Source organism: Sander lucioperca, chromosome 19 (assembly GCF_008315115.2).
Source record: "Sander lucioperca isolate FBNREF2018 chromosome 19, SLUC_FBN_1.2, whole genome shotgun sequence".
NCBI lineage: Eukaryota > Metazoa > Chordata > Actinopteri > Perciformes > Percidae > Sander > Sander lucioperca.
Window position 1 is genome coordinate 10,890,724 of NC_050191.1, and position 143,188 is coordinate 11,033,911.

At 40.9% G+C, this 143,188-nt stretch overlaps 7 protein-coding genes across 16 annotated transcripts in view; 4 read left to right on the forward strand and 3 right to left on the reverse strand.

Annotated features, from left to right (window-relative positions):
* Positions 1 to 2,762: 2,762 nt before the first annotated feature.
* On the reverse strand, positions 2,763 to 12,207 carry LOC116065959 (cytosolic 5'-nucleotidase 1A-like). The gene is made up of 6 exons (XM_031321640.2): positions 11,930 to 12,207; positions 11,611 to 11,778; positions 6,876 to 7,005; positions 6,571 to 6,693; positions 5,460 to 5,641; positions 2,763 to 4,241 (listed from the first exon to the last, which is right to left on the reverse strand). Exons 1-6 carry the CDS (start codon positions 12,041 to 12,043, stop codon positions 3,876 to 3,878), a joined length of 1,083 nt encoding a protein of 360 aa, XP_031177500.1. The 5' UTR covers positions 12,044 to 12,207; the 3' UTR covers positions 2,763 to 3,875.
* A 1,651-nt stretch (positions 12,208 to 13,858) lies between these two features.
* syt14b (synaptotagmin XIVb) lies at positions 13,859 to 33,015 on the forward strand. Of its 4 annotated transcripts, XM_035995111.1 has the most exons (10): positions 13,859 to 13,971; positions 17,506 to 17,553; positions 22,935 to 23,081; positions 25,543 to 25,680; positions 27,014 to 27,273; positions 28,251 to 28,688; positions 29,599 to 29,779; positions 30,186 to 30,242; positions 31,074 to 31,483; positions 31,537 to 33,015. In XM_035995111.1, the coding sequence occupies exons 1-9, from the start codon at positions 13,959 to 13,961 to the stop codon at positions 31,388 to 31,390; spliced, it is 1,599 nt and encodes a 532-aa protein (XP_035851004.1). In that variant the 5' UTR covers positions 13,859 to 13,958; the 3' UTR covers positions 31,391 to 31,483; positions 31,537 to 33,015. The 4 variants fall into 4 exon arrangements, with proteins under 4 accessions (XP_035851004.1, XP_035851003.1, XP_031177498.1 ...); XM_035995109.1 differs by lacking the exons at positions 13,859 to 13,971; positions 17,506 to 17,553; positions 22,935 to 23,081 and adding an exon at positions 23,152 to 24,458; XM_035995110.1 differs by lacking the exons at positions 13,859 to 13,971; positions 17,506 to 17,553; positions 22,935 to 23,081; positions 30,186 to 30,242 and adding an exon at positions 23,150 to 24,458.
* A 2,450-nt stretch (positions 33,016 to 35,465) lies between these two features.
* extl3 (exostosin-like glycosyltransferase 3) lies at positions 35,466 to 64,066 on the reverse strand. The gene is made up of 6 exons (XM_031321634.2): positions 63,861 to 64,066; positions 41,546 to 44,175; positions 40,825 to 40,952; positions 39,300 to 39,444; positions 39,056 to 39,184; positions 35,466 to 37,342 (listed from the first exon to the last, which is right to left on the reverse strand). The coding sequence occupies exons 2-6, from the start codon at positions 43,679 to 43,681 to the stop codon at positions 37,133 to 37,135; spliced, it is 2,748 nt and encodes a 915-aa protein (XP_031177494.1). The 5' UTR covers positions 43,682 to 44,175; positions 63,861 to 64,066; the 3' UTR covers positions 35,466 to 37,132.
* Positions 64,067 to 65,500: 1,434 nt separating this feature from the next.
* Positions 65,501 to 73,000, forward strand: riox1 (ribosomal oxygenase 1). Of its 3 annotated transcripts, XR_004895879.1 has the most exons (16): positions 65,501 to 65,700; positions 65,926 to 66,072; positions 66,289 to 66,428; positions 67,014 to 67,113; positions 67,972 to 68,085; positions 69,058 to 69,164; positions 69,261 to 69,368; positions 69,795 to 69,829; positions 70,018 to 70,196; positions 70,565 to 70,669; positions 70,781 to 70,922; positions 71,087 to 71,207; positions 72,231 to 72,330; positions 72,413 to 72,499; positions 72,762 to 72,879; positions 72,930 to 72,999. XR_004895879.1 is itself a non-coding variant. In XM_031321953.2 (15 exons), the coding sequence occupies exons 1-15, from the start codon at positions 65,617 to 65,619 to the stop codon at positions 72,819 to 72,821; spliced, it is 1,629 nt and encodes a 542-aa protein (XP_031177813.1). In that variant the 5' UTR covers positions 65,501 to 65,616; the 3' UTR covers positions 72,822 to 73,000. The 3 variants fall into 3 exon arrangements, 2 of the variants coding, with proteins under 2 accessions (XP_031177813.1, XP_031177814.1); XM_031321953.2 differs by having other exon boundaries at positions 72,762 to 73,000; XM_031321954.2 differs by lacking the exon at positions 65,926 to 66,072 and having other exon boundaries at positions 65,551 to 65,700; positions 72,762 to 73,000.
* Positions 73,001 to 73,089: 89 nt separating this feature from the next.
* On the reverse strand, positions 73,090 to 74,759 carry LOC116066117 (NADH dehydrogenase [ubiquinone] 1 beta subcomplex subunit 1). The gene is made up of 3 exons (XM_031321955.2): positions 74,633 to 74,759; positions 73,515 to 73,659; positions 73,090 to 73,289 (listed from the first exon to the last, which is right to left on the reverse strand). Exons 2-3 carry the CDS (start codon positions 73,652 to 73,654, stop codon positions 73,253 to 73,255), a joined length of 177 nt encoding a protein of 58 aa, XP_031177815.1. The 5' UTR covers positions 73,655 to 73,659; positions 74,633 to 74,759; the 3' UTR covers positions 73,090 to 73,252.
* Positions 74,760 to 74,884: 125 nt separating this feature from the next.
* Positions 74,885 to 84,843, forward strand: cpsf2 (cleavage and polyadenylation specific factor 2). 2 transcript variants are annotated; one of them, XM_031321950.2, is made up of 15 exons: positions 74,885 to 75,062; positions 75,489 to 75,655; positions 75,742 to 75,901; positions 76,005 to 76,110; positions 76,199 to 76,328; positions 76,415 to 76,530; positions 76,790 to 76,977; positions 77,084 to 77,374; positions 77,526 to 77,626; positions 77,961 to 78,164; positions 78,274 to 78,426; positions 78,718 to 78,940; positions 79,574 to 79,888; positions 80,917 to 81,051; positions 84,369 to 84,843. In XM_031321950.2, the coding sequence occupies exons 2-15, from the start codon at positions 75,507 to 75,509 to the stop codon at positions 84,459 to 84,461; spliced, it is 2,364 nt and encodes a 787-aa protein (XP_031177810.1). In that variant the 5' UTR covers positions 74,885 to 75,062; positions 75,489 to 75,506; the 3' UTR covers positions 84,462 to 84,843. The 2 variants fall into 2 exon arrangements, with proteins under 2 accessions (XP_031177810.1, XP_031177811.1); XM_031321951.2 differs by having other exon boundaries at positions 74,902 to 75,310.
* Positions 84,844 to 101,360: 16,517 nt separating this feature from the next.
* slc24a4b (solute carrier family 24 member 4b) overlaps positions 101,361 to 143,188 on the forward strand; it is a 43,260-nt gene continuing 1,432 nt past the window's right edge. The window contains exons 1-17 of one of the 4 annotated variants that reach the window (XM_031321930.2): positions 101,361 to 102,528; positions 107,458 to 107,562; positions 122,192 to 122,268; positions 125,685 to 125,759; positions 125,858 to 125,942; positions 126,043 to 126,146; positions 129,384 to 129,458; positions 129,545 to 129,570; positions 129,889 to 129,942; positions 134,756 to 134,910; positions 138,004 to 138,173; positions 138,477 to 138,612; positions 139,255 to 139,421; positions 139,942 to 140,056; positions 140,636 to 140,748; positions 140,886 to 140,951; positions 141,270 to 143,188. The exon at positions 141,270 to 143,188 is cut by the window's right edge and continues 1,432 nt beyond it. In XM_031321930.2, coding sequence (XP_031177790.1) covers positions 102,366 to 102,528; positions 107,458 to 107,562; positions 122,192 to 122,268; positions 125,685 to 125,759; positions 125,858 to 125,942; positions 126,043 to 126,146; positions 129,384 to 129,458; positions 129,545 to 129,570; positions 129,889 to 129,942; positions 134,756 to 134,910; positions 138,004 to 138,173; positions 138,477 to 138,612; positions 139,255 to 139,421; positions 139,942 to 140,056; positions 140,636 to 140,748; positions 140,886 to 140,951; positions 141,270 to 141,419 — 1,836 coding nt within the window. In that variant the 5' untranslated portion in view covers positions 101,361 to 102,365 and the 3' untranslated portion in view covers positions 141,420 to 143,188. Of the gene's footprint in view, positions 102,529 to 107,457; positions 107,563 to 122,191; positions 122,269 to 125,684; positions 125,760 to 125,857; positions 125,943 to 126,042; positions 126,147 to 129,383; positions 129,459 to 129,544; positions 129,571 to 129,888; positions 129,943 to 134,755; positions 134,911 to 138,003; positions 138,174 to 138,470; positions 138,613 to 139,254; positions 139,422 to 139,941; positions 140,057 to 140,635; positions 140,749 to 140,885; positions 140,952 to 141,269 lie in introns of all 4 variants that reach the window. The other 3 variants (XM_031321929.2, XM_035995237.1, XM_031321931.2) reach the window with 3 other exon arrangements.

Genomic DNA, 143,188 nt, shown 5'->3' on the forward strand with positions numbered 1-143,188 from the left:
CTCTTCACTGGTTACCGGTCAAATATAGAATCGATTTTAAGGTAATGTTACTTGTTTTCAAGGCATTACATGGATTGGCCCCTTTATATATTGCTGATCAGTTCCTTTTAGCTATTCCACAGTCTCGGATGAAAACAAAGGGTGATCGTGCCTTTCTCCGTTGTGGCCCCGAGACTCTGGAACAAACTTCCCATTCATATTAGGTCCTCCTCTACTGCCGAGATCTTTAAGTCTAGTCTTAAAACACATTTGTATTCTTTGGCGTATGATTTAGTTTAGGGACATTTGTATAGAAGTGTGTTTGTTTGTATGATGTTCATTGTGTCTATAGTCTATAGTACATTTGTATTGTCTTCCTTTGTTTTTATAACTTAACTTTGCACAGCACTAGGTTGGTTTTAAATGGGCTTGACTTGACTATTTTAGTCCAAGAAGCATAAACCTCAGATATTAATAATATCATATTATGAATATATCTGGGACCGCAGGATAGCTCATTAACTTCCAATTAGGCCTAATGTTAGTTCAGTGAATGCAGAGTGATTTGCATTTTATTCTTGCTGTGCTTTGCAGTGATGTTTTGGTACCTGGAAAAATAGGCCGAGTGGGAGCTCAGTTATTAAAAAAAGAGGAAATATAGGCGAAAACAACTTCAGCATTCAGCAAACTCACTGCAAATACACACAACACAACCAAATACATAAATGCGCTGCAAATAAAAAACGATGCAAAAAGAAAAGCACACAAACCCAGAAAAAAGAAGCGATGCAAAAAGAAAAACAACTTCATTAATTTGACAACACATGCACAGCATTCAGCAAACGCGCTGCAAATACACACAACACAACCAAATACACAAACGCGCTGCAAATAAAAAACGATGCAAAAAGAAAAGCACGCAAACCCAGAAAACAAATGCAACAAAAAAAACACGGCATCCAGATTACACAACGGAAGTTCTCCAGACCTCTAGAGCAACTAGTGGAACAGCTGGATTTTCAACCCCATGGGGGTCACAAAATAAGTGATCAATCTGTATTCATATTGTGGAGCAATTTGCTCTTGAAATACAAAAAACAGACAGGATTTCTAGTCCCTCCCTGTTAGTAAACCAGCTAATTTACCGTGGGATTTATCAAACTGAATAAATCCCGCCCGCACATATAAACACAAAACTGCTTTGCTAACTCCAACATGTTGTAAGTAAGACATCTGCTGAAAAAGTTATTGTATTCATTAGCATGATTGCCGTACTGTTTAGTTCAAAAACATCCAAAACACCAAAGTATGAAGACATAGGGACCAGACACCAGCTTTTGTTTTGAAAAGTCGAAGCTCGGGACGGCACCAGCCGGGAGGGCATGAGACGGGAGTGTAGGCTGTATATTAATAATATATTATATTAGGCTATGTTATTAATAATAATAATATGAATTTAATACACAGTCTATGGACGGGAGGGCATGAGACGGGAGTTCTCTTTTTACTATGACAAAAAAACGCTGCATCCAGATTACACAACGGAAGTTCTCCAGTCAAGTGCTTCTAATATCCTTCACTGGTCTCCGTCCAGAGCAACGGGATGTGTTGGTCCATTCTTATATACAGTCTATGGTTTTTTTTGTTGCATTTGTTTTCAGGGTTTGTGTGCTTTTCTTTTTGCATCGTTTTTTATTTGCAGCGCGTTTGTGTATTTGGTTGTGTTGTGTGTATTTGTTTGCTGAATGCTGTGCATGTGTTGTCAAATTAATGAAGTTGTTTTTCTTTTTGCATCGCTTCTTTTTTCTGGGTTTGTGTGCTTTTCTTTTTATTTGCAGTGCGTTTATGTATTTGGTTGTGTTGTGTGTATTTGCAGCGCGTTTGCTGAATGCTGCACGTGTTGTCAAATTAATTAAGTTGTTTTCTTAATTTGCTTGTGTTTTGTCTATTTGTATGTGTTTTCTTAAGTTGCAGGGCGTTTGCCCCTGTCGGCCACCGTATAAAACGGTCTTCTCCCCCTCTTTTCCATTCTTCTGTAGACTATATACTTGTAGAATATATAAAACGTATAGCCTACACAAAAAATGGGGCTTCCTCGGTTGGTCCTCCTGTCTGGAAAATCCCAATCTAGTTAAACAGGAGCTCCCCCTTGTGGCTTCTTTCATCACGTACAAGATGAGAGTCGATCTTCATCAGCTGAGGTTGGACTGACACTGAGGAACACATTGAGGTTTATTGACAGCAGTGGTGGAATGTGACTAAGTACATTTACTCAAGTACTGTACTGAAGTACGCATTTGAGGTACTTGTACTTTACTTGACTTTTCACTTTTCATGCCACTTTCTACTTCTACTCCACTACATTTCAGAGAGAAATCTTGTACATAATCTTGTAAATCTTTTTACTCCACTACATTAATCTAACAGCTTTAGTTACTAGTTGATTTACAAACTAAGATTTTTGCACATAAAACACATGTAGTTAGTAAAAGATCTGAATACTTCATTCACCACTGGTAATAAGGACAGATCCACCCCAAGATAAGCTTCTGAAGTTTGATCTTTCAAATTTACTTTCACAGGGAAGTGACTCCTCACCAAACACGAGTTTGCAAGCAAGCAGTTTAAAGCATTAAAAAGTATATTTCTCTCTGAAATGTAGTGAAGTAGAAGTATCAAGTAGAATACAATTGCCATAATCAAATAAAGTACATTATTTTGAAAGTGTATTAAAGTAAATGTACTTAACTACTTTCAACAAAAAAATGAAGAAGACAAGCCACTGGGATTCCTCCACATTCCTTTACTCCTCTGCACTCAACGCTTAAAAGCAAGCTAGTAATCAGATTATAGAAAAGTGAATTGGTGCAAACATCATGTTATTGTGTACTTAAGTACAATGAATGCAAAAAATTGCATGATCCGGCACTGAGAAACTTTAGCACACGATATAAAAATGTACAAACAAGTGTTACTGGAGAACTCCTTGACGACATTTAGTTCTGAAAACAATTACATATTTTTGCAACATGAAATACATAAAATGCAATCTGCAAACATTTACAGTACATGTAGTCAGTCCTATATAAAAACACTATAATGTGATAGAAAAGTGTAGTTACAGTGTGCTGCCTGACTGATATCCAGACACTTGAAAAGTGTAAACAACTTGCAGAACATTAGTTTAAAAGTTGGAGGAAAACTATAAAAAGTTTTATAGTTTGTGCACATCAACAGCAAAAACAGTAACAAAGAAAAACAGCATCACTGTTCCTTGTAAGCCATAGACATTCTACTCTTATAAATGTCCCTTTAAAACTAATTGCTGATATCAGTATGTCCCATTAAATGTGCAAAGTCAATCCCAAAAACGTTGGAAATTTTTAGTTTCAAACTGGCTGGTGAATTTTAAGTCTATGAAAGAGCCAAAGCCGAAAAAAAAAAAAACTACTACTACAGCAGATACATTCTCCCACCTTGGTAACACTGAATATACCAAGGGTCAATAGCCAAAACCAAGATAAATAAAATAAATGTGTTTATCCTATAAAAGTGTAAAGAAAATGACAAACTCAAACGTAAACAAGAAAAGTAATCTCAAAACAGTTAGATGAATCTGGTGTTTCTCTTCCAGAACAGTATCAAGTGAAATAGTGTGTGGCGTCTAGCGTAACTCTGAAAATACATTCCACCACTCATCAATAATACTCTAGCTAGCCTAAAGAAAACAGTAGAAAATATTTTATAATATCCCAAAAAATTTCGCAGAAAATATTACCAATTAATTTGCTAATTTCTCCATAAATTCTGTTATTCTTTTAACAGAGACATTTCCTGAATCTCATTATACGCAGGTGACAATGTGGTGCATATTTCATTTTGCAACCATTTTTAGGTTATTCCTTTTTTGCAGGCTGCTCGATGAGTTTCCCCTTGTGGTACTTCTGTCCGATCCCGTAGGGGACGTGAGCAGATATGGTGCCCATTTCATTGGCCCCCTGAATGTGAAACATCTGGTCGTCAAAGTAGATGTGCGGTTTTATTTTCTGCAGCAGGGGCCCTTTAGGAGCCCCGGCCAGGAAGAGAGCCTCATCGATCTCCAGGCCCCAGCTGCGGAGAGTCTTCAGGACGCGAGCCCCGGAGCTGGCAGCACTGCGGGCCGTCACCAGGTAGGTTCGGATGGGACAGTTCATGCGCTCGTTCTTGGCGTAGAATTTTCTCTGGAGCTTCCCCAGAGCCTCCAGGAAACACTTTAAGGGACCCTGAAAGAGCCAAAGAATTGAGTTAATTCAAACAGTTTTAATAATAAGGAACACAGGTAAATAGAGGGAAGAGGAACGTAATGCACAAACACACAAAAGGGCACACATGGACAAAAAGGAAGCCCCAGTTGATTTAAAACTTACAGCCAGTAGAGCAAGTTCCTCAACTCTGCAGACATTTTCCAGAGCCTTGTATCACCCATACAGGTGTTGTTGTAACAGCCAACAGATTTGGTGAACTCTTCGGTTCAGTTTGTTTGCTTCTTAGTGTGATCAATTTCTTTGTATTTCGCTGAATCGTGTTTTATTTATTGTTAATATTTACTGTAAATTGTGGAGGTCCATAAGTCTCTAACTTCTTGACCTCTCCTATCACATGGGTTTTATTTGTAATCTGGTTTTATGCTGTTGTATATATCTGCATAAAAAAAGCTAAACAATTCATATTAGACGAGTCCCCCTGGGGAATCTATTAGGACTTGATCAACTAAAGGGAGATACATTTGGATGGAAAACAATGATCGGCAGTACTTTCTATTTATTTTGGGTTTATTCTTGTCAAGGTTGAAAAGCTAGCGAAATAGCAATTCAGCCATCGGAGCACAATGAATACATTACTACAATCTACTGAAACCCAGACTGAGGAACTTGTTTAACCCTCGTGTTGTCCTCCCCGGTCAAAACTGAAAATCAGCTTTTAAAAACATTTTTATCGCCTTGTTTGATGCTTTTTTAATGCCGTTTTCAAGGCTTTAAATGCTTTTTCTCGCTTTTGTCATTTTCTTTTCTTTCATTTTTTAAAAACATTTTAATTGTACTTGCGAAGAGCGTTTTATGAAACCATCCATGTTATTTTTGGGCACATTTTTGTTGAAAGAAACCCATATTTCTGATATAAAAAACTTTGAAAACGGGGCAAACTTGACCCGAGGAAAACAGGAGGGTTAAGAATGTGAATGGCAGAGTGAAACACTAGATCTACAGTATACTATGAAGATGTAACTAAAAAAGAAAACTCTCAACAATCCGAAAAAAATTCTATATGATTTCGAAAGAATGTTTCTGTAGCTGCGATTAGAGAGGAAGGATCAACACTAGATAACACAACTTCCTTAAAAAACATAAAGATCAATATAAGGCTATTTTGTATACAGCCTATTCTGGATATACAGTCTGCACATAGTCATCTTGAAGTACATAGACACAAGCATCCGTTACCTGAGCGAGAGGTTTGTTCTCAAACTCCTTCTCGTGCTCAAAGAAAGTGTCCAGGCCGTGTTGCTTCACGATTATCTCGGACTCGTCCGAGAAGAGGACGGCGTCGCCATCAAACGCCACTCTCAGCTGAGTTTCGCTCAAAGTCTCCGTTTGTGTCATGAACATTGTGGCTGCAGCAATGCCTGAAGGAGGGGAGGGTTGGTTACAAATATGCTTTTTGGAATGTGCATCCATCGCTATGTTTAATGGAGAAAATGTGATACCTCACAGTGGCAGGCTTCTTCAACTTCCTATTTTATTAACAATGTTTTAACTGCCATGTTAGGTTTGATTATTGATACCTCTGTCTCCTTCAATGAAGACATTCAAATGTTATATCTACACAGTTCAGCCAACGCGGTACCACAGCTACCACGACATTAAAAAGGAAGATTCTGAAAGATTTCTTATTTCCTACCCAAAAGACACTGCTTTGTTTGGGAATCAGTTATAGATGTAACACTGAAGTCTTCACATTACTGACGCACTATCTTTCTTTTTGGAACAAGTGGAATTTTTTTAAGATTTGTTAGTATGGAAATAGAATCTAACATATGCCTCCTTCTGTGATGACTATATAAAATGTAAAATTATAAATTGTAAAATGTATAAAATTTATTAAAAAAATTCCCATCACAATTTGTCAGAGCCAAAAGTGATGTCTAGAAATACCTTGTTTTGAACAACCAACAGGCAAAAACATAGATACAAACTGTACAGATAAAAGCAGTAAATCCTCAAAATTGCGATGCAAGAACCGGCAAATGTTTAGCAATTTTACTTGATAAGCGAACATTTTCTGTTAAACACACATCACATTTGAATGTCAGTGTTTCATATCTGTTTGTTTTGTGTGTATTTAAACGACAGGGAGCCATAAATCACACGCCGTCTTCAACCAGCTCCTTCTTCCTGCACAGCGTGGGGTCGAGGTTTCCCTTAACAGTGTGAATGAGTCACACACAAGTCACCATGCAAGTATGTAAATATCAGATACATCTTGAGGCTGCTGAAAGTAATATTAGGAACGTTATAGAAATCAGGGTTATAACCCAACAGCAATATCACTTACCTTCCTCTATGGCCTCTGTGACTTTCTCTGAGTCCTTGGAGAGGTAAAGGTTTGTCATGTAGGCCTTCAGGTAGCCTATAGGACTTTTCCCTCCGGTCATACAGAATCTCTCTATAGTCAAATCTGAAAGTATAAAAGCAAGTTGGAGATGTGTGGAGAAAAAAGTCCCACTCTAATTACACTAGAACAGCTCTTCTTCATTTCTAGTGTGTAATGAGACTCGGTGCTGCTCTTGATTATTCCTGTTGCTGCAGTGGGCGAGCCGCCGCCGTGCTAAACAATTAACAATGTCTGCTTTAGCGTACCGTAGTGATTAATGCTGTTTATGAGGCGCACTCCAACCTGGGCATGGTTGTTAGTCATTAAGACGATGTCAAACAGCTCCTCGCTGTCTGGGTAGAGCTTCCTCAGTCGAGAGTTGACATTCATCAGCGCCTGCGTTAGAGGACGGATTGCTTTACATCAGAAACCAGGATGTTCCATCAGAGCGTTCAACACAAGGTTACAACACAAACATTACAACAATGTACCATTGATTTCTTTTAGTTGAAGAGAACATCAAGGCATTAAAACAACACTGAAACAAAGAAATGTGTTTTATAAACCACCAACACTTTCATCAGGGCGTTTTGTAAGTCTTTGTATGGTCATGCATTACACAGATGACTAAAGCAGACTACTAAATTGGCCAGGCTGACAAATGGCACGATGTTAGCTTATCACGGATATATTGGTATCGGTGTATACCTGCTCTGCTATATAAGTAACAAGATATTAGAGAACAGATATGCTGAGGATATGTTTGAGGTAGTTTGTGATGCCTTGAGACCATTTGTCCACACAGAGCACTGATAAGTTTATTTTTCATGTGTACAATATGTCGTTATGCCTTACATATTTCAAATTCAACAGCACCACAAATTAAAGATTTCAAATGGCCATAAAGTTGAATCAACACATCTTTAAAACTGTTTAAATAAAACCTTTATAACCTTCATGAAAGTAGGATTTATTACAGGACTGTTGTATTAGACTTTACTTGTTTTAGCTAGGTGTACCTGATAAACCAGCAACTGAGCGTATATCAACAATTTGAAGAAATTACAACTTCTATGCTGGTAATTTTGCAAAAGACATAGTTTTAAAAATGCATGCAAACATTTAACAATTTACAATTTTTAATCAACCATTATAGGAAGATGTACAGTAGTTTAGCACCTCCCTCATCCTTCAAAAAATCCTAACCATGTTGAATTGTTTTGGTTGAAGAATGTTGTGATTTCATGATTTGCATGACTGCATTCCAAGAAGAAGTAAAGCAGTTTCAAAGGCAGAGTTTTTGATAGGGATTTTCCTTATTTTGTCTCGGCACTATACATATTAAGCAGCAGGAGAAAGTCTGGATTGGTTTGTCTTTAAAGCTCCATTGTGTAATTTTTTTTGTTGATTCTTAGCAAAAAAAACCTTTGTTCTTTCACACATATGTGCTCATTCATGTGTAATTACTTCCACCAACTAATCAAAGTATTCTCGTAAGCGTAGAATCTGCCATTCAGAATCATTCAGAATACATACTGTCGGTACACGATCCGTTCTGCCTGCACTATCCGCAAGATAATACTGTTTTACGTATCCATACGACCTGCACGATCTGTTCCACAGTAGCCTATGGCTAGCCTCCACCGGGAAGCTAACGTTAGTTTAGCTAACAGCTAATTCGGCTAACCGCTAGCTGACAGCTAGATTCAGTCTAAAATAACGTTAACTCAAACGTAATGGGAAAAGCAGGCTACAGCTAAATTAAGACTTCACAGTAATAACAATAAAGACAAGTATTGAGTGATTGTATTTCAAATGAGCACAAGTAAAGTAGAACTGACGTAACAGCTGTTATATATGTTAGGTGTTTGTTATATATGTCAACGTTTATTTTCAAGTTTTATTTTGAGGGTCTTTTAAAGTTATTACATGCTGTCTCAGCTAGCAGTTAGCCGAATTAGCTGTTAGCTAAACTAACGTTAGCTTGCCTGTGGAGGCTAACGGCAGACCGCTACAATCAGCTAGCAGTTAGCCGAATTAGCTGTTAGCTAAACTAACGTTAGCTTGGCTGTCGACCGGAAGCGTGGAACAGATCGTGCAGTGTCGTAAATCCTCGTACAACCGCGCATGCGCGAACATTTTGCGCATGTGCAGAACGGATCGTGCAGGCAGAACGGATCGTGTACCGACACATACCAAAGCCCGTCTACGGAAAGCCGTTCCACTCCCTATTAAGCCCCATTGTACCTACTTTGGTTGCAGTTCCACCAGAGTTCCACTGGGGGTGATCACGGTCCAGTGCAAAATGAATGGGACTCTATGGAGCTAGACGGCTAAATTTGTCTCTTTCGCCTGATTGTCGTTGAGAAATCTCAGATTTGATTGTAGTTTTTGCAAGTTCAACATGGGTTATAGGTCAAAAGTTGAATGAACGAGTACTTATGCCCTTTCGATTTGTTACAGGTTGAGTCGTTGTTGCCCATAACACGCTAGCATTCTGCTAATGAATGCTGATTGGTCAGTGAAGGACAGATTACGATCGGAGATCCCGCTTGACGGCATCCGAAGCAGAACCAGAATGCCAGAGTGAATATTTCGGCGTGGTCTTTAAAACATTAGCAAACCTCTTTCTAGCACGTGTATTAACAGGGAGAGTCTAACCTGTCAGCTGTGTTGTCGATGCCTCGAGAGAAAAAAGGAAGCGACTCAAAGCTTGCCGTAAAGCAGAATCTCTGGCCGTATATGTGTATGACGTCATTGACATTTTAAAAGGTTTTTTAGAACAAAAAAGCCACTTTAAAAAAATCTAACACCCAGCAGTGTGTATTTTCTTAGCCTCCCCTTTCAAATGCAACATTCAAATTACCAGACAAAAAATGATATCCTGAGAAAAGTGGATTTTGAGGGGTATGCTCCATAGAGTCCCATTCATTCTGCACTGGCCTGTGAGCGCCCCCTATATGGAACTCTGGTGGAACTGCAACCAGTTCAGAAGCCGGAAGTAACGAGAGAGTGGAACTTCTTCCCTTATTAGAAATTCTTTGCACATACTGTCGGTACACGATCCGTTCTGCCTGCACGATCCGTTCTGCACATGCGCAAGATAATACTGTTTTACGTATCCATACGACCTGCACGATCTGTTCCACGCTAGCCTATGGCTAGCCTCCACCGGGAAGCTAACGTTAGTTTAGCTAACAGCTAATTCGGCTAACCGCTAGCTGACAGCTAGATTCAGTCTAAAATAACGTTAACTCAAACGTAATGGGAAAAGCAGGCTACAGCTAAATTAAGACTTCACAGTAATAACAATAAAGACAAGTATTGAGTGATTGTATTTTAAATGAGCACAAGTAAAGTAGAACTGACGTAACAGCTGTTATATATGTCAACGTTTATTTTCAAGTTTTATTTTCAGGGTCTTTTAAAGTTATTACATGCTGTCTCAGCTAGCAGTTAGCCGAATTAGCTGTTAGCTAAACTAACGTTAGCTTGGCTGTCGACCGGAAGCGTGGAACAGATCGTGCAGTGTCGTAAATCCTCGTACAACCGCGCATGCGCGAACATTTTGCGCATGTGCAGAACGGATCGTGCAGGCAGAACGGATCGTGTACCGACACATACCATGTTGCCCCTCCATCTTTAAAATACGTTAGCCAAAGAGGGACATACCTCCGCGTTTCGCGCTTTTACACTCAGTGGTGCCGTGACGAATGCCAGGGAGGGAGGGGGAGAAGATTACTCAGCGACTGCCGGCAGATTTGAAAGCCTGTTGAAGATGGAGCGCCTATCTAGGACATGTAACAGAGTCGACAAGGAAGTGAAAAAGAGAATTAAACGCGACAGGCAAAGCAACAAGACCAAAGTTAATATTGGAGTGGCTTTTCCAAGATGGAAAGAGCTCATAAGGAGCAAGGATTTTAAAAGGGACACCGACGTTGCCTGCTTTCTTCTCGACAGGTAATTCTGCCTATTTGTGTAAATTCAAAGTTTTATAGTTGCTTGGCTAACTATATAGCATGGTTGTGCATAACGCTAGAACGACGTCTAGGATACTTTTCCTTGTGTCAATGATGAAAAAGGATTGTCTACCTTGTAACATAAACGTAATCATATGTGTCGTGATTTCCCTGGCAGACAACTCACGTCATGGAGTTGTAACATAGCTACAGCTAGAACAGCTGCGTGTAAACGATGGAGATACTAAGAGCTAATTTCGGTTTCATTGACATTGTCCCATACTGCTCAGAGAAATTTATTAAACACACAAACCTCCGTTGCTTCTCTCCTACGCTGTAAACATTGCCTTACACTATTAATCTCGTACAATATACAGAATAACAATAGCACTGATACTCTAACATTAGCTTGCATATGTTTGGGGTAGCTGATGTTAGCAATGAAATGGTACCAAAATAACGTGAAACTATTATTACACTGGAAGGAACACTCACAGATAAAGTCGTACTTCTTGGAATAATACGGCCACCGTAGGAGTTATAACGCGCTCGGATATGGGAGGGGTTAGAAAATAATATTCAATAGGTTGTCATGTACAATTTTACCGCTAGGTGGGAGTAATTTTTACACAATGTAGCTTTAAATGAGGAATTTTACAAGTCAGTGAGGAAGCTCCATCATATGAGAGGTGGATGATATCTGACATTAAAAATAATGAATAAACAGATAATTAAGCTGTGTGAAAATTAGGTGAGAAATAGTGTCTTTTTGATATAGGTTTATGATTGTACTGGATCTGATGGTGCCAAAACTCAAACACTTGCCTTTACATGACTTATGTATGTACATGATTGAAGTGTAACAAGGCTTTACGTTTTTAACACAAAAACTAGAGTCTAGATGTGCAGTCCATTATCAGACACCACTGTAGGTTTTTGACAGGTTTTTCCTGTCAGCAGTGATATTTAGCAATACATCTCAGGCACTACCACACCCTGCAGACACTTGCAGATGGTTAACACTACCGGGACTCAGGCCTACCTTGACGAAGGGGAAAGCAACTCCTGGCATCAGAGGATCGTTTTCATGCTCCACCTGATAAGCCACGTACTGCTCTAATCCTTCGTCCTCATAGATTTTCCTCTCTGCCACCATGTCGAAGAGGGTGCGAGACGAGACGGCGATGGTGACAGCATACTGGGGTTTGGGCTGTTAAGTAGATGGAAAACATGAAATGTGCGTACAATGCTAGGCTTGTCTAGCACTTATGAAGGCACAAATTGTATGCAAGAACGTATACGTGAAGCTTAAGACACAAGCTTAACGTTATGGTAATACAACTTTTCATGGAAATACTTACAGGTCTTGGCTTGTTTGTTTTGAGGCTGTCAAAAAACGCTTTGGTAGCAGCCCAGTCTCTTTCCGCTCCGATGTCTTCAGTTGGAGCTGAATTGTTTGGTTTGACTTCACACATTTTTTTATAAACGTTTGTAACTTAAGTCGTAAGCCTGTAATAAACCGCGATTGAATGCAAGGCAAGCTGCAGCTTGTAACAAAACTTTGCGGAAATGTATTTTTTTAACCTCAGTGGGCATGTCCCCAAGCAGTGACGTAAGCAGGGCTCGGCTTCACTTGAACTTGGTTGGCTGGTGCTGGTGACGGATCCCATGTCAACATTCTTGTGTCATTTTGGTTTGGGGCGTAACAATAAGCATATTCGTCACATTTTTCAGAGAAAGAATGCAGTTGTGCCAAAGGCTTGGCTTCTACTGTATAAGTACTGTGTTTCTAACAAAGCTAGTACACCTCAAAATTTTACATAACATATACCCTACTAATCACCTTGTTGCTAGATTTACCGACATTGACTCTTCCTGTACATTTTGTAAACAGAATATTGAAACAATATCTCACCTTTTTTTTGATTGTGAAATCTCCAAAAGATTTTGGACAGATTTGGAGTCTCATTTTTTTGAACCCACCAACTTTATCTACTCCTTTAATCTTAAAGATATCATATGTTTACGATAATTCAGGTAATGGTGCTCTTGAGTATCTAATAAATTTAGTTATTCTGTATGCAAAATTCTATATTCACAAGCAGAAATTTTCTAACTCATCTCCTAATTTTGTACCTTTTCTCATAGAATTTAAATCTCTACTGAAGTCACTTAGAACGTTGGATAACATACAAAAGTATTAAAATTGTGGAAACCGTAGAGCTTTTTTCCCTGAAACCTCTGACTAACTGTTAATTTATATCTTCTTGTACTTTTAATTTTTTATTTATTTATTTATTTTTTATGTCTGTTATTTCTTTTATATTTTTTTTGTTATTTCTCATTTGTATTGCTTCGTATGTTTCTATATGTATATACATACATATTTTTTATTATTTTCATAAGTTTGTGCACTTGTTGTTCACGTGCTATCATTGCTTACCTGATTATTTGTAAACTACATTTTGTCAATAAAAAAAAATAAAATAAAAAAAATAAAAAAATTTGGTTTGGGGCTGTTTTTTTGTGCTAGGCCTCTTCCAATTAAGAAAAATCTTAATGCTACAGCATACTACTATATACAACACTGTGCTTCCCTTATTTTCGTGATATTTTTTTATTTCATCATTGTAAGAAAACAAAATATATAGGAATACATACTCTGTTGTGTCTCACCTTCTATCTTCTGAAATAACAAGTAAGTAAGTTTGAGGCACTTCATACCCATATCATACATCTACCCCACTACATTTCAGAGGAAAATGTTTTTACTCTACTATACATTTATCTAACAGCTATAGTTACCCTTACTGTTCGACTTTACATTAAAAAATGTAAGCCTTGTGTAAGGTTTTTTTGTCTCTTGTCACATTTCATATACCATCATATACCATCATGCACACATTTGCACTTGTGTAGGCTGCCTAATTAAATGTTTCTTATAAGATCTCTAATCAAATCACTGTCACTTTGCCTTGTGACACGGTATGATTAATACACCTAGTCAGGAATATATGTAAACAGCGTACACCAGAAATATAATATATATGATGTGGTGACAGTGTAACATATTAACATACCAGTAGTGTAGGTATGTGCAATATACTACTACTACTACTACTACTACTATATTAATATCTTACATATTGCCTCTGTTACTGAAATAGCAAATGCATATACAATATCTCTCTCTCTCTCTCTCTCTCTCTCTCTCTCTCTCTCTCTCTCTCTCTCTCTCTCTCTCTCTCACACACACACACACACACACACACACACACACACACACACACACACACACACACACACACACACCGTCCACTCACTGGCACATGAATGAATGACCTCTCCCCCTCCCTCCCCCACAGTTGGTAGAGTCCGGGACGGAGCATCATGGCGATTGACGGTAAGTACTCGGTCTCAGGTGTCCTGCGGGGCTCGTGTGAAACTTGCTCGAAACAGAATGAGAACGTTGTTTTAAAAAAAAATGTTTTATATTTCAGAAGTCTGTTATTTAAAATTAAAAAAAAAAAATCACGACGTGAGTATCCGCAGTGCTCCGGAGCTGGGACAGCTAGCGGCACGAGGCTGATGCTGATGCAGGAATGTTGTGATCCCTTCATGGGATGCGCGCGTGCTCTCTCAGCCGCGTGAAGTGATGCTAAAGTGGACACAGATAGTCCCGGTGCTTTGATTGACACAGTCACGTTTGTGCAAAATATTCGATTAAGACAGCCTATTGTGACAGCGATTAAATATAGCCTAATTTCTTCTTCCTTTTGCTATAACCGAAAATCACAGCAGGCTGCTACTTAGCATCACATGGAAACTACTTTCTTTTGCTACTGTGAAAGAACTACCATCAACTGGCGGATTAATATGGTGTAATGTTATCGATGTAAAAGAACGGTTTGAGTTCAACCACTGTTGTCAAATAACCGTTATTTTTGTGGATGCACGTGCTGTTGATATTCTCCCTAAGCTCTATGGGCAATGTGTACAACGACGATGGATACATCCATGCGATGGATAAGTGTCTTCTTCAAGGTTTTAGTGAAAGTGACCAGATCACATGACACCGAGCAGCGACAAAAAAAAAGATGCAGAGTAGGCGCGTGCCTTACCCTGTCCCGTAGGCACTGTTCTTATTGTGTCACGTGCAGCCATGCGTGCACCCGTGTTTGTTGATACACCACCTGAGAGAGAAAAAGAGGGGGTAAGGTTTCATAAAGACATATCAGCAGTGACTCACCAGTTGTACAGGGGACATATTAAATACTCAATCTTAGATTCGATTATACAATATTATATATATATATATATATATATATATATATATATATATATATATATATATATATATATATATGTAAAAATCGGATTATATATATATATATATCCATATATAATCGATTTTTTTATCTATATATTATTATTAGAATCAGAGTAGGCCTACAATGTCTTAAAACGTATTTATGTGAATCAATTCGACCTAGGTGACAGAAGGACGTGCCACAATGGTGTTGCACTTCATAGGACTACATGTGATTTTATTGTTTTTAGCCGATCATCAAGCATCTTAAAGTAATCAGAAATCCTTTTTTGGAAGAATCCCATCCGAATAGATTTTTCTCTAAACTGATTTGATTTGCTTGATGGCTTTTTAGAAGACCAGAGTTACTCCAAAAACAGCAGATATTGTTGTATTACTCCAAAACATATTTTATTTTACATTTTACATTTAATCTGCAAAGTGCTGTTTTACTTTAAAACCATCAGTAAATTGACATCGTGATGATGGTTTTAAAGTAAAACAGCCGTTGTCCTTTTTTTGGTCTACTCTCATAGGTTTGAAATATCTCCAGACTTGTTATACATACATAGTATATCTTGTCAATCCTCTGTTAAACTCCTTCCCCTCATTGGTGGTGAATATGCCTTTGGAAGTGTTGCCTCCTGCCATGTGGAGTATCCACTGCTTTAAGAGCAGCATAACTTATTTTTGTAATACTTTTGTTCACAGCATGCTTTCTATGGCTAAACAAGAAGACTTTCAAAACAGCTTCTTCTCCTATTACTGTAAAAAGCTCTACCTTTGATTTTAAGGATATCAGTGACCAGTGTATTGTTGATTGCTGCATTTTGGCAAGCTTTTTGTCTCTGCAGAGAGAGATTCTATAACATTAAGTGAATTGGTCCAGAGAGCGTCTGTCTGCTGTCTGACAGAAGACAAGTCGGCCTCAGACCTTTCTCTTCGCTGTGGCTTTGAGTCGTCATCTCAGACCATTTTTAGCGTCCAATCCTTGATGTGAGGGAAGTGATACAGTAACTCTATAGATGATTTGTGTAATTTGACGAGTGGAGTTCAGGGGAGGAAAACATTGTTTTTCAAAATCAAGACGCTGACACAATTTTGTAATTTAGACCCAAATTTCGAATGTTACTAAGCCGAGATCTGCTTCTGCCACACTGTAGATACCTGAATGATTAAATACTGTGGTGTCGAGCCAAGAGAGATAAACGTGTGAATGTATGTGTGTATGTGCATGTGTGTGAGGGTGATACAAGTGTCAGTATCCTTCATTAAATGAAGCCTCAGAGGGATTGTGAAGGAGATTGTGGAGGGAAAATAGTTCAACCTTAAAGTGCTCATATTACGCTTTTGGGCTTTTCCCCTTTCCTTTATTGTGTTATCTATCTTTATGTGCACGTTATAGGTTTACAAAGTGAAAAGCCCAAAGTCCAGCCCAAAGGGACTTACCATCCAGAGAAAACACTGTCCACAAACTGCTCCAAACAGCTCTATTGTAGTCCAGCCTTTACTTCAGAGACAAACGTGCGTCACTTTGTAACACACGTTATAATGCTCGCCTAGCTGCTAGCATGGCACGCCCTCATACTCTGCAACTGACTAACTAGCCATATGGCATGTGCAACTCCCAACAAAGATGGAACAGAAGTGAGATGTCTCACTCTGTAGCTAAAACAGAGAGCTCAACACACAGGGTGAAAAGAGGAGCTGCAGCAATGTGCAGTACAACAAATATATGGTGTTTTCTGAAAATTAAACCACATAAACCTATTCTGGTACAACCTCTAAATACAATTATGAACCTGAAAATGAGCATAATATGAGCACTTTAACATATTTCCAGTTAATGTAAAAAGATCATAATAATTGGTGATAATTAGGTCACACAGGTCATGGCCTCAGTTATTCCAATCTGATAATTTCATGTTTTTTAGCAACCAGGGAGGGAGTTTACATTAACCCCATTCATTGTGAGTGTATTATAGTATGATTTCACCATTTCAAAACTCTTTATAATTACATTTGACTACTTTTAGACTAATAAATACATAAATAAATGCATCCATATTCAGACAGCATTTAAGCCTTTATGTTTTGAAAACACAATTACTACTAAATGATTACTTTAGATCTTATGAAAGATTCATTGAAGTAATAATCGCTGCATTTAATATGAATAATGTATTACGTTAATAGGCTTTAGCACAATTTGGACCCATTTAGAGAGAGAAATAAAAGAGTTCAAAGTTATTTCTGTTTTAGAGATGGTTACAGATGGCTTACAGTGTTACATTTATGTGTTTAGAGTTATTTTCAGTACTCTACCCATGAATATACACCATATTTTGAAGGAATACCTCAACATTTTTGGAAATACACTTATTCGCTTTCTCTGCCAAGAGTTGGATGAGAAGTTATGTGGACTTGATGTGGAAAATTATCCATTTGATCGTGAGTTTTTTTTTCTCTCAGTTGGTTCCAGCTAATCAGTTTTATATTTGTTGGCATAACCATCTGCCAGCTTCCCTAAAACCTGAGGCCTGGACATATGTTTCTACAGTACATGGAATCATATTTATAACCTCTGACTCCCAACTTTTCATCTCTCTCTCTCTCTCTCTCTCCCAGGAGGGGGGAGGAACTGTGGTGTTCATGAGCTCATCTGTGCCAGACGAGGTAAGGCCATGTTACAACCGAGCACTGCACTTGTCTGTCTGTATTAGAGCATATTTTTGTGTGTTTGTTTTCATCTTACAATGGCATACATATTTGGCTGTACTCCATAACATTACTTTAAATTTAAAGCACAAAGATGGCTACATCTAAATATTTAGTGCTAACCTCCCTTATTCCTGTGAATTTTCACTGGCGTTTGGTGTATAGAAAGTGTCTATGTAGACTTCAGAAAGCAAAATGTCTGTGTATGAATTAAACATGTTGTATCAAGTTTTGGTTTACTTCAGCAAAAGAAGGCAGCTGTATGTTCATGATTTATTCAGCGTGGAGGTTTTGTTTCGTATCAGAAGCCCATGTGTAAGCAACATTTCCAGATTGCCTGCCTACTTTTTAAACAAGCATGCCCTATAAACTACAGCCAAGTTAGGTATGCACTGGTCTTGAAGCTTAAAAGTGCATAACTTATTACAAGAATAAATCAATGAAGGTTAATTTTCACAATGAGGATATTTGACAATTTGTATCGCAAAGATGTAGAAACACAGCACAATAATTTGTTTCCCTTTTTTTGTTTTTATGTCACAAAAACATTTCATCTAAATGAGCACAATGAATGGTTCAGTAGCTGCGATTTCATGTTTTATTGTCAGCCTGCTGGAGTAATTACCTTGAAAAAAAGAAAATCAGATTGAATCCTGAGCCTCAGTTCAGAGTCCTGAGTTCACACGCAGTAAAAAAAAACAGATTTATTCAGTTATATTATCTTGTTTAGCCTGTTCAGACACACAATTTGTACATGCACACACCCAGAGAGGATGGGATAGGATGAAAGAAAGAAAAAAAAAATCACTTTAATCTTTTCTGCGGTTAAGAGAAATATCAGGCTTTTCTGGTATGCTGGGTATTATATCAAAAACTAACTGATAGCAGGGTGAGCTGTTTCGGTGAGCCGGCTTGCAACCGCTCCACTTTCCAGTGTACATTGACGGAGGCATCAGGTTACCTCAGGTGTCTAAATTATTCAGCTGTTGTTGACATTTACAGACCAGGGCCATGTATGAAGTGTCATCACACCGCCGGGGCACAGGGCCATAAGCGGTTCATTTTGACAGGCGGCTGCTGTGCTGTGCTGATGGCTACAGAGGTCATTCTGGCACAATCAACACAACTGTCTGCTGTGAGAGTTGATACGTAAGCCTGACAAGCGCTGGCCCAGACTAAGTGTAAGGGATTTATTACATGTCGGATTACTTCTCAGAGCAGGACAACTTTGTTTTTCCCTCTTCTTAGATCATTTACTATATGTAGCAGCAGAAGTACTGCTAGTGCTTTTTTTGGGAACAGCTGGTTTTAAAGAGGATATTCATTTAGAGAAGGTAAGCCTCTGCCACCACATCGCCTCTCTTATCTCTCTCCTACTTTCTCTTGCCATTCTTGGGAATTAAGCATTCATCACTTTGGCAGTATGCAGCAGCGCTAGATGTCAGGCTGCAGTGGTCTCGGCCTGTTGCCATGGTGAAACAAGTCTGTCCATAAGTTCAGTCTGTGGTCAGGAGGATTTGAGAAACTATGCCTCTATTTTTCTCTTCTCCTTCTCCTCATTAGTGCTCTCAGGATGATGCCAGTTTTTACACTGTTGACCAATTAAGTCAACGAGAGGTGATGGTTGATTCTGAAATGAGCACCAGCTACAAAACACATGCTACATTTGGGCTGTGTCTGTTACACCAGATGCATTGGCCTGAAATGCACCACCATTGGATTTATTTTCTACTCTTTTTATAGGGCTGCAACTAACACACATGTTTATTAGTCTGTCGTATATTTTGTCAATTGATCTATTAACTGTACTGTATCTATAAAACGTCGGAAAATGGTGAAAAATGCTCCTAACAAAGTTCCTACATCCATGTTGAAATATCTTCAAATAGCTTTCATTAACAGTCTAAAACCCCACAATTATCAATTTCTTGTATTACATAAGACAAAGAAAAACAGCAAAGCCTCACAACTGAGAAGCTGGGACTTGGGAATATTTGGTATTTTTGCTTGAAAAAATAACAATCGATTATCAAAATAATTCATTTTCTGTCAATCAACTAATCGATTGACTAATCGATTCAGCTCTAGTTGTCTACTCATTTAACAATGAATGCCAAATTGTGATTAATAATGAGTGTTATAGACAGCATGAAACATATAACACAACATATGTCACAAAATCTGATACAAACAAAAAAGCAATAATAAATCACGAATACATTTGCCAGTTAGAATAATATACAATATCACATCCCCAAACGAACCTCAAGTGGTTCCTAAAAGTTGCACTAATCAATGTTTTCATAGTGACAGTGACTCAAATGACTATGAGTTAGGCTGGCTGCACCCTGGCTGCGTGGCGTGAGCGTGGCATTTCTGTTGCGTGTCAGTTGCGTGGTGGCTGTGTGGCGTTTTCTGTCTTTGCACACCAGAAACGTGTCTGACGCGGTGCTGCTGCTGCTAGCCTTGTCTGTACACATGTATGTTTCCCATTGATAAAATGAAATACCATGTTAAACATAAATATATACTGATTTGATTACAGCAAAGACAACGTTGGCAGTATTGACGGCAAAATAGGCTACAGAATATTTCGTTCTGTATTGACAGGTGCAATATTAGAAAATCGATAATTATGTATTATTATGTTTTTAAATTACATTTATATCTGCAATTATGTCAATACCTAGAGACTTTCAAACATCAAAATGTCATTTATTAAATGTATTCGTGTCAAAATGACATATAAACATCTTTTCGAAACGCTTACAACACGCTTGCGTGTTGCATGAAAAATAGGCGTCGGTCCTATTTCTTCGTTTTCGGCACGGCCCGCGCCTGAGACGTGCGTGTCACGCAGGCAGTGTGCAAGCTCTAACCTGTTAACATGGGAGCCGAAATAAAAACGGACACGCCACACAGCTGACACGCTCACGCCACACAGGCAGTGTTCAGCCGGTCTTATGGTAAAGGGGTCGCTCGTAGTGATGAATCCACAGAGAATTATCACCCAATTCTACAGTTAATCAGCTCTACGAAGCGTTTTAGCATCTTTGAGCCCATTGTTTTGGTTTTTGGGCCCGCAACTTTATTGTTGTGGTTCAGTTTCAATGCTCTCATCAGTAGGAGGCAACAACAACAAAACTGCTCAGCACCAAACAGGAGACAGACAAAGTTAGCGACTAGCTGGTGAACATATTGCAGCATTTAGCAGCTACAGTCAGATATTTCTCTCAGGATTGGTGGACGCCAAAAGAGATCTTAAAGGATGATGAATAGTGGACTTACATTCGTTGGGTGGCCAGAAACAGGACTCCAAATGAGTGCTTATGTTGCAAGACTAACATTGGCTAGGGTTGCTGTAAACTTTCCCAAATCCAATACAGAGCAAGCCTAAACACTGATAGTATCCAATACACAGTGAGAAAATATGACACAATGGATGTGCTAGTTGTGAACGGAGTTTTTTCCAAACTAATGTAATTATGCCAACCCTTGGCCTCGGAAGTAACGGTAGGTTACTATAGCGGGTAGTAAGTTAGCCAGACATGCTAACTTTTGCAGCTCATGTTAGAGCAAATAAACACATGCTTTAATCCCTTCATTAACAGTTTTGTTCTTGTGGTTTTGGTTTTTGGAAATGCAAAAAAAAGACACCACTCTTCAAACTCTTTAAATGCATGAGTATTGCTCTACAGCACCATACTCACCGCCAACATGTGGAGAAATCCACATCTTGCCTACGGTTGCTAAGCTACAATTGGACAATCGCTGCTCAGGGGAGGGGTTAAACAGCCAGTTGAAAACAATTGTGTGGGCGTGCAAGATTGGTGTCTCATTGGTGAATCATTGTTCAATATGTCCATAGGATCAAAAAACTGTATTATGTGGCTCAAGTAACTTTAAAGCAGCCATATTCTGCTCATTTTCAGGTTCATAATTGTATTTTAAGGTTGTACCAGAATAGGTTTACATGGTTTAATTTTCAAAAAACACCATCTTTTTGTTGTACTGCACCGCTCTCTCTCACTGCTGCAGATCCTCTTTTCAGCTGGTCTCTGTTTTAGCTACAGAGTGAAACCTCTGTTCTTCTTCTTCTTCTCTACTATCTCTGATTGCACTGCACATGCTCAGTAGCTCAGATGTAGATCATGTCAGCTAGCTAGCTCCATAGACAGTAAAAGAAAGGCTGTTTCTACAACTTCGGTCAGTTACAAGGCAGGATTAGCTGGGAGACTTCTAAATGAGGGCGCACATGGAAGTAGTTCTTTTGTAGATTATGGTGAACTTGTGTGTGTTGTAGCAGTGCTTTGCTATTGAGAACGAGGTAGCATGCTAGCGTTAGCATGCTAGCGTTAGCGTTAGCATGCTAACGCTAACGCTACGAGCTAATGGTTGCGGTTAGCCTGCTCGTTTCGGCTTGTGACGTCACAAGCCGTGCCGATTTTGAACAGCTCACCCAGAGACTGAAGGCAGGACACATTCAGAAACTGTATCTCACTCTAAACAGCATGGGTGGATTTTTTTCAAAGTTTGTATGTGTGTGGAAGCACCAGAGACACAACATAACACCCCAAATCCCAGAAAAAGTGATTTTTTCATAATATGGGCACTTTAAGATCCAGACACCGCACATCACAGAGGCTTGCTTGCAGTGTGCTTAATTTTACAAGCCCCCTTTCCACTGAGACATTTGGTCTTTAGAAATACCATTCATGCTTTATTGTCCACTAGTGTCCCCTTTTTTCATCACTGTCTGTATTGCAGCCTATTAAGTGCAGGCCCAGTGCGGTTTTGGCTGGTTTACCAAGTGTACGTATCAGTTAGACACAGCCCCTTTGAGGCTCTCATAAAAATAGCACATCAGCAGTGCAGAGCTGCATGGTAACATGAAGTATGGTTGGCCTACATACACTGCTGTAGATTGTATCTGGTTTGCCTTTGCAGTGGAACAACCACAGACTGTTTAAAAGCACAATAGCTAATGCTCCCCTGACAAGGCAACATTAGAGGAGTTTGATTCCAACATAAGATGTGTATCATTAAATAGAGCTATTTGTGGTATCAATGTGGGGTTGCTTACATCCTTAAAAGCATTTTGTTCAAAATAGCATTTTTTAGCTTGCAGCCATGTGTGCTTATTTTTATTTATAGTCATTTTGTCTTAAAAACAAAAGACTTGGTTTGGAAATGTAACTGTTACATACATCCATAATCAGTATTATGTTTGTCTTAGTCTAATTATTTTGTTTTCTCTTTTTCTGTCTGTCTTTCCTTTCCTTTTCCTCCCCCGTCTCTCTTCTTCCCTCCCTCTTTATTTCTGTTCTTCTCCTCCTCAGTCTCTCCTGAGCTTCTGGGTGTCCTGTCTTCCATTGCAGCCTTCATGGCGTTGATGGCTCTGTTTTTTCTTTACCTCAGCAACAAGCTGTCAGTGGAGAGTCCTGCCGATCTGTCACATCTCAGTGGCTATGAGAACAACCAGCCAGGTACTCAACACACATAAAGATCTACTGCAGTGGCAGAATTTACACGCACACGCACGCACGCACGCACGCACGCACGCAAGAGAAGTTAGTATTGGGGGAAAAGCATGAAGCATGAGAATGAAATGTGTAAAACGTTAGGTAGAGGCTGAACTTGTGACTAAACTGAGGCAACAGTTTTTACATTTTCTTGTGTTTTTGGAGTGCTTCTATCCCAGTTCATAAATGAATGTACATTTTATTTTGGTTGCTTTCTAAACCCATATTATAATGTCTGAACATGAGAATATAAAAACACTGTGTTACAAAACATCTATCATAATCTTTAGAATCGCCATATGGTTTGTATGCGCGTGTTGATCTCAGCACGCACTGTGATGCTGGCACGGCACCTTGCTAACACCCACATGTCCATGTCAGAGCCTCTGATGAACTAATCTAGCAGTCAGCGTGGTGACGGGATCCCCGGCCGAGAGATGGCCTTCTTTAAGAGCTTCCAGCAGAACCTTCCATCTGTCAACATTTCCTCCCTCTTGGACACAGTCACCAGCCGCGTGGACGACTTGGCCAACGCTGTCAGCGACGCCACATACGCCGTCAGCGACCAGCTGACCGAGCAGGTCACCACTATCATCAGCAAGGTGCAAGATGAGGAAGATGTGGAAAACAGTGGCCAGGAGTCTGGTCAGACTTCCACAGCACAGGAAGGAGGAAGGAAGGCCAGCAACGCAGCATCAAAGACCAACCAGTCCAGTAATACTAAAGAGGCTGAGTGCGCTCCGAGCCAGCAGGAGTGGGAATGGAGGGACGGATGCTGGCGAGTTAAAAAGACAGAAGCCGAGTTAGCAGAGGAAAAGAAGAGGAAGAAAGAGGAGATGGAGCTGCAGGAGAAGAAAGAGCAGAGGAGAAAAGAAAGGAGAGAAAAGCAGCTGGAGAAAGAAGCCAAGGCACAGAAGAACAAAGAGGAATCCCCAGATGGAGAGCAAGAGGAGGAAGCTGATGCTTTAGAGAAAACCGACACCAGTAGTGGACAGGGCAGAAAGGCGAGTGACAGCGGAGACCAACCCACCGCTCAGCAAAGAGGCGATGATGACTGCGTCGAACCTCCTCCATCACCTGGTCCTGAGACTGAAAGCAGGTTATCAAAACAGAAAAAGCAAAAAGAAGAGGAAGAGGTGACAGACAGCCTTGATATAGAGGGAGATGACGAGGAAGAGGCTGAGCTTTCTAGATCTTCCTCAACAGTGAAAAAGACAAAGTCAGACAAGAAGAAGAGGAAAGGAGAAAAGGAGGGTTCCAAGAAATCGGAGGACACCTCAGACGTGGAGAAAAAGAAGGAGAAAGGGAAGAAAAGCAAGAAGAAAAAGAAAGGAAACCAAGGTTAGATGGTGTGGCGTGCTGCTTCCATTTGACTGCCTGGGTCTCTTCTTTTTCTTCTCTGGTTTTCAAACTCCTCAAATATTACCCTTGCCCTGAAATTCCCCTTTTGAGAGTGCTGTGTGCCAGTTTGTACATCTGCATCTTGGTTCTCGTCATTTATTCAACCCTTGTGTTGTCTTCCCGCCAACTATGATCTTGTTGTCCTTCTGGGTCAAACTTGAAAATTAACTTTTTTTGGCGCTTTTCCCAGTGTTTTTGTCGCTTTTTTTTAATGCTTTATTAAATTTTTTGTCACTTTTTTTCAACGTTTTTTAAATTCATGGTCAATTAACCTAATTTAAATGACATTATACTTATTTTGAGTTAAAAAAAAGCAGAAATTATGAATTATTTTGACTAATAGGTAAGATCAGAGGATGTTGAGTGAATCACCGTTTATGTCAAAGTTTAGTCAGGAGACGTTTTAAAAACATTTTTTTTTTTTAATTGCTATGAAATTGAATAAAACACCCAAAATTCAATGGAAGTAATCATTAAAGCTTTAGTGCGTAACTTTTTGATATTATTGAACGTCCATTACATTCAAGCCGTTGCCAAATGAGTTGCTACAAAGCTAATTAAGACTATCAGTTCCACACAACTCTCTCTGTATTTCTCAATATGGCTATGTTCAGAAGATTGTGGCATCCGGTGACTTTCCCATGCAGAAAAGTGAAGATAGTTACCTTTTCTGAAGAGTCCATCATGTTTTTTAATCCTCCGTGTCGTCTTTGGCGTGTGCGGTCATCGAAGGCTTGTATCATGGCTTGTATCATGTGGACGCGCCGACAATTTTACTTTAGACGACAGAAACTACACACTATAGCTTTAATTTTAGCTGAAAATAATGTTGTATGGCTTCTATACAATGTACATCCATGCATCCAAGTTATTTTTGGGCAATTTGGTTGTAAGAAACACATATATATATATATATATTCTGACATGAAAAACTATGACCCGAGGACAACACAAGGGTTAAACACTTACCATATTATGTTTGTGAGATGAATGTAATGTTTGAACAAGAGTCCGTTCTGTCCAGAGGGAGTTTTATCAGGCAGCGAGGAGGACAAAGGGCCCGAGGCCGTGGCCCAGCAGAACCCAACTTCTGCATGGAGAAACAAACGCAAACAGTCCACTGAGCAGGGAGGCTACAGCAGTGAAGCCTCCAGCGAACGGGGTGAGAATGTGCATAGTTATGCCAAACTTTATTTAAAAGAACACATACACTGTAGATCATAAAACATAAAGGTTACAATACACACTGATAATGAATTAGATAAAATATGAAGAAAATAGTTATGGATCACAAAACACATAACCTAAAAAGATAGTGTAAAGTGTTGATACAATTACAGCAATAATATACCATAACAAGGAATATAAAGACAGATAAACTGTAGAACAACAAAGATTCTTACAATTAAATACATAAAAATGGCTTAATGGAGCTATGTAGAGGTATACATGCAGTTTTAAGATGTATAAACTATGATTTAATAATAATAATAAGTTCTACATTCTAACTACTGTGTACAAAGTACCATTGTTTGTTTAGTTTCACTTTCTACACTTCAAACTTTTATTGATGTTGCACCCTAAGTTTAAACAATGACAACATTAATATCAGTTAGATATTTTTACATCTTACACGTCCTGGTACTGTATGTCCCTATAATATTTCCATATGATATTCCTGAAGGAGGTTCTATTGAGTCTCTATTGAGCCCTCATGTAACTTTAAAGTCATGTTCAAGAAGTTACTCAAAGTTGTAGAACTGCACTTAATGTCCCGGGCTACCTTGTGCCTTCAGTGTGTTTTTACTTAATTAGGATCTTTTTCTTTTACTTGTGTAAAGCATCTTTAAGTATCTTAAAAAGTGCTCTATGAAGAAAATATATGATTATTATTTATTTATATATTCTTTTTCCATTTTTCCATATATTTTTTTTTCATGATTCACCCCCAAAATGTAATCTTAACTTTTGACATTATGATAAATACACTTATTCAAGATTTTGTAGGGAGTTAGATGAAAAGATTGATACCTCCCACTCCCACATCATGGAGCAGTATTGTCTCATCTAAGCGAATAAGCATATTTCCCAAAAGGTGGAACTATTCCTTTAATTGTATTTAAAATTACTACATTGTACAACAATACACAGTTACTTATTCTCTAGGTGCCTTTTTCCAACACTTCATTGAACCTACATGATGATTACACAGAGTCAAATATTTATTCATTACATGGAATGACCTCTTGAAACAACAATTTAAAATGTAATCCTGTGAGTTTGATTTACTGTAGGATTTTTTCATTTGTTTAAAAGGATGGACTCACCTGTGGGTCCGGCACAGTTTAAGAGGTTAACGTGACTCTGTGGTCGACTGTATGTGTATGTTGCATACATAATGAGTATATCTGCACAGCACAGTATGTCTCCAGTAACACACCTCTCGTATTACATTACTCCCTCTGTATCCCTCTCTGTCACTCTCGTGAAAGCAGCCAGCAGCATCCAGAGAATAAAGAAGAATTCCTCCCTCAGTGATCCCCAGCCTCCTCCGTACCAGGACGAGGGCTCGGCGCCGCACGTGTCCTCTCGTTCCCGCTCGGAGCGAGGGGTCCGGAGGGGGTCGTCCCCCCAGCACTGCGACAGCCCCCGCTGCTCCAGTGACGCCAGTGTGGACCAGGACACTGAGAGCTACCTCAACAAAGGCTGTGGGGAGGACATTCCCAGTGACAGCACCGCTGTGCTGGGACCAGAGGTGAGAAATTTCAACTTGTTTAAGAGGAAAACAAATGTACCAGCATTGATGCAGTCTCTACTGGTCCTACAGAATATCTGGTTACACTTTACTTGAAGGTATCTACATAAGAGTGACATGACACTGTCATGAACGTGTGTCATAAACATTATAAACAATCATGCCGAGGTTTCTTCCTAAAAGGGAGTTTTTCCTCGCCACTGTCGCACTATGCTGGCTCTCGGGGAATTACTGGAATTACTAGAATTGTTGGGACTTTATAAATTATAGAGTGTGATCTAGACCTACTCTATCTGTAATGTGTCTCGAGATAACTATTGTTATGATTTGATACTATAAATAAAATTGAATTGAATTGAATTGAATGTGTTCATGACAGTGTCATGTCACTCTTATGTAGATAACTTCAAGTAAAGTGTTACCGAATATCTTAATACCAAGTCTGACTCAGATCATTATATTTGGTAATTTTTCAATACTACATCTGGGAATTTATTGGGTGATTCTTTTTTAACATAAAAAACGGTAACATCTGATTCTACAGTGACTTTAAAAGTACCATTTGCTCTGTAGCTTAATAATGTATTGTTTTATCAAGGAACTTGAGGGACATTCAGAAGCACGACTACATTTTTTTCACCTCCCTTTTTATTGCTGAAAACATTCCCTGACCTGTCCTTGTAACAACTGCTAAACAAATATTTTTGCAGCAGGAAAAACACAACAATATTTGAATGCGTGGGGACAGAAAATATGGGTGGAAATTATTTTAAACAGATTTTTCTTTTCTTCCTAATTTTCTTAGAGAAAATCGGTAAAAACCTACAAGCTTTAAACATACATTCAGTGCCAGAAAGCATTTCAAATTATACTATTAGAGGATGAAGGTCCCTCTAACACTTCAGATTCCCTTCTCTTTTATACTCAGCTTTTTTTCTTCCTTCACTACTCCTCTGATTCTCTCTTTCCTCCGTCAGGACGGCTCTGGTTCTCAGCTCCCTACAGCCTACGAGCCAGAGCCACTTGCCAAATACGGCACGCTGGACGTCGCCTTCGAGTACGACTCCGGTGAGCAGTGGTTGGCCGTCACAGTCACCGCGGCGACAGACATCCCTGCTCTCAAACAGACGGGCAACATTGCGTGGCAGGTCCACCTGGTCCTGCTGCCCACCAAGAAGCAACGGGCCAAGACAGGCGTGCAGAAGGGTCCGTGTCCAGTCTTCACGGAAACATTCAAGTTTTCCAGGGTGGAACAGGAGGCTCTGGGGGACTACGCTGTTCGCTTCCGCCTGTACAGCATCCGGCGGATGAAAAAGGAGAAGGTCCTGGGAGAGAAGGTGTTCTACCTGACTAAGCTCAACCTGCAGGGCAAGATCGCTCTACCTGTCACCCTGGAGCAGGGCTCTGAACTTACAGTGAGAACACTTTGTGAATTTCTATCTTGCACTGTGCATAGTTTCATCTGAAGCATTGAGATATTGGTTTGACAATAGTCTCGCATTGCCAGACCTTCCTCCACAGCGTTCGCGGAGGAAGGTCTGGCTAGTCCCCACAGCATTCCGGGATGGGAGAAAAACGTGCTCTGTTCATTGGCATTTCTTTAAACCAATCACAATCGTCATGGGTGGCACTAAGCGCCAGACAGAGCCACGGTGGCGCTACAAAATAGCCTCAGGAAGGAACTTGTTTTGGTGGAAGGTGTACGTTCAAAAGTTGTTTTAGTCGTGCAACAGAAAACTCAGATTGGACAGATAGTCTATCTAGCTGTCTGGATTTACCCTGCAGAGATCTGAGGAGCAGTTAACCATAGTCCTCATAAATCGACTGGAGTTTATAATTCCAATGTGGAGGAGGGTCTGGCAATGCGAGACCATCCTGGAGGGAACATGAATATCTGTAAATTTCATGGCAGTCCATCCAGTAGTTTGTTGAGACATTTTACAAAAAAAGCCACACGTCAACCTCATGGTGACGCTAGAGAAAAAGTCAGAGGATTACCAAAATCAGTAGGGTTCATTCTCTGGGGAACACAAAATTCAGTAAAAATGTTTTGAAGGCAATCCATTTAATTTGTATTGAGATATTTCTGTCTGAACGTAAATGGTGGACTGACATCACTAGAGCCAAGTCGCTAATGTGGCACAAAAGTTTTTATTTAAAAAGATTTATGTAATTTGGTTACCTGATTCTCCTAGATGAAGAACAACCTTGGAATGTCATATTTTTTGATTATGGCCTAAAACCAAAGACTTTGTACAATCTGTAAAAAATCCCACTGAAGCTTTCTCTCTTCTCTGAGTAACCCCGTGTGTTTCATCTTGCCAGGGTTGTGGCTCTGTAGTGAGTGTGTCTCGCAGTGCAGGAGCTCTGTCCTATCGCTCTACTGAAGACTCTTCCTTGCCAGAGATCCTCCTGGGTCTTCTCTACAACTCTACCACGGGACAGTTATCTGCTGAAGTCATCCAGGGAAGCCACTTCAAAACCACAGCGTCTGATAAACCCGTCAGTATGTACAAAAGCTTCCATGTTAAATCGTTTCATTCTTGGGTTTTGTGCCAGCTTGGAATGAGGTGCTGAGTGACAATGTCAATTTTCCTTTCAGTGAAATTCTCCCTTGTAATGTTGTTTCTCCAACATGTGCTGATTACTGACTAAGCAATTGTTTCGGCAAAACAGATGGGCAAGACTGCCAGCAGCATGTAACAAAAACTAATTGTGCACCATTACATTTAAATGTTTCCTGGCAACAGTACCAGCTTTTTTTTTTTAATAACAGAAGTGATTAAAGCCATAATACTGAAGCAATTGCTGCTTATCAGAGTTCCCATGAAAGCTGACCTTCTGGTGTGTATCTTCAAACTGTTTCCTCTCTTTCTTCTTTCCAACTTTGTGTGCCGTGGTGTGTGCCACAGATGGTCTGTTCTGTTGTATAAAACACTTCGTAGGGGGGCAGCTTTATATCATGAGAGGTAAGTCAGCAGTGAATTACATGTAATCTAATCAGTGTTACAAATATTTGAAATATGCAAACAGAATGTTTTATGGTTTGGGCCCAAAACTGCACATATTTGGTTCATTGGATAAAGTTTTATCAGTGCGTAGCGAGACAGAAAAGCTAGCCTGGCTCTGTCCAAAGGTAAAGAAAATAAATGACTTGACATTTTATAGGTAGGTTGTTATACAGATATTAAAAAAAATACAGGAAATATAAGCAACTATAATTTATAACATGTTAATCCGTGAAGTTTAGAGGAGTGAATAGGATGATTTTTCACCTTTGGACAGAGTCAGGCTGGCTGTTTCCAGTCTAAACTAAGCTACCCTTCTCCAGCCTGTAACTTTTAAATTTAACGGAATTAGTGTTCTTATTACTCTGAATAATCCAGACCTCATTGTGAACAGATTTTAGGACTTGAAAATTGTCCACAGTCATTTATAATGCTGTAAGCACCACAAATGAAACACAAAATCTGACATCTGAAAAAAAAACTTGGGCAAATAAAACTGAAACTATCTTCATGGCTAGATACCAAAAGGGATAACTGAGAAAGAAAATATACTTTTGGGAACTGACCTTTTAAAAATGTACACTAATTAATGTAAAGTACTGGTCTTCTATCCTGGTCTTCACTAACTTCTGATTTACTTCCATACACTGACTCTGCTTCCAGGGATTAAATTGTTCTTTCATTAGAGAAGATGTACACCTATTTAAAACCTCTGCTGTACAGTTAGTTGCATTACTGATATCCCACCACTTGATGGCACTCTCTCACCATTCTCCCACACCCTTCTTTCAGACACCTACGTGAAGCTGACCATGCTGGACTCTAAGGGGAAAGAGATGTCCAAGTGTAAGACGGCTGTGTGCCGCGGCCAGCCCAACCCCACCTACAAGGAGACGTTTTTGTTCCAGGTGGCGCTCTTCCAGTTGTCCGAGGTGTCCCTGGTGTTGTCTGTGTTCTGCCGCCGGAGCAGCATGAGGCCCAGGGAGAGGCTGGGCTGGGTCTCCCTGGGCCTCAACAGCACCGGCGAGGAGCAGCAGGCCCACTGGACAGAGATGAAAGTGGCGGAGGGACAGCAGGTCTGCCACTGGCACACACTTACCGACACATAGGAGGGCGATTTATGCAGTGACATTAACAACATTCCCTGGCTGGTCAGAGTTTGGGGGGAGCAGGAAGCACCTTGTGAGATGTGTGATGTGTGATGTGTGATGTGTGTGTGTGTGTGTGTGTGTGTGTGTGTGTGTGTGTGTGTGTGTGTGTGTGTGTGTGTGTGTGTTGCATACAGGTGTGTGAGGGCAGACATGGGTTTCCTGCCAGAGACTGCATGAATACCCTTTAATCTGCCACTTCTGTCTGAGGGCGACAGACTGATTTTATTGGTGGAGGTGTAAGCTCCAGCCCCAGCCTTTTTAATGACAGAAAAAGGCAGTGGCAGACTGAAAATTAATGACATTATAATTACTGAACTAACCAAGAACACAAGCAGGTTTTCCAGTAATTCTGCCTACAGCAAGATCTGCATGTACACTTACTGTTTACAGGACAATGTTTTCTGTTTTTGAATCTTGGACCAAAGAGCTCGGTCCATGACTAGCGGACTCCTCCCTGTCTCTTCTGGGCTTCTCTGGACTTCAGCTGCCACCAGCATACCAGACATTTCTCTATCAGTCATAGCCATTGACAAAAGAGAAGGCAATGAAAAGACTGTTACAAAGGGCCTACAACATGCTGCAACTATGCTTACAAGCTATGCTTTGTACAGTTTGTTTACATGCACATGACATTATGCAAGATCCATTCATAGGTTTCCCCTTTTATGTTTTTGGATTATCAGTCAAATGGTTTACCAGATGTATGGGTGTCTCTCTGGGGTATGCAAGCCAGCTTTTCTGGGTTTTTTTTGTTTTTTTTTTAAATGTGGTCTTGCATAACTCGGTACACTATGCATCTGATGCCACTTTAAACGAGAGGAATGAAATTCTGTCCTGAGTCTCTTACAGAATTGGACACAGCTCTGCATGCCACTGGTATCAAAGAACAGCTTCCTTTCCTGTGTAATACAGATTGAGCCTGTTTCCATTCAGCCTTCTGACAACTCAGCCATGTTCATTCATGCAGAAACACGGTGCTTCCCGCTGAGGAGGAATATGCAAAAGCCTGCGCAGTCCAATAATCCTGGCTGAGGCCGAGAGAACAGTGTAGGCTGTGAAGTGAGTTGGAGTGTCAAAATGAAATTACAGTATAAAAAAAAGTAAATCATACTTTCTGATTACAAGTGAATCGATGAGGGATTATTAAATACAAGCTAAAATAAATGAAAACATTGTCCAGAAGTACGAGAAATCTGGTTATACCTGTGTTGTTTTCATCTGGAACAAAGCCAATCTTTAACCCTCATCAGAAAAGAAAAGCTATGAGTCAGAAAATAAAAAAAAAAAAAGACTACTGAAGACTACACAGCCACACCCCGTGTTTCAGTCAGAAGTATGAAACCCTCTCTCCTCTTTCCGCTGGCTGAAGCCAAGAGGTTTGGGATGCATTTTTCTTTTTCATTGTCCCAGTGATGTCAGATCTGAACCTCTCCTCTGGGTTAAGGGTGTTGCAACCACATCTCGCCCCTTCAGTTCTCTTGAGGGGCAAAAGTTCTACAAATCAAATTTTTTATTCATTATAAGATGAATAAAAACCAGATGTCTAGCATTCCTTCCAGATAAACAATTGGCTTTTGATTCCAGAAATGGGAATAACAGCCAATGGAGTGCATTCATCCCAAGTTTGGCTTGCATTTTGCACAATTTGTGCATTACAAGCATTTACAACTACTGGCGGAATATTTTTGACATTTTGGGAAAAGACTAATACCGCTCTTATGTCTGTCTCATAAATATGAAGCTAACAGTTAGCTTACACTTACAGACAGCAGTCGGTTAGTTTAGCATGAAGACAGGAAACAAGAGTAAAAATCCGCCTACCAGCATCTCTAAAGTAACATATTGTATCTTGTTTGTCGTTTTTACATTTCGGTTGTTACGGATCATTTGTCGTTGCACAGGGAGTTAACAGTTATGTACTAGACTATTTCTCAGTCTGGACCATAGACTGCTAATATACAGTCTATGGTCCGGACCAGTAACTCCTGGCAGTTTCTGATGGTTCCTGTCCAAGAAATACTCTGGCCCATAACCCCCCGTAAAAGGGCTAATTGTACACATTGGTTTTAAATGGATTAAACATATTTAACGTGTTATTTTATGAGCTTTAGAGGTGCTAGTAGGCAGTTTTGTTTCCTGAGCCAGACCAGCCATTTACCCATGTGTCAAGTCTTTATGCTAAGCTGTCTAGCTGCTAGCTGTAGCCTCATTTTCACAACACAGACATCACAATCTTCTCATCAAGCAAGCTGTCGAAAAAAAGAGGCAAATAAAACCCGTTTTCCAAAAGGTCAAACAAATTCTAAAGCTCTGATTTACTTTACTTATTTTAAGACATTATCAAATAGTCCAAGTGTGCAGGAATGTGTTTTGTAAATATGGAGAAAATAATGAGGCCATAAGTCAGATAACGTTTTATCAATGTTGAGTTTTTATTTCCATTAATCTGGCCTTCAATGGTATGTTTGACACTGTCATCAGTCATCATCATCAGTCTGGCACAGCGCAAGCAGCGTTGCAGGTGGCTGGAGCCTCGCACAAAGTAGTGGATCAGACCCAGGAGCACATAGTTTCACAACTCCTAACACCTAGCAGAGTGACTGCAGCCTTCCAGGGAAAGGTATCCTGATCTGAGCCATGGAAAACCAGCTGTGCCACAGACCCTAGAGGGGGGAAACCAGGGACTGGAGGCATGGGAGGTTCTGACTTCCAAAATACCAGCTGATCCTATTTATGCCCCAGGACAGGTTTCATCAGCCAGGTAATTACGAGGCCCCCGGAGCTCCAATAAAGGTGTTCAGGTGTGATGAGATTAGGAGGTTAGGTTTTTCCAAGTCTGGTGCAGCAGGAGTGTACATTTGGATTTGTTTTGGCTGTATTGCTATTTTACACCAGTGTTATTAGGAATTTTGCTCTTCATTTGTCCTTTTTAGCTAAACATGCTGAACAAATATTATATTTCACTGGAGGGGCCTGAGAGCAGCAACAGCAGCAGCAGCCACCTGGAGCAAGTAGAGATTTGTCTTTAAAGACAAGACTTTACTGCGTGTCCACTGACTGTTGCAGAAGCTCAGTTTATAACATTCTGTTACAGGTGGAGCTTCCTAAGAACCAGTCAAGCATTCAGTGGCACAAGCTAGTTTTCCTTGGCAATGAAATAAGCTGACGGCTCTATCAGGTTGGGACCTGCGATAAGAAATAATAAACTACAATGTCTTGTCATTTTATTGAATGTCATTTTATTGAATGTGTCATTATCAGTTTAAAAAATCTTTTTTAATAATATATTCAATAAATATACAGGAACCATGGACTTATGAGAGTTTTTGTTTCATAAAAGCATCCTCACAGTTTTCCTAGGTCACACCTTTTTAGGCCAATCTTTTGTTCAAATTACAGGAATTAAGTCTGGTCAAATAAAGGACTTTGGATTCATAATACATGATGGGAAGGGCTCGAATAATCAACTCCTAAATAACTAAAATACCATGCAGAGTGGATATGGGTGTGCCAATCTGCATCCCTTTAGCAACCACTCCCACTGTGCACCCTGCAAATGATGCTGTAAAGCAGCAGACATCGTACCTATTTGGCAAGGAAAACATTCATCAAGCAATGGTAAAAAAACAAAGTGAAACCAATATGGCGACACATTAAAGTGACGTTTCTGTCTGAGCTGGGGAAGTTCTATACACGGGGCTGACGTGAACATGGCGGGACATATCGAATACTTCTGTCGCACAGTCAGATCTGGCAATATATAAAAGAGAATAGTTGAAATGTTGGCAAACATGCTTATTTGCCCTCTGGTGGAGAGTTAGATAAGAATATCTATTCATTAGATATAAGGCTAAACATTACTGCCTGCAGCCAGTTAGCTTAGCTTAGCACAAAGACTGAAAACAGGGAAAAGCTTTTCATTTTTACACGTTTTTTGTTCGGATTAAACAAACAATATGTTAATTAGTGAGCTTCAGAGGTGCTGACAGGCAGATTTTGGTACATTTGGACAGAGCCAGGCTAGCTGTTTTTCAGTCTAACCAGACAGATTGGAGAGAGAGGTAAAGGTAGGGCTTAGTATTGTTAGTTATACCGATAACAATTGAGTACTTCATTTGAAATAATACTTCTGCATTTTAATGCTTTTATTTTTATCAGATGCCACAGGCGTGTAGTATAGCCATACTTTCGAACGTTTTTATGGCATCTCGGCAAGCTGAACAAGTTGTCAAATGTGCTGCGCTTGACTTCACCACACCACAGACTGTATGGGCTGTAGCTGCTGCGGTAGTGGGCCTGTTGCATTAAATCAAAGAACGCTTTTTTTTTTTCTATATCTGAGTCCAAAAAGAATCAAATGCAGTTATCGTTTGGAGAAGTTTCCATACCACTTGGTACTGAGTTATTATAGTCATCGAGTACCGATACCCAGCACTAGATATACATCTTCTCATCTAACTCCCCGCCTGAAAGCAAATAATTGTATTTCCTAAAATGTCAAGCTATTCCCTCTAAACATTTTTTTTTTTTACCAATCCTAATAGTACATTTAATCTTCTTTATAATTACAACCTTAATTAGACATCAAAAACAAATTTTTTGTTGATTTTGGCAGCTGTGATTATTGAGTTTGTTTAAGGGACATTGTAACCGTTGATTGGTTAATATTATTACATTTAAACATGACTACTTCAACCTCGGACCAATATTACAAACATTAGTAAACACCCTATAGCATAAAAAACAGGCAATTTTAAACACTCATCAAAGAGTGCAGATCCTGTAAGCATAACAAAATGGTGGATGTTTTCATGACAAATTTGAGGCATTATGGTGACCGCTGAAGTAAATTCCTTCTTGAACACGTAACACTACTAAACATGATTGGGCCAACCTGTTTAACTCTTCAGTCAAGGTCCTGTCTCTATCTCAGACTAACGAGTCTGTGTTTGATCTTCCACAGGCAGAGGTTCTGGAAAATGTTCACCGACATAGAGATTTACACATTTAAATGACATTATTTATAAAAAAAAAAAAAAAAAAAAAAAGAAAAAAGATTGTTCGGTAAAATACTTCTAACCATCAGTGCTTCTCTTACAGTACGTACATGTACAAGAAGTACAGTTTGTAACTGAAAAACAAACAAAAAAGCACGGTGGCAGCCATGTGACGTTGCCACTTTTGCTCTCCCAGCTGAAACTGTCCAAAGGCTGCTGGGACAAACGCAGCCCGACATCAGTCTGACAGTGATTCAGTAACAGATAGCGCCATTGTCAGCTAGAGTTTATCGTGGGAGAGTTTCTGTACACTGTGTACAACCCTACTCTTTCCTCAGCAGGCCGTTAAGAGGTGCAAATGACATCTGTAGTGGTTGATGATGGAGCATGATTGAAAAACATAAAAAAGGAGTGACATCCACTGAAAAGGCTTTTTTTTGTTGGCAGTGGTCCCTTTCAGCTTCCACTCTTCAAATATTCAGTAGAGTTGTGGATTAGTCCACCAAGCCAACGGCTTTTAAGGTTAACTTGTCTGTCCCCCCGGGCAAAATCTTAACCCCAAACGTTCCTTCTGTGCATTTCTCTGGCAGTCCATCCATCCATCTTCATCACTGCTCGCAGAGGGAGCTGCTGTTCTTTTAAATACTTCCAGTCCTTCAATCCTCTCTTCTTTTGGCTCTTTGCTGGGCCACTCAGCCCGAAGCTAGATGAACTTGAAGCACTTGGTCTTGTCATGGGGCAAACGAGTCTTAAACAGCACAGAGTCTACGCGAAACTGCGTGTACAGTAGTGGCATGTAGCCGTACACCTTGACGAAGAAGTTGATGCACTTGTGGCGTTCGTGGAAATGCGAGTCATCGTGTGAAAGGGCCTGAGGGCAGCCGGGACAGCGGAAAGTCCAACGCGATGTTACCTAAGAAGGACAGAGAGACAGTCTGTATTTCATTTGTGCATGTGGTACTTCACAGCACAATGCTGCTGTAGGATGAATGATGTTTGTTTTAGGAATTAACCAGTCGCTAAACCACTGAACAGCAATTGTCCCATCATATCTTAGCAACTGCAACTAGGCACAGAAGTTCCATCAAGCTTTGGACTCCACATAATAAGAGCTCTACTTGGCATTTCCAAAATTAGGAGGGTGGTGTCTTTACTTTGGCTTTTTCAAAACCCAAAGCACGAGCAAATGTGTAAGGAATGAATTAAACTGTTTGTCTGCAGCAATTGTTAGCATGTCCAGCTAACTAGCCTATTTTACCTACAGTAGTAACCAATCATTACTTCCAAGAGCACGGAGCATTTCATTAGCTAATTACATTAGTTTGCGGGGTTTATAGTTAAGCCCTTTCTGTGTAGCATTTCCTCACTGTGTGGAAGCTGGGATATTAGCAGCAAACCTAACGCTATCTCCATTTGAGATAGCGTTAGGTTTGCCAAAACACATCGGCTAGTCCTCATCCTAAAAGCTTTTTCTCTTACAATGCTAAAAGTCAGAACATACCGTTTAAAAATATGAACACGCTAAGCATATTTTATTTTATAATTATATAACCTTACCTTATAATCTTACATATTATTTATAATACTAGCACTAACTTACTCTACACTACAAAAACAATGTTGTTTCTTTATTTCATGGATCATCAACTGGTGAGAATGCAAACTTTTTGCCTGGGACCATTTAGCACAGTATCATGTATGTAGCCATCAAGTGCGTAATTTAGACCCTCTTTACAAGATTCTCCTGTAAAATAAAATAAAAATTAGCTTGAAACACTAGTCAGTCGGAGGTGGCTTCAAACCAACTCAGGGAGCTAACAATAGCTTTATTAGCTCGACAGCTACAGCTGATAAAATCTGCTAGCAACAGTCATGCTTTTGTTAACCACTGTCCAAAATCAAAGACCCATTGGTTTAAAAAGTTTAAGTATTTCAAGTGGTAATTCTGCCACCAATATCATGTTATTGTAAACTGCATACTCTGCATACTGTATGTGTCTTGCAAATGGGGGCGGGGCTTAGCAAATGGTCAATAAAAAATAAAACAGAAATGAAGAAGAAAAAAAATCCCTAAAACTGAGTTTGAATTTTTCAATTCATCACCAGTGATCCATAAAATCATTTTATTTCCTGTTTTGTTGGTCTTATTTGGACTAAAAAGAGAAATATATACTCCATTTGGGACTCCACATTCAAACTTTCCCCAAATTCATTATTCACAAGGCTTATTCCTAGCTGCGAATTGCTGTCATGCAACACCCTCCATCAAAGCTGTCCTTAATTCCCCTCTGAAACACCTCTGAATATTAACACCCTACTAAATCAAAAAAGAACTCTCTGCTCCCAACAGCTTCCATGGCTTGATTGCTATAATTATTTGTCTAGCCATAAATATGCACTCCGGTAATAAATGTCCTTCCGGTAAAAATCCAGTGAAAGAAATCATGCATAACGCACCAATTCGATCTTGTGTTTTTGATTATCATTTGTGTGGAATATTGGATATGTCAGTTTGAGTAATGGCACAGCTAAGTGGACAAAAATATAAAAACACGGGGCCTGAGGGAGACACAAAGCTTACGGATGCTGAGCAGAGCACAGCCGGACAGCATGCTCTGTCACTGACCTTGATGGGTGGTTTGCGAGTGATGTGAGAGACCAGGAAGTTCATGGCGATGTCCTCGCAGTTTATGTACTCGTCCACCATGTCCCTGATGGCTTGGGGCATCACGTAGGAGTACAGGTAGGCATAGTACTACAACAATACAAACACGCAGGGGAACAAGTGAATGATATGGCTATGAGACAGCAAAAAGAGAATTTTGGCTGAATGTTGATATGGTTTTTTTTTGGGAGGTACAAGTTCTGACCTTATGGAAGAAAGCAGCTCCTGTCAGGACCATGGAGAGCTCACAGGAGTAGTTGGAGTTGTACAGCCAGGACTGATGGTTCACGTCCCACGCATGATACCTCCCGGGGAAACCCACGATGCGATCTCTGGCCTCACGCCACACTCTGAGAGACACCACCAAACACAAAGTCAACAGAATTCCTCATTTTCAATCAATTAATTAAAACTTGACTGGGCAGAATTAATAAATGTTTTATGGCTGAATTTTTATTGTGGTTAATTGTCACTTTTTTATGATCATTAGTTTGGTTTCTGAGTGTCTGTTCCTGCATATGCAACCCTTTTGCATCCATCTGTTTCAACTCGTCATCTACAGTATTTAGGCAGTGTGACAACTATTTGCCTCTCGGGAACAATTAAGTAACCATTCTGTTGGCTTCTATTATAGTATATTTAAAACCAAAATGTCACTCTTGGCTCAAATGTACACATACAGTAGCCCAGTAACTACAGGAAAGTCTTGGACAAAAAAAGCTGTTTCAGTTTATCAGATTAGATACTTGGAATTCCTTCTACAGACACTGAAGATGCGAGAAATCTCAAAAAGCAATCTACTACCAGAAAATGAGCTCATGTGAGACCACTTAAATGTGTAACACACTCAGCTCCTGCGTAATGTTTCCTCTTTGGCGAGAGTGGAGGTGAGGAAACATTCCTGGGTAATTCTGGCAGAGTTTGAGATAATTCATGACAAATGACCCCCTACACACATACAGAGCCAATGTTTTGCCTGCCTGGACAAGCTGCTACAGCATCAAGTTGTAGATGAGTCTGGGAGAGGGAGGGGTGGTACACAAGAAAAAACCTTAACGTGCTCCTTTAATTGGTTTAAACATGGCCTTCACATTTGGCTTATGGAAGTACAGTATTAGCAAATGAATCATAAATACAAGGCACTGGCAGCATGTTTCTCTGTTATTTTCACTGGTTCGGTCTCAAGGGGTTGGTTCAGTTTCTCCTAATTCAGTGTTTTCAGGAATGTGATGCATTTTATTTTTTTAACATTTTCACTTCTCACTGGAGACGAAGCTTTCCCTTCTATATTACTGCATTTTATCCAACTTTCTTCACAGCACTTCTCCTGAGAAAAGAAATAATTATATCTAGGGTTGCAACCTATTATCATTATCAAACTTTTAAATCAATTGCCTTGTCAATGCAGTGCTTTTTAAAAAGGTGAGCACTTATGCAAACAACTATCGATGTATTTGAAATTAATTTAAATTAGTAGAGATCTGTTTTCACTTTGACAATAAAGTGCATTTTTCTGTTTATCAGTTTAAACAAAATCCACATTTAATCTACTTTGATTCAATCTTGAAAGATGATGAAATACTTTTGATTTTAAAACGGAAAAATGTCAAAAAGTAATGACAACTGCCTATATGTTACCAGAGCCGAAAGTGACTACAAATTTTGTCTATAGGGTAATTCTCTTGTATATGAATCCTTAGAGCCTCGTGCATTCTGTCACCATCACTGACCTGAACCCGAACATGATCTCATCATGGCGAAGATGAGCATCATCATCAATCGACAGAATGGCCTCGGTTTCCACGGCGTCCCAGGGAAGGAAGCGGTTGTTGAGGCTGTTCTTTTCTGTGCGGACAACCTGCAGGCGCAAGACAAGATTCTGCTCAGCAACATTTCTGTAAGTAGTGATACTTTTAAGAAATCCAACTACTCACAGCAACTCCAGTTAGTATAGTTAAGTACACTTTAAGTAATGCTATACACAGAACATTTTGTACTTCTACCTGACCTTAATAACTGCACTAACCGATCTCTACTCTTTAGTAAAATTCATCTGAGCACAGAAGTATTCTATACATGGGACGGCATTCCATCCATGTGCCATATAGAAACACTAAACATATAATCTTAGTGCCAGATAGCACCAAAGACTTGACCAGCACTGACAAGTTAGAATCTATTCTTTAGTTCCTCTATTACAGCCTACCACTTGTCCCCATCACAAACTAATGATGTGAATATGAACCACATTAATAGTTTATTTTCCAGGACTTATTCAATAGCACAAATTGTATTATTCATGGATGTCAGACTTCTTCACATCTTTTTAGTAAAGCTGCTTCAGAGAGACAGGATGAGACGGAGATGTTTTCCTTACAAAAGAAACCAACACCGTGTAGATGAATATGTGTGCATTTGTTGAATTGGAGGAATTTTTGAAGGAGCACTCACCACAATCGGCAGACCGATGTCTGGCCACAGCAGGTCATCTGAAGGAGGCTTGGGTGAGTTCCACACCACCACTACCTTGTTGAGGTACGGCAGTCCATTGAGCCTCTCCAGAGAGTTCATCAGCACCTCCTCCCTCTCATAAGTCAGCATGACCACAGTGAATTGTTCTCGGGGCACGTTCCCTCCAAGAGCTGCCTGAAACTCCTTCCCCGAGCCTCCCGTACCTCCACCGATAGGCCTGAAACCAGTACCTGAGCCAAGGAATTTGGCTTCAGAGGGCAGCACAGGGTCCAGAGGAGTGTGAGGGAAGAGATGGAAAGGACCCGGGGCCTGGTTCCATGCTCTATAGGTGTCTGCAGCTGTGTATGTGAAGTTGCGGAGAAAGCGTGGAGAGGCGTAGGGGGGCTCTGTCTCGACAGGACCCAAATCCAGATCACCGTTGTCAGCCAGGTTGGCATCAGTTCCTGCCAGCTTCCCTGCTTTGTGGGGAATCTCGTGGACTGGCTCTTCTTTGATGGGTGCAGCAGGAACCTGGATGCTGGTTCTGATGCTGGCCAGGAGGGTGTTAAGAACATTCTCTGAGGTGGAGAAGTAGGTCTCCCACAGAAAGCGGCCCTGTCGCCTCATAGCCAACATGTCATTGTCTGATAGGCTGCGCAGCAGGAAGTGTAGCTCTGTGACACGAGGCTTGGGGACTATAATGGCAGCTTCACTCCATCGAATAAACTGGTGATATGGAAGTCTGGAGTGATCCCCCAATACGACTGGGATGGTCCCTACCTCTAGGGCCTCAAAGAGCCTCATCCCACAGCCTGCTGAGGCCACCAGCTGTCCATCCCCTGGAGCAATCACCAAGCCAAACGTTGAAACCTTGAGCACCTCCAGCCTGTCCTCCCTCTCTCCACAAAGAGCCCACTCAGTTGGCAAACTTGGCCGTGGGTTCTTGCAGGTAAACTCCACCAGCACCTGATCCAAGTGGCTGTCCTGCACCGCCTTTAAGGTGCCGATGATGCGATCATCGTAGTCGGCTGGTGGGTCTCCTTCCATTTCCTCCTCGAAAGACTGAGGGGGTGCCTCCTGTAAGCTGCTCCTCAGTGACTCCACCCTCTCGCCCTGGAAGGTGAAGAGGTATTTCCTCTTTACAGGAACTTGAGGGGGCACTTCCAAAAAGTTTGGTTCTGTGAGGGCATGAACCAGTGGGGACACAACCAAGTCAAAGCCCTCACGGTACTGCTGCTCCAGAAAGGTGGACTGAGCGACTGCCGCCCGTCCTGTGCTCACATTATACAGGAAGTTCTGTGTCATGGACTTTCTGGAGAGATGCACCAACACATGATTGTGTCCATCAGATCTCCAGTAAGGGAGAGCTTTTAGTTGCTTCTCCAGCTCTAAAGGAGATGGCAGTGGGGAGACTGACTCCTGCAGCTCCCCTACCAGCACCAAATACAGACAGGCAATGCTGGGGTTGTCAGTTATATAAAGGTTGTTCTTAACTGATGCTGCAAAAGCCTGCTTCACCAGGGGGTCAAGATAGTCCGCCCATGGATAGGAGCCCGTGTCGTAGACATACACAGGAAACCCAGACGTAAGAGGGCAGCGCGCATAGTCGAAGCAGGAGCGTAGGCGGCAGGAGCGCCCAGACTTGGGTGGTGGCAGTCCTGGGTCCTCTTTGTCTGGCAGCAGCCTGACCGGCAGTGATAGCTTGGGCTGGTTCTGGGCCATTAATTCTTTATAGGAATGCTCTGTCTGGCTAATAACATTCTTCAGCTGCAGCAGATCCTGCTTGGCGCTGTCAATGCTGCGCTTGCAGGCCTCAATGCGCAGGTTGAGTCGGGCGATCTCCCCGTTGAGCTCCTGCCTCTTGGCCTCCAGCTGCAGCAGCTCCTCGCTGACAGACTCACGGATTCGGCACAGATCCTGCACATGTTTGGCCTCACACAGTTCGCCACCGGGCCGCGGCCCAAAGATGCGCTTATCAGGACCCCCAGCTTCGTCAATGGTAGTGAGGTAGTAGTGGGCAATGAGGGGGAAGAAGACCAGGATGAAGAAGAGCATGAAACTGAGCCAGGTGAGACGCACACGCCGTAACACCCATGGCTGGCCACCGGCACCGACCCCACCACCGTTACGCTGCATTGTTGACTCTCTCAGTCTGCTCCTCGCCCCACCAAGGAACCGTTGCTATGGAGATCAGCAGCAGCCATGATACGACCTTGTCAGCAAGGCAGTGGGCTGGATATTTAAAACATCTAAGCTGGGCTCTGTTCTCCTGTAAAGCTCATCTGAGGCTGTTTGCCCGCTCTTAAGAGTCCTGTGGATATTGGCTCAAGGTTCAGCCTCCCCTGTATTCTAATATGTACTCTGATGTGTTATAGCCCACACAAACTAATGCCATTTCTATTGTGAGGTTCAGCTTTCTTCCAAATCTATGTCAGAAAACAGTTCCGCATCTGGAGAAGGGTTCCCCTCGATGGGCAATGCAGGGAGGGCATGGCTGCTCACAGGTCAGTGAGATAGCTGGGTGGGCAAGTTGCTTCCATCTGGGTTGTGCTCATTTTCTGGCCTCTTGTCAGGAATTACTCTAGAGATGGGGGCTTCTGAAATCTTCCTCTCCTTGTCAAAACAGGCACCTGGGAGAGAATAACAGAAACAAAAGATTAAATAATTATCTGAAGCAAGATCAAAGTGACTAAGTATAAGAAAGAATGAGCTGCATTAAATAGATTAGTTGAGGTAGCGCCCACAAACACAGTCTTATGTTCTAAATCATCTTTTTCATGCACCTATCAAAACGCATGACTGAGAACTGCAAGCTGCAGTTAGTGAAGCAAAGTCATTAAATATGGCCAAGACGTTGGTGACTTCTTTCTTTTGCACTAAAAGTGACCGTCTTGTTTGTCGTTACAGAGACAGAAGAGGTGAAAGGATGCAGGGCCCTAAGGTAAGGTTCAGTAGCATTTATTTATAGTCAGGCTTTCCATAGTCAACCACTGTAAATGTTTTTTTTATGAAGCAAGACTCTGCAGCTCATCCTTTTTTCCACTGCATTATGTGCATGATTGCCTAGTCCAGGAAAATAAATCATCAGTGTGCTGCAGAATACCAGGGGGTATATTTTTATTCTTTCAATTTCCTCTCTTTCCAAGTCACACAGAATGAGCACAAAACAGGGGAGAGCCATCACTAGTAAACTACACACAGTAGGCAAGCTAACACCACCAGCAAATCTCATTAAAGGCCTCCTCTTGCATCCCAACCTCATCACTGACTCAAATTACTGAGCATCCCTGATAACAGTACATCTTAGAAAGTGATGTGGAATTATCTTCACTGGCTCAGAAGAGAAAAGGGCTCAGGCTGTCACAAAGGAAACCAGCTGCACCTTCTGATGCAGACTACTGTATTCTTGCTAGTATTACTTCAAAGTTTTCAAAATGTTCCAGAGGCCACTGGAGGTGAGCTTTCAGAATATAATGGCTTGTGTTTTATCTTAAGATCAATGCAATAATATCTACAAATACATTTCCCTCTTCAGCCCATTTTTACCCTGTTAAGTGCTGGTTAGAAAATACAAAGAATGTAAGAAAAATTCAAGGCCTCAGGAGATGCATTTTCTCTTTGCAGATGTTTTGAAAAGACAGCCTGAGGCTAAAATCCACAGCAAAACTGGAAGTTGTAGGAGGTCCCCTTAAAAACGCGTCAACGTCTCTAAAAGAAATCTTACATCATGAGCTTAATCTAAATTTCAGGACAGATTGTTTCTTTCCACAAGCAGCAGGCTTTTTGAGCTCTATAGCTATATCACACCACAGCACAAGCCCCAAGGATGTCAACTGATAGGCAAAGTGCCAAACAATTCTTATCAAATACAGTACTAAACACTGAGTGTGAGCCTTGAAAAAGCAGTGCAGTTCAGAGTCACACAGACCACAGGCGAAAAGGAACGCAGGTCGTGTTTACCTTTTGTCGATATTAACAGCTCCTCTTGATAAGGATATTATTCCCACTACTGGTGAATAAAACCTCTATGGGTATGTTTTCATTACTGCCTGGTTAGATCACAACATAGACAGATACCATCTTAAAAACAAACAAAGAACAAAAAAGGCTTCTTTTTTCTGAGTCAAGTAATCATTTCTCTGTGCTGCCTCCTTTTGACGGGCATTTCTGATGTTTAGAGATTACTTCTCCACCGACTCTCCTGAAAAACAGCATCTTGCAAAACAGCTGGCGCACATTTGAGGAGCAGAAGCTTTTCTTTAAGCTTTGTCAAATAAAGTTGTGTTAGCCAGCAGCACTAAGCATGAAGCCACCTGGATACACAACATTACCAAGTTACTGACCAAAGGCTGATTTGAATTATCCAATTGCCAGTTTAAATAGCAATTACAGAGTGTCAGTATGCATTAGATACAGAAGTGGAATGAACAGTATATTATTGGCTACAAAGGTGCAGCCACAGTCAAATGAGGAAACCGAGCAATCCAGGTCAACATTATACAAGATGCTCTGCTACTACAAAGTAACTACAGGCCAGTTTGGTGTAGTTAGGAGGGAACATGTACAGTAAAACCTCCCAGGACATATGACCCTTTGGACGCTACCCATCATCTTGCTGCTCAGGGATGTGCGGAGTGACCGAGTGGCGACTATCACAACAGTCTGATTAATTGCTGCATGACTGCCAGTGTCACAGGGGCAATGGCAGACAGATGTTGGCAATGCTGTTGCTAGGCCTAATCTGGAGCCAAAAACATGCTGATTTAAAGCTCTGCCCGTGTCTGCTTCTGGGGAACAGAGCAACACACACAGATAGAAACTAAATCCCAATCTCAGTTGTAGCTTTCTAATCTGCAGAAAGTCTCCTTTCCACTGCAGTCATCTTAATCTTTCTGCTGTTTGCATGGAAAACACACAGGAAAGCATTGATCACTCTGGATTTACTTTGTGGGGATCAATGATAATGCCATCATTACCTACCGCTGAGCTGCGAGGCGGTTTGGTGTTAAGCACGTAAAGAGCTGCCGTTATAGCCATTTTCACTGGTAGGCTTTAGCATGCAAGATGGCTCAAGTCTAAGAGTGAGCTATAAAATATATTTGCACTCAGAGAGTTACTGACATGCCCGTCCTTGCCTTCACCTTATACAACACAGTCTGCAGTTACAATATTACATGAAGCTGCTGAGCAATAGTCACTGTATGGCTGCAGGGAACAAGTTACACATTACATTAAATTATTCTTTTGATAGACTTTGCCATGTTGAATTACGTCCTTCCAGATGATGACTAATCTCTGAGTAATATTATAGTGTAAATATTCCATTACTAACACTGAAAATCAATGCAAATGGGTTATACAATCCAGCCCTTTTTCAGAAGGCTAAATCCTGCAACACGTACAAATCAAGCGGTCTGTAGTCTTCTCAGGGGAAAGTAGAAGCTATAGCACAGCCGCCTCACTGATGACCCAGATAAAAAAACCTTTTGCTCCACATGGTAAGCACTGAGCAAGCAATGACTTAGTCAGCAAATTACTGGTCAGGCCTATGAATAACGCAGACTGAATTAGTCTAGCAGTATGTTAATTTGATTTAGAGGTATGGAAACTGACGAGATGCATTTAACACAAGCTTTAATATTATTCTAGTTCTTCTTTCCTGCCAAGTCAAAACGTGTGAAAGAACGTTACGTTTGCAGGCACTCAGCGATGCTTCATGTTGTGATTAATAGTACCATGCAGGTCTGGGCAGAATATCTTCATCTGAAGTCAAAAGAATACAGAAGAGTGTGGCTGTTTAGCTCAGTTGGTAGAGCAGGCATACATGTGCAGAGGGTTATTCCTCAATGCAGAAGGTCCAGGGTTCGAATCCGACCAGTAATGGTTTTCCTGCATGTCTCCCTCCCTTCCCCCCCCCCCCACTCTCTCTCTCCTCTGCTTTCCTATCCTATTATTGCATGCCCCCCCAAACCAAAAAGAATACAGAAGAGAGTCTCTCTCTGCACACTGGCTTTCTGAGACAGTCCTGAAATTCCTCTGTGAAAAAACAGGAAGTGCAGACAGAATTGACATCTCACAGTCCCATCATATGTGGGAGAGATGGGGGAATAGCAGCTGGAGCAGCTTGTGAATGAATAAAAGTTGAGGTTTCTGAGGTGGAGTGACATATCCTGCAACAAAACAGAGTGAGGATGTGCTTTTTTTCCCCAGCAGTCTAGGAGGCATTTGACTGAGTTTTAGACAGATAGTGAGACGAAATGAGGGATTTAAGGGATGACAGAAAGATCACACAGCTTGTATTTTTAATAAGGCCCCGGGTAGCAAGGCTCCAAGACGCAGCAACTGCAAGTACTGAAATATTAAGAAGATGGAACTTTGATTTTTATTTTAATGTGTCAAGAAGAAACAGCTAACTTCTAATGACAAGAATGAATTCAAACGCTCTCTTCCACTGCTAAAATCAATCTGAAAATAAATAATAAACTAAGACAAACTGTCAAAAAGCAGTCTGTAATTTCTCAGACAGCCTCCTTCGTAATCAATTAGTCTGGTTGGGCTTCTGGTCCAAAGTGCAAAGACTGAATTTCCATTTTATTTAAATGGCAACTAGACTGAGAGTCTACAGCTTTGTGAGACTGTACTTAGGCACAATGGGGCTTTCAGCTAAATGCTCACATCCTTATGCTAACATGTTCACAATGAGTATGCTTACATGTTGATGTTAACTTATTTAATAACACAACATTTGCTAATTAGTACTTAAGACAAACTACAGATGAGGCCGGTGTGAAAGTCATTAGTTTTGCAGGTATTTTGTCATAAACCAACGTATGGGACAAAGTGAAATTTTAGCCTGATGATGCCGCTATATAAAACGTCAGGAGCTCAAAGTTATTACAATTCTCCCTGAGGGGGATCTGTCTTTACCAAATTCCATTGCAATCCATCCAAAAGCTGTCAAGCCAATTTCCAAAGTGGCTCTTCATCAGGTAAATACGTTTTTGGGAAGCAGAAATCACCAAACATGTTTGGACTGCAACTGGACAAAAAAAGATCTGTATGTTTTTTGCACACTGATTGCTGAGATATTTCAATGAAAAACAAAAACGTCAACCTCATGGTGGCGCTAGAGGAAAAGTCATGGGATCACCAAAGTAGGTAAGATTCATTCTCTGGGGACAATGAATGAATTTGGCCAACATTGCCGTCCACAGAAAAATGCGGCTAACATTCTTACCTTTCATTCACTAAATAACTCTGCCCATATTTGCCACAACTTACAGTATATCCAAACCACAATGGTCTGAAAGAAAACTGTCCAAGGACAAAAGGAAGGACTCGTTCTACAAAGTTACAATGTTACACATGCTTCAACAATACCTGAGTATTTCTCTAAAGTCAGCCACTTCTACTGCAGCAGTAGGAAGGTTAAACATACTGTAGGGCTGGGACCATTTATTGTAAATGCAGTGAAATCAATAAGAAAAATAACGTTTTCTTTCTTTCTCCATAAATAAATGTTCTGCACATGTATTACATTACAATAGGTGCTGAGGGAACTGAGAATGTTTAACCTTTTCTAATGGATTTTCTTGACAGGTCAGGGGTGTCATAAATTGTCTTTCTAATCACTCCGTTCTGTCCCTAACACGGCGCTGTACTAGAGCTGTCGATTAGTTGACGGAGAGGAAATTGATTTGTCATTTTATACTAGCAAAATGCCAAACGCCTTCTTCTTCCAGCTTCTCTAATGTGTGGATTTACTGCTTTGCTCTGTTTTATATAATTTTAAACTTTGAGCCTTCCTCTTATAAGTTGGACAAAACAAGACATGTCAACAAGACAGGAAAATGTCACCTCGGGTTTTAGGCAATAGTGGCATTTAAAAATATATATATATATTTTCAGACATTTTACATTTTTAGTTGCAACCCTAAGCTGTACTTTTATTTATTTTTTTAAAAGATACTAGTAAAAACAGAAGCATGTGAGTGTTAAATCCAAATATACACAACTCTAGCTTACTGCAGCAGTGAGCACAGGCCTCTGGAGGTGATGCTGCTGCACTTCAGAAACTCATCATGGTTTCTGGGACTTCAGGTTATCCTGACGCATTTCTCACCTTAAAGGTGCTCTGGCGCATTGTGCTTGCCGACAACCCTTCAAATAATGAATTGTGATTTCATGGAGAGGATCAAGGTAGGGCACTCCATGTGGATGTGGTGGGGGGGTGGGGCAGATGGAGGCAGCTGCAGGGGAAAGCACAGTCAGACAGCTGTGTGAGGGGAGCAGCTGTTACAGCCATGGATCACAGTTCATCTGCAGACGGCTGACTGAGCCACCTCAAGGACCCTTTTCACTTTTTTTATTACAAACATTACAGAAGTGCCTGTAGTAGAGCTGTGGAGTGGTTCTCAAAAAGGTAAATGAAAATCCAATGAAGTAAATAGCTGACAAGGGTACTTAATCACATTCAGGCAAAAATCAAAAATTTCCATATAACTGTGCTGCTCATTAATTAGCAACATTGCCAACAATAGCCTATTAGCTATTAGCTAACAGTTTAGAAAATTCTATGAAAGTATAGTTATAAGTATGGTTTGTCGCTTTACATCTTCCTATAGTCCACCCTAATGTGCTTTGTTGAAAACTACTGAATACTTTGCCATACAGGCCTTATTAAAGAAATGTTAAGTACAGTTATAATAACGACGGTATTACATTTTAAGTACCACACCCTGTATCAGCATTCAAAACTTTCCAGTGATGCTGGTGGGTGCTGCTTCCTGGTGCTCCATTTATTATATAATAATGCTGAAGAGATGACAGTGATCATCAGGAGTATCGGTGTGGTGGTGGCCCGGCGCAGGAGCAATTAAGATCGCCCTCCATGTGGACCACCTCCTACTCAGTGCAGAATATATGAGTGTGTTGACCTTTATCTCTCAGTGTGTGCAATTAAACAGTGAGAGAAGCCAAAGAAAAAATGGAGGCAGACAAGAAACCCACCCTTCACTGTCCTATTGTTTGGAAACACATCACACGACTCATCTGGTGATGTGTATTTATAACTTTGCGGAATACCATTAAGCATGGCAGAGACAGGGAGAGATGTAGATAAACAGAACAAGACACAGAGAGAGAGAGAGATAACTAGAGAAAGAGAGAGAGAAGGAATGAGTTCATAATGACAGATGGGCCAGAGTGCCTTCCAACCTCCAAAGCTCCTGCAATATGACAAAGATTACACAGGAGAGCAATTCAAAAAAAGGTGCCCATGTCCTTGTGGGATGGCACATGTTCAACTTTTAAAAGACAACCCAAGGTAAAACAAACATAAAATGTATCCCAAATTATTCTTGACCACATCCAACTTGGCAACTTGACCACATCCGTCGACCAATCTGTGATCATCTTCAGGGATGAGGCTGTGTGTTTGTAAGAGCTGGGAGAGTGATAAACAAAATGCATCACACTGGCTTTGCAGCAAGTGCTAATCTGTCACTGAATACTCTGCTGTAAAACTGCTGTGGCATGAGCTGCGCCCACAGGGGTGAGGCGAGGAGAGACTCGCACTGCGTTGGGGAGAATTCAAAATGTGACAGCCAATTAGAGTCAGCAGACGTACAGACACACAGGACTCCCCCAACAGCTCACATGTTTCTAATGAGCTCCAACTTCCAAATATACATTTTTGATATTTAGTTGCCTTGTCTTTGCTAGAAACTTACACAGTAGGAAAAAATGGAATTATCGGTGTCCTTCGGTTTCCCAAAATGTCTTTGTTAGCATTGTTTCTTTGCTCCTCCCTAAAAACAAAGGACAGAGTTAGCAACTTGCAGCTGGTTTTCCCTCTTTCCTTTAATTATGGTTCAACTTGTGTCTTTTTTAAAGTCAAATATAATTGATGTTGGACTGAATCTTTTAGAACCAAAGTGCAGTCAAAATTTGTCTATTTTAATGTTTTAAAAAAATTTCAATTATGTCTGCCTCGGAATGACAGTCTAAAGCCACATACACATGATAAGCGATTTGCTCTCTGTGCACCGCTAGGCAGAGCGCAGAGCAAAGCGCAGCGAGCAAAGCAAAGCGCAACGCAGGTATTCGTCATCAAGGGTGGCAAGGAAGCTATTTCCCCGTTGCTACGTAACGACATGCTGTTATCTCATTGGTTGCGCTTTCAAAAAGGTCAGCAGCAACTAGGTCAAAGTTGAAATAATTTGAACTTTGAGCGCAGCGCAAAGCGGCAAATCCAAGCAGTGCGCGACGCCAGGGGTAGCGCAGCGCATAGATGGCCGCGCAAAGCGGTTTTGCCGCCTATCATGTGTAGGCGGCTTAACAGTCTACAGAGGAGGGCAGGAAAGATAAGTGAATGTGTTTAAGTTGCAGATTGAATCTGCATTGTTCAAATAAAAATGTATGAGATGAGTTCAGTGAGCAGACTCCAGGCAAGATGCACAACTAATTGCTCTTGATGTGGTGTGAAAAGCAGCATTAGGCTGTTTCCTTGGCTTTTCCACTTCGTGCACGGTCTGGTCATACATTTAGCTTTTTAAAATTGTATTTACATATGAGCTGGATTGCTAATAAGGTTATCTAATGGAATTATGAGCCGGAAGAGTTAAATGTCTTTCTAAAGTGTCTATGTGGAGAATATTTTCCTATTTCTTCTATTAGGTCTTCCACATCTGTAAAGAGAACTGCAGGGACACTAAAGCTTTGACTGACTGAGGATACTTTTGACTTGCTAATGCCAATATTGATTTGGTTTTGAATAGTTTTCACTCCATCCAAAGGTGCAGCAAATGTCCGACAGGGTGACGGGAAGGAGAAGGGAGGAAAAAAACATTTGCAGAGAAGAAACCGGAAATATAACTTGCTTCTCATGTGTGGTCACAAACAGTAAGCTTCTGTAGCAGTTTGCGCTCTGATCCCAAAAATAAATTAGCTGACCTAGCTCTCTTGATTCGTCCACACAGTTGGTGCCGATGATGAGACTCCTGAATTAATCAGTGATGTTGGAGCTGATATTGTTGACTGATCAGGTGAAGAAACTACAACATTACTACTACTGCGACTATCAACATTTAACTTTCAGTAGGGAGGAATTATCTGAAACCTACACAAAGAAATGTTCCAGTACCATTTTATAGACGTATAGTGCAAGGTCAAATGTTTCCGTTTGTTCCCCAAAGGTCCAAACTGTGGCCTGACTAAACTAGACTTGTCCAGTCTTGTTTCTCTGCAGAATGTAAAAACCTTTGAAATAACACTAGGGTGAATAGCTCCTTTGCGCAGTGGTTGTGTAAAATCTCATCTTCATTTCTATGCAGCACTGGCCGGCCAATATTTACATAACAGTTCCAATATGTTCATATATAGGTCTTTTGAAGATGAAACACTAAAATGACTTTTTTGGATAGTCAAAGTACAAACAAGCTTCTCATCCATGTTCTGCAACAGGGCACCCATGTTCCTTGTCAACAACTATATTGTCAAGCCCCGTCTTCAGAGGGAATTTCTGTGCTCGAATGCCTGCAACTGGTATTTGACCTATTCATTACCAAAAATCTAATTACAGAGTGCCACATGGTACTCATTTAACCGTTCGCGTCTACATAATTACTTTAGGCAGAGATGAAAAGGGACTTAAGAGTCTGAGGCTACAAACAGGCCTGTCATACACCGTCCACCCTGGCAGAACCACGTAAAACATCACCTAAAACAGAAACTACAATCAGTTTAGGGATGAACACTGTATTTACCAGCATTGTGTGTGGCTACTCTGTGGCTCAAGTGGTTTGTGGTTATTGCCTAAATTAATTTTCATTTTCATACTTATACCGATCTCCCTATATCTACAGATGCTACTTTATCTCACTTCCTAAATCCCTTGTAAATAACTTCTAAATACAGTACTTATATTCATCACATTTAGAGGTCGACCGGCCGATTTTTGGCATTTTTTAACATAATCGGCATCAGCCAGTATATCAAGCCGATTAATAGGCAGGCGCATCTGCGGGCAGCCTAGTGTTAAAAACATAACACTTCAACAAATGAACAATGATCTAACAAACAAGGTGAACAAGAACTGACTTTAGAGAGCCCTAGTCTTATGTGATTCAACAGGAGTTAGGAGGAAATAGTGTTGAGATTAATAATAACATGTCACTTTCTGTGAAGCAGATTTGTATTCTCAGAAGTTTAATAAATGCTGCTAAGTGCACTAAACTTTATTTTTTTTCATTTAAAAGTTTATTTGACAAAGTTTATTTTCTTCTTACCTGTTTCGTTTATTTAATATATTATTTATACAATATACAGTATGTTTGTACATTATACATTTTTAATTGAAGTATAGGCTACAAGTGTAGATTGGTGAAGTGTTCAATAAATGTTTTTGTTGAGAAATTCTGTGTATATTAGTGTTACATTTTATCTTTCAAATAGAGGTTTAAAAACAAGCACATATCGGCCAAAATAAATCGGCAGCATTAATCGACCATCGGCTGACCCTGATTTCTAAAGATCGGCATCGGCCAGAGAAAACCCATATCGGTCGACCTCTAATCACATTTGACACACTTTCAACATTTTCTTCCTGGTTTGCTTTTGTGTATCAGTGTGTAAGATTTAGCGAGGCAATGATATCCCAATTTCTCGCATTGATCAATAGTCTCCTTCAGCAGGGTAAGCATTGTGGATTTCATGTAAGCATTTAGTGCTTCATAGTTATACTCTAATTTCAGCTAAAATAAGACCGGTTGTCTGAATTTTTCTAACCGGGCGCATATGAAATAGATCTTGCTACAGCTATGCAGAGTTAAATTGCAGTAAATTCTTTTCATTAATCAAGAGGCTTGGGACATTTCACAAGCTGAAATGTCACAATTTTGAAGGGCAGGACCGACCTTAATTAGTCGCCTGGACTATTATCAAGCGTTATCTGGAGCAAAGTGAATCCAGCAGGTCACAACTACAAGACACTTCAACAGCTCAGTGTTACAAAACTTTGTCCAAGACAGGAAGAAGAATGAGGCCAGGAAAAAACATGAAGAGTATTTTCGTATTCAAGAGTGGAAGCTGCTTCAGTGATTGAATATATGTCGAGTTCACTGCAGCAGAGGCTCTCGTGTGTCAAATAAAAAACTTTCTGTCTCTGGCTGAAGCAACATCTAAGCTGAAGTTGAATAAAGTCACAGTAGTAGTAGGATACACGTTAAGAAGAGTACAAGGGGGAGGCAAGTCCTAGATGCAACAACTGAACCTCCTCATATACTGATTCTTCATTTCCTGAAGCCAACCCAATAAGCATCAGTGCTTTGGGGAAACATCTAGTACAAAACTGGCAATCATTTTGTGGAGATTTAGAGGAAAGCATTATTGTCACTACTTTAATGCTTTTTATACACATTTATATAGCCAGGGTTTATTTATATATAGGTGAACGTTAAGTCAGTGTGACGACGAACACCACTGCTGCAGCCTTACTCTGGACCTTTGGTCTGGGGGAGTATTAGAATTGGCCCAATCAATGCAGAGTAAAGGTATGGATGGATAACATCCTTTATCATTGTGTAATTTCATATTACAATATTAATACCGTAAATTATCTAAAAAAATATTCAAGACACAGTTGATGGATAAAATAACCAGCTACGAACATAAAGGCAAGGTACTTTCACACAATGATGAAAAAGATCTAATAGAAATTCAATACTGCCTCATAGCAGTCCTCCTGTGGCCGAACACAACCAGAGATGTTAATGGGAAAAATGATGAGGCAAAATATCTAACAGTTGACAGATTTATATCGTCTCACTGTAGATATTGTAATGTTGCCAAACCCAAGTGCAAACAGTGAATCATTAAAAGGACAACACAAAAAACATTCTACAAATGTTAAAAGGAGGAGGAGAGTGACGTTTAAAGGAGTGTCTGATAGAAACACAAGGACACTTGGTCCTATTGCTGATGATAACTTACTTTGATGATTGTTTGACGTTTGTAGCCTTTACAATTCTGAACACCAGTAAGTTATGTTAAAAATGTCAAATTTGCAACATATATCTATTTCTTACAATTTTCCTCTAATTTGTAGGGCTGTGCTCGATTAAAGAAATTCTTAGTCGACTAACACTCATTCAATTGTATCGACTAATCGATTAGTTGATTTAAATCGACAGATCTGTAAATCTGAGTTTCTCCGCAAAGAGTCATGCAAAAGCACCACTTTAATTCTTGTGTTTACCAGAGATGTGCTCGTACGGTTCTTGGAAATAAGTCATTCAGCATGAAAAAAAGCATAAAACATGACTAATCGACTAAAGAAATCTAAGTTGACTAAGACCAAAACGACTGATTAGTCGACTAATCGACTAAGAGGGAGCAGCCCTACTAATTTGTTACAAAAAGAAAACTTCTCAAAACACACAGTGGGGTTTCTGATTAAATAAACAAGTTATGATGTCATGTATTGCTACACTGTACACCAGACAACATTTTGGGATGAGGTATGTACAGGGAGGAAGGCAGAGGCATCTGAGGGAAAATACCAGCCAGAACTTAAACCTACTTTCATCGTGACTTCTCTCTTGACCGACATAATTCTTTAAAGATGAAAGTACCAGTAGGCTACATGAAGCAGTTTTATGTACCCCCAACTGTCAACACATTGGGCAACTGGGGCCAAATATAACTAACTTTATCCTGGGGATCTCCATGTGGTTGTGAACAACTGTCTACATATGAGAGAGACTACCACCTGTTATTACAAACTATCTACTCTCACCATCTTGACTTTTTAATGAATAAAAGTCTGCCATAAAAAACAAACATGCATGGGTGTTTTTCCAAAGCAGATTCTCTGACTTGTCAAACACAGGAGTAAAAAAACAACATTAATGTGTCAGAGCATTGTGCATTTACATGGCTTACTGGCACACCAAAATGGAAGAGAGCCATCATTAATGGTATTACGTACACCTGTGTATTTCCAGCTATAATTAGTCAAAACGTCTAGTGTGAAAAAGGCCTATTTAGAACAGAAAGCCCCAGTATGACCTCAAGTACACCTGCTGGTATGTAGGCAGCAACTCCCTTACTTAGTTTGAACCATTTTCAAGTCAAGGTATGGTATATACATATGTCATATGAAAATAAGTTATTGTGCCTTTCTACTCTGTCTTCCCCTTAAAAACGTATGAACAGCTGTGCACTCTCAACAGTGGGCAAATGGAAGCATGGCTCCAAATATTTGCCTTGACGACAGAATCTAATTCTGGAGGTCTCTGCCAATTCCCTCTCCCAGCATCAACAACCATTCTGTGCCAGCCCCGCAATATCAGCAATTTGGCTAAATCCATAAACAGGACTAGTTTGTAAGCCATGATAATCACATTGAAAATTTGCCTATGTCTGGCTAACATTCAAAAGTGATTTAAATCCACAGAGAACTGTCCTCGTTCAATAATAAGGCCAATTTAAACATATCACCTTGATGCTGTTAGCACAAATATATTCAAAGTCACTGGCATTTCCTTTGTAGATATGAAACTGTTAAAAAAAAAAAAAAACTGACTACGGATTTGAGTTAAAAACTAGAAATGATTGGCACAACACAAAACACACAGCTGGTACATCAACAGAATAGTTTATATGGACACTATGAGCTAGGCATAGGAGAAGTCCATGCACTTAAAATCAATTTTGGTTCCAGTTTTTTTTGTGCAAATTGTACTAAATAGTATTGTTTCTTTCATGTATGGCTACAACTAGCAATATTATTATTATTTGTATTATCTTATTAATCCCCTGATTTTAAACTTTATCCTTGCACTGCTATAGTTTTTATATTACTATGTTTACATTATTCCCTTATATTGTCCATATTTAATGCTGGTCTCTAGACTTTATCCTTGCACTATTGGACCTATTTGCACTACCACCATGACACACACTCTCATAGAGCACCTTACCATACATACTGAATCACAGAGTCAGTTCCTGCCCTGTCACTGCAAGCGTCTCATGCTTATACATCCCTTAGTACATTCATGTGGATTTTTTATTTTTTATTTTGTTTGATTCAGTATTTTTTTCTTTTATTGTCCATGCTATTCATGTGGATTTGCTTTTTTATCATCCTGTTTGTGATGTATGTGAATGTTGTGTGTGATGTCTTAAGCTACTGGGACCTTGAATTTCCCCTTGGGGATCAATAAAGTATCTATCTATCTATCTATCTATCTATCTATCTATTACTTTCACAATTAATCATTTAGTCAACGTAAATCGTTTCAATGTTAATGCAATGTATGAAAAAAATAAGTCTATCAGAGGTGCAAGGGGACATGTTCAATGTCTTGTTTTGTCCGACCAACAGTCAAAAACACAAATACTGAATATTAAACAGGAAAAAGCAGCTAATCCTCACCTTGGAGAGGCCGCAGCCACAGAATGTTTGGTGGTTTTACTTGATAAATGACAAACAATTATTAAAAACATTATCACGAGCATCAAAATTGTTGCCTACAACAATTGTTTAGGCTACACTATCATTAGTTATATTGTAATGTTGTGTTTATAAAATCCTTCCTCCTTTAACCTGGCCTTCCCCTACACATATTTTACAAAGAAAACAGTAAGTGGGTAATACAGCAAAATTAACACACAAGCCCTGAAATCCTGCCCTCCTAACAAATAAATCCTCTTGTTATCTTTCCATAGCAGTGGCAGCAGCCTTGCTTGCTGTGTCCTCTTGAGAGCTCTTCCTCTCCCCCTCTCGTGCATGCTGGCGTAGACCATAACAGATTGACTCAGCCCGACAACAGCTGCCAGAACCCTGCAAGCCCCATCCTCCAGAAACTGATGGATTGTGGGAGGAAAGCCAGGGTGATTAGCCCCTTACATGGGAGAATTATTGCAATGTACCACCCCAAAAGAGATTTCACCTGAGTGTTAACGTAGGGCATTCACACTACTACTAAGTCATGTTGTTAATGTCCATTCAGCCTTACAAATGCACTGGGCTTGAACTCAATATGTCAACAACAACAAGTGGCAGCATTGTGTGGGGGAACTGATAAAATAATCAGGGAGATAAAAAAGGGATGGCCTCATTATGACAGTGATTGCACTCTTTTCACAGGGCATATTCTGTTCTGTGATTTGTTTAAAAGAAAGGACTGACAATCAAATATTCAGTTTTGCCTCGCAGCAGTGTAAAGCAAAAGTAGTTTTAACTGCTTCGGTCAAATAAGGCACTTACCTTGAGCTTGACAGTGACATAAGCTAACTAAGGTCCAGTGGAGGTAGGGAAATAGTGCTTCTATTTGAGGAAGTATTGCTTCTTGGAAAATGAATTAGCTGAGAAATCCTACTGTTTGACTAGCAGGTATGGCACAGAGAGCTGCTATTTGCTTACTTTGCCAAAAGTAAAACTAGTCCCTGCGTCTCTCTCTTTTCGCAGCATTTTCTGCTCTCACTGCTACCAGCTGCTATGAATGGCGTGAATGAAAGTTCTGACTGGAACAGATTCCAGTCAGCACTTTCATTCACGCCATTCATTTCTCTCTTGCCTAGCACAATTAAAAAAAAAAAAAGCATATTTCTGTTATTCCATAAACATACAGAACAAGCTGTCCTGGGTTAATGTAGCCCAACTCTTCCTGCCTCTTAAAGGAGATGTTACTTAGAGTAGAAGAGCTTGGAACACCCAGCTATTCAAGTAGAGTTAAACCTCTGCACTTTCTCAGACAAGAGCAGGACAGTTTGACAGAATGCAAGTCAAGAGTCAGCGGCTTCATTCGGTGATTCATCCAAGACCCTCATTACAAAGACGTGGCAATTAACCCCCAAGCCTTACTGTCAGACAAAATCTTTGGTATGTGAAATTTTAACTGACTAAAAACAATAATCAGAGCTGCAATAAAGAAATACTCCATCCCTGATATTAGTGTAGTGGCCTGCTGGACCGTCAAAACCCAACGCCTACCACACCACATGCCAACCAAAGAGTTCAGGATAATTCGAAATCTTTAATTCTACCTCAGGAGACAGGGACCCACCGAGTTATGCTTTAAAGCGTGGATTGGAGAACTAAGGTGTCTTGACTGTCCCTGACCAGCTAGTCTATGTCCAGTCTGCCGAATCCCCACACCAAAGTACACTTTTTAACTGTTAAAAACTGCCTAGTAATACAGCTGTTCAGACAGCTATCTGCACCTAAACAACAAAAACATAATTACCACTGCACAACATTACTTTTTACAAGCAACAAAGAGTCACCTGATCATTTCCAACACTATATTAACTGGATATACTGGCACCTTCTATCAGTTGCCTTTGACGCCAGATTGAAGGACTTTTCATCACTTTTAGTTCAAGTTTGATTGGTCATTCACAAACCTTTTTTCCCTGCAGACATTTTGACACGTCATGACAGAAAAGGATGTCACAGTCCGAGGGCATTGGTATTTTGCATGCTGGTTCACTGTGGAATCATTTCAAAAATTACGATTCCAGTGGAATCGTTTCTTTACTGGAATCGTTTGGAGGATTTGGTTTCAATCTGATCATGGGTTCCCAATTTAACATGCGCAAGTTTTGGTTTCCATAGCGGCCAGGCGCTTGTTGTGTTGCAGCCATGGAGCCCAGTAAGCGGCGCTCTAGTCTGGCTTTATTTTACGTTGAAAAAGCCCAGTAAAACTGCAATCCACCATTGAATCAAAATAAAACTTTCCTCTTATTTGTGAATTAGGCATGTGACCCGTTTCAACTTCACCCCTCAAAGAATCGGAATCGAGAATCGATAAGAACCGGAATCAAAAGGAAGAATCGCAATTGGAATCAGAATTGTTAAAATCCAAACGATGCCCAACCCTACTCCTTAGTACCGAGTATCGAAAAATGCCTCGTCATTAAATACCAAATTTCAATACCTTAAGAGTAAATCTCAACATTGTCAGTGAGCCAATAAACATACAGCATGCTTCTACCAAGATATAATAATGCTTGTGATTGGCTGCCTAACGTTACACGTTGTAGAGACACGCAGGAGAAACTCTTACGCACAGACACAGGGTTCACATAGTAGGAGGTGGAAAAAAAAAAAAAGATTTGTGCCGTAATGTGTAATAAAGAGAAAAATAAAGTCTTTGTTTCTCCTGCTATGCTTCCAGAGTCTGTACTAGCTCCGAAGCTTATCCCCCGTCACTTTCTCACTCACTCTACCACACACTCCCCACGCATATTCACATGCCGGCCCTGCTATTCTCTTAAAGAGATACGCTACGACGCAGACACCAGCGCATAAACATCAGGCCACTTACGTAGGCTACGGCGAAAGCTCTGCGTAAAGCCTTCGCAGAAGCATGAATCCACGTTTAGGTCAAGCACACCCTTTGCGGAATGTTAGATAATGCCTTATATCCCACGAACATACTAGACTTAGAACAGGTGTAACTAGTATAGCCTAACATTAATAAAGGCTGCCTTTCATTTAAACCTGCACTATTGCCACAAGGGGAACCATGAGCAATCCCTTTCACATTGTTATTTTAATACATTGTTATAAACCAATGTGGTAAATAATGTGGTGAGATGAATTTGAAACAGGCACCTGATAGTATTTCATCATCAGCACCCAAATTTGAGGTTTGATTTGCAAGATCAAATGCATTTCAAATGCTATCTAGCAACTCAATGGGATTTATTTTCTGTTTTTTTTTTTGTTTTTTTAAATTCCAATTATCAACAACTGTCGCAGGCCAAAACAATGATCAAACACTACCAATTACCAATTATGCCACTAGAATGGCCTCTACCCATATGGAAAATTCAGAAAATTGGGAGCATCAGGCAGACGGCCAAGTATCTAATGAGGGCAGCACATATAAGAGGCACCTTGTCACATAATGAAATGATGATTTCGCCATTTTTCTGGATTGTGGCATTTTTTGATAAGCATATGACCACAAGAAAAAGAAAATCACTCACAGACACTGTGGTAATCACAACCCTATGAGAAAAAGATCAATATCCTTGTCCACAATGGGATACACAGTGCCCCGTACAGACCCCTATGTTGACTTTTGTTCTGACAGTTTGTGTTCATTCATAGCTAAAAAACAACAAAAAGCATAGGCCTACTGCTGTTGTTTATACATCAGTGCAGATAACAAATATCAGAGAGATAACAATGCCTCCAAAAAAAAAAAATCAACACTAGCATCTGCTGTGATCCATTCACAGGCAACTGACCTAGATAAACTACAATTTACACCTCTGTGTGGGCCTAGGGTAACTGCCGCCCAGTCGTCAACATCTCACACTGATGTTCAGAAATCAAATGATACGTGACAAATATATCTGATAATAACTAAAAAGTGCTAATTATTGGTTTGGAAGTGAGGACATAACTTACAAACCAGGCAGTAATGTGAAATCTAAACTATAACTTTTGCTGCCTCCATACATCAGGTGATTATTTTGTGTTTCACACAACCAATTCCCTGCAATCCCTTTTTAGTTTTCGCTACATCATTGGATTCAGGACACTGCATGTGTTCGTGCTTAGCGAGTTTTCCCACCAAGTTTCAGACTTTGTGATAATAAATAAATAATTATTTGACAAAAGCATCCTTCTGCCAAGTAAAAAAAAAATGCACAAAGGCATGCAATGATGACGCATACAGCCACAAATAAACTGACCAAAAAGCTCTGGGCCAACAACTCCGGAAAGGCCGCAATTAAGTGATAAACTTTGGGCTTAGAAATCTGAGTGAAAACTGATTTACTGGTTACTGAAACATGCAATGCCCTTGGCAGTAACCTCAGTGTTCCCACAAGCACGCTAAGCCTGGCCTTAATATCAACTAGTGGGGTACATTCTACGAACTACAAGAGGCTGGCTACTGTCATTCAACTCATTCTATCTGGGTTGTGCTAAGCTCCTCTGTCTCACCAGTCATTGGTTGATTACCACAAGGCAAATGACAAAACATCTGCACTCATTTTCAAGTTAATTAGGAATATCTAGCTAATACAGCCCCTCAATAAATCCTACCTTCATGTAGGTTGTAATGGTCAGATGTTGGTTAAAGTGTTTAGAGACAATTTTCTAGGTAATTTATGAGGCTGTAGTTTGTGGTGCTGATGAATTGTAATGCATTATACTGAAAGGTGTAATATTTAGTCTACCGTCATATATATAGATGGGGTGGCAACGGAGTGTAATCAAAAGTGAGTTTAGTAAAAAAAAAAAAAAAAAAAAAAAAAATATATATATATATATATATATATATATATTTTAAGCTATATTATAGGGAAGCTATACTGTATGATAGAGCGAAACATTGAACCAAGTGTAAATGATAGCAGTAGGCATATACTGATAGCAGCAATATCTGATGATCTCCTCACTCTGAATCTCATTGCAAATACATTATTACAGTAACAGTTAATGCCACCTTGCTCAATGGCAAAGGTACAACATGAGTGACAGAGCAAGATTTCAAAGAGATTTCAAGAGACCCTACCCCGTATCTGAACATAGCAAACAGAACTTCTATTTCCAAATGCTTAGTTTTATAATTGAATCGTCAATAATAACACCAGCTATTATAGTTTTCGTGCATTAATATGTACTATAATGAACAGTGGTCGCAGAACAGATCGTCAGTGTAATAAAGCATGTTGACTTAACCATAAGCTCATTATGGTTTTCATAATCAGCATTCATTATCATGCCAATATGTATGCTTGCTTGCCACTAAGCACGTCGACAAAATTGCCAGTTTTTAGTAACGTTAATTGAGTTAGGCGTGACATTTCACCCATACTAATAGAGCGGCACATTTCTGCAGCAGGGGGTTGAGGGTTTGACAATCAAAAGGGGGCCTAAATAATAAAATGTGTTTAGAAGACCAATATATGTTGGTCATATACAGACTACTTAACGCTACATCGCGGCAAAGCACCGACTACACTGGTTGACGTGTGCCTCAGTAGAGATCAAAGCAAAACACACTCACGACTTGCAGCGACTCAGCTGCCTCCAAGTCTTTATAAAAACTACCAACCTTTTACATTTACACCAGTTAGAAATTCCGCAACAAAAACACAACGAGGGCAAGTGGACACACTGCTATTGTATTAATTATGGACAGAGGGGATTTGCAGGGGAAAGACACAAGGGGCCATATGTCTCATCTGGCCAATTAGCTAGCCTGCTAGCCAGCAGCGGTCACAACAAAATGCATTTGCTCTCAACTACACTGGCAGACCAACGTTAGCTTCAGTAGCTACTCACCTCAGCAGAAGAGTCCAGGGTGTCCTACAAACTGAGTCACAATCGTCCTGCAGGTTTGTCAAACCGTTAAAATATGTTTTATGTGAATTTAAAACGACAACAGTCACCAGACAAGCCTGTGGTGTTGCAGCGTTTTCAGTTCGCACCGCTTAAAAGCTGCATTGTTGGAGCGACGGCTGGACAAACAGCACCAATGGCACGCCGCTAAGCATTGTGGGAAACAGTGTTGATTAACCGTGTAGTTCAAACACATGAAATATTGTGGAAATGCTCCACCTTGTGATCAGTGTGGTGATACATGATGAGTGGGGTATATACTGTATATAAAATATATAATTATATATTTTTTATAAAATAATATATTTAAATATTACATTCGTTAACAAATATTTCTTAATCATGAACTTAAAAAGTCATCTTTCAGAGAGAAATTGTTATTTTATATTATTTCTTTATTGATATTGTTTTATAGTTTTATGTTATATATGGATTACGGATGGCAAGGACATCTAGCTCTTCAGGATGGATGAAAAACATAGCAAAACAGCACAGCAAAGAACATAAACAAGGATGCTGTAATTCTACAAACATACACAGCCAATCCTTTTTTGCAGCGATGTTTTGATGAAAGACATGAAAAACAAATGCATTTTTACCATTATGAGGATGTGGAAAACAGTATTAGAGGAGCTTGCTGAAACGCACAACAGCCTTTTAAATATAATTAGTCAGGCAGTACACTCAGACTGACCATAAGACATGCAGTATGACACGAATTGAGTCTTTATTTAAAAAGTTTGTAATTCTGACTGAGAATATTAATAAAAAAATTAGCTGACCAAGTGAGGTAGAGGATCGGCTAATGAGTGCTAATGTTTACATTTAAAAGTGTGAAGAAACAAATAAGAAAATCTTCTGTTAGACATCTGGTAATCTGAATTAAAATCTATTACAAGTCTACAACTCTGGCTCAATGGCCTATCCTGTTCTTGAAAAATTCATATTTTTTATTAAGTGATAAAACAAACAAACATATAGGTAAATTAAGACATCAGCAAATAAAGCAGTATTTGCTGATGTCGTAATTTACCAATATGTGTTTGTACTTGTTTTCTTATTATGTTTCTTCTTTTTTACTTTACATACTCCCTACTATGTTCTTGGTTTCTTATTTTTTGTTTGTTCGCTTTATGTATTTGTTGAACTATTTAGAAAAATTCAATAAATACATTTGTTTTATAAAGTCCTATACGCTCCTTTCAGTCCTAAGTGGGCTGCAACCTGCAACACAGGCTTAAATCAAACACTCCTCAGAATAGGCAAGCACCCTGCTTGGACTTGTTATGCACACACTGTAATACATCGGAAACTGTCAAACATGTATTGATAGATTGCATATAAGATAGAAGGGGATTAATATCAGGACTAATTGATGAAAAACTCAATATTACACTGGGGAATCTGCTAGGAAACACATAATCGAAAGTGCGTAATCTTCTATTTAAAGATTAAAGGGAATAATAGAGATAATTTAATCTAATTTACTAATTCTACCAATTATCTAATTCCACACTCCAGTCCAGTAGGTGGCCAACCGCCATTAAAACTCAACAAAAATGAAGAAAGAAGAAATGGGCTGCAATTTGTAGTACTATTCTACAGGTGGCAGTAGTGAGTCCGTTAGAGAGCAAATGGACACAAATAGCCGTAGAAGAGGACTCTCCAGCAGTCGCGGGATGATGACATATTCTTGAACATGGAGCGAAAACACATGTCAGCTTTTGCTTTGTATAAAACGTTGTCAACAGACTTGCCTCCTGCTTCGAAGCCTTCCCTGCAGGTAGATATTATTAAAATAATGTGGTAGGAACTGGTTTAGTCGTACCTGGTGATCTGCTCTATGCTCTGTAGACTCAGAGCTGCAGGAGGGACAGTGCTGAAACTAGCCCAGTCCTCCTGATAGCTAGTTAGCTATCAAATCATGTAATCTGCTCTTCATTTCTCCAGGCTAACTATGTATCTTAACTGTGTTTAGCTATTTATGGTAACTTGTATGATGTTCTAGGTGGCAGATAAGAAGAAAAGGAAAAAGGAGAATGGGGCTAATAAGGTGAACACAGTTAAAGCTCAATTAAAGCCTGAAAGGAAGAAAGTGCGAAAGAAGCTCCTAAAGTCTGCAAAAAAAGAGGAGAGCCTTAAGGGAATGACAGAAGTAAGTGTGTACCTGCTGCAAAGATAGATGCTATGGGGTGCTATTTTCACATCCATAAGTTAGTTATCTGTTAATCTAAATGCTAACATGTTGTTGTTTTATTATTATTATTATTATTATTATTATTATTATTATTATTATTATTATTACTATTATCATTTTCTTTGACCATACTGCTCAGTTATGGTTCTTAGATTCTTTATGCTTTTATTGCAGGAGGAGGAGTGTGTAAATGGAGATGGTGAGGCTCTGGATGCTTTGCTGGCCGATCTGGGAAAAGTCAACAACAGCAGGGAGAGAGCGAGCAAGCTGTTCCAGTGGCTCATCAACCCCATTCCTGCTAAGTCCTTCTTCAGGTACAGATGAGTGTGTTGGCAGTGTTTCTGTCTGTAGATTTAGTGCACATATATTGTGTACATATTCATATTTCTGTAGGCTGCAGAAGAGCAAACAATGTGATCAAACAATGGATCAATTAATTATTGATCCAAAATCCAATCCAAAATTTCAACAGAACAGAAACTTTGCAAAACTGGAAGGGCACCCTGAGAGCGCAGACCTCTACCAAGGCATGCCCTATTTCACAATGTTAATGCAGTGTGAATTTTCCCAGTCAATTATTCTGACACCACATGAATGCAGCACAAATTCCCTACCTTGCAATGTTAACGCAAGATAAAAATAATTTGTGTATTCACCCTGTGATTCGGATCCCCTCCAACATTTAATGGGTTCCTCCTTGGCCCATGCTTCGCCCTTCCACCAAGTTTCATGAAAATCGGGCCAGTAGTTTTTCCGTAATTCTGCCGACAGACAAACAAACAAACAGACAAACCAAGCCGAAAACATGACCTCCTCGGCGGAGGTAATAATACACCCTGTACAAGGTGTCATCTTTTTCTTGCAACGTTCACCGGGTAATATTTTTCCTCTTTCTGAAGGGAAACATGGGAAAAGAAACCCATTCTTGTTCAACGTAAGACTCCAGATTATTACAAGGGAATGTTCTCCACAGCAGAGTTTGATCGCATATTAAGACAGGTAAGGATCTGAAACATTACCTCATCTATCCTTACTTTATCTATAATTCCCCCACCTCTGTTGGAATATGTCAGTTATGTTATTATCAAGACGGCTCTTTTACACAATACAATATTATACACAATTATTATTGTTCTAAAACTCATGGAAAGTGTAAAATTGAAGCAGGTACTTTCCTTCATTTAATGTGGAAATGTTTTTTCCTTTTTTGTAAACAAGTAATCAAAAGGTGGTGGTAGCATAATTGACAACACAAAAGTTCTGGAGAGTGGTCTCTACTACCAAAAGTTGGACTTGCATTGGTCAGCTTTATTTTTGTTCTCCACCACTGTAAGAGTCAGACAAAGGCTGATTTACCTGAAGGGTTAACATTCATTTCGGACATTGGCTGTTTTGAATCTGTAATCGCACAGACTAATAATTATCAAGGGAAGTTCTATAAAGTTTGGTGTCATTTAAAAAAAAGTAATATATATACCTTATATATATATATATATATATATATATGTGTATATATATATATATATATATATATATATATATATATATATATATATATATATATATATATATATATATTTATTTAAAGAAACAAACATAATAGGAAGTAAATCTTTTTTATTTTGAATGTGAAAATGAGCTGTCTCATTTTTTTTCCTTTGTCTTTTTTGTTGTTGTATATTACGTAGTTTTTTTTATTTGTTTGTTTTCTGATTTATTTTATGTATAGTAGCTATGTGCCCAGATTTGTTTTGTTGTCTGTTCATCAATGAGTAACTATCAGATTTTGTCTTGTGTCCTTGATAGATAATGGAGATCTGTGATACTGAACTACATGTCTGCATGGTTTAATTTTAGGAGGATGTTCAGTATGGAGTGAACCTGGATGTCACGAGCTACACCAATGGCAAAAGAGAGACGCACAATCCTCCGGGGAGAGCTCTGCCGTTCACTGTGTGGGACTTCTATGAGGTAAGGCCACACTGATGCCGGCAGCAGCTCTGTATACAGTATGTGATTATTTCTAATGCAACATTACTGTGATTCTGCATTTTTACATTCCTTATAAATGGATATTGCTGTAGCAGTTTGAAGATCATTAAAGTCGCTCACTTTGAAATTCTCCTGGACCACCTTTATTGAAAAGCAATTAGATGTATCAGGCAAAAAAAATAATTTTAATACCTTCTGTGCTACAAGCTTGAAGTCATTTTGCGTTAAGTGCATTAAACTTATCAGAGCAGGGTGATATGAAAAAAAAAAAAATCACAATATTTTTGCCCAAATACATCGATGTCGATATTGCGACAATATTGTAGGTTTGACCATCGGTGCATTCACAAAATATTTACACAATGAGATTTTTGATAAATAATCATCGGTAATGTGGATATAATGACTAAGTGGGTAAAGGCAAATAATCGAATAGCTAGAACAGTCTGGTAAGTTTAGGAAATGACTAGGGCTGCCATCTCTTAGTCGATTAGTCGACTAATCGGTCGTTTTGGTCTTAGTCGACTAAGATTTCTTTAGTTGATGAGTCATTTTTTATGGTTATTCATGCTTAATTACTCATTTCCAAGAAACTTATGAGCACATTTCTGGTAAGCACAAGATTTAAAGTGGTGTTGTTCTAGTCTTAACCACCTCTCAAAGAGCACAGCTCTGTCGATTACATCAACTAATCGACAAAATCATATAAGTGTTAGTCGACTAAGAATTTCTTTAGTCGAGGACAGCCCTAGAAATGACATCACTTTACTGTAATGCAGCCTTTAAAACCATATTACGACACCATATTACGATATTCAAAATTTAAGACGATATCTAGTCTCATATATCGATATAATATCGATTTATTGCCCAGCCCCAGTATCAGTGCATCATCTGCACAGCGCACCCATAGCAGATTATCAATCTCATCATTGTATCTCCATTCCCCAGAGTGGCTGCTCCCTCCGCATGCTGAATCCCCAGGCTTTCTCCTCCACGGTGTGGAACGTGCTGTCCATCCTCCAAGAGCAGTTTGGCAGCATGGCAGGAGCCAACGTGTAAGTATTTGGGACAGTGTTTGTCCTGGATACCTTTTTAGATGCTATCAGCCACTGTTAAATGTGTGGGTTTTTTTTTTTTTCCTTTTTAACCAGATACCTGACACCACCTGGAACACAAGGCTTTGCTCCACATTATGACGACATTGAGGCGTTTGTGGTTCAGCTGGAGGGGAAGAAACATTGGAGAGTGTACAACCCAAGGTGAGATACAGTAAGGAACCTTTTAAAAGGGCATCATCGGGGGGTACCTGGGTAGCTCACCTGGTAGAGCATGCAGCCATATACAGAGGCTTAGTCCTCGACACAGTGGTCGCGGGTTCGATTCCGACCCGCGGCCCTTTGCTGCATGTCGTTCCCCCTCTCTCTCCCTTTTCATGTCTAAAGTTGTCCTATCTAATAAAGGCCTAAAATGCCACAAAAAAAATCTTAAAATAATAAAAGCAGCATCGAGTTAAATTTACACTGAATTGTTTTTGCTACAGTAACAGTGAAGAAACTAGTAGATCATTTCAACATTTTGAGTCATGCGCACTAATCATTTGCAATTGGTAGCTAATCCAGTTTTCGTGCTATTTACATTTATTATATTTGGCTTGAGATTAATGCCAGTCTGACTTTTTTTCTTAGGACCGAAGATGAGGTCTTGCCTGTGCTTTCGAGTGGTGAGTAAAAGAATTATTTCATTATTTTTTTTAATAGTTTTTTTCTTGACGTAAAAGCCATTTGTCATTTGGTTGGAAACAGGATTTATGGATAATTACGTACAATTACCATTACTGTACGTAATTGGCTTTACACATATCTACAGCTGTCATTTCTCAGATGTGACTGCTTTGCATTTCCTTTCCAGCCAACTTCGATCAGGCAGACATCGGGAAGCCGATCCTGGAAGTGGTCCTCGAAGCCGGGGATCTCCTTTACTTCCCCCGAGGATTCATCCACCAGGGCGACTGCCTCCCAGATGCTCACTCCCTCCACATCACCATCTCTTCTCACCAGAAGAACAGCTGGGGTGATCTGCTACAGAAGGTGATATTCTCTGATCAAGGCTCTAATCAGAAACCTACATGGTTAACAAAAGGCAGCATCAGTGCACGGGCACATCGCCACATTTATTGATAAAGCATTACAGGTATAGTGTAATAACCAATAGCGTTTCCCTTAAAATACTTGACCGACAGCCACTCTTAAAAGCTTTTAAACAACATTCTTCTTGTTGAGCTGTTGTAACACACGTGGTGTAACAATCCATACAAATAAAACAGGAAAATGTTCTAATATTTTCTGGTGTGCAATATTCCAGTATTGATTCTGGATAAAAGTACAGTAAACCACTTTAACCATTTTTTTTTAAATATACCAAAGGTCTTTCCCCTTTCGATCTGCCCTTTGTTCAGTTGGTTCCAGCAGCATTGGAAATAGCAATGGAGGAGGATGTGGAGTTCAGACAGGGCTTACCTCTGGATTACCTGACATACATGGGAGTACAGAACTCTGACAAGGTAATTCATCAATTATTTTCTATTTATTTGTCACTTTCTGTTACCATCACCATCCTTGGCTTCTCACCAGTTACCCACTCATAATGACCCAAGTCCTCCTCATGTGTGTAGGATGACCCACGCAGGACAAAATTCTTCTCGCAAATTGAGAGTCTGATGAAGAAGCTTATTACTTACGCCCCGATCGATGCTGCCGTGGATCAGAAAGCCAGAGACTTCCTCCATGACTGCCTTCCTCCCATGCTCACGACGGGTATGTGGAGGCTACATCAGTTCTGGCAATTCACTTACTTTCAGTTCACTTACTTCAGAAGAAAATTGTACTATTGCATGAAAGTGTTAATGATTATAACGCTGCAGGACAGCCTGCGATGCATAATGCTTCTGATTCTAACAATTTCATGTCATCTCCCACAGAGGAATTGGCCAGCAGTGTGCAAGGAGCATCTACTAGGTGGGAGCGCGGGCAAGTTCTGGATGTAGGTGCACAAATCACTCCCCAGACCCGAGTCAGAATTCTCCGTGCTGGATGTGCCAGGTAATGCAATGTTTACTGCATTTCACCGCACGTTCACATCAGGCAGATTTGAAATGGACTATTCAACTGTGGAGTATAGCATCTATAGCCCTATTCACACGGGACTAATTGTACCAGGGGACCTCGTGTGATTTAGAAATAACCCCCTACGTCTGTGTTTCGTGTGGCGCATTTGCACGGGATAAGTGAAGTCTGTATTTTACTTAAACTTACTGACATTATCCCCATCATATGATGTCAAGGCTTTGTCAAAACTTTCATGTATAATTGCCAACGCAACCAAAACGACCTCAAAATGACAGAGATGCCGATTGGCACGGTACTAATATTACCACACAACCTCTGTGTTTGTCGAAATATGGTAGGTAATTTGTAGTGGGACTTTTACTTGACAAATTACAGACATGGCTGATTCACATGGGATTAAGATCACAAACGACCTCCGCAATTAATACAAATAACTAGAGTTCCCCAGGTAATACTAGTCCTTTGCGACTAGGGCTTTTGACAGTGGCTGCATCTCAGAACCCTTAAATTACCTCCTCGATTCCTCCACTTGCCTCCCTTCCTCGTGTCTTAGTCCCTCCCACTGAGGAGGCACGGGAGAGACGCGAGCAAATCATGCGAGGAGAGAGTCAAAGAGCAAATGTGTTTTAGAGGGAGGAGACGTCCTTTCCTCAGCGTCACATGAATTTGTCAGCTGTATGGGCGAAGTTGGCAACTCTTTCAGCTGCACGGCTTCCGGGAAGGCTGCTCTCGTGTATCCTTGCCTATAGCTCCTCGATGATCCCTCCTCGATGCTCACTCCTCGGGGGAGAAATAAGCGCTTGTGAGACGGCCTTCACCGAGGAGAGCCAGAACAACTTCTGGTTCAGCCAAGGACCGAGGAGTCGAGGAGCTATCAAATAAGGGTTATGAGAACAAAGCCCTTATTGTTGTCAAGAACACCTGCTTCAATGATTTGACATTAAAGCAAAAATGTAAATAATGGCAATGTTAAAATGTAACTTTTTGTCTTCCCAGGCTATGCAGTGATGGAGAAGCTGTTCATCTTTACTACACAACAGACAACTCCAGAGTTTACCACAAAGAGGAGCCCAAGAGTTTTGAAATAAAAGCAGAGGTAGATTGGAAGATCTATGTAAAGCTCTTGTTTTATACTTGGTGCCCTAATGATGTCACCTCCTAACCTTTTTTTTTTTTAGCACACAGATGCCATGGAGTTTCTGATCCATTCATATCCCAAATTTGTGACAGTAGGAAGTTTCCCATGTGATTCTGCAGACGACAGGGTATGTTGTTTTAAGTGCATACAATCTGTGCTGAGATGTGATACTACTGTACATTCAGGCAGTTTCTGCTCTGTGCAGTCTTATTTTAGGGGAGGGGAACAGGTCTTGTATTTGACAATGTATGCAATTCTTTAAATAATATCCATTTCCATTTTATGTAGATATTTATTCTAAATAATTATATATAATATATAATTTTAGCCTGTGTTTTTGTGAAATGATTGTTTTGAGTTGTTCCTCACATGGTTCTTCCCCCCTCCAGATCGCTTTGGCTGAACTGCTTTTTGAGAGGGGGATTATCCACACTGCAGAACCTCTGTAGTGGCCACAGATTCTTCAGTCATGCTGACTGCATGAATAGATTGCCTCTGTACAAAATACAAACATACTTCTTGCCCCAAGTAGTCTTCATTAGGTCTACTGGAATGGTCACATTGAAAAACCCATTTATGAATTTGCTCTCTGTTTAGCACCAAATAAACCAGTTTAATCCTGTCTTGTGAAGTTTCACCGGTCATGTCTCGCTTCACTTAATAAAGAAATTAAATGATGTCATGTGTTTTGCAACAAAAATCACCAACAGGTACGCATTATTTTTAAGAGAAAGGGCATGTTTATTATCGGTTGATACAACTCAAAATATTAAAGATTATTAGGAGATCCAACTCAAAACAAGTTACAGGACTCTTAAACATTCTGATTTGAGGGTCGTTCACACCACAGATGACAGGACACATTCCAGGTAGGGGTAGTCTACTTCCAGGTCACCTCCTCACCGGACTTCAGCTCCCTAAAGAGAACAGAAGTTAGAGAGTTGCATATTGCTATATATAAAAATGTTTTCCTTCATCACTAAGCATTCTGCTGATTTACATGCATAGTAATTAGTTTAAACTGGGGGGGGTGGTATGCAGTAGCAACAACCACCGTCACTTGACTTGGAAGTAAATAGGTAACCATAAGGGGGACCCAGTTTAATTTTATACATAGGTGGAAGTTGGCTTTTTATTCTTACCTGCTGAACAAAACACTTTTGTTCCTGAAAGCTGTCAGCTTCTGGTCCTGCTGTTTGTCAAGGTACCATCCAATCACAAAGCCCATGGGCACCAAGATGTTCACCCAATGCTCACGGGCAAGTGCTACAAAGTTGACCATAGTTCCTACAAAAATAAATACAAGACACATTGTAACAAATTCTGGGGCACGTATATACTCTGATCTAAAACAGTTATGCTTACATTTGCAGTTAGAGGGACTGATGCTTTCACATATCAATTTCATATTTTACTACTACATTTACTACTACATTTGCTGAAAAAAAACCTAAGCCATATCCGACACTGTTTGGACTTTGTGCCTAATGGTAACCTAAATGGTAAGGAGTTCTTTAGTCATTTCAACATGTGTCACTATGAGCTAATTGGTATGTAGATACTGTATTTATCCCCCGCTGTGTCACAGCAACAGTACACGCACGAAAAACACTGCACAAAGAATAATGCAGGAAATCAATCAAAATCAAAAACACAATCAAATATCAAAAACACAAGTACCAATATAACATAAGCGTTGAAAATGTATGCCCTTTTAAACTTGCATGCATATAGTGTGCAGGTTGGAAATGCATTGGGTGTGCAAAATAGGGGTTACCGGTATTTAAATGTACAAAATATATATATTCCACTTTGCCAAAGTTGCAGAGAAAATATATGTAAATGTGAGTCTAGTAACAAGTTGGTGCTAGGTGAGGATACTGTCTAATCCTCATTAATTACATATCTAGCTTAGCTATATCATACATAAAACAGCAGCGAGTGTAACTCAACGATAACTTCAAACCATATATGTGGTAACGTTAGCTGTCATTTCACCATTTACATTGTAGCTTGCCTTCCCACAATATGGAGTTAAAATGCTGAAAATATAGCTAGCTAGCCTTGCATACTTAAAAAACACCAACTGCACCACAGCCACTGGCTAGCTAATCAGGTAGCTAGCTAGCATTGTGTCAGGTTTTCGTTGAGAATTGTTTCTCAGTTAAAGAAATTATTTTGTGTTTGGCACAGTTTATATGTTAGAGTGCAATAGCTCAAATAATAAACAAACACGATGCTGGAATATGTAAAATATTACCTTCTGTTTACACCTAACCGTGGCCTTCAGCTCTTCACTCACCAGGCAGAGGGCATTGGACTCTACCAACTGTGCAAACGCGACAGGGGGTACTTAAACAGTAAAACAATTTTTTTCAACGTAATGGCCCTTATCGTGGGTTATAATATCAGAAGCACCATATGAAATCAAAATATTAAAGCACAATAATTAAAATGTAGTAGGATAAAATGTGCATTCGGTGTTGTGTCATAAAATCAATTTGTATTAACACCACCATACTTGGTATGCTCCTTTGCCCTTTCACACATGATGTAGCGGCAAACATGTCTGCTAGTCGAGTGTGTACTAAAAACGCTAGCCAAAATGTCTTAATGTTGGAATTATAGAAAATTAACTTATTGTGTTTCTATTCCAACAGGAGAACATTTATATTACCTCATATTTCGTGGTACGTTGCACCTTCCTTTGTCGATCCAAGTCACTTACATCCACAAGCTAAATGTAGCTAGCATGCTAGATAGACTTTACCGGGTACTTTGTTAACGTTGTTGCTATTGCGAACTAGCTGTGGCTTGCAATCAAACTGTTTACTTTTAATTTACTTACTGCTCGACTAGCCAGCCACATAGTTAAACAGGCGACATTTAGCAACGTTATACTACTACATCGTACAATTTCAGTTTACAGTCGAACCAGGTTTGTGTTTTGTTTTTTTGTAGATTAAATTGATTGAATGAGTGCTCAGTCGTAATCAAACTCACAAAGAGCCACACCACTTAACGTAACGTAATGCAAGGTAATATGTTTTTGTTTATTAGGATGGTTGCGTTGTGGTCAGCTTAACCTCATGCCAACAACCTAATTGTACTTTCAGCGTGACAACTGAAGGAAAATGACGTCCATTATCAAGTTGACAGCCGTGTCAGGGGTTCAGGAGGAGTCGGCCCTCTGTTACCTGCTGCAGGTGGATGAATTCCGCTTCCTCCTGGACTGTGGCTGGGATGAGAACTTCTCAATGGACATCATTGATGCTATGAAAAGGTAGTTAATGTATTCATCATCTGATTATATCAGATGTCCCCCACTGCGAATTAAAACAGGTGTGTGATGTCCATTTTCCCCTCAAGATATGTTCATCAGGTAGATGCTGTGCTCCTCTCCCACCCTGACCCCATACACCTGGGAGCCCTGCCATATGCTGTGGGGAAACTGGGTCTGAACTGCACTATCTATGCTACAATTCCTGTCTACAAGATGGGTCAAATGTTCATGTATGATCTATATCAGGTAAGAAGGGGGTATGAGATATGGCATGTAAAATTATTTATAAATAGAGCTTAATTGCATGATAACCATTGATTTCTCATTCATTTCCTCTCCTTCCACTTAGTCTCGAAATAACAGTGAAGATTTCACACTGTTCACTCTCGATGATGTGGATTGTGCTTTTGATAAAATCCAGCAGTTAAAATACTCTCAGATTGTCAATCTAAAAGGTGAGTAAATTGCAGACCCTTATAGAGTCACCCCCGTTTGTGTATCGCAGATACCAAAGTGTTTCATATCTTTCTTTTTACCTGACAGGCAAAGGGCACGGCCTTTCCATCACTCCTCTTCCAGCTGGGCACATGATTGGAGGCACTATTTGGAAAATTGTGAAGGATGGAGAGGAGGAGATCGTTTATGCTGTGGACTTCAACCACAAGAGAGAAATGTGAGCACACACAAAACGTTAATATGAGATGTGAATATGTTTGGCCGTTAGTCCATGCCCTTTTTTACTCTGTTTCTGTGTTCTAGACACCTCAATGGCTGCACGTTGGAGAGCATTAGTCGTCCTTCCTTGCTTATCACAGACTCCTTCAATGCTACATATGTACAGCCGCGTCGCAAACAGAGAGATGAGCTGCTCCTTAGTAAGTCATCTTCACAAGACTCTATTGTAGTAATTAATGGATTTAACTGCATATTTATTAAATTAAATTAGTAATCATTTAGAAAATACCGCAATCATTTTATAATACTGTATGTCCCAGTGGTCTAACAAATAAAGCATCTTCATCAAGCAACATCCTTTTTTAAAGTCCTTTTTTTGTCCTTTTAAGACTGTTTGTTTTGTTTAAAAATGCTATTTATTTTCATTAATATTAACACAAACTTTTTATTTACACACAGCCAATGTAATGGAGACCCTTCGTGGTGACGGTAATGTCCTTATTGCCGTGGATACAGCTGGGCGTGTGTTGGAGCTGGCTCAGCTCCTGGACCAGATTTGGAGGACAAAGGATGCTGGGCTGGGAGCCTACCCACTAGCTCTGCTGAACAATGTCAGCTACAATGTGGTGGAGTTCTCCAAGTCCCAGGTATCAGTCACTGATATTCACACTTTCGAGCTATGCTATGCTATTTGCTTGCCAAATACAATACATGTACGCAATAACATGAACTTACTCTACTGTTTTTCTGTAGGTGGAGTGGATGAGTGACAAGCTCATGAGGTGTTTTGAAGACAAGAGGAACAACCCCTTCCAGTTCCGTCACTTGACCCTCTGCCACAGTCTGGCAGACCTGGCCCGGGTGCCCAGTCCCAAGGTGGTGCTTTGCAGCCAGCCAGACCTCGAGTCTGGCTTTTCCAGAGAACTCTTCATCCAGTGGTGCCAAGACGCCAAAAACTCCGTCATCCTGACCTACCGCACTACACCTGGAACCCTTGCCCGCTACCTCATCGACAACCCCGGAGAGAAGATGCTGGATCTGGAGGTGAGACCAGCAGTCAGGATGCTGGTTTGCTATGACAAATGCCCCACGGGAAGCTCCCGTCTCTCACATTCAGACCCAGCTGAGGAAACAACAAAAGGTGTCATTCTATCATTTGCACCATATCCATCTTTCACTTTTCTCATTATGACAGGTGAGGAAAAGAGTGAAACTCGAAGGCAAGGATCTGGAAGAATATCTTGAAAAGGAGAAAGTAAAGAAAGAAGCAGCTAAAAAACTTGAACAAGCAAAAGAGTAAGTAGAACTACACATGGGTTGACTGGGTGCTTGAGGGTTAGATGTCTATTTTTGATGATGCGTTCTGCCGGTTGGTCTAGCAAAAAATTTGATTCATACAGTTTTCCAGTCTTTCAACAGCTAAAACGGGAAACGGCAACAGAAATGCAAATGGTGCTCTACATTGCAAATTTAAAACAGGCTATTTAAACGGAAATCTGTAAACGGGAGATGAGTCATGACACATTTAGGACAACATGTATACTCTGCAACTGAACAAAACTGTATTTTCTGTCCTTGGAAAAATGAAACTTGTATGTACGCTGTTCATTTTTAATTTGTGCACTTGCAGGGTGGATGTAGACTCGAGTGACGAGAGCGATATGGACGATGATCTGGACCAGCCAGCTGCAGTGAAAACTAAACACCACGACCTGATGATGAAGAGCGAGGGGAGCCGCAAAGGCAGCTTCTTCAAACACGCCAAAAAGTCTTATCCTATGTTCCCCACACATGAAGAGAGAATCAAATGGGACGAGTATGGGGAAATCATCAGGTACTACAATATTGATACACAACGTGAACATCAGATTACAGAAAGATGGGTACAGATAATTTACACTGACAGCTGCCATCGTCAATAAGCCGTGATTGGTTTCTCACAGGCTAGAAGACTTTCTGGTTCCTGAACTGCAAGCCACAGAGGATGAGAAAAGCAAACTGGAATCCGGGTTGACCAACGGTGATGAACCCATGGACCAGGATCTCTCTGTTGTTCCCACCAAATGCGTCTCCAGTGTAGAAAATCTTGAAATTAGGTCAGTGATCCTTTTAAATCTGTATGACTTTTAACTGCCACTAGAGCTGATCAGTGGCCCACAGTACAGTACAGTGCTGTGGTGTGCTGGATGGCCTCCAGGTGTGAATGAGTGTAACTGTTTGAACGTAAGGCTGGAAGTGTTGTAGGAAAAAAAGGTTATGTCTACTCAGCAAACCTCTCCTGGATGAATAAGAAGTCTATCAGAAAAATGCTATCTGTGCTGGCATTAAACAATGTTTGACAATTCAGCGGTATTAAAAAGCTTGATCCCACCTTCATTCTTCTACAGAGCGAGAATCTCGTACATAGACTACGAAGGTCGCTCTGATGGCGACTCCATCAGGAAGATTATTAATCAGATGAAGCCCAGACAGCTGGTGATCGTTCGCGGGCCGCCGGAAGCCAGTCTGGACCTGGCAGAGTCCTGCAAGGCATTCAGCAAGGACATCAAAGTCTACACACCCAAACTGCAGGAGACTATAGACGCCACCAGTGAAACACACATCTACCAGGTCAGCCTCATTAAAAGCCTGCTTTTTTATTAAAGTGAATATGGTTGCCTCTTACTGATTGCATGTACAGAATTGTTTTACGTAATAGTGCGTTTCATTTACCTCGGAACTCAGAGCTGGGAATGATGTCGCATCCGAGTTGAATGCGTTCCATTCAGATTTTTCATTATGGGGTAGTTCTAGCCAGGTACGCTGTTTTTTTGTACGCTGATTTAGTGAGACACAAATGAGGCAGAAGTGCTAACAACTGTATGTTACTGCTAGAGTGCGGATCGGGCCGCATTTTTCTGTCATGGCAGTCATGTTGGATTTTGAGCTCAGGGTACTCAGTGGTTGTCCGACTTACCAACTCGGAAATCTGAGTTCAGGGGGGCGTGTTTCTGACTTTGACCTCAGAAATTCCAAACTCGGAGTACAAATGGAACGCACTATAAGTGTATCATAATGTCTCCTTTTGAAATGTGTTTAATAGATTTCATAAAGCTAAAATACTCTGCTGTGAAATAGGTAAACCTGATAAATCTGTCTTTGTCAACCCCTTGGCAATTAAGCCAGGACAAGGTTGATTTCTTCAGCAAAGGCATAAAAACAGCCTTCCATGACAGGCCAATGTCTCATCTTCTTGCGGTAAAGGTGCGGTTGAAAGACTCCTTGGTGAGCTCCCTGCAGTTCTGCAAGGCCAAAGACACAGAGCTGGCCTGGATCGACGGCGTGCTGGACATGCGCGTGGTGAAGGTGGACACAGGCGTGATGCTGGAGGAGGGGGTGAAAGACGATGCTGAGGACGGCGAGCTGGCCATGGACGTGGCCCCCGATCTCGGCATCGACCAAGACGCCACGGCGGTGGCGGCACAGCGCGCCATCAAGAACCTGTTCATGGAGGACGAGAAGGAGGTGTCCGAAGAGAGTGATGTCATTCCCACGCTGGAGCCACTGCCTCCGCACGAGGTAAGGCGGGGAACGCAAGCAAAGTGGTCGCAACGATATATCATTATTTGTGAATATGAGTTGTAGGGGTTTCAGGAAATGTGTCAAAATGAAATGTCAACATTTGTTGCTCGTAAGCTTAAAGATTCTCTCCATCCTGTTGTTAAAATTTCTTAAAACTACATCTACTCCCTCTCACTGATAAACAATATGTCTCAGTGAATGACAGACTGGCGTAAGTTATTGGACAATGATTGGCTTTCAAACTAGTTGTGATGTCACAAATGCTCGTAAGGACACGCATTAAACTCACATTTGAGTGAGCACAGAAAAACCTTCCCCTTTCAGCAGATGAATGTGAATGCAGCCTTCTAGTATCAAACTGTGCCCAAACATTATTCTACACTAATGAAATAGTACAAGCGCTAGATTACGGCTGCACGATATGAGAAAAATATGCGATAACGTTGTTAAATATCGCGATAACAATATTACTTGCGATAAATAAACAGATGTTAAAGTGTACTCAGTTTTGCATTTCTGCCGCTTTCAGTATTCTGCTAAAATACAACAACAATTGTTAGTTGAATTTACAGCAAATTAAATGCAATTTATAACATTCCTTTATTAAACAAATTGAACATTGGATTGAATATAAAAGGCACCACTGAAAAAACATTTTAAAGTGCAGTTTTCTACTGCTTTTTTCTTTCAGCTAACAAAAAATGGTATATATGTGTATATGTGTACCAGCTCATGTATTGTGCAGCCCTGCAACATTTGAGTCTAAGATGCCATCAGCTGCTGCAGCCAGTGAACAAAAAATTCTTTATTTTCATGCCCTAAGACTCCATGTTGTCAGGAAAGAGGTTGGGAGACCGTTTGCCCAAGGTGAGTCGCAGAGAAGAGTTAATCACTGAACTGGTCGCCATGGGACTCTGATTGGGAAGGCATTTTAACGCAGTTCCACTAGTATGTATCCTCAAGGACGTCTAAGCAATTCAGACAGCCCTCAGTGTGATTAGCCCTCTCTTCTGGTCTCCCTCCAGATTTCAGGGCATCAGTCGGTTTTCATCAACGAGCCTCGCCTGTCGGACTTCAAGCAGATCCTGCTGAGAGAGGGCATCCAGGCTGAGTTTGTGGGAGGAGTGCTGGTATGCAACAACATGGTGGCCGTCCGCAGGGTGAGTTGTCCTTCCCACTGGCTCAGCGAGTGTGCTATCCATCAGCTCCCTGCGACACTAGTCACCACTAGCCCTCAACAGGGAGAGTGTCCAGTACAGAAGACATATGGCACAGGCTTATTTTTTTTATTTTTTTTGCCAAATCCACGCAATGAAAACATTGAGCTTCTGGTTTTAATCCAAATTGGATTCATATTTCAGTTTTTGTGCAAATGAGTTGTATAGTTGATATGTAGCCAGTGTTTTAATGAAATTTAAAAGCCTGTACATGTAAAGGACATGTACAAAACACTTAAAATAATTGTCCAACAAATTTGAAGAACTCAAAAAAATCCATCCTTTCACATCTCCTGTCTGTGACCTTCAGAAACTTATTATACCCGTCAAAGCCTCAGAAACAACTCAACAATAATTTAGCATTGCAACAAATAGACAGAATACATTTCCAATGAGTATTTATTGCCTTAGATTCTGTTGACTGTGAGCCATCAGAAGTAGCGTTGCGCAGCTGAAAATGATCCCTGTAGGATATGCTAATATTGTTGTAAAGCAGTGTGACACGTTGAGCTTCTCACTTTGTTTGATGATGGATTGTGACATCCCGAGCAGGCGGCGCTGTTCAGTGCAAGTTGTTTGTGATGCCGTAGGAAACAGCAGCTCAGTCGGGAGTCTAGAGAAACACGGGCAGAGGTTGATATTAACTGGTATTGGCATTAAACCAAAATCAAATTGTTAGCATTGCAGTTAGGTGGTGTTGTTTACAATGAAATATATTGTAGTTACTGTAGATTAAAGGTCCTATGACATGCTGCTTTTTGGATGCTTTTATATAGGCCTCAGTGGTCCCCTAATACTGTATCTGAAGTCTCTTTTATATAGGCCTTAGTGGTCCTCTAATGCTGTATCTGAAGTCTCTTTTATATAGGCCTTAGTGGTCCCCTAATACTGTATCTGAAGTCTCTTTTATATAGACCTTAGTGGTCCCCTAATACTGTATCTGAAGTCTCTTTTATATAGACCTTAGTGGTCCCCTAATACTGTATCTGAAGTCTCTTTCCCGAAATTCAGCCTTGGTGCAGAATTACAGCCTCTAGAGCAGGGGTCACCAACACGGTGCCCGCGGGCACCAGGTAGCCCCCAAGGACCACATGAGTAGCCCTCAGGCCTGTTCTAAAAATGAAAATTTAATATTGATATTATCTGTTTCCCACCTTGTTAAGTCATTGTTGATAATTATTGTGAGAAATAGTTGGAAAAAAGGTGGAGGGTGGGGGTGTGGCCTTGACCAACTGCCATGCTTCGCTTGTTTGCAAACCATGATGTCTCTCTCTTTCTCATGGGCGTGCCAAATTTTCTGGGAGGGCAAAGCAGAGAAAGGGGAGGTAACCTTGCTCCTTATGACGTCATAAAGGGAAGATTCCAGATCAGCCCATCTGAGCTTTCATTTTCTCAAAGGCAGAGCAGGATACCCAGGGCTCTGTTTACACCTATCGCCAGTTCTAGCCACTGGGGGACCATAGGCAGGCTGGGGGAACGCATATTAATGTTAAAAAACCTCATAAAGTGACATTTTCATGCCATGGGACCTTTAAGAGTAAAACGTATTTACCAACAAAGTCAGATAAGATAACATTAAAAGATATATTTTTCTCTTGGAACTGAAACGTAGTTGGTCAGAATTTCACAAAACCTGTCAAGTTAATAGTGTCTTATTTTATATTTAGCTGTGGTTCTTAAGGTTTTAGAGGTTACGGTTTTATTTACTTACACACTATAACGTAAGATACCAGTGCTTAACACTAAATGGAACATTAACACAAAGAGAAATACAAACCCCAATTCCAATGAAGTTGAGACATTATGTAAAACGTAAATAAAAACAGAATGCAATGATTTGCAAATCATTTTCAACCTATATTCAATTGAATACACTACAAAGACAAGATATTTAATGTTCAAACTGATAAACGTTATTGTTTTTTTTCTCCCGCAAATATTCACTCATTTTGAATTTGATGCCTGCAACATGTTCCAAAAAAGCTGGGACGGGGGCAACAAAAGACTGGGAAAGTTGAGGAATGCTCAAAAAAACACCTTGTTTGGAACATTGCACAGGTGAACAGGTTAATTGGTCATGATTGGGTGTGAGAGGAGCATCTCCAAAAGGCGTTCACAAGCAAGGATGGGGCGAGGTTCACCACTTTGTGAACAACTGCGTGAGCAAATAGTCCAATAGTTGAGAAACGTTTCTCAACGTACAATTGTAAGGAATTTAGGGATATCCTCATCAGTCCATAATATCATCAAAAGATTCAGAGAATCTGGAGAAATCTCTGCACGTAAGTGGCAATGCCGAAAACCAACATTTAATGCCCGTGACCTTCGATCCCTCACTGCATTAAAAACCGACATCATTATGTAAATGTTATTACCACTAGGGGTGTAAGAAAAAAACCAATACACTTGAGTATTGCGATATTTTATTTAGCAATACTGTATCGATTTTCAAAAACGCAATATCTGTTTTTTTTTGTGTTTACCCCCTACCACTAGATGGCTATGCTGAGACGCACACTAGTGTCCTCGCCTAACAGTGCCTGACTTTTTGCTAGAAGCTAACAATGTAGCTATGGCTGAACTTTGGCCTACTTTTAATTAGCATATAAAAATGTCCTCACTAAGAACCTGTAAACCACAATCCCAAAGTGGCAGTTTGATTTTCTGTGTACTGAATTGTTTACTTAAAGTAAACTTCTTTGACTTTTATGCACATCATGTCTTTTTTTAAATATTAGTTTTTCTAAAATTATACTTATACGGTGGCATATAAAAACAACTCACCTCAGAAGAAAGGCACAAAAGAAGAATCACAGGCAGAACTTAACAATTAAAGGAAAAGTAGGAATGAGCCAGGATACCAACAACAAAATGCATAATTGACAAGAACCTAAAATAGACGCAACCCAGAAAATGAAAGCAAATAGAACTGAGACTTTTAAAGCTGTGTGTGTGTGTGTGTGTGTGTGTGTGTGTGTGTGTGTGTGTGTGTGTGTGTGTGTGTGTGTGTGTGTGTGTGTGTGTGTGTGTGTGTGTGTGTGTGTGTGTGTGTGTGTGGAAAAACTTGAATTGGATCGCTTCATTAGACATTTAAATCCCAAGTCTGTGAACGGTCTGTGGGAGTGAATTGGAAGCATATTTATTTTCTAGGTCAGCAGTGTGCTGTACAGGCAGGGCTTTTACATCTATGTTTAAAGGTGAAATCATGATGTACAAAGTGTTAATGAATGGACCCATATGACCTGTGCATCTTTGTCCAGACGGAGGCAGGACGCATTGGCCTGGAAGGCTGCCTGTGTGACGACTACTATAAGATCCGGGAGCTGCTGTATCAGCAGTACGCCGTGGTATAGCAGCAGCAGCAAGAGGAGGAGGAGGACACGCCGCAGAAGAGCATACCATGGCAATACAGAGACAATCCTTTACACGGACTCTACCCAGAGGAGAAGAGCATACCACACTCAGGCTACCTCTGCCTCAGGGGCGGCTCTAGCTGTTTCACGGCAATCCCTGTTGTATATTTTCCCTTTTTATAATTTTTTTTTTCCAGATACCATTTTTTATTGTTAGTGTACCTCCACAAAGTGAGAGAGGTGGATGCTTTCCCCAGACTGACCTCTCTGTGTGTGTGAACAGACTCTACAACTCCTCTCTCTCTGTATAGTATCCTGATGCACTAGATGGACTAACTGATTCCCCTTCCCATTCTGTCATTAAAAAACTGTGTTTTTCATATATGCTTCACTGTTACAGGTTTTTCTCAGATGTCGACATAACAAGCACAGTAGTTTACTCTATAGTGGGCACTAAATTAAACACCACACATACTTTCTGGGATAGGAGAAAGAAAAACCTCTGAGTCGTTTGCATCTCTTTAAACCAATCACAATCGCCAATCGCTAAGCTCCGGACGCAGAGACGGTTGCTCTGCAAAAGGGTCTCAGGAAGGAACTTGTTTTGGTGGAACATTTGCACCCCGCAAAAGAAAACGCCAAATAAAATAATAAGTTAACTGTAATACAGTAACGTGAGCTATTTAAATTAGCTGGATACATGGTTAAACATAATTTGCTCTTACCAGTGTATCGCCGTGTGTATTTCGTCTACAGCAATCCCACTAATCGAAAACTGAGCAAAGCCTGATATCTGGCGCGATGTAAGACTTTATCATGAAAATGTACTTCCGTTGATCTAGACCAGGGGTCCTCAATTGTTTTTCAATAATGTACCCCCTTTGAAATATCTTTTAGCCAAGTACTCCCTGACGAGCACACAGCATTTTTGGTAGAAAAAGGCTATATGAAGAAGTACATTACAGCGCTGCACCGTCACTGTCTGATTTACTTAACAACCTTGTAACTGAAACACACTTGAATGTTACTTCAAATGTTTAGAATCCATAACTAAATGAATTTATAATTATAGTATAATTATTTTAGGGAATTATGCATGACTGATATATTTTAAATTAGCATTTCAAAAAGAAATCCTTGCAAAGTACCCCTAGGGGTACACGGACCCCAATTTCAGAAACACTGATCTAAACATGAAAAGGGACTAGCATTTTATAATTGCACTTACATTACATTGGGGGTCTTGCGAGAGACAGACTGGAAAAAAAACATGTAAAAAAACAAAGCGGTAGAGGCCAGAGGTATCCTGAGCTTTAGCTCCTAGTTTAGGTCAAGTTCCAAAAATACTTGATCCTACACTTCCCAACATGCAATTTCATAGCATCTTCCATTCAACCGTCCCTGTCTGATAAATGCCCACACCTCCAGCTTGTAATGCAGCATGAATTATGTAATAAATTTGATGTCTCAAGACCAAACTAAGCTAACCTTGATGAACATCATCATAGTAATTTTCTCAAAATTGACAAATTTCCTCCAGAGCCACCGGAGACAGCTAAATAGTCTTCTAGACTAGTAAACTGATCTTCATGTGTAAAATTGGCTTATTATGCTGAATATTAAGTGAATATTTATAAGTATAATTTTTGTTGCCGAAAATAAGTAATAAGTAATGATAGCCAGCTCTACCCATATTAGATGTTTTTTTTTAGCATGTGCTTTGCGTGCTGAAGTACTATCACCAAACTGCCTACTAGGTCAACTAGTTACTGCAGTAACACCAGATGGAGACATTTTTCAGCTGCTTCTAACGGCCTCTGAATACCCATATCAAATCTGTCCATGCAGCAGGACCATCTGTAATACAGTGGTGAGATGACACTGTCCCTGAAGTGATAACTGAGATTTAATATTTAATTCAGCCTGCTATCTAGTGAGCCAGGATTACCGGTCTTTCATATTTCAGGTAACATGTCTCTCGCAGCAAAAAAAAAAAAGTGTTTACCTCCATGACTGTTTGTGACAGGGTAAAAAAAAAAATAATGAAAGGTTCAGCAGTTTGTTTTCTTATCTTTTTCAGGCACACATGGATATACAGCCTCACCTCTGCAGTGCTCCAGCGAGGTCTAACCGGTGTAGAGAAAGTTGGGTGATAAGAGGGGATGTTGTTGGCGTTGAGGATGGAGGGGAAGGCAGGGTGTCATTGCCGGAGAGATGTGTCTGCTGCAACCGTGGTGGCACATTGACTCGGTTGATTACATTTGCACTGTTGTGTGAATCCCCGGGGTAGATCCTTAACCCAGGCAGCTGTGGAATGCCACTTTTGCAGATATACCAATACAACCCCCCCCACACACTTTTTTTCCTGCTTCCTGCCTCCCCCACATCTCCTCTTCATCATCCCCAACTGTCCAACATCACATGTGCATCACTCCTCCTACACTGATAGCCTGTTAAGCAAGCACAGGGGGTGCAGGAGCACACACACACGTAGGACAGTGAAAGCAAGCAGTGCTAGAGACAGAGTGTGTGGGGGGCTATCTTGCACACGGTTGGAGGAGTTAGACTTGAGCACGGATGGATGGCTGGCTGACGTGCAGGCCTGTTTTTACACAGTTGCATAACATACAGTTTTGCACTTTAAAAACATTAAAATTTAAATGCTCTTTTTTAATCCGTGGCTCACACACAGACATACACACACACACACTTCATGTTCAGAAACGCATCAATGGTGCCTTTTATTTATTTCTTCCCCCCCTCCCCTGAACCTCAGTAACCTGTGACAGACAGAAGCTGAGTGAGAGATAGAGAGCTAGAGTGGAGACGAGAAGGAGAGAGGAGCTCTTCTGCTTCATGCCAGCCCTGCCCAGTCACTGCTTTTCATTTTGATAATTGACCGGCAACGCCAGAAACGTCCATCACCTAATCCTCTTAGCTCTCATAATGCTGACTCTGTCACAGAAGCCCCTGTTTTAATGTAACGAGCCGCTAAGCCCAGAGCACAGGGCAGAGTCTCCCAGGGGCACTGAGGCCGCTCTGCCCCCTGGAGGCCAGCGAGAGATCTGCTCTCAACTCAACAAGTGCCCTGCCAATCTGTCAAATCCATAAATCCATAACCTGGCTCCCCTGCCTTTCACACTATACTCATTGGCACAAGATGTACTCAAAAAAGAGCATCTTGGTTGTGTATATCCATTCATCTGTGTGGATTGGGGGATGAATGAATTTAATCCCTTTTGAATTCCCGGTGTCCTCACTAAGCAGACCACTTAATGCCAATGACATCAATGTAATAATGCAAAAAGGGGACGGATTTCTATGAAACCTCACAATATTCAAACATAGCATAAGGCTATATACTGATACCAGCTCTGAAAATGGAACATGTCACTCTCCCCAAATGGACATCACATTAAAATTTCTGGAGCTTTATTACTGCTGTTTTTGGGCTAATCAAAGGTTGTGAATGAATACAAAGCAGTCCATTGCACAGAATGACAGATACCATTGTTATGAATTTATCTCACCCTCAGAGAAATGCTACATAATAAAATTATAAGACAATATTTAAACACTAAAATGAACAGAGCAAAATAGCAATTCAGGAAGCCACTGTTGAAGAAATCTTAAAGATTAGTTTGACATGTTGGAAAATATGCATATAAGAGAATCTCAACATTCATGCCAGCCTCAGCCTTGTAATTTTGAGTCTGAGATATTTAGACAGCTAAAATAACTCCCATGAAAGGGCTACAGAAGTGTCAACAAACTGTAAATGGTTGCAAAGCTACCATCGTCGGCAGTTACATCTACATAAAATGTCATTGTCAACTATTTCTCTAAATATCTGTTTGTGTGGAGTTGACTTTTAAACAACATATCTTAATTCATTCAATCCATCTCTTCCCTAATTCCTGCCTCAGTGGGTAATCCCCATGTGCCAGCATCTTCCTGTGGTAATGGTCTTTCAGTAAAGGAACCACTCTTGCCCACCCTTTCTTAAGACACATAAAAAGGCTGTGTTGAGCAGGAATCCTGAATTACAACATTACGGAGGTGATCCTCTTATGCAACCTACTCTTCACACCCGTCCACAAAGCGAGGATGCTCACGAGTACAAATCCACCAAGGCACTTCCTGCCAAATTATCCACAGTCCACAATACTGCAGCTGCCATGTTTCCTTTTTGATGAAACAATGTGTTTTGTTCGGTGCATTCATAGCTGGGACTCATCCTGGCTGGCTCCCTGGCAGAAATATTTGGATGACTTAGCAATCATGTGTATGTGACTGGATATTTAGGACAGATCACATGAGATTGTTTTCCTTGGCTTGTGTACAAAAAGCGCATTCTTCTCCCAGAGCAAAACAAACCTGACCAGTTGATTGTCTGTAACTTGAGACAATGCAGACAATTGGATAAGGAAACACGTTCTTGGATGAGGGCAGTATCAGCCTCTTAGCAAACTGCATTCGGGCAGACATATGGTTCCAGCCAGTCAGCAGAATCCAACCTGGCTGGCCTGCTCTTTCCGCTCAGCACATCAAAGGAGCCGGCCTTATCTGATGTGACAGAACTGACACTACCTTGAGAGCTGTGAGGAGACCCTGCTGATGATTAATTCAAGCTCAGAAAACACTATGAGGATTCACTCTCTTTGTTTACTCTTGCAGACGTCTCTCCTAAACCTAGGATGACTCTGGCATGTCACAGGGCCGTATAATAAGGCTGAATCATCTGCAGTGAATAATGTGGATGTGAGAACAAGTAGAGGCTAGACCGAGGAGTATGGATCCAGAGAAGTGACTCAGCAGCACTACAACCGCTTGTCTTTGTGCAGTTCAATTTACATGGTAGCACTCTGAGCGGTGGCCTGCTGACCTCGGTCAAACAGAATGTCCACATTATTCTGCTTGCTTTAACTTGTAGAGCAACATAAGTGATGCACATGCATCAAATGTGGAGAGATGTCAGAAGGATGGGTCGCCGCAGCAAAGCACCCTGAGCAGTTAGGCGTTCGTGCCTGGCTCAAGGGCACCTCAGCAGTGCCCAGCAGGTGAACTGACACCTCTCCAGCTAACAGTCCACGCTTTGTACCTGGCTCGTCCGGGCCTTGAGCCGGCGTCCCTCCGGTTCTCAAGCCAAGTCCCTACTGAGTGAGAAACTGCCACTACTGCTATGGCAAGCCATTTTAACATTTAATAGCTAGACTTGATATGTATTGCAAATATCCATAATTCAACTCTTCCTAGTAAAAAAGAACAATTCATATAACGACAATGATATTCTTCCTATCCACAACGTCATTCTTACTAGTACAAATTACATCATGTTTCCCATTCATGTGTATGGGGCTTTCAATTTCAGATATCCATGTCATTCTTCCTATCAAAAATGAACATTCAGGATATCTGCAATAGAATTATTACTAGGAAGATCTCCCATTTCAGATATCTACAATACAATTGTTACTAGTCAAAACTCTAATGACAGATATCCAAATAAAACAAACATTCCAGATATCTAAATTGTAATTTTGACTATCCAAAAGACATTCTGACTAAAAATTACGGATACGCACAACTGCAATTTTGGATATCTATAATAGTAATGCTTCCCATCCAGAATGTAATTTTGTATATCTGAAATAGTAACTGACGCAGTGTTTGACGTTAAGCAAAAAGATAATGATGAATGCCAAAATGGCTCACTTTAGTTTTGACTAGTAACAATTGTATTGTAGATATCTGAAATGGGAGTTCTTCCTAGTAAGAATTCTATTGCAGATATCCTGAATGTTCATTTTTGATAGGAAGAATGACGTTGTGGATATCTGAAATTGAAAGCCCCATACACATGAATGGGAAACATGACGTAATTTGTACTAGTAAGAATGACGTGGATATCTGAAATAACAATTGTAGATAGGAAGAATATCATTGTGGATATCTGAATTGTTCTTTTTGACTAGTAAGAGTTGAATTACGGATATCTGCAATACATATCCAGTCTAGCTATTAAATGTTAAAACGACCACATAAAATTTGAAATGATTTTAAGGATATCTTAAATTTAGTTTTGACCAGTAAAATCAAAGTCGTAGATGTCTTGAAATACAATTGTTTTGTATTTCAATTTTTTTTACCAGTAAAATTCTCTTTTGGCATTCTAACTAGTGAGAATACAACTTTAACGAGTAGAAATGCTATTATGGATATCTAAAATATAATTGTGGATGAACCCTTTTTATGTTAAAATGGCATCCTGTCTACCTGTTAGCAGATATCCACAATAGATTTGTGGATATTTGCAATTGTATTGTTCCCAGTCATAATTATAATTGTAAATATCTGAAATTGCATTTTTACTAGCCATAATACGAATTGTTGATATCCGTAATTAAATTTTTACTAGTTAGAATGTATTTTGGATAGTCAAAATTACAATATAGATATCTGAAATGTTTGTTTCATTTTGGATATCTGAAATTAGAGTTTTGACTAGTAACAGTTGTATTGTAGATATCTGAAATGGGATTTCTGGATAGGAAGAATGTCTTTGTGGATATCTAAATTGTTCTTTTTGACAAGGAAGAGTTGAATTATGGATATCTGTAATAAATATCCAGTCTAGCTATTAAATGTAAACTGACAATTACAATTTTAAAATGATTTTTAGATATCTTTTATTTAGCTTTGACCAGTACAATCAAAGTTGTAGATGTCTTGAAATAGAATTTATACTAAACTTAACACAAAAAGTAAGGAAATCTGTGTTTGGTAGATTATTTCTCTGTGGTAACAATGCTTTTTGTCAATAAATCTTATACTGTTGGAAAGCCTGTTTAGTTCCCTTTCAAATAGTGCCCCATTTGTAAGGAACATGCATTTGTGGGATGAGCAGCAGCGTGGAGTATGTGGGTTGCGCCCATGAAAAATTTGCCAAATCTTCTCTGCCAATGCCAAACAGCTTATTCTGCTATTGACTCGTTTGGTGTTTGGTGGATTGGATGATTCTGCCTACGGCAGGTGGATCGTAGGGTCAAAGTGTGGAGAAGACGCAGAGAACGCTATGCTGATTGCTGCACCGATAGAGTAACACCATTTGGTGGAGGCAGTGTGATGCTGTGGGGCGGCATCTCCCTCACTGGAAAAATGAGGCTTGTCATCATTGGAGGCAATCTCAATGCAGAGAGATATAGAGATGAGATTCTGCAACCAGTGGCAATCCCATATCTCCACAGTCTGGGACCGAACTCTTCCCTCCAAGATGACAACGCTCGCCCCCACAGGGCGGGGTTTATCAGAACAAAAATGTTATTGTGGAGTTCTTTAATTATCATTCTAACTATTGAGAATACAGTTTTATCCAGTAGAAATGTTATTATGGAGATCTAAAATGTAATTACAGTTGGGAATGTGGTTTGATTAAATGTTAAAACTGCTCGCCATACTACTACTACTACTACTACTACTACTAATAATACCCTCACAGATAGTGTCCAATCACAGGCAAGTATGCTAAGTTTTCTTTTAATGCTTTCTGTCACTCACATTCTCTCTTAAGGCTAATTCTATCCATCTCATGCCAAATGCAGAATACAATAACTTTCAGAGCTTTAGACTTGAGCCAGATTTAAGTCACAAAAGCAGTGACTTCAAACTTGACTTGGGTCTGGCTGGTGTGAGAGTTGACTTGAAACTTGACCACCTAAAGCCTTAACATGACTCGAGAAAAAAAATTAAGGTTGTCAAGTGTCTTTGGTCTGACCCTCCCAAATGCCCACGTCTTTCAAGTTCTACCCCAAAGTTTGTAACTCTTCTGTTAAAAATGTGACGTCTCAGGGTTATTTTCCTGTTTTCACAGACTAAGCAGTGTCTTCATGACAAGCTAACTGATCTTCATGTAAAACTGGTAGAGTGCTCACATCAAAAAGCACATTCCAGTCCTCGTGCCAGCTTGTGAATAATGAGACTTTGACATTAGCAACTCCTACTCATCCTCCTACTACACAGTGCCTATAACTTCTGTGTCCAGTATGGAGGTGTGCAGGGTGATGAAATCACACAGCAGGGAAATCTACTGGCTCATTGACTTTAATGGCCACCCCTCCACCACCACCCCCAGCTGCAAGTGAATGAAAGTTGAAGAACTCGCCTTCATTTGCCCTCTGCTTCAGAGTACGGCTGTAGCCTGTGTCTCCAACTCTGATGATATCTTCCCAGAATGAATGGGCAGCATGTTTCTGTTGGCATAACCTCTGTGGTCAGTCTGAATGGGACTCCACTGTTCTTTGCAAAGGGGAAAAGGTTGCTCTTTGCCTGCCTACCATTCCTTTTCGGCTCTGCAGACAAAAGAATAATGAAGTTATTTATGTGCAGCTCATTACAAAAGGCTAAGTCTCTCAGATATAGCCAGTCTTTTTCCTTTAGCCACTGACCGCCGTTAGGCAGCAGAGCGCCCCACACAGTAAAACCTTCATCCAATTTTTATACAGTCCTGATGCTCATGCTCAAATGACTAAAACAAAAATTCTAAAAACTCAAAAAGTGACAAATAAGCAGGTTTGGTAGAACTGATAATAGAGTTTGTCGCCAGAATAATGAAAAAGATGTAAGAGTCATTTCTTCTACAGTACCAAAAGCATATTTACTGTTCACATTAGCATTTGTCTTGTAAAGAGGGTGGACAAAATAACAAAAACACCCTGCAGTTTAAAGCAGTCCAATGCAACCCTACAAACTACCCTGCCCATTAAACAGTAGCTTTAAAACAAAATGGTAAATCAGAGTCCACTGGAGCTTTCAACCACATCTCACGCTCTTCTTCAGCAGATAAAGCTAACAAAGGCAGCATTTATTAACTGGGTACTGTATTGGGTTGCATTATATACAGAACAAGTGTCACATTTTGCCCTTCTTATACTGAATTAATCCACCAAACATTTAAGGGCATCTAGGGAGTCAGAAGCCACCTAACTGTACACCCCTCTGGCACTTATTATGTGTTATGGAACTTTTTTGAGAGATAATTCAACAGGAATGAAACACATAAATGATCAATTTGCTGTTTGTTGGTACAGATAAACCTGCATCTCATGTAGTTACAGTATAAAAGCACTGTATGAATCATAATCTTTGGTGCAGATGCTGTCTTGGTTGTCTTTGTTGCCTTATGTTGACGACAGCTGTATGGGTGAGTTTTCATATCTTGGAAGATAAGGAGAACAGTACAGGCGATGGCTGCTGCCTCCAGAATACACAGATTAGACGTTCTGTTGCTTGTCTCTGCCCTGTTTACTCTTCACACCTGAGCAGGCCTACAAATAAACCTGCAATGCTGCAACAGAATGTTCAACACTCACGATTAATATTTAATTTTTCCTGCAGCTCACTGAGGAGCTTATGCAAGGAGTTAAAATCAGCAACTCTCCAGAGACATTTCCTGTGTGTGTGTGTGTGTGTGTGTGTGTGTGTGTGTTTGTGTGTGTGTGTGTGTGTGTGTGTGTGTGTCTATTAGTACCAGTCATTGGCTAAAGTGGGCTCTGCAATAGTTGGCAGATTGAGAAAAAAAAGAGTTTGAGAGCTGGGGATATTTCTCTCTCCATCTGTTTACTTGCTTCAGATAATTAGTAAAATATTAGTTACAATGCCAGCAGTGCATTAATTGAAGGTGTCACGCTTCCTTTTTTGGCTCAATGTCACCTATCCACCACAAACACAGCTCAGCAAAATCAGCCCCACTTACGGTATACATGGGATATCCCAGCACTGGGTAGTCACTGTGCAAACACTGCAAAAGGACATTGTACTGTATCCCAGTTGTCGTTTTCTCCCTTGTTTTAACCATATAAACAAAAGCACAGAGAAAAAGCTATACTGTGTTATATCAGCGGTTTCAAAATATTATTTTAATTACAAAGTTCTTGAAGGCATGAACTTGAAGATGAAATATTTTTTTTGATCTGAAAGCATAAGAAACAGCTGTCTTATCCCAAGATACTCATGAGTCAGTTGAAGACTTGGTTTTTGACTACAACTTCCTGTTTTTGTTGCACAATAAAGCATAATGTTTACCTGTGCCATGATAAAATGTAACAGTAACACAAATAGAGAAGAGTCTCAAAGCCAGCAAATTTGACTCAGTTATGTGAGTTGCACAGCAGCAATGTTTATCTAAAATGTGTTACCATTGTCTAACATTAGCGACCAAAGTCTACTGGTCATACAAGACTAAGTAAGGCTGTAGGCGCAAAATCTTGCAGTGTACTAAATTGAGCAAAAGTGCATTTTATGGTGTTAAAGAAATAATTTGTAATGGAAAGATTGTGTTATTTCTTTTATCAAATGTTGCATGGTCTTTAATTAAAGATGCAGTAGGTAAGTCTTATAAACTAACTTTCTGTCATATTTGCTGAAACTGACCCTATGTTCCAGTAGAACTATATGAAGCTGGTAATTTAAAAAATAAAATCTGGTTCCTCTGGCACTAAAAATTTTGAACATCTACAATTTAATGACAACTGGGAAATATCTATTTGCTGAGTGAAGATTAGGTGATATGAATGAAAGCTCCAGAACCGCTATGGACCATGTAGTGAGATTGTTTTCTCAACCACAGAATTACAGTTCCGACTTCAGCTTGCAGAAATAACCTAATGGGACCTTTTGGGTAATGCCAGTCCTTCATTTAGCATTTCAAATTCAATTCAATTCAATTCAATTCAATTCAATGTTATTTATAGTATCAAATCATAACAAGAGTTATCTCGAGACACTTTACAGATAGAGTAGGTCTAGACCACACTATAATTTACAAAGCCCCAACAATTCCAGTAATTTCCCCAAGAGCAAGCATTAGCAGTGGCTAATGCGACAGTGGCGAGGAAAAACTCCCTTTTAAGAAGAAACCTCGGCAGACCCAGGCTCTCGGTAGGCGGTGTCTGACAGTGCCGGTTGAGGATGTGATGAACAGTGGCAATAATAGTCACAAAGATAATGTAACAGTGACTACAAATGGTAGTCGTAGTAGTTCATGTCATAGCAGGGCACTGAAGGGCGTTACAGGATGTAGCGTGGCACAGCAGAGCATGGGTGGACGTAGCAGGACGCAGTAAGACGCAGCAGGACGCAGCCGGACACTGCAGGGCATCGCAGAGCGTAGGGCCACAGTAACAGCTCCAACCAAGATCTTGGTGCCACCCTAATCCAAGGGAATATTCTGGGCGAGAAAGAAACATAAGGACTCCGGGGAGTAAACTCTCCTCAACCGGATCGGGCTGTACTGGCCTGCCTCCCTCTACTCTACTCTACTCTACTCGCTCCGTAACTATAAGCTTTATCAAAGAGGAGTGTTTTCAGTTTATTCCTAAATATGGTGACAGTGTCTGCCCCCCGGACCCAGACTGGAAGCTGGTTCCACAGGAGAGGAGCCTGATAGTTGAAGGCTCTGGCTCCCATTCTACTTTTAGAGACTCTAGGAACCACAAGTTGCTCTGAATTCTGGGAGCGTAGTGCTCTAGTGGGACAATAAGGTACTATGAGCTCTTCAAGATATGATGATGCTTGACCGTTTAGAGCTTTGTAGGTCAGGAGAAGAATTTTAAATTCAATCCTGGATTTAACAGGAAGCCAATGCAGAGAAGCTAATACAGGAGAAATATGATCTATTTTCTTAGTTCTTGTCAGAACACGTGCTGCAGCATTCTGGATCAGCTGGAGAGTCTTAAGGGACTTATTTGAGCATCCTGATAGTAAGGAATTACAGTAGTCCAGCCTGGAAGTAACGAATGCATGGACTAGTTTTTCAGCATCGTTTTGCGACAAGATGTTCCTAATTTTGGCAATGTTACGAAGATGAAAAAATGCTGTTCTTGAGGTTTGTTTTAGATGGGCATTGAAGGTTAAATCCTGACCAAAAATAACTCCTAGATTTCTGACAGTAGTGCTGGAGGCCAGGGCAATGCCATCCAGAGTAGCTATATCTTTAGATAATGAAGTTCGGAGGTTTTTGGAGCCCAACACAATCACTTCAGTTTTGTTTGAGTTTAACATTAGAAAATTGTAGGTCATCCAGGTTTTTATATCGTTAATGCACACTTGAAGTTCAGCTAACTCACTGGTTTCATCTGGCTTGATTGACAAGTATAATTGGGTGTCATCTGCATAGCAGTGAAAGTTAATTGAGTGTTTCCTAATAATATTGCCTAGAGGAAGCATATATAAGGAGAATAGAATTGGTCCAAGCACCGAGCCTTGAGGAACGCCATGGCTAACTTTAGCGTACCTGGGGGATGTAACGTTAACATTAACAAATTGAGATCGATCAGAGAAATAGGACTTAAACCAGCTTAGTGCGATTCCTTTAATGCCAACTAAATGTTCTAGTCTCTGTAACAGGATGGTATGGTCAATAGTGTTAAATGCAATATTATCAAATTATATACTGTACCTCCCCACTGTCACAGTTTGAGAGTTCAAAAGGAGGACCCAAATGCAGGAGACCAGTTAGGCAGGTTGATGAAACAAAACCAGCTTTAATAGCAAAAGCTAAAGACAAGAAATACTAAACACTGGAGAAGTAAATACTAGGAAATATCACACTGATATACACAAGGAAAGAAGGGTGGTAATGAGGAACAGGTCAAATACATCAGGGCCGGACAGAAAATCACTAAGGCGGGAAAACACACAAGGCAGAAAGTAAAACAAGACATGACACATGAGTAGAACCTACAAAATAAAACAGGAAATTAAAAAACTCCAGGTTCATGACAGCCATGCTGTAGTTAAGTGGTATCATTGCAAATAGTAGCAGTTGATAATCATTCACTGTCTAGTCACATAGACTAGTCACACATTGTTTAACTTGGACATACCACCAGTACTTAATTCAAAAGCCTACATAGTAAATTTTGCATTGAAACAATATCTTTCATTGAAACATTATGTAAACTGTGCCATGGTTCTGTCGGATCTTAATCACTGCATTAAACCAATGAATAAACCACATGAATCATCGAAGCAATTATGGAGTTGAAAGCTGACATGAGCAGAGCTGAGTCAATTGCTGTGCAGCACTCACACACTTCATTAGTGATCTGCAGCGCAGGGACATGATACAAACGTGGCATTTATATCAAACAACACATTTACAGTACACCGACTGCTCCTTTTGACATCTACCCACATTAAAACACTCCTACAGAGCCAATATCTCACCGTCTGCCGGCAGCTAAACCCACGGTTCACACACATTATCTCTGCTGTGGATCTGCGGCCATTCACTGGGTCCTGCAAGAGGCAAAGGAGGCCATGTATGTATGTTTGACCAAGCCAGGGAGTGTAAAGCAGTGGCTAAATCTCTGTAAGCAGGCCCTGGCACTGCTCCCCAATTGCCTGCCTGCTGTGTGGGCAGGGGCCTGGTGGGGACTAATCCCTTGGCATGGGCACGGGTCACACATGTTGAGTGTGTGTGTGTGTGTGTGTGTGTGTGTGTGTGTGTGTGTGTGTATGTGAAGACCCAAGCTGCAGGATGAAGACAAGTCCTGGCAACAGATTCAGAAAGCCCTGACTAATAACCTGCAACGCCTTCCATCCTTAACTAGCAGCCTTCACTACTTGAAAGTCTTGGATGCTCCTCGGAAATGAAGGGTAAAGTTTTTGGAGGTCTGCCTCATACTGTACCAACAGGGACAGCCCTGATCTTACATAACCTTAGTCTGCGGAGAGATTGCGTCAGAGTGTGAGGCCTTTGACCCTAACATGCTGCTCAGTTTTTGCTGAAGTGGGCAGCAGTGGGGGCTATAAAGGTTGACATGCTGTTTCAGGCTTGTCAACCTGTGTGTGTAGATTGACAGTTAAGGTGACCCACAGCAAGCCTGGAGGCAACAAGAGCAGCTTCTGCTCTGCAGCTTCACAAATCCCCCAAACACGTGTGAATGCTGTATGTAATTCCAAGAAAACATTGCACTCAAGTGTTAAAGGAATACTATGACATTTGAGGAAATATGCCTATTTGCTCTCTTGCTGAGAATTAGATGAAAAGATTGACACTACTTGCATGTCAAAATCCACCTACCAGCACCTTTAAAGCTCACACACATTACTATATTATAAACATGGCCAAGAAATCGTGACTTGATACATGAATATATATTAGTGCTGTCAAATGATTAAAATATTTAATCGCAATTAATCGCATTAATGTCATAGTTAACTCGCAATTAATCGCAATTAATCACACATTTTTATTTATTCTAAATGTCCCTTGATTTCTTTTTGTCCCATTATTCTTTCTCATTTTAATGCTATGATATCAGCTAGACCCTCGTCCTCCATGTTAACATGCCTAAATGCAGTAGCCACCCATTTAGCTATGGCTGCAGTAAGTTTGTTCTTAGTTGTGGTATCCATGTGCTTCTGTCTGAAGTCATCCATTGTCGCCTGGCTTTGACGAGGGGGACGGAGAATTCGCATCAGCTGTGTGCTTGGCCATCAAGTGGTATTTCAGACTACTACTCTTTGGCCGGCTCGCAAGCCCAAACAAGTGTGTGCGGCGTGCCTGTTGTTTTGTTTCCGGTCTAGCTAGATCCGGTGTAGTGTTGTAGTTTTTCTAACATTACTAGTTGTTGCAACAGCATGTGAAAAAACTACAAAGTTTGCTAGGCCAAAAAGAACATTAATCTTGCGATAAAAAATTGGACTCCCTTAAAATGGGTTTGCGTTAACGGCGTTAATAATGCGTTTAACTGACAGCCTAATATATATGTAGCTTTATATTAAAAGTGACAGGTACGCTAAGTATGTAGCTTGAGCCAGGAGCCGATTAGCCTAGCTCAGCATAAAGACTTGTAACACGTAACATGAATTTACCAACATCTCGTAAGTGCACTAATTCACATTTTGTATCTCATTTGTTTATTCTGTACAAAAACCAAAGTGTAAACATCAAGTTTGGTTCTATAGGGCGTTACCGTTAAGTGCTCTATTTTTTGTAGACCAGAGGTCTTCAGCTAGCTATTTCCCCCTGCTTTCAGTCTTTATGCTAGGCTAATGCCGCGTACACACTACGAAAAAATAAGCCGATTTTGGGCCTGATTCCCCCCTCCCGACAATGGTCAGCCACGCTCCGATTTTTTTATTGTTCTCTGCGGTGTGAAGTATGTCTTTCGTTGTTTGTGAATGGAATGTGTTAGTGTGCTGTTCTGGCCAAATGGTTGCTCTCCACACACTATAGGAACATAACTGTTAAATGTATCATTACATGTTGTTATGTGAAGGCTCTGACACACCAACCTGACGGCTGACCGTTGGCAGAAAAGGCAGTCGGACGGATCATTCGGCTCCCGTGAAATGAAAACCGGAAATGACGGAACATCTCTCTAGACCTAGTAAACACAGAGCATGCTGTCGTCAGTCATTGTTTTCATCAGAGAGTGTTGATAGTAGTCAAGAAGGTTCATTGTTGTCATTACTCGCTGAACGGAAGAAAATAAGATGACTAGTAATAAGAAGATACTGGCGTCAGCTCCGGTTTTCTCGTGCACTGATTCGCTAGTCAAGGGCTAGCACTCCACCAATCAGATTGGTCATTGAGTCTGACTGCCCACTGGCCGATTCAACAAGTAAATCGGCCAAAATGGATGCTAACGGCTCCTCCGACTGACGACGGCACGGAACACACCAAACAGACTTGAGTCACCGATCTCGCCAGACTGTCCGAAGGCCGATAATCGGGTTGGTGTGTCAGCGCCTTGAGGGATCTCTCCCATTTTCACCTGTTAAGATTTCAAAAATCTTTAAGTATGGGCCAGGCATTACTCTCGGTAATTCTCTAAAAAAGCTAATAAGCGAATTTCCCAAAATGTGGAACAATTTCTTGTAAGTGGAAACATCATCTGCTTTTAATTGAATGGGCCGAACTATTAAAAGTTCAGTAATGGGAAGCGGCTTAATTATTCCGGGAGCAGTTTATAAATACAGCTGGGTAATAACAGAGGAGATCTGCATTAGAGCAAACAGCAGGGCGGCAGGGCGGCAGGGCTTTTCCACCAACACTGCTGCAAAATGTACTTTTCAAACCACCAACTTTGAATCTCTCTCTTTTATGTGTTAAGGGAACAAGACAAATTTATAAAAGAGATAATATCTTGGCAATATCCATTCCACAGCATTAAATTACGCTATCATAATAACTTATAGATATCAAAGTATAACATCTATTCACACACTGATCTTAGCATGTACATGTTGGTGTCCAGAGAATAGAACTGTCCAATTATTTCCTGTTACACAAAGTGACAGCTCAACAGCTAACACCAAATAATAGGTGAGCAATGACACCTGAGCTTCTCCAATCACATAGAGCCTTCAGGACAGGAGATTTGAGTTGGGCTGTTGGGTGACACATTTGCAGGACTGCCAACTATCAAACCCTAATTAGGGGTGTAGTGGAGGCTAAATCCAGTTCCACTCAGCATTTGAAGCTGACATATACATTTGTGGAATATTCATGACACATAAAAAAGTAAAGTGAGGCTCTTTCATATTAATGATTTCCCTTATAATGGTAATTGTTGTCCTTCTAGTGATCACTGACTGCAGGGCATATTTTACCCACATTTAATTTACTACTGCCACACTGACATAAAGGGCACCATTACATTATTCATTGTGCAGGTCCAACAGCTCTGTTTGTGTGAAGCAATTTTCTGAAGGGCAAAACGTAAAAACTTGGCAAAAAAACCCTTTAGGCAATGAGGAATTATTTCATGGTTGTAGATTTGGAAGGGAGGGGGCCAGGCGCACATGAGCCTGAAGATCCATAACCTTAATTATTCAGCATGCTATCAAAATGAGGACAGCAGGTGAGTTGGAGGCCAGTTATTAGAAGGGCTGTGCTCGGGACCCGGGAAAATATTGGATTTGGTTTAATAACACAGCAGTGTTGGGATACGCTGTTTTGTGTTGTATTGAGCAGCATGATAGGGCTTGCCTCGTCGCACAAATCCAACCTGTACGTGTTATCTCGCGGCGACGTGCAAATAACGTGAAAGATGTCAGGACTCCAGAGTCCAGGGTGATCGATGAGCAGCTGTCCGCAGGTTTCAATGTGGACAGTCGAGAGACAGAAGAAGGAAAGCGTGTTTTTTTTTTAACTGGCTGTTTGCACATGCAGTCCTCGGGAAAGTTAAAGGGGCCCGCGGTCTCATTGGAGGGCGCATAGTAAGAGGGCAGCTGGAAGCAAAGGCAGCTGATGGTCCTCTCTGATCAGCACGAGGATTTCTGCACTGAGGAGGAATTCATGTGAAGTGGGAGGCGCCCGAGCGAGGCGAGCGGCACGACTGCTGGCCGAATTCGAGAATTACCCTTGATGAACACAGATTGGTTTCACTTAACAGGCGCAGGTGCGTGGAGTTTGCGATACGGCGCAGCTGAGCGATTCCACGTTTCTGACTGTACGCTGACGCATTTTATGCCAAACAGAAACTATACGGAGAGAGGTTATTGCAGCAGTTGATTTTTTTTTTCACGGGACAGGATAGGCTACATGTTGCAATGGGAGCCGGTCCGATACCCATCCTCTTGCAGAATCCGAATTCAGAAGCAGTGCTATCTTGATTTGGAGATCTAGCCTATAGGCTATATCGGAATTTGACCGCCGTGTCATTGCCCAGTCCAATATCCGGCAGCTGAAAGGCATCTTCTTAACGGCAAAGAGGAGAGGTGTGTGTGGGGGGGGGGGGGAACTGTCCGCTTCACTACTCTCCATCTGCGCCCTGGACGGCTTGAAATGAGGACCACATCCCGGCTGTGTTCCGTGTGAAGAGGAAAGTGGGGCGGCTGTTTCTTTGGCTCTTAAGGACGCAAAAATAGTGGCCGCCGGCCGAGCTGCGAAGCATGGAGCGGGACGACACCGACACCGTGAGCGCGTCCAAAAAGACAATAATTGCCAAGATATTTAAAGTTCGGAAGAGGAGGGAGATGCTTTTCGTTCAGGTGTGCTTTATCTGCAGTGCCCTCTTCGTGGCGTGGAGCATGTCGGCGCTGTTGACCAAGACAGGTGAGTGGGGAGAGACTGCTGAGATGCACCGGGGCACAGGGAGCTGAGGACATAGCGGAGAGGCTCAGAAATCTGCAGTAATCAGTTAGGCTAATTGTAATTATAGAGCATCGATCACAAAAACAAACCAATGCGCTATATAGTCAAGGGCATGGCATCAAAACCATATAATCGTCTGCATTCATAAATAGGAGCAGGTCCAAAATGAGTATGCGGTGCTTCTGATTGTGGTTTTCTATCCATTTAGATGAAGTGTGTAGTTTGTATTAAAATGCAGTAAATAGCCCATGATGTGCTTTGGCCCAACACGCTCCGTAGAAAAAGTAAAAGCTGCACATGTCAGATTAGAGCATTGTCTTTTATCTCAATGCTGGACACATGCGTCTGTATGCCGCAGTGTGCGCGCCTTGGCAGCGGCACGTTTTTAATTCAAGAGGCAGGCTGCTCCACATGCACACAGCGATCAAGTAACCGATCCCAGAACGAGAACAATTTGATTTTGGTTTGTTTGCGCTTTGCCATTTGCTCCCAAATCTGCCTTTTTGATTGTTTGGCGCCAGGCGCATCGTCGGTCACACTACACTGGAGCTCAGGATGGTGGTTAATGCTGGCATCATCTCGTCTGGCCCGGGGCTTCTCACATCATCGCACACACTGGATCACCTCAACCACCCTCGAGCAGCACGCTTCCAGGTTCCGCATGGCCATCGAAGGATGCGGATTTTACGCAGAGGCCACTGCCGACCATTTAAAGGGGGGTGATAAACACTGGGCTGCATTTGCTTGCTGATTGTTTCAGTATTCATAGCTGATGCTCGAGGTGTGCGCTGAGCAAACGACTCAGATGGGTGATCATGCGTGTGGTTTTCCCCCATGCAGGCGCGCGCACTCCAAACAACATGCCCTCCCATGCACACATGTCAAAACTCTTACCGCAGGCCCGTGCAAACACTGACACGCAGAGCATCCCACACAGCTTCACATACAGTTATGTAATCTAACGATCAACCTTGACATTTGCTGGTGATGAATGATATGTGACACACTACTGGGATCAGAGGTTAACTAGACAGAACACATTGTACAAGACAGTGCTGTTCATATTAAGGGAACAATAAAACTGTGCAGTGGCAACATGCATTTTGCAAACACTTATTAGTGCAGCCTTTAAATCAGGAATTATTGCATGTGGGCATGGAAGAGAAGAGGGCTTGGTCTTTCCCCCCCCACTCATAGTGCTTCTAAGCCTCAGCCCCAGACCCTGTGGTGGGATCTGTCCATCTGCAACCACTTAGGCCCCCAGGGCTGAAAGCTGCTGTATATTCACCACAACTACGGCCTGAGATCTCTAACTCATGTATCAGGAGTTTTATTAATTACATTAAAAACAACAAGAGGCTTAACAGATTATTCTGGAATGATATCATACAGGCCAGTGCAAATCTCTTATCTCCAAAGGCAGGCACTGGGAGCCATTTAAGCCCCTCTCTGTCACTAATGGCTTGCCTTTTTTCATTTAATCAAGTTCGCCCGACCCACACGCGGTGATTGTCATGTGGGGGTATTTGACAGAAGGCGTTTTCACGTGAATGTCAGCCTGTTTGACCAGCAGCAGCGGTGGTGGTGGTGGAGGTGGGATTTCAAGGTGACATGCATGAGAAGTGACGATAGGAAACCAGAAATCCCCTCTGAACCCACGAGACCTAAAGCTCACCATAATCAGATCTGCCTAATTGAATAGCTGTGGCCTTCTCATCTTTCATCCATCACAACAGGAACACACATTTGTCATGTCACAGTAAAACCTGCGCCTTGTGTTTGCCACCCATTTGATTGATAGTAGTGTGGGCGAGTGTTGATGTGCTGTATGGTCCAGATGGATGGGATTTGATGTACTACTCCCGGGTTACAGCTCCATAAAGAGGGGTGGGGCGCAACACCATGTTGTGCATGCTGATGGGGCTGCGTTTGGGTATGTGTGATGGAGTTGCGCGTGGGGGACTAGAACAGGTGTTTATGAGAAGCAGGGCTCAGCTTTGACAGGTAGCTGCAGCAGACTGACGGTGATGGGTGGGGCAACAGGAATGTGAATACTCATAGAAGGGGAGCATCTTCACCGCACAAAAAGATTGATGGATGGTTGTCCTTGGTCCATCTCCCTGCTGTGCTGATTGGACAGAGCTGGAGGATGACATTACCACTGGGCTATTGTTGTTTGCACACTCTTTTCTCCCTTTGCTACTCAATATAGTCTGATAGAAGTGTACTCACATCCTTTTCAGCCCATTGAGCTTATTTCTTTGTTTCTGCTCCAAGGCAGCAAGTAGATTTAGTGTCTCTTTAATGTAACTGCAGTTGTCAGAATTAATTTAGGATGACCTTATTGCTATGTGTATACCAAGCAGTGTAGCACAGATAAAATGTGCTTATCTATAAAGTAAAGGCACACAGAAAGTAAACCACCAACGCTGAGCAGTTTTCAAATCTTGTCATATATTTTTTATTTATTTATATAAAGCATCAGAAAAAGGTGGACAATGTTTATGTCTTATAAGACTCTATAGAGCTTGTGAAGATATCTTCAAATGTTTTGTTTAGTCCCTTTTGGACTAACAGTCCAAAACCCAAAGATGGAAGACTAAGAAAACCAGCCAACATTCACATTAAAAATATGTTTATTTACTGCAGGGCCAAAACTAATCACGATTTCATTAATTCTATTTTAAATTGAAACTGTAAAATGTCAAAATGAATAACAAATGTGTATCCCACCTTCAATTGTTGAACTTATAGCCAAAGTAATGTATAAAGCTAAAGATGGGGGGGGCATCTTTGCATTTTTAAGCTATAAAAAGCAAGTGTTTTGTAATTCTTTACTCACCACAAAGGTGAGTGATTCTTGGCTTGAGTTTTGTCCACCACAATCCACAGAAAATCTTAAGTTTTTGAGATTTCCTGCTGACAAACAAACAAGGGTTAATCAGGGGCAATCAAAACCTCCCAAGTTCTTCACAATACCAAAAATACTGTGGTCATTGAACATGAAGAATAAGATGATTAATCACGCGAGTCATGCCCACAACAGACTGCAGCCCTTATTTTACCCCCAGCCTGTCCAGAAGTACTGACGAATCACGCCTTCATTGTTTTTCCTTTTTCAGATGCTTGGCAGGGAGCATGCAGTACAATAAATGGCCTATGTTCAACGCACGCATGCACGCACGCATGTATGTAGTCGTCCTCCAGGAAACATCATAGAATCTGTGTTTTAAAAAGATTTCATAGTTGTGGTCAAGTGATTCTACACATAACAGCCTGGAGACATTGCATTTAGATGGACTGTCAAGCTAATTTTCCAAAAAATGTTTTAACAGTCCACCGCGTCCAAATCAGTTTGTTGTGTAAATGTGAAATGCCCCATGTGCGCTACACATGATTCTTTTATTGTTATGTATGACAAAAGTGATCATCTCTTGGCACAGTGTCCACATATCTCCATGCCCTCCCCTGGCCTTACATTGGACACTGGTGTTGTATTTTGAGCGTTGCTAGAATAAATTGAAAAATGAAGGGGAGACCAGAGACCGTAAGAAACTTGGCTGCTTAGTGAGGAGGAACAGGTTGAAAGCGATGACTGGAGGGTTTGGTCTTTTGGATTGGAGAGCTGTGAAAAGCAGCTGCAGTCGCCTTGCGTACAATCTGTTTGTCCAGCGCCTGCCGATCGTCATGCTGTCTAACTATACTAGATTGAAAGCCATTTAATGAAGACATTTCCGTGTCTGTGCACCAAAAGTACCATTAGGTACAGGTAGATGCCGTGAGAAAAAACACTAACTGGAAGGTTGGAGAGTAGAAAATGAGTATCGGTGACTAAAAATGTAATTGACTAACATTGTCAGGTTGTGGTTGGCCAGAAATGACTCGTAGATAGGCTGCTCATATTCACAAAACAACAATTTCTAAAGGTGATAACATGTTTAGTTTGTTCACTGTCCTCAAACAAAAACAAAATTATTACTGCTTTCAATTTGACAAAGATGTGTACTGAGCGGTACAGCACCATTTCTAATTTACTTCAAACCAAAGCTATTAGTCATTTAATTGATTAGTTAATCAACAAATTAATCTGCAATTGTTTTAAACTATTTTTCGTTTGTCGTTTCTTTTAAGCAAAAACGCCACACATTCTCGAATTGAAACTTCTAAAATGTTTGGATTTTCTGGGTTTCTTTGTCATCTGTGATATTAAACTGAATATCTGTGGGTTAGGGACTGTTGGTTGGAAAAAATAAAGCAATTTGATTATATCACCTTAGGCCTTTTATAATAAATTGTCCTGGGCATTTCAGAAGTATTTTCTGACATTTTATAGACCATACAATTAATTACTGAATTTTCCTATATTTGCCAAGATAATTCTTTTTTTTTTTTTAGTTTTTTTTTTTAGGTCAGTGTTCTTAAATGTGTTACCCTTAAACTAGTAGTTGTCTCCATGTCTTCACCATTACTTCTGCTGAATCCTTGCCAGAAGAGGAATTAGCCTCCTGAGACGAGTGATCATGGACACATTCACGTGGTCAGGGAGACACTTAAGATCACGTGTGTCCGCTGCCTGCTACAAAGTCTTTCACAACCATTCTGTAACCTACAACAGACCATCTGTTCTCGGGGTATTCCCCAGGGATCTGCTCATAATTGCATATACATACAATACTGTTTAATCATCCTGCACTGCTTTGCCAATTCATTGCATTTGTGTGTTGACATTTTATGAAAAATAGTTTTTTTTTTTTTTTTTTTTTTTTAAAGGTTTCCCTGTGGCAAAAGAAAAAAAACATTAACCTCCAACATGTGCCTGGAACTTTCATGCTTGGATACTTTATTGATGATGAATGTATGATAAGCAGAGGTTTTTGTTTTCTGTTGCAGGCCATGGGATGTTAGTAGAGGGACATCCGGACCCTGAACACTGGGGAAGACGGCTAATGGCTTCAGTACCAGACAACGAAACGGAGCAGAACTGTTCAGCGCCAGGTATGCTATGAGATTAAAGCTGCACTAATTAAGTTTTTTTTTTTTTTTTTTTAAATTAACAATGGATAAATGACTGTGTAATGTGAAAGAGGTCGCTCATATTGATGGACCAACAGAGAATTATCACTCAACTGTGCAGTGTTCCCCAGCTCCACAGAGCATTTAGTGTCTTTTAGTGCATTATTTTGGTTTCACGCCCCGCAGTTAAAACACCATGAAAAGCCCGCTATACGCTACCTGCCCAGCACCAAATAGCAGAAAAACAAAAGTTAGCGACTATCTGGTAAACGTAGTGGAACATTTAGAAGTTGAAGAGCCAGATGTTTCTCTCAGGAGCTCACAGACCAAAACAAGAAGAGGGAATATTTGACTTAGATTTGTCAGGCGGACAGAAACACGACTGGAAATGAATGTTAACGTTGCTCCACGTCTGCTGGATGTGTACATAGGCAACTGTATTCCATAACAACATTGTCAACAGTTGTCAACGCTGTTAACAGCTTGTTCTGCTGCAGAATCAATGAATACTGCTTTAAATTGTGGTTTTCTGCCAATGAGATATAGTCAAGATCTCCTTATTGTTATATCCTCATGTACTATCTCCTTACAAATCTTTATCAAGACACATTAAGCCAGGAACATTTTTTTTTTTTATATTCTTATAAGATTTGATGATGTTTATCGTTAGTGGATTCTCCACTAATCAATGACTAATACAGTCTGAGGATCATTAAATACACAGAAAACTATGGGTGAACTCTGTCGAACGGAAGACAAACAGTACATCAACTGTAGAAAAAACACAACAGCCAATAGCTGTGGAGTTTTGAGTTGATGTGCTGCTTTGATTAACCACCTTCATGGGCCTCTATTCTGACTCGGTTTAGGTCACTTGCGCTGCAATAAGCACTGAAAGGGCTATTAAAAGGTTCAGGTATTGATTGTGTTAGAGCATCTTTGGTACACTTAAAGGAAGCAGCATTCTCTATAATTAGTTAGACTGCTGACAGTTCCACTGACACTGCTGCATCAGGCTACGACAACAATAAAAGATACGTTTTTCATGATATTATTGATTGAAATGTACGGGCAACAATGGCCATGTCATTTGAATTGCCTCGTGTTTTACAACCACTGGTTCATTTGAGCTTTCTGTGATCCTGCATAATGGCCCAGAGGGAGAAGCATGACATTGAAGTTGCCAGGGTTAGAGGTTTAGTATCATTATGCATTTTCATGATAAATGTATGTACTTTTATATACTACTGTGATATTAATTTGCTGTACAGGATTTAGGATTTTATCTACCTGCTCTTAAAGTCAAAGTGAACATGTATATGGAAAGGAGACATGTTGATTTAAGCCTGAGAAGCCCTGATGAGAATAATTATTTTACTAAATTAGGTGCAACTCAATATTGGGTTTTGTATTACTATTTGTGTTTGGCTAGCACACAGAGGATGACACCAGGGCTCAGACAATTTAGGAAGTAATTAAAGAAATTACCGTTTTGTTGTTTTTTTGCAACATCGCAAGTGACCCAGAAAGGACTAACTGGCTAGTACTTCATTACTGGTCGCAGTAGGCAGAATCCCTCAGGGATTAGTGAGTCATTGGTACTGTAACCTGCTGTTTTATATAAAAACAAGCAAAACAAACATTGACTTTGAAAAAGTTCACATTGAAATGGTCACAATACTAAATGACAAGATTATGGGCTTTAATTTTTTCACTCAAAAGCCATCTGCACCGGAGGTACCAGACTGTACCTCACATTCCACACATTTCATCGGCTCTAGTCCTCCTCTTTCTGATCCCACCACTGCTCTGCCTCTTCACTGTGAGCCGATCATATGACTTGTTGTTCTTGGCTCTTGGTCTCGTGAATAATCCTGTCTCACATGCAGATTTCAGGCACCTCAGCTGACCAGTTGCTTTGTTTTACCCAGTAGTGTGCAGTATGAGGGGCTCTGAGTATAGCTGTACATACTATCATATAGAAGCAAAGTATTTGATATAGCACTTTAACAAGAAACAACATTTAAACAACATTTAGACTTCAAGGCCAAAACTCTTAAAATGGGGGGTTGACAACTAAGACAATTGTAATTGTTCTCAGGGGAGTCTTGATATCTTTATGAAACTATGTATAAAAGAGGGTAATCTTGATACAAGATAAATGAAGTCACTGCATAAATATCAAGAAAATGGCATTTAATAAATGTTTCGCAACAAGTTGGTTTGTTATTGGTAAGATAAAATCACACAATGAGCTTAAATGCCATGACTCATAGATATGATTCAAAGGAAAAACTGCCATATTTTTCAGTATTGAGGCCTCATTCTCATTAACTCAGTTTTGCACTCACCAACTCTGTATGGAGAGATTCTTGAAACCCCTGGCAATTTAACACATCAGGGCAAGCAACGCAAGCTATCTGAAGCTTTCAAAAAAAGAAGAAAAGTCTTGCATAAATCATTTGAAATGCTTGTCTCCGAGTCTGACTGACTACAATTAACTTATTGTTCATGTTGCAGTTGTCGGTGCGAATTATTGCTAATGAAACAAAATCCCATCAGGGAGTATGACTCAGAATGGATGTTCATGGTCTGTGGAGTAAAAAGTCAAATCTTTCTATGATGACAAACTTGTTTACCATCTTAACGTTGGTTGTGAACTGAATAGACGTCTTAGTTCACAACTCTCACAATAAGTGAAAAACATGTTTGTAATAACAGATCTGTGTGTTTGTCCTGATTCCCTGTGCAGTTGTTTGTCTGGAACTGGTGTGCACCCCTCCAGGGAAAAGCAGCACTTACCGTGGACGGACCCCGGCTCGAATGGATGGGAATTATTATTGGAGGCTTTTCGTTTTATGCTGTGTGTGCAACATCTGAAGCTCAGTTTAATTAATTGTGGGCTGCATAGATTACACTCAGCCCGCTTTGGGCTCTCTGGCTTTGCTTCATCATTATTTGTGTGATCAGCGAGGGAGCCCTTTTCTCTGGGTTCACAAGATGCTAATGTTGTTTTGCTCGTCCTGAGACTTGTGCTGCTAAGGCAGCCATTCATCATAAGTGCCTCTTTCATTGGCCTTTCATTAAAACACAAGGTGCTGTCCAAGGTGTTTTTGTGCTCCTGCTCAATCTACAAAAGGGCTAAATCACACTGCGAGAGGCTGATACAACTTTTGTATACTCTTTATTTAACCATCACATGAAGACCATGAGTCATACCACCCCTTGAGATACATTTCCACTGTAGCAGTCCCATGACGAATGGAACAAATGGCACTCTTACTTTTTTGACCTAAATTTAACTAAGTTGCAATAACTTGTCTAGAACCTGGCTGGCTAGAAATGGTGGTTTTTATTTCTGAATTTACATGTTTTATGAGCTCTTCCAGCCTGTGTGAGCGGTCTGATCAGAGATGCGTATTTGCTGTTTGACTTGAGGTTTACTTGGGGACAAAATATTCAATTTTATTCCCCCATGTGGGATCGACTGATACCAACTGTGGAGCAAAGAAAATTGCGAGAGGGGGCAGAGCACCATTCTGTAGGAGGAATAAATCTCTTCTTATAAAGATGCTGCTAATAGCATATATTGAAAACTCCCACTTGAGTGGCGTAATTGGCCTAACAACAACAAAAAGTAGTAGGCCTATGTGAACAACAAAGGTTTTAGTATGACTTGGTTTGTACTATGAATTAATCCGACGGGATTTGATTGTAGTTTTAGATATGGCACTAATCTGCTCTCGGGCAGGGGGTGCACATGTTGCATGTTAGAGGAACTGTTGGCCAAAGCGGAAGCGGCATCACCCTGCGAAAACTATTCAGAGTTTTATTTGGATGGGGAAATCTGCTAGTGTGTGGCGGCCATTCCTTGTTGGAATGCAGGTTCGTCAACTCCAGGGAAACACCAGAAGGAGGCTTTTTAAAAGGGAATTACACAAGCGGGGATTATGCTGCTGTGCATAATGGAAACTGACCTCGCTTTGCTGCTCGCTCGCATGCCAACTGTGGAACAATGCAGTGGAGAGGGGGAGCGCAGGCACGAGCACCTGCACAGAGCACTTTCCGTGCTGCACAGTTCAAACATGCCTGACCTCCTCATGTATTTGCTCATTCACATTCTGTTACTCAAATGTTCATTCTGTTCCCTTGGTGAGTACTTCAGAAAATTCAAACTCTAGAAAGACTAGAAAGGACATTTTAGCAGGTTTAAAGGTGTATAGTCGCAGCAGCGAGGTAGCTCAGCTGTCTTTGTTGTAACGGATCCATACCTCACCTGGAAGGAGCCGTTTACCTATTTCTCCTCTACACAGCTAAATGCATACGTCTCACAGCAGCGTCCCATTAAAGATTATTGAACCAGGAGTCTTCTGGTCCAGCAGCTTGGCCTCTTTCAACAGCCTGACTGCTTACACTCATAAACACAGTCACATAAAGGCTGAGGGGAATTCATGGAAAAAGTAGAAGTGTAATCGGTATGCGAGTGTGTTCATGCAGGTGAAATTGCATGTGTTTAAGTGCTTATATAAGCATGTGAGAGCCGTACATGTGATGTGTGAGTATGTGAAAGTATCACGTAATGAGGATAATCGTGTGTTTTGTGTTAACCAAAGCCCCTGCTCTTTTCAGAACTTATTGTTTCTGTGTGACAGAGCTATTTTCCAGTAAGGCAACTCGTGATGTCCGTCAGTCGCAGTCAAGTCATACTCCTCACTGATGTCTGCTGGAACAAGCTAATAATCTAATGGACTAATACTGACCCAGAGGAACCATTCACCTTTTGTACAGTCTCTTGACTACTGTACTGGAGTGTCAACTGTATTATTTTAATGACCTGGCTGGTTTGTGGGTCGACTGTCTCGCATTGCCAGACCTATCTCCACACCGCTGTGGAGTAAGGTCTGGCTACACCCACACATACATTTTGGGATAGGAAAAAAAACGCTCTGGGTTGTTTGCATTTCTTTAAACCAATCACAATCGTCTTGGGCGGCGCTAAGCTCCAGACACAGCAACGGTGGCTCTGGATGGAACTTGTTTTGGTGGAACACTTGCACTGCACCAAAGAAAACGCCACATAAATATTAAATGAAGTTAACTGTTCACACAACACAGTACTGTGAGGTGTTAAATTGGCTACATACATGGTTAAACGTAATTTGCTCTTACTAGTGTATCGCCGTGTGTACTTCGTCCACAGCAATCACACCAATCGGTCCCAAAAAGTCTGTTAGATAGTAAATGCCGTATACACATTATTTGTAAATCTTTACAATAATTCCCTGGAAGAACCAAGCAGCCCTGCCTTGTTGCACAATCCAAATTTTCTTCAAAACTTGCCATTTTCAGCGTGTAGCTTGCTACCTCAAAGTTTGTTGTTGTTTCCAGAAGTGAACAGTTTGAGAATGGTAAAACACAGAGAGTGGAAGGTGAGGGCCATCCTGCACGTGAACGCGTAGGATGTTAGGCACTTATCCTGGAAATGGAAATGTACCGTTGATCCAAACTAGTGGGTCGGTGACAGAAGGTAGCACCGGGCACTGCCAAAACATCTGGCTCACATTAGGTTTTTTCTCTATCAGAATGATCTATTTTTAAGATTTCGTAGATACAAGATTGTAAAAACATTCTTTGCATGGCTCCATTTCAAGCCTTTTTTTTGTTGTTGCCCAGGCCACCACAGTTAGGGTGTTGGGTGGAGACTGGTCTGCTCTGTGCACACTGTCCTGCCAGTCCTATCTCTGGGACAACAGACGGCACCCGATACTGAGCTCAATTATGTAACGACAGTGTAAGATCTGGAATATTACCAGATTATGGAATAATAATTGCTGAAATGTAAAGACTGACATCCTTTGGCTTTAATACGTCAATAAATTAAGGTTATGTAAGTGGATTTTTGTACGTTAAAGACTTGTGTGGCCTGCGAGAGAAAATATATGTACTAAAAAATATGTATTCAGTGTTTTTAAAATAACTGAATTTAGAATCAATTTTGACTTTACTCTTTGTGTAGCAGAGCCACAACAAATCCGAAGAAGTAGGCCTATATTCTTTTTTTATAGTACATGGAATAAAAGCAGGATTCTGATGAAATTGGGTCTTAGGGCCCCCCCCCCCCCCCCCGTAGTTACAAAAAGAGGCGATGCACAAAGAATAAACGTTTTAATCGTCACATTACTGCCAATAACGCATAAAAAATGTAATTAGCAATTGTCAAATGTATAGCAACCATAGTAACAACATGGTGATTGGTCACTACATTTTTACTAAATAAACTACCGCCACTGACCAGAGTTATGTTATGTTATCCATCCATCCATCCATCTTCTTCCGCTTATCTGGTAACGGGTCGCGGGGGTAGCAGCTCCAGCAGGGGACCCCAAACTTCCCTTTCCCGAGCCACATTAACCAGCTCCGACTGGGGGATCCCGAGGCGTTCCCAGGCCAGGTTGGAGATATAATCCCTCCACCTAGTCCTGGGTCTTCCCCGAGGCCTCCTCCCAGCTGGACGTGCCTGGAACACCTCCCTAGGGAGGCGTGGTTCGGGCATCCTTACCAGATGCCCGAACCACCTCAACTGGCTCCTTTCGACGCGAAGGAGCAGCGGCTCTACTCCGAGCTCCTCACGGATGACTGAGCTTCTCACCCTATCTCTAAGGGAGACGCCAGCCACCCTCCTGAGGAAACCCATTTTGGCCGCTTGTACCCTGGATCTCGTTCTTTCGGTCATGACCCAGCCTTCATGACCATAGGTGAGGGTAGGAACGAAAACTGACCGGTAGATTGAGAGCTTTGCCTTCTGGCTCAGCTCTCTTTTCGTCACAACGGTGCGATAAATTGAATGTAATACCGCACCCGCTGCGCCGATTCTCCGACCAATCTCCCGCTCCATTGGCCCCTCACTCGCGAACAATACCCCAAGGTACTTGAACTCCTACACTTGGGGTAAAGACTCATTCCCTAACTGGAGAAGGCACTCCATCGGTTTCCTGCTTAGAACCATGGCCTCAGATTTAGAGGTGCTGATCCTCATCCCAGCCGCTTCACACTTGGCTGCGAACCGATCCAGTGAGTGCTGAAGGTCACAGGCCGACGATGCCATCAGGACCACATCATCCGCAAAAAGCAGCGATGAGATCCCCAGCTCACCAAACTGCAACCCCTCTCCACCCCGACTACGCCTCGATATCCTGTCCATAAATACTACAAACAGGATTGGTGACAAAGCGCAGCCCTGGTGGAGGCCAACTCTCACCTGAAACGAGTCCGACTTACTGCCGAGAACCCGGACACAGCTCTCGCTTTGGTCATACAGAGATTGGATGGCCCTGAGAAGGGACCCCCTCACCCGATACTCCCGCAGCACCTCCCACAGTATCTCCCGGGGGACCCAGTCATACACCTTCTCCAGATCCACAAAGCACATGTAGACCGGTTGGGCATACTCCCAGGCTCCCTCCAGGATCCTTGTGAGAGTGAAGATCTGGTCCGTTGTTCCACGACCAGGACGGAATCCGCATTGTTCCTCTTCAACCTGAGGTTGGTGCCGACCGATAGTCCTTCTCCATGTCTTCTCCGAACTTCTCCCACACCCGCTGCTTTGCCTCTTTCACGGCAGAGGCTGCAGCCCTTGGGGCCTTCGGTACCTTGCAACTGCCTCCGGAGTCCTCTGGGATAACATATCCCGGAAAGACTCCTTCTTCAGTCGGACGGCTTCCCTGACCACCGGTGTCCACCACGGTGTTCGTGGGTTACCGCCCCTTGAGTGGACCCTAAGACCACAGCTCCCCGCCGCAGCTTCAGCAATGGAAACTTTGAACATTGTCCACTCGGGTTCAATGCCCCCAGCCTCCACAGGGATGCACGAAAAGCTCCGCCGGAGGTGTGAGTTGAAAGTCTGTCGGACAGGGGCCTCCTCCAGACGTTCCCAATTTACCCGCACTACCCGTTTGGGCTTACCAGGTCTGTCCAGAGTCTTCCCACACCCTCTGACCCAACTCACCACCAGATGGTGATCAGTTGACAGCTCTGCCCCTCTCTTCACCCGAGTGTCCAAAACATACGGCCTCAGATCAGATGAAACGATTATAAAATCGATCATTGACCTTTGGCCTAGGGTGCTCTGGTACCAAGTACACTTATGAGCATCCCTATGTTCGAACATGGTGTTCGTTATAGACAATCCATGACTAGCACAGAAGTCCAACAACAAACAACCACTCTGGTTTAGATCAGGGAGGCCGTTCCTCCCAATCACGCCTCTCCATGTGTCTCCATCATTTCCCACGTGCGCGTTGAAGTCCCCCAGCAGAACTATGGTGTCCCCCACTGGAGCCCCATACAGGACTCCATTCAAGGTCTCCAAGAAGGCCGAATACTCTGAGCTCTTGTTTGGTGCATACGCACAAACAACAGTCAGTTTTCCCCCCCACAACCCGCAGGTGTAGGGAGGAGACCCTCTCGTCCACCGGGGTAAACTCCAACGTAGCGGCGCTCAGCCGGGGGCTTGTGAGTATCCCCACACCCGCCCGGTGCCTCACACCCTGGGCAACTCCGGAGAAGAAAAGAGTCCAACCCCTATCCAGGAGTATGGTTCCAGAACCGAGACTGTGCGTAGAGGTAAGCCCCACCAGATCCAACTGGTAGCGCTCCACCTCCTGCACAAGTTCCGGCTCCTACCCCCACAGAGAGGTGACGTTCCACGTCCCCAGAGCCAGCGTCTGCCGCCCGGGTCTGGTCCGTCGAGGCCCCTGACCTTCACTGCCACCCATGTGGCAGCGCACCCGACCCCAGCGGTTCCTCCCACAGGTGGTGGGCCCATGGGTTGGAGAGAGAGGTGCCACGTAGCTTTTTCGGGCTGTGCCCGGCCGGGCTCCGTGGCAAACCCGGCCACCAGGCGCTCGCTGACGGGCCCTCCATCTGGGCCTGGCTCCAGACGGGGGCCTCAGGCTTCCTCCGGGCAGGGTCACTCCATCTCTACCTCGTTTTTTCATAGGGTTTTTGAACCATTCTTTGTCTGGCCCCTCCCCTGAGACCACTTTGCCTTAGGAGACCCTACCAGGAGCACAAAGCTCCAGACAACACAGCCCTCAGGTTCATAGGGACACACAAACCTCTCCACCACGATAAGGTGATGGTTATATATGGTTGGTGATGGTTATATATATATATATATATATATATGTATATATATATGTATGTATATATATGTATATATATGTATATATATATGTATATGTATATATATATATATATATATATGTGTGTGTGTTATGTAAAGACACATTTAACTTTTCCTTTTTGTGAAAAATTGCTGTCCTGTGCATATGGCAAAGCGTTTCTTTATGGCTCTCTGTGCACACTGAAGTCACCATTATTAACTTTATGATATATATTTTAATCTTGCAAGTGAGAGCTGAAGTAAAATATACACCTGGGGTGAGAAAACAAAAGGGAAAAAGTCACCAGTCTTCTCTGACCCCTAATCATTTTCATACTGTCCCTGATCTTACACTTAATGAAGTGATGGCAGCGCTGCATCCCATAAAATCCTCCCAACACTTCTTGTGAGAACTCTGTGTGGACTTGATATTACTTGGGGTTGATAAGATGAGAAGGAGGAGGTTGGGGGAGATAGATGAACAAAAGCGTTGCCAGTAATTTCTTGCATATGCGGCACAGTCAGGTGTCCAAACGGAGAATCCAGGGTTTATTTTTAGATTTTGTAGCTCAGCATCTGAAGAGAAAGGACTTGTTTTTTTGCCTCCTGCCTGCAGTACCGATCCAGACATCCCTCGTTCACGCTCTTGCTCGCTCCCTTGTTGCCTTCAACAAAGACAGCAGTCCCGCGGAAACAAAAGAACAGCAGTATAGATATAAGTGAAAAGAACACCCTTTATTCCGACAGCAGCTTGCTTGGCACAATCTTAAACATATTTATCTGAAGGATTAGAATTTCTTGTGTAATTAATAACAAATTGGTGCGTGACATTTGGTTCAAGATGCCAAATATTTACACATTTGTACATGTATGTACCGCTGTATTTTATGAAAAATTGAGGCTGCAACTTATCTGTTTAAAAAAAAAAAAAAAAAAAAAAAAAAAAGCCAAATTATACATATGCATATCAAGTTTAAAAACAAAGCAATGTCTGACCAGGACGCAAGTATTCATTATATAATTATATAAAATGGTTAAAAGCAAGCAAACTCTTTAAGAGCTGAAACAATCGATTGATCGACTTGTCGACTGACAGAATTAATCTGCAACTATTTTGATCTTTTTTTTTTTGTCAGGCAAAACAAGCAATTAAGGATGGCACTTTGGGCTTTAGGAAATTGTTAAAGACCAAACAATCAATCAATAATACAATTGACGGTCGATATCTGGAAATAATCATGAGTTGCCTCATTAAACTCTTTGCAATCATGATGCTGAAACCTGCAAATATATGGTCATTTTTGCTTGATAATTGATTTCAAAAACGTTCAGTCAACTACAAATTTTTCGCAACAAATGCATCATAACAAATGTGTCTTCTCCAATTTTATTTTCTCAATTTCTGTAAAAATGACATCCAATTCCACCGAGATGCATATTATTTATGGTATCTATTTATAGGCCTCATTTGAGATGCATCACTTAAGCAATCTGTCTGTTGTCCCTCTCCTGTGTGCACGTCCTGTCCTGTCCTTGTGTGGGAAAGGGCTGTGGAAGCATGTTCACGTCCGGTTTGACCTCTACAGTGAGGAGGCATAGACGACCCCTGTAGACGCTGTCTGGCTGAATGTTTACAGGCTTTGGGAGGTGACCCCTACCTGCCTGTCATCTCTCTGTTGTCCCGGTGCTGACGCCCTTTAAAACACCCCTTGCGATCGCCTATTTTTAACTCTCTCTCAGCCAGGCGTGACTGTATACAGTGGCAAGGGGCTGAACATGTAACCAAAGCACATTGGATGGCGATGGCATTTAATTATTGATTCATGGCAGACCTGCAGCTTTGGTGGAAGCAGGAGGTGAAAAGGCTCGGGACAACAGGGAATTCCAACCTGATTCGTTTCCCATGGTTTCTATGTTTTTTTTTCAGAAGCTTGACAGGCAACATTTAGCAGCTAGAATAATGTATGGTTATGGGGCTATTTGTCCTTGATGTATCGGTAGGAGTTTAGCCGGCCGACTGTATTGGCATCAGTTTGTTTCCAGTCACCTCTCTGAGGACACGGCTGACAAATCCTGTAATTGATTGCACCTTTGCTTGAAGCAGTCGGCTTTCCAACACGTTTCATTCAGCGCATAAACCTGTCAGAAATGAAATGAGCTAAAGCCGCCTGCCACAGTCAGTGTAGCTTTAAGATACCAATGTCAGCCAAGTGTTCTCCAGTTTCTCATAAAATTTTAAGGTCATAACGCATTACTTATACTTTTACATTACTATTTTGTCCTCTAATCAGATCCATTTACTGTGTCATGAAGGCAGCCTTAGTGCTGCAGAGAGACACCAACGCTTTACAAATCAAGGCCGGATTAGCTCGTGTCCCACAGAAACAAAGCAACGGCAATGCTACCTCTGGTAAAGATAATGTGTCGGATGACACATATGGATATACAAATTGTACCACATTTCCATATGTGATGTAATTGAGTGAAATCCAGGAGGCATACAGTTGATTAAGTGGGCTTGGACTACTGTACATACAGTGGAGTGTTTTGATTTGCCTGTGCAGTGTTCCAAATGCTGCGCTGGTTCACTCATGTGTGCACACCATCGAATATCATAAAAACAGGCAACGGTGAGGTTAGGACAGATGCTGTGAGAAGTCTCAGGTGAGCACTGTTCCACTTCACTAGTCCATATGTGACAAGGGCCCCAAAACCCGCCTTTATTATCAGTTGCAAACCGCATTATTCTGCTAGCTCAATCTACAACATTTTATTTTCACGTCATTTTTGTTTTATTTGTATTTTTCCAAAAGTACTATGCATAAGTAGTACCGCAAAAGCAGTCCCATCTATTCTTTTTTTTTTTCTTTTTTTTTTTTTTAAAGATTCTTTTTTTGGGCTTTTATTGCCTTTATTGGATATGACAACTTAAGACAGGAATGTTGGGGAGAGAGGGGAATGTCATGCAGCAAAGGGCCACGGATCGGAATTGTACCCAGGCCGCTGCGGTAAGGACTGAGCATTGGTACATTGGGCGCACATTCAACCAGGTGAGTAAATTAATATTTAATGTATTTTTTTTACAATTGAGCACACGCTTCTAAATATAAATTACATTGAAACGTTCTATTATTGATGGCCATTATCACAGGCAAAATTCAGTTGTAGACAGATAGGGCAGGCAGCAACAATGCTTTGTGTGGACACCACACACTTGTAAGCCGCAGCAGTTCAGTGAGGTAGCTGTCATGCTGAGGTAAGCGTGTAGGCGTGTAGGCTGGGCGTAAAGGGGGGGGGGAAGCAGAGAGCCCGGCTCAGCCTGCTAGGGAAGCCGCTCATATACAGCGCTCAGAGCAGCCAGAGAAACGTGCACAACCGGTGGCAACAAAGCCCAACTACCTGTACGATGTTTGTTAAAGTTTATTTTCATCATTAGCATGTAGGATAGTCTGTTGTGAAGCTCTGGAGCTGCACACCTGTTGATGCTGTTCCACCCTCTCTGCAGGAACACGTTTCAGACACAAACGACAAACTCAAAATAACACAAACGCGGAATGCAACCTTGTTTGTTCTAACAGGAACAGACTGTTACATGCTGCTTGAATCTAATTTATCACTTTGACACTTTTGTACATGATGGCTGACATGGAAAAAACGTGAAAAAAGTGGATGTCATGAATGCAGAGCTCACCTTTTAAAAATATTTCCTGTTTCACAGGATGAGCACCTCTTCACCATAGGCAATTTCAAAGCTTGCGAAATAAAAATCTGATGACAATCCCCTCCCTGCTGTTTGAATAAACCCATTGAAATCCATGTACAGGTTTATGATACAAAGAGACTCTCTATACATTATTTTCAATAATAATAATAATACATTTTATTTGTATTGCACTTTACAGCAATCTCAAAGTGCTAAAGAGCATATAATAATGCAATTAAAAAAGATCAAGGTCAATAAATAGTTAAAAAGGAAAACCTATAAAATGGACTTAGTAAAAAGCTTTTCTAAAAAGAGATGTTTTTAGGTTTCGTTTAAAAACATCTGTAGTCTGTGGGGCCCTCAGGTGGTCAGGGAGGGTGTTCCACAGCCTCGGAGCAGCAGAAGAAAAGGCCCTATCACCCATGCTGCAGAGCTTGGTTCTGGGGGCTTGGAAGGTGTTTGAAGTTGCAGACCGGAGGGTGCGTGAGGAGGTCTGGGGGGTGAGGAGTTCCTGTAGGTGAAGGGGGGCATGTCCCTTAATGCACTGGTGGGTGAGGAGGGAGACCTTTATATTCAATTCTGAGTGGGACAGGGAGCCACTGAAGAGATTTCAGGATGGGGTGATGTCTTGCACAATGTGAGGCATGCCCTGTAGACTACAATTCGTACTTGGGAGGGACAATAATTCTGCGTAACTTTATCGCTTATTATGCAAGCATAACTTTAAGTTGCATATGAAAGTACTTTAACGCTGTTAGCGTATTAAGTTTTGCTGTGGGCTTGGTGGTTCAGGTGAAACCCGTCTCATGTGAGAGGTTGTGCCATAGACCTGCCGTTAACCCCCAGGTCGATAAAATGTTTGCAGGAATTATAACTGTAGCTTAGAGATAGCTGTAGCTTGTGTAAGCATTATGCTAGTTATGTTGCAGGCGTGTTACAAGGAGAGACAAGATGTGAGCCTGCAGCTTGGGCCCAACAGGAACCGGTCGCAAAGAGGCCGTTTGCCACAGATGCCGGATCCCATCACGGAGACGGCCAGCTTCTGTCTCCAGCCAGGTGCACTGTGGAGCGGTTGCGTTTCCAGAGATGTGAGCCGTATGGTGGTACCATGATCACACTGTGTTCCAGCTGGAGCTCTGGATGATGAGTCCTCAGCATGGGAGACGTTTCTGCCTGCTTGCTTTCAATTCTGTATGACTTCAGACTCTTAATATAGCCCAAGCTTTTACATCGGTTTTTAAGGAGGAGCTGTGATGTTTGACTATTTTTTCTACCATGAATAGGTATGAAGTCATTGGTTGCAGAGTTGTGTGAAATACTGCAGACTGAAGATGATTTTCAAAAAGTGTTCGGAGCCATTTCAGTCCTTTTGAAAATTCAAAGCCCTTGATGTTGTCTCTGAGTTTCCAGCGTTTTTTTTTTTTTTTTTGGATGATGATCACAGGCTGCTTTTCAATTTGCATTTGACCCTTTCTGGCTATGGTGCCCTGTTTTTAGGTATACAAGACATTTTTGCTGTATTTGATAATCCATTGGGAAGAGATGGAACAACAAGAAGAAGGAATGACACTCTCAGGTATCATGGCCATACTAATTCAGTGTAAGCCTGCTGAACCAACAGGGCACCCCAGACCTGATCCTTTGAGGCTGACACCCATCATGACGTCACATGGTCCTCTCGGGGTGGGTTGGGGACATGTAATGCTGCTGATGTGTGGTGACCGTGACATTTCCTCTCTCCTCAGCAATACACGAGTTCCCCACTGACCTTTTCACCACTGATGAACGCAAGAGCGGGGCCATTGTGCTCCACATCGTGGCGGTAAGAGGACTTTTTATTTATTTATTTTTTAAGCTGCTGCACCTGCATCTCCCATCACATCGGTCACCAGCCAACACTTTCAGTAGAGCTCAGCTTGTTGCAGATGGATTTAGAAGCGTTTCACTTAGCAGCCTAACTGCTTGTTTTTAGCTTTTAAAGTGCCCATATTATGAAAAAAACACTTTTTCTGGGATTTGGGGTGTTATGTTGTGTCTCTGGTGCTTCCACACACATACAAACTTTGAAAAAAATCCATCCATGCTGTTTAGAGTGAGATACAGTTTCTGAATGTGTCCCGCCTTCAGTCTCTGGGTGAGCTGTTCAAAATCGGCACGGCTTGTGACGTCACAAGCCGAAACGAGCAGGCTAACCGCAACCATTAGCTCGTAGTGTGCTAACGCTAATGCTAACGCTAGCATGCTACCTCGTTCTCAATAGGAAAGCACTGCTACAACATACACAAGTTCACCATAATCTAGAAAAGAACTACTTCCATGTGCGCCCTCATTTAGAAGTCTCCCAGCTAATCCTGCCTTGTAACTGACCAAAGTTATAGAAACAGCCTTTCTTTTACTGTCTATGGAGCTAGCTAGCTGACATGATCTACATCTGAGCTACTGCGCATGTGCAAGTGCAATCAAAGATGGTACAGAAGAAGAAGAAGAAGAAGAAGAAGAAGAAGAAAAGAGGTCTCACTCTGTAGCTAAAACAGAGACCAGCTGAAAAGACGATCTGCAGCAGTGAGAGAGAGCGGTGCAGTACAACAAAAATATGGTGTTTTTTGAAAATTAAACCATGTAAACCTATTCTGGTACAACCTTAAAATACAATTATGAACCTGAAAATGAGCATAATATGGCTGCTTTAAAGCCTGGGAAGTAAGGTTGGGGCTTTGGTAGCAGTTTTCTGCTTAGCCAGACTGTAAACTTTCCACATAGGGGCTTTTTAATGCTCAAATGATTATACACTTCATCGTATCAAAATCAGCATGCACCCATTTTTGTGCAAAAATAACTATGTAAACTCACGCACAGACGTGAGGAAGATATATAGGGGAAGAAAGAAAAATGGGTACAACAGTTTAGTAGTACTTTAAGCGTGGAGGTTCACATCTTTGGTAAAGCATATCTGTGCTGAGAAAGACTATGGGATACAGCTGAAAGCTCTGGGAATAGTTAGTGCCTTTAGAATATTTGATCACATATCTCCTAAATTAGTGTAGCCAAGGCCCAACCAAATTTAAATGGGCTTGTAATACAGTAAACAAAAAATGGCCCACAGTAGTTACACATCAGCACAATATGCAGCAGATTAAAATCAGATGATGTAAGTCATTAGCCTTACAGTAATTTGAATGTATTGAATGGAACATGAGAAACTACAAGACGTCATTAATTTAATTTCACGGTTCTAAAGTGTTGTAAAGTGATGTCTGTCAAAGGAGAGCTTTAACTCAGTAGTGTGCATGTGTAGAAAGCTTCATAAATATGTTGGTGCTACTCTCGAGGTTGGGAGTATTTTTAGTCAGTTTAAATTTAAGAATGATTCATTAGAACAATGCTGAGGCGCAGGATGTGATATAAGGACAGCCAAACCTCCATTATTTATATTATAAAATAATAAATTATAGTATGAGCTGCTTCTCCACATGAAACTCTATAATTGTCTACATTTAATCATGCTAAGCTCCACTGACTGGACATAAAGACATAAAGCCACCTGTGGGGTTCAGTGGAGTTTTTCCAGTAGGCCTATTGTTCAGCAGGAGGTATTGCTCTTCATGCTGGATTTAACTGGCTTTTAAAGGTTTCTTTGAGTCAAATGCAACTTGGGGCTGTAGTCAGGATTTTAGAAATGCCGAGGTCATGATTCCCCCCCTCCTAACACACTCCCCATCCCCGCAGAAATCTTTGACCAGAAAACCATTTGTGTTTTCTTTCCTATGCATGAAAAGCTGTTTTAAAGCCTTCTCCACACTGTGGTAGAAATGCTGAGACTTTTTAATAATGTATAATTTTTGGGATTCTAGAATAGGTTCACAATTTATTAAAGTTGGCCCTAAAGCTAATCTTTTTAGACTTTCCCGCCACTGCAGCTCAGCAAGGGAACACAGAGGGAATTTTATACGAAGAAGACATAACATTGGGAGATACAAGCTGGAGTTGTCTCTCTCAAACTGCTGAAGCCTTATATTATTTTCAGATACAGTTTTGAATATTAGGCCTGTGGATTTTTTCCCCCTTACATTGGAAGCAAATTAGGAAGAGAACTTCTGAAAGAGGAGGAGGAATGACTTCAAGCAAAACCTGTTTCAGTGTTCATATGGGCACCTAAAAAATTGCAAACCTATCCTTTTTAAAAGTAGTCAAATTTAAACATCAAATAAATACTAGAGGTTTATAAAACACACCATGTTTGTTTAGAAAATAAAAAATCAAAAAAATCAGAGGACTTGCCCTCATTGTTATAGCTCCGGCCCTGAACACACCCTGTATCTTTTGACCTTTTTTTGACTTGACATATACTGACATAATGAGAGCCAGTATGAGCAGAGGTGTGACAACTGTAGTACTTTGCCTATATGGCATGGTTAAGCCCTTCTCACCACCGATTACATTAGCACAAAGATCCTTGGAAACTTTTAAAAAGAAGCAGCTCCATCTAATTATTTCTAAACCTTTTCATGAAAGCTCAAATACTGCAACAGTATGATCACTGTTTGGTGTTGTGTTCTGTCCAATTTTTGGTTTCACTTCACAACATCTTTACGACCAGATTCTTCAGATATGATCAAAACTAAGATTTGAGCTGCAATCCAGTATACTGCGCTTACATTTTGTTAAATGCCCCCAGCTGTTTGTTCCACACGGAAATATGACTTATTAATGTCCAGGCATCACTGCTGAGGAGGAAAATAAAACGTGTGTGTGTGGGGGGGGGTATGATCATGCTGCGGTCCTGCACTGCCCCCTGTGGATAGCATAGAGCAGAGCACCGCTGCTGAGGCTGCCGGGCCATGATGATGTCACAGCTGATCTATAATTTATAGATCTGGCCTCAGCTACTGAAATAGGCTGTGTCCTCCCCCACCCCTCCTCTTACAATTTGAAAATCTACATTATCTGGCAGAATAGTTAGTTAAAACTGCTTGTTGCTGAATTAACACTTGGATTTATTGCAGGCCCTATTTCAAGTGTGCTGTGCTTTGAGATTCCCCTTCATCCGTCCTTTAGCTGGAGAATACCTTGCTCTGCCAAGGCTCTATAACCTCAGCTAATTTCTGCTGATTAAGGATGTATCTACACAGGGGCACCCACCCTCTCTTGCCCTTGTCTCACACACACACACACACACACACACACACACACACACACACACACACACACCAAACTTAACTCTGCTGGTTCCGTCTCTAGGCACTCTACATGTTCCTGGCCCTAGCCATAACATGTGACGAATACTTTGTGACATCGCTGGAGAAGATCTGTGAGGTACTTGGGAGTTGTAGCCCTTTCTAAGTTTCATTGTTCAAGGTCACACAATGCTGGTTTGTCTGTGTAAAGTACACATTTTTGCTTTATTTCTGCAGAAACTAGATCTGAGTGAAGATGTTGCAGGAGCCACCTTCATGGCAGCTGGCAGCTCTGCACCAGAGCTTTTTGCATCTGTCATTGGTAGACACACACACACACACACACACACACACAGACACAGACATTTCCAGATGGTTGGTGTCACCGCTGATTCTGATTGGCTGCCTCTCTCTGTGTGCAGGTGTCTTCATTACCCACGGTGATGTGGGGGTGGGGACCATCGTTGGCTCAGCGGTCTTCAACATCCTTTGCATCATTGGTGTCTGCGGGATCTTTGCTGGACAGGTGTGTGTGTGTGTGTGTGTGTGTTTGTGTGTGTGTGTGTGTGTGGCTTGCTGCATAATTCTGTTATTTATAGACTGCAGAACAGCACATGTGTGGCAGATGTTTTTTGCTGAGGGGATACTAAGCCATCTGCATCAGTTAGCTTTCTCAGAACTGGTTTAGTATAAATGGAGAACTGAACTCTGGAGACGTGAACGGATCATAAATCTTTGTTTCTTCTTTAAGCTCTTTCTGTCAAGATCAATTTGCATATCAAAGGTATAATATGCCGTGTTAAACTAAAAAAAAACAACGTAAAGACTAATACAAAAGTAATCCCTCTCAATCATCACTTATGACCAGGGTCACACTGAATCTGTAGGCAGATTAAAAAAAAAAAGAAAAACACATTAAACTCAGAATGTTAACACATCCCCACCACAAGCAGAAAAACAGTCCGCTAAATAGATTTTCATTCTGGATCACTAGAAGTATGCATTTTTAGAGACCCTGCCCTCTGCCTGTATCTTCTTATTTTTCTGTGTGCGGGATGTTTATGGGTTTATTAAGCATGCAGGTTGTGCAGCCAGGTCTCATTCCCAACCGCTGCTTTGCCCCTCAGCGTCTCATACTGACGCACAAGTTTAACTGACACACACACACACACACACACACACACACACACACACACACACACACACACACACATATATTGCGAGAGAGCATAATAAATATTCATACAAAGATTTTACCACACATGTAGGACAGACAGGCAAATAAAGTACACCGTCATGCAAAAACTGTCTACAATGCACACACGTTCAGTCATGGCTGAATACACTCATGCAGATATGCCCAAATGCATCTTGTGTTAGCTCTTGTAAATAGTGCATGTATAGATTAATACACACATGCAGACATCCCCAGAGGATGTGTTCAAGTAATTGCAATGAATGCACATACAAACAAGACTAGACACACCTTCTCCTACAGTATTTGCATACAGATATGAACATACCATTTGACTGACTCAGTACTCTTACTGCAGGCTTTGATTTTACAGTGTGAAAGTATAATCAGCCTGCTAAGATTTTACAGCGTAGCGAAATGTCACATAATCTCAGCACCAAGTTTTATGACCTTAATCTGGGTGGCTGACACAGGCGCAGCACCCACTACCATAAACAAACACACACACACACACACACACACACACACACACACACACACACACACACACACACACACACACACACACACACACACAGAAAGAATGAGGCTCTGCATTTCCTCATAATCCGACAATGTGGCACTTTCCCGTGGAGGGCATGTGTGTTTATTTGTGCCTAAGAATGTAACCGCTGTGAAGCAATCAGAAAATAACGTTTTATTCCTTTGCTTTGTTGGGCGCTCCCTCTCTTCATTTATATATCTAGCTCGCTCGACCACTGCGCTTTCTCTCTCTTTTTCTGGCTGTTTTTATTTACAGTAAGCAATACTCCCTAAATAGCACACTTTAAGTGCATTGGTTAATACCATCTGTATCAATGAAAATGCTTCACATAACTCTTGCACATACAGTTGTGTTCAGAATAATAGCAGTGGGTTTAAAAAAAGTGAATAATGCTCAAAATCCTTAGAATAGCTTTTAATTCCATAATATCAATGCATTGGGAACACTGCACATTCAATTTTAAATCAAAAAATGACCAAAATGTATCAAGTTTGTGTTATACCTTTTACAGAAAGTGAAGAAAAAGTAATATTAGGCTGTTCAAATAAATAGCAGTATTTGCCTTTTTTCTTTACAAACTCAAACATTTACTGTATAAACTGAAAAATGTCTCAAGGGTTTGCTTTACTTTGAATCACTGCACTAATATTTAGTTGCATAACCATTATTTCTGAGAACTGCTTCACATCTGTGTTGCATAGAGTCGACCAACTTCTGGCACCTGTGAACAGATATTCCAGCCCAGGACGATTGAACTACATTCCATAGTTCCTCTGTATTACTGGGTTTTGCCTCAGAAACAGCATTTTTGATGTCACCCCACAAGTTTTCTATGGGATTGAGGTCTGGGGATTGGGCTGGCCACTCCATAACATCAATCTTTGCTACGCTTACTTACTTGCTCGCTTTTGGGTCATTGTCTTGTTGAAAGACCCACTTCAAAGGCATTTCCTCTTCAGCATAAGGCAACATGACCTCTTCAAGTATTTTGATGTATTGAAACTGATCCATGATCCCTGGTATGCGATAAATAGCCCCAACACCACAGTATGAGAAACATCCACATAACATGATTTTTGCACCACCATGCTTTACTGTCTTCACAGTGTACTGTGGCTTGAATTCAGTGCATGGGGGTCGTCGGACAAACTGTCTGCGGCCCCTAGACCCAAAAAGAACAATTTTGCTCATCAGTCCACTGAATGTTGCCCCATTTCTCCTTTGGCCAGTCAATGTGTCCTTTGGCAAATTTCAACCCATTCAGTACATGTCTTTTTTTCAGCAATGGGACTTTGCGGGGGCTTCTAGCTGATAGCTTTGCTTCACATAGCCTTCTTCTGATGGTAACAGTACTCACAGGTAACTTTAAGTCTTGTTTGATTTTCCTGGAGCTGATCATTGGTTGAGCCTTTGCCATTTTGGCTATTCTTCGATCAATTTGAATGGTAGTTGACCGTTTTTTCCCACGTCGTTCAGGCTTTGGATGCCATTTCAAGGCATTTGAAATTATTTTGGCTGAGCAGCCTATACTTTTCTACACTTCTTTATATGTTTTCCCCTCTCCAATCAACTTTTTAATCAAAGTCTGCTGTTCCTCAGAGCAATGTCTGGAACGACCCATTTTGCTGAGTATTTCAGTGTGAAATGCACTTTAACCAGCATGCATGACATTTGCTTCCTTCCTTCCTTAAATATGGGCCATAATTGACACCTGTTTCTTCACAGAATCAATCACCTCACTAATTGAACACAACACTGCTATTATTTTGAACATGCCCCTTTCAATTACAGATTCAATTACACAGAATGAGCAGCATGCATGTCATGACTGTTGGGTCTGTTGGTTTTATATGACTCTACAACACTTAGTAATAAATTATTTGCCATGTAGAAATATCACTTCTACCAAAAAATTTGATTTATGAGGTTAGTGATGTTGGATTGCTATTATTTTGAACACAACTGTAGATGCAGTTAAAGAAAATATCTAAAATATGACTTTGCACTTTCCCCTGTGAAATCAGGTGGTGATTTTGACCTGGTGGGCAGTTTTCAGGGATTCCTTCTACTACATCCTGTCTGTTTTGGCTTTAATTGCAGTAAGTCGGACCATATGCAATAATTAACACCAGCTGTAATTTTCTCCTTTGAATGTTGTTTTGAAATGTTTCCCTTAATTTTTCAGTTCATCTACGACGGCAAGATAGTTTGGTAAGTTATTAATCTAGTTAAGCTTTACATGTGTCCACATTTCAAAAATAATATGTAACTTTTGAAAGAAGTAATACACAATTTGCGCCTCTAATGATTATAAGCTAAATTCATAACCATAATTCATTCCAGGTTTTCTAACTTAACTGATTTCACTTATAACACCGAATAATGATTGTAGCAGGTAGCTAGAAGACCTGAAAATATTCACCTAAGCTAAAAGATCCTGGATATTCCATTTATTTCCTAAGGTGTTTGTGTGGTTACCTGAATTCATTGTCACTGTATCAATCCTCCTGTATTTGTTTTCCTCATCAGGTGGGAGAGTTTGATACTGGTGGTCATGTATGCTGGATACATCCTTGTCATGAAGTGAGTTCTGCTCATTGTTGTTTTGTTTGATTAATCAGTCAAGCTGACTGATAACACACTACCGCTGCAACAACCTGAGTGTGTGCGTGTGGAGAGATGCTTAAACTGTGGCCCACTAATGCACTATTATCTGTGGGCTGATAAGTATAACCATAATGAGTGCACTCAGTAGTTTCACAAGAGAAGGGTGGGTTTCCAGCTGGAGGGGAGTGTCTCATTAATTTCCCCTTACCCAGAACATTCAGCTCAAGAGCCTTCTGGTGGAAATATTTTTATGATGCAATTTCACACAGTTGGGACACAATTTTACAGTTTCTCATTTGTGGTTCTTTGACAATTATATTTCAAAATTGTTATTCATTTTCAATATTTATTTCTCTCTCTCTCTCTCTCTCTCTCTCTCTCTCTCATTTTATATATATATATATATATTAATCAATCCTGCACATAGACTCATCTTGACAATTTCTTGTGTTTAGTGGTTTAATTTTAGATAAATAATTCTAAATCGGATCATTTCATGAATAATTTCAGATGTATTTTATTACATATATATACATGCTTGAATCCAGAACTGCTGCAAAGTAATTTGCTTCCTTGCTTCATACGTTACAGATAAGCAGATAAGAAATCGTCCCGGCACATAACAGCTATAAGTTATTGTTTTTACACTTCAGTTTTTGTACGAATTTAACAAAAGACAGGAGAAGTTAATTCGTAAGTTTTTGAGGTGCTCGATCGGAATTGGACATTACCTCCCGATCAGGACTCGGATATTTTTGTATATATATTCTCATTATTTTTTTAACACATCTATAGTTATGCGGTGGCACAGAGTTAGACCCTTTTGACTCCACACAGAAACAGCAACGCGTGCGGCATGACATCACTTTGTTGCAGAGACGCTATTGGTTAAATGCCGGCAAAGTAGAACACGGAAGCAGCTTGAAGCGGAAAGCGCGAGTATGTCTACGGTCTGGAGGTATTATAAAGTTGAATTATTATAGAAGTATCGGATCGGGACTCGGTATCGGTAGATACTCAAAATCAAATGACTCGGACTCGAGGGAAAAAACCTCTGAGAAGGGCTGCACCAGAGCCATTCCCCCCGGTCTATATTCACCTTTACACAGCCCTTTTGCCCTATGCGCTGCTGCACACACATGAACTAAAGTAGAAGGTGCGCATGGAGATTCCCACACAGTAGAGCTATAATCGGGCCTTAAAAGTTAGGCCCAACAAGGCCCGAGCCCGACAAGTACATTTTGATTGACAGCTTTATAAAAGCCCAAACCCGTTTACAGCCCGAAATTATTCAAATGTGCGCACGCACACAGCTCTTTTGCCTTTTGTCACGAATGAGTCATTTATACACTGGCCCGTTATTTTCAGAGGCCAGCCTCCATTTCACCTCCTCAGCATCCATTTTTGCGCTAATCAAAACACATCACCTGACCGCTCATTTACTGCGACACCCGGAGCGCAAGCCTGAGCCCGTCCTGAGCCCGTCCTGAGCCCGTTCTGAGCCCGTTCTGAGCCCATGAAAATGATAGAAATTAAGACCGGGCAAAGATCTTCAGCTCTACCACGCAGCTCGTTTAGACCTACCACTATGTGCTTGGCATTTTCTAATTCAAATTTCAACTGAGGGTGCAATACATGCTTTTGCACCCTTGTAGAACCCCCCCAGAACAGCCCTGCTGGAATCTATTGTATTTTAGCATTTTGTTTGAATTATAGAAGGATCAGAGTGGGTTTATTTGCAGTCATTTGTCTGGGGTACGAAACATTTGATCACAATCTGCCCCGAAAATGTCTCGTCTTCTGTCTCTTTTAATCTGTCACATTTCAGCTTGGATGACATGTCTGTTTGCATAAAATACAGACTCCATCTAATATGCCATATTTGTGTTTTTTATAGTCATAACTGCATAATGCCAACCCACGTCGTCCTGTGCCGCTGTCTCTGTCCAGCTGGTAATCTGTTCCACACTCAGCAGCAGCTTGCTCTCTCCCTGCCATACGAGTTTAATCTTTCTCCTCTGCAGTGGCTAAGAGCACAGGCTTAATCGGATCACTCCTCCTTTCTTATTTGGAGGAAAAAAGTGCTTACTGTAGGATGTGCTGTCATATGTCTCCCCTCTCCCAAAAATATCCGCTGACCATTTCGGCTGTTACTGTCAAAATGGTGTAGAGTGGGATTTATATAGCCTTGCATTGAGGTGACCTTCCAGGGCTCGGCTGTGGTTTCTATTTATTTATTTATTTATTTTGCTCCTCAAATAGCACACATACTGCCAATTGTGAAAACAAATAACAACATAGTGAGAAATGCAATGACAGATGTTCACAAGTTATTTTTTGGAAGTTCAAGTCAAGTCTCAAGTCTTTTGCAACGAGTCAAAGTCAAGTCTCAAGTCTCTGGCCATCTGATCTGTCCCTAACACTGTATTGTTAAATCTTATGAATTCAAAGCATGTATGTAGCTACCATCCATACAGTACAGTATCAAAATCAGTTGTGTGATAACTTTATGGGGTCTACTTAACACATCCCTCTAGCCCTCGGACCTGGTGAAATATTAACCTAAGTCTGTTACATCATATGGAGACAACTATAAAGATACAATTTGCCTGTTCCCAGAATTAGCACAACACTTTGCGATGGTTAGCTTGTTACCTGTGGTGATATATGCTAAATGTAAGATCTCTTTCACTCAAAAAAATGTCTAATGTCGAAATGGAAATCAAGAGAATGGAGGCAGCGCCACACCAGTTACAGAACAACATGCATCTTAGTGTCAGTCCAAATTACGCACAATAAGCAGTTTGAACTCACTGATGTAATGCCATTTATTTTCTAAGTGTTAGTACGCTCAGTGAAACTGAGTCCAGCGCGAGGGAGATCCGACTCAGAGGAGGAGAGGTTAGTGAGGCCAGCGTCGCCACGCATGGATGAAATAATGAAATAGTAAATAGGACCACAGTAACAGAAATATGTGCAGAATTAAGACCGTCAAGACGGCCCAGTGTTTGGTGGACCGGGTGCACCTTGTTCACTTAATAGTCTACAAATCATCCACGGGATCAATTACGCATCACATGAGTTTGCCCACCCGACACAGCGTTTGTTCCTGGGGAGATGGATCCGTGCGTCCCGCCTCCTGTGCGCCATGGATGTCTGAGCCTCAGCAACTACTAACTATAAAGATACAATTTGCCTGTTCTCAGCATTAGCACAACACTTTGCGATGGTTAGCTTGTTACCTGTGACAATATATGCTAACTGTAATGTCTCTTACACATTAGCAAATGACTGACCTATCTGGGTGCGTTTTGAGATGCCTGATGAAGTCCGACGTTGTTGATCCGAGATCCGAGATCATTTGTCTTGGTGCCACACACCTTGTATGTAGCTGTCCTCTTACTGCCACTGTTTACGAAGTTATTGAAAGAAAAACTTATTGAAAGAAAAAGGACTTGTTGTCACCATCGTCAATGCATTTTTTGATATGTGAGTGTGTGCACATAAGGCATAGCGCATGCATTACGTTGCACATTATGGCAAAGGGCAGGGGACATGCAGCCCGTCATACGTTTCCCCAATGTATATGCGCCAATAAAAGAAAATAGAAATACATGAATACATTTAGATTTAAAAAGCAATAATTGCATGAAAACAGGTTGTTGACGAGTCTCGCAGCTCGAGTCCGAGTCAAGTCTGAAGTCTTTTGGGTCGAGTTGCAAGTCAAGTCTGAAGTCAGCTGTTTGTGCGACTCGAGGCCGAGTCTCAGACTCGAGTCCCCATCTCTGTGCAATGACACAAAATGTAAAAAAAATAATCTCTAATGCTTTTGAATCTTAAATTGAGCATTTGGGCCCAAAACTGACAAAATGTAGCCTTATTAGAAACGGACACCCTGCTTCTATCTTCATAACATTATCTCCACCTTCAATTGCATGTAACTTTTTTCTCAAACTAAACTAAAAACTTCTAAGTAGCATTTGCTTGGCAGCTAAAATGTCATAGCCACTGTTTATACTGTGATGCTGCAGAACAGCAACATTCAGCTTTGTTAGTTGAAGCTATAATGTTCAAAATATAAAGCTCTGTATTTGTTTGTGCACTTACTTATATATTTATAATGGTATTGTATTATCTTTTATATAATTTGGGCTCCATACTTTACAATCTGTACAAATATAGCAACAGCTATCCTTAAAAACTTAAAAAAACGTAAAATAAAATGTGGAATTAAGCTAATGGCACTGAATTATTTCTTGCAAACCATTTAAAAAAAAACAAGACATTTTTAGTTTTGAATGTTAGCTTTTGAAGGTGTAGAACCTCTGAAAGGGACAGAGCAGCTCTTGTGATGTTGCCAGTGTTATTTGCACACATTTGGATCAAAGGGAGCAGCATTGTGTTGAGTACTTTTGATCCATTTTATGTAATGGCACTCAAATGGTCTTATGAAAGCCCTTTTTCCTTCTTTTCCATTCTAACGCAGAACGGCATATTTCAGCAATTGTTTTGTGTAGAGTGCTGGTGCTGGTTTTTAGAAAGTAGGTTACCTTAACTGTAAATTGATTCTATAGAAGTATGGAGAGTAAACATGTTATTTTGGCTAATTAATACATACTATATATTTCTTGTTTGGAGCCTTTCATCTAAAACTCTTAAACCCTATTTGCAAATGGGAATCTTAACACTGTAGTATGCTTTGTCTTGTTTATTTCTTTCCCCTTTTGGAGTCTGGACTAAATTATTTCAGTAGCTCTAATTTAGGGATTATGTTCCATCTGTTTACTAGATTCAACACCAGCATGCAGAGATTTTTCATGGGGTCGAAGTCGAAAAAGAACGTGGCCAATGGTAACGCTGCGGCCAGCAGTGAGATGGAGGACGGTAATACTAGTTATGACTATGTTTGGGATGATGACCCGTCATCACCTCTACTCTCATCAGGTAAGGTTAATCAGACAGGCTGGGTACCCAAGACTATTCTCTGCCAGGAAATGAATCAGATGATGAAATGGAAATATATTAGACGATTTAAATTGATTCTCTGGAAGATTGTGGTTATTTCCTTCTATTAGAGTGTCTGTGGCTCTAACCATTGCTCTTTTCTGCTGAACTAACTTGAATTTTCTCATGTTCTACTGTATTCTGCTGAAATTTACTTAAAGCAATAGTTTGACATTTTGGAAAATATGCTAATTTGCTAAGAAATCGACCCGGCACATAACAGCTGTGAAGGCACAAGTTATTGTTTGTACACTTCAGTCTTTGTACGATTTAACAATCGACAGGAGGAGTTAATTCGTGAGCTTTTGAGGTGCTGGTAGAGGGATTTTGCTACCTTCGGCGAGAGCCATGCTAGCTTTTTCTCCTAGTCTTAATGCTATGCTAAGATAACCGACTGCTGTGCTTGTAGGCAGATTTGGGCACCTTCAGACTGAGCCAGGCTGGAAGTTTTCCCCTGTTCCCACCTGTTTCTTCTTATGTGACAGTATGCTAAGCTAACCATCTGCTGGCTGCTTTATATTTAGCGAAGAGACATGAGAGTGGTATCAATCTTCTCAACTCTTTGCAAGAAAGCAAATAAACACATTTTCCCAAAGTGTCAAAATCTTTCAACCATGATTCTGCAGAACCACACTTTGGAATATCTTCCAAAGATCAAGAAACCTTCAGTCCTTTGACCTCATGAACTGCACTACCTGAAGGGAGACGGTTTTGTCAAATTTCAGCCCTTACTTTTTTTCTTTTTCCTGTGGAAAGATCTATATGTTCCTCCATTAATTTTCTCTGCCCGCTAAGTCCTTTCCTGGGTGATAAGCAAGCTTATCTGAGCATACAAGGGGAAGCTAAATGAAGTGCTCTTGTTAAAAATGGGAACAGCATAATGAAGATCTTCTTTAATCTTCCTTCGGTAATGCAGTTTGATGTCAGGGGACTTTGTTGTCTTGGGTTTCAAACTTATTAAAAAAACTACTGGAAAAATTTGCCTTTTCGTGAGATTTCCTCATAGCCACTGTTCTCCAATTCTTCCTTTACTGCCTTTGACCTTTCAGAAGCATCTAATCAGTGACATTTAACCCCTCTAAGAGATTTAACACTTCCCTCTTTGGCTGCATCAGTGTTAACATGCCTGTCTGTTTAGCCTTACTAAACTTATTCTTGCTTACTGTCAACAGTGTTGTGCTGCTGTGTGCCAAAACTTTGTGCTTGCATACTACTTTTCTTCTGCCGGTCTCTGGGGCGTAGACCCACTCACTCCTGAAGTGGTAATGAATTTCACAAGAGGAAATGTTTATGCCAGCTCTGTTTACACAGTTAATTTATGTGCGTTCTTTCATGCATAATAAGTCAAATTAAGGCCAAATTAAACTAATAAGTGTAGTGTAGAACTTTCTTTTAATTCCCCATACACTGCATCTTATAGCTAACTGTGAGTACAGAGCAAACGAGGAGTTATAGGATGCCAAAAAAACATTAAAAGATATTTATTATTAAGCACAAATTGACTGAAGTAAACTGGCCGTGTGTTTAATGTCAGACACCTGCATAACAGTTTGAGATCGTCAGCTCAAAGATGCCAGAGGTTACATCTTTCATGTCATTTTGAAATCAATTCTAGTCGACCCATAAATATTCTCTACTGGTAGGCAAACTTCAAAGCTGCACCAGGCAATTTTGAGGAAAGGTATTTGAAGTTCAGTACCCAAAAATCCAGTGATTAGTAACCACACTCAATATTAACTCAGCGGGTGTGTGATGTTTTATACCTCGGGATATGAGGGAGGGAAAGAGTTCAACGTTGGTAAGTCCGTGGGGGGGGATCCCAAGGATTTGAAACTCCTCTTTTCCTTCATGATATGAGGATAGAGTGAAGTGAAAAAAGGAAGAAATGATTAGGGACCGTTAATCAAAAATCATCTAGTTTTGACAGAGTAGTAGATTAATTAGTCCCATCGTAACTGAATTTGCTCAAGCACAAAAGAAGTATTTTAGCCAAAAGTTTTTTTTATTTTTTTATGTCAGATCTGCAGTTTTATGCGTATATATGCAGGTTTATGTAGTCTTAACTACTGTTCACACCACAACTGTCCAGAAAAACCACGTATAACATGAACATTTCATATCAACTGAATGATTAGTGTTCGTTTATGGGTTGAGAACATTCTTCTAGGTGTTTTTGCTAACTGAACTACTTACAAACCCGTAAGATTAGCGTAAAACTGCATCGTCACAATGAGCTCACCCATGAAAAGTTGACGTTTTGGAGATGCAGGGTTTTTACGCGACAGTGACGACATGTTACATGATCTTAAGTCATCCTATTTGCAGCCAATTTGAACCAAACTCACTGTTTTATGAGATGGAAGAGACTGGAATTATAATGGTCCAATCCTGCATATGATGATCCCTTACAATTTGTTTCCTGGAAAAATGACAAAAAACATACTACCAAGAATCCCTTTCCTCATCTCTGTTGAGGCAACAAGCAACATGAAGGCACACAATTTCTAGGTCACTTTAGATAAGATGAGGGAGTGGAGCAAAAGGAGGAATGATTTTTTGAGCTTTAGAAATCACCCCAACTTGTGAAGACGAGGCATTTGCACTGTTGTTTAGGGGACGTTGTCATGTAATCATTGGAGGCAACTTCCCACGCTCGGCTCACATCGGGATTTTCAGGGCAATGGGAATAGTGAGTGTTGACATAAAAATCTCGTTACTGTACTGTTACGCTACAGGCAACAAAATGACACTACAAACATGTATAGTATCTCTCGATGGCTCTTAAGTTTTAATTAGTCTTACGTTTTTTAATTTGCACTTTAGGATGCTTCAACGGGGTGCTATTTTTCAAGAACAGTTTCCTGTTAGTAAGGTATTAAGTACGTGCACTTGAATGAAACAAATAAAATGAATATAAATGAATGAAAACAGCTGTGTGTGTGTGTTTAGGTCTGGTAGATTGATGCAGTTTGTTCATTCATTCAATAACTAGTTTTACTTTTTATATTTGTATCATATCCCTCTGCCCCTCAGTCAAGCCCACCAAGGCTTACAGCCGTGGATCAGTGGTGATGGTAGACGAGATCATGAACGACAGCCCTTCGAAGTTCAGGTTTCCAGAAGCTGGCCTCCGTGTCATGGTCACCAGCCATTTTGGACCCAAGACCCGTCTGCGCATGGCCAGTCGCCTCATCATTACAGAGGTACAGCTGGGCGTTGTTGCCCCAGTAGTAGGATTCAGCTGCTATTGCTTAATGTAAAGAGTTTCTTTTGAGGGTATACTATTTGTCAGCTTTTGTTTTATCTGAATTTAGTTCCAAAGACAATTTTAATTCACCAAAGGGTCTTCTTATCTCACTCACACTGTGTACGTGCATTTTGTGTTTTTCATTTATGACCACAGAAACAAAAATGCATGTAAGATATTGCGGTAACGCAGCAGTCCGGGTAGCAGCGTGTCTGCTCATGTGCTCTTAGACTTAGTTTCTTTTTTCTGAAAGCGCCAGAAGTTGGTCCAAGCTGCCAATGGAGTGGAGACACAAGTGATTGATGGGAAGGTAGAAATCGAGAATGGAAACGTGCCAGAGGACAAACCCACCGAGGCGCCGGAAAACGATACAATCTCGCCGTTTCATGTTCCAAGTATGTGATTCATGTATTTACTCGATGAACGTGTGTAATTTGGCAGACATGGATGGATTCTCTAGGGGGTAAAAAGGATATAGGAATAATACTTTTTTTGTGTATATCCTTTGACATTTCACTCATTTATAAATCTATTTTATGTCCTCCTGTACTGCTTTTTTAATAAGCAATGCATAACTTTCTGCTTCAGTGGATATTAATGTCCTCAATCAATTTAGTCAGTGGCTTCATAAAAAATAAATGTAAGAAGAATGTGTCTGTTGTTGGCACTTAAAAAAGACAGAGGACCGTATGTCTGCTTAGAAGGACATTAGCAATCCAGTCGCTGGAAAGAATAGATTCACATAATCAATGAGGGGGAAACCAGATTCGATTATACTTTTTAAAGTGAGGTTTGTGGGAAATGTGGTCTGAACACGGCTACTGCCATCAGAAAGAGGCTACAGTTCATTGTGCTCATAACATTTGACATTAATTATGAAAATTATAAGTGTGTTTTGAAAAACCCATGTCTGGAAACCTTTTTTAAGATGATAGCATTGTGTACTTATCATAGGGGCAATAAAGATTTTTATTTCACCATAAAAAGCAAGATGCTACTCTCTTGTGCTAATTGCACATGCTGTATTCCTGCTGTAGAGGGAATTGGAAGCAAGTTGAAATGGCTGATATCGTGGCCTCTGCTCCTGTTGCTGTTCTTTACCGTCCCAAACTGTGCCAAGCCTCGCTGGGAGAAATTCTTCATGGCCTCCTTCATCCTTTCCACTGTCTGGATTGCAGTCTTCTCCTACTTCATGGTCTGGATGGTGAGTGTAATGTTTGTGTGGAAGGCAAGAACTTTATAGATTTTCAGAGTGAGGCATTTGCCAGGACACTACTTTTACTGAGTCTATTAGTGCTGAAATGTGTTGTAAATTGAATATCTTTGGGGTTTAAAGTGTTGGACAAAATAAAAAAAAATGTAACTCTTCATAAAGGGCTCTAGGTTATTGCGATGGACATTATTGTAAAGGTTGACACTGTAAATGTCTTCTTGAAAATTGTATTGCTCTCTAAATTGAATGCTTGTTAATTAAAACTGAATTGGTACAGGTGCAAGGGAACTGGATTCACAAATTGTAGTGTTGCTGTCAAATTAGTCCCATCATTGTGTAATCTGATCATCACTGACAATGTGGTGGATGTAACAGCATTAGATGTGGTGTTTGACATTTGCGGCTAAGTAAGGGAGCATTAACAATGGGCATTTGGTGTGAAGGTTCACATGCTTTTTCTCATACAGAGAATGCTATTTTTGAGCCCTGACTCTCATTACATTTCTCTCAGGTGACTGTAATCGGGTTCACTCTGGGAATCCCTGATGTCATCATGGGCATCACTTTCCTGGCAGCAGGCACCAGCGTCCCAGACTGCATAGCCAGTCTCATTGTGGCTCGGCAAGGTATACCTTTCCCTCTGAACCATTTTTAGGTTGATTTATTATACAGTGGACAGCCAGACGTTGATGTTGCGTGGTAATCATTTTATATCCCTAGTCCACCAGGACTTTTGTGGTTGTGTTTTTTTTTTTTTAAGTGCGTAGACAGAAATTGGATAGAGAAATGCATCTAATCTCAGTATGCATTGTAAGCAATGTACATGCAGTTGGAGTTAATATGCATCTGCAGCTATAATTGATCAAACTTGTGTTAGTATTTAAAAGTCACATACTTAAGAGTAGTGTCCAGAAATGAGTGTGTCTGCTACATGCATAAAAAAAAAAAAGATTTGGACAAATAGGAATTAAGCTCAGAAACAAGATAATTGTGTTGAGTTGTTTAAAGACAATGTATATGACAGTGTAGCCCTGTGTCACTACCTGCAGCTGAATAAGGTTAGGGCCCTTGTAAATATCAGAAAGTACAGAACAGCAAAACCTTCAATTGGAAATAAAAAGGTTTATTTGACCTAAAGGTCTCGATGAAAAACGTTCATAAAGTCATAGTTGCTTTCATAATAACTTCTTTTGGTTTTGTTGCAGGTTTGGGAGACATGGCGGTGTCCAACACTATTGGCAGTAATGTGTTTGATATTCTCGTGGGACTCGGGGTTCCCTGGGCGATACAGACCATGTGTGTGAGCTATGGATCAGAGGTAAGGAGCTCGTTTACTTTACAAGAACTCAGACCTTATCGTGCGAGTGCGTAAAACAACCAAAAACCTCTGATGTTGAATGAAAAAGTTGAAGAGCTGCAGGTGAATTGTTGATGTCTCTGTGTTGTGTGTTGCAGGTGATGATTAACAGTCGGGGCCTGGTGTACTCTGTGGTGCTGCTGCTGGGCTCGGTGGCCCTTACGGTAAGCAATAGCTAATGATGTTTTTACTCTACACTGGTCAAACGTGTTGATCACGCCGAGGAAGATAACCTTGTTACGGTACGTGTTTAAAAGTAAAAATACATAAGCACATATAGAAATAATATATAAATAGCATCCCTGTTTGGCTACTCTCATCGCTAACTGATGCACTGCTATGCAATGGTTACTGAGCCAATTGTGTGATTGGTTCATCAAAATGTTAAAAATCAGTGTTGTGAATGATCCTCTGGTAATGCAACTTAATTTGGAGCATAGCAGAGCCTGCAAAGCCGCTCTGATGTATTTGTGTGTGTGCAGGTGCTGGGGATCCACCTGAATAAATGGAGGCTGGACGTGAAGCTGGGCGTGTATGTCCTGGTGTTGTACGCCATCTTCCTCTGCTTTTCCGTCATGATTGAATACAACGTATTCACCTTCGTCAACCTACCCATGTGCATGGAGGAGTAAAGCACAGCAGCATGGCTCGGATACCAAAACCTCAACGCTCCAATAGCAACCCCAAAATCATATCTTTTTTTTTTTTTTTTTTCAATAATACTGGACCTATCTGCAGACTCTTTTTTCTTCTCTTGCGCTCTTTCTTGTAATCCTTTTAGTCCCAAATATGAGTTTCATTTCCTCAAGAGGCAGTACACGCAGTAAGAGTGGACTCCATTCTATGTCTCTAATTTGTCCTCTTGTCACACAGTGCCGGTCCTTAATTCCCATTATTTCGGGCATTGCCTGTTATTGCAGTAAAGACTTTAGTTCCTCTGTGCACCTGTTAACTTTCTACCCATCTAGCATGCCTTTTAGATGTCGGGGAATCTCCAAAATCATAAGTGCCCCTGTTGATAGTTGGTGTGTATTTTCACTGTTTTCACATTGTAGATTTCCACACATCATTTCCAAAGCCTTTCCACAAACCAAACCAGTGTCTGTGAAGAAGAAGAAAAAAATCCTTTGATTCTAACCAAAACCCTCACATAGAGATAACTTCCCTTGAACTTATTCCTAAAAGAATTACAGTTACCCCAGCACCCAAAGATAAAAAGTGCACTCATTTTTCCCTTTGGACCCCATGGAGGAGGGCCTTGTCCTTGGCAGCTCCCCTCCTCCAGCCTGGACCGACTCCCCTGGCATGGCCTTTGGCATCAGGGAGCAGATACTGTTAGCGCTTCACTTCAGTCACCCTACGCAACAATTTTCAACCCTCATCTGCTTGATCAAATCTGCTTTGTTTTCTTAAAAAAAAGAAGACGTTTTTTCGGGACATTTTGTGTCAAGATGTATCACAGTCCAGATCAGATGACTGTGAGGGTGTTATGCATATGCAACACTGCACAATGTAAACTTGTAAACACTTTATTTTGTTTTTGTATTTATTTTTTCAAACCAAGGTTTTGTCTAGTTTGAAATACGGAGGAGAGCTTGTTGCAAATATAGGACATTGCCTGTTTTTCACTGAAACCAATTGCACATGGAAATGCTTTTCTTGCTTTGTGCTGTAAGGAGATTTGACCACTCAGAGAGGTATCTGGCTGGTACTAGCGACTCCACTCCAGCATTATGTTCATTCAGCGATGGGTCAGTCCACTTTTCCCTCTGCACAACTTCAGAAAAAAACCTGGATCCCGATCTGTGGGATGCATTGGATTTTTGACATCAGGTGACTTGTTGTCATCTTGAGACAGCAGCAGCATGGAGGTCGTTTTAAAGAAAATGCAACCAGACGGTTCTCAACACTGACTGTCTGCTATAACACCCTCTGGCCAGTAGGGGGTACCGCAGCCCCTCTACCCAGGGCGGGGTTGCCAACCACATCAGGGAAACTCGGAGATGGACAACTCCAGGAGATGGTGGTGGTCTCTTGATTTTGAGTTACATGTAGATATTGCACTTTAATGGCCGTCCTCTCATTCTAAATCAACTAGTGCTTCCTTCTATGCGTGTGTATTTTCTCTCTCTCTCTCTGTGTGTGTGTGTGTGTGTGTGTGTGTGTGTGTGTGTGTGTGTGTGTGTGTGTGTGTGTGTGTGTGTGTGTGTGTGTTTCCCACACTGGGCTTTCAACTCTTGACAGACTGGAAACTCTTAACACCATGAGCACATCCGCCTCTGTCTGCAGTGCATGCTGGGACATTAAACGCAGCTCCTCCACAGCACAGCAAAAAGGCTGAGGGCTTCTGGGCGTCTCCATGGACACCGCCCGACCCACTTTACACAAATCGGCAGCTACG

Bases quoted from the DNA above. Each gene is read 5' to 3' on its own strand.
- LOC116065959 (XM_031321640.2), bottom strand. From the start codon at position 12,043: ATGTGTGAAGTCAAACCAAACAATTCAGCTCCAACTGAAGACATCGGA. The intron at 7,006-11,610 runs GTAGGCCTGAGT...CCTCTAACGCAG, and splicing joins TTGCTTTCCCCTTCGTCAAG to GCGCTGATGAATGTCAACTC. The intron at 5,642-6,570 runs GTAAGTGATATT...CCCCTCCTTCAG, and splicing joins CACAGAGGCCATAGAGGAAG to GCATTGCTGCAGCCACAATG.
- syt14b (XM_035995109.1), top strand. From the start codon at position 23,555: ATGGCCTTCTTTAAGAGCTTCCAGCAGAACCTTCCATCTGTCAACATT. The intron at 24,459-25,542 runs GTTAGATGGTGT...CGTTCTGTCCAG, and splicing joins GAAAAAGAAAGGAAACCAAG to AGGGAGTTTTATCAGGCAGC. The intron at 30,243-31,073 runs GTAAGTCAGCAG...CCCTTCTTTCAG, and splicing joins GCAGCTTTATATCATGAGAG to ACACCTACGTGAAGCTGACC.
- extl3 (XM_031321634.2), bottom strand. From the start codon at position 43,681: ATGCAGCGTAACGGTGGTGGGGTCGGTGCCGGTGGCCAGCCATGGGTG. The intron at 40,953-41,545 runs GTGAGTGCTCCT...TTGCGCCTGCAG, and splicing joins ACATCGGTCTGCCGATTGTG to GTTGTCCGCACAGAAAAGAA. The intron at 39,445-40,824 runs GTCAGTGATGGT...GGTGTCTCTCAG, and splicing joins GAGATCATGTTCGGGTTCAG to AGTGTGGCGTGAGGCCAGAG.
- riox1 (XM_031321953.2), top strand. From the start codon at position 65,617: ATGGAGCGAAAACACATGTCAGCTTTTGCTTTGTATAAAACGTTGTCA. The intron at 66,073-66,288 runs GTAAGTGTGTAC...CTTTTATTGCAG, and splicing joins GCCTTAAGGGAATGACAGAA to GAGGAGGAGTGTGTAAATGG. The intron at 66,429-67,013 runs GTACAGATGAGT...CTCTTTCTGAAG, and splicing joins CCTGCTAAGTCCTTCTTCAG to GGAAACATGGGAAAAGAAAC.
- LOC116066117 (XM_031321955.2), bottom strand. From the start codon at position 73,654: ATGGTCAACTTTGTAGCACTTGCCCGTGAGCATTGGGTGAACATCTTG. The intron at 73,290-73,514 runs GTAAGAATAAAA...TGTTCTCTTTAG, and splicing joins AAAAGTGTTTTGTTCAGCAG to GGAGCTGAAGTCCGGTGAGG.
- cpsf2 (XM_031321950.2), top strand. From the start codon at position 75,507: ATGACGTCCATTATCAAGTTGACAGCCGTGTCAGGGGTTCAGGAGGAG. The intron at 75,902-76,004 runs GTAAGAAGGGGG...CCTTCCACTTAG, and splicing joins TCATGTATGATCTATATCAG to TCTCGAAATAACAGTGAAGA. The intron at 77,627-77,960 runs GTAAGTAGAACT...GTGCACTTGCAG, and splicing joins AAACTTGAACAAGCAAAAGA to GGTGGATGTAGACTCGAGTG.